General features: G+C 39.4%; 4 protein-coding genes across 8 annotated transcripts; 2 read left to right on the plus strand and 2 right to left on the minus strand.

Annotated features, from left to right (window-relative positions):
* Nucleotides 1-15,956: 15,956 nt before the first annotated feature.
* Nucleotides 15,957-17,264, minus strand: LOC143218249 (uncharacterized). Its single transcript, XM_076443337.1, has 2 exons — nucleotides 16,936-17,264; nucleotides 15,957-16,852 (listed from the first exon to the last, which is right to left on the minus strand). Exons 1-2 carry the CDS (start codon nucleotides 17,074-17,076, stop codon nucleotides 16,583-16,585), a joined length of 411 nt encoding a protein of 136 aa, XP_076299452.1. The 5' UTR covers nucleotides 17,077-17,264; the 3' UTR covers nucleotides 15,957-16,582.
* A 6,911-nt stretch (nucleotides 17,265-24,175) lies between these two features.
* On the minus strand, nucleotides 24,176-65,898 carry LOC143218247 (uncharacterized). 5 transcript variants are annotated; one of them, XM_076443333.1, is made up of 4 exons: nucleotides 65,725-65,898; nucleotides 46,381-46,522; nucleotides 45,655-45,806; nucleotides 24,176-34,915 (listed from the first exon to the last, which is right to left on the minus strand). In XM_076443333.1, exon 4 carries the CDS (start codon nucleotides 34,624-34,626, stop codon nucleotides 25,705-25,707), a length of 8,922 nt encoding a protein of 2,973 aa, XP_076299448.1. In that variant the 5' UTR covers nucleotides 34,627-34,915; nucleotides 45,655-45,806; nucleotides 46,381-46,522; nucleotides 65,725-65,898; the 3' UTR covers nucleotides 24,176-25,704. The 5 variants fall into 5 exon arrangements, with proteins under 5 accessions (XP_076299448.1, XP_076299447.1, XP_076299445.1 ...); XM_076443332.1 differs by lacking the exon at nucleotides 46,381-46,522; XM_076443330.1 differs by lacking the exons at nucleotides 45,655-45,806; nucleotides 46,381-46,522 and adding an exon at nucleotides 51,339-51,572.
* Nucleotides 65,899-66,495: 597 nt separating this feature from the next.
* Nucleotides 66,496-71,341, plus strand: LOC143218248 (uncharacterized). Its single transcript, XM_076443336.1, has 4 exons — nucleotides 66,496-67,050; nucleotides 67,143-68,014; nucleotides 70,743-71,046; nucleotides 71,117-71,341. The coding sequence occupies exons 2-4, from the start codon at nucleotides 67,903-67,905 to the stop codon at nucleotides 71,169-71,171; spliced, it is 471 nt and encodes a 156-aa protein (XP_076299451.1). The 5' UTR covers nucleotides 66,496-67,050; nucleotides 67,143-67,902; the 3' UTR covers nucleotides 71,172-71,341.
* A 35-nt stretch (nucleotides 71,342-71,376) lies between these two features.
* Nucleotides 71,377-87,770, plus strand: LOC143218351 (anillin-like). Its single transcript, XM_076443483.1, is given in 14 exon segments — nucleotides 71,377-72,040; nucleotides 72,155-72,541; nucleotides 72,697-72,789; nucleotides 73,578-73,750; nucleotides 73,828-74,171; nucleotides 74,650-74,977; nucleotides 75,072-75,257; nucleotides 75,350-75,457; nucleotides 75,714-75,913; nucleotides 85,944-86,085; nucleotides 86,087-86,351; nucleotides 86,440-86,597; nucleotides 86,678-87,153; nucleotides 87,259-87,770. Coding segments are annotated over 11 exon segments (1,986 nt in total). The 5' UTR covers nucleotides 71,377-72,040; nucleotides 72,155-72,417; the 3' UTR covers nucleotides 86,463-86,597; nucleotides 86,678-87,153; nucleotides 87,259-87,770.
* Nucleotides 87,771-144,179: the final 56,409 nt, after the last annotated feature.

The following is a 144,179-nucleotide window of genomic DNA, read 5'->3' on the forward strand; positions in this document are numbered from 1 at the left end:
TGTAGTCAACGATGGTCCTTCGGGCAAGCTCGCGCATGTTTTCAGATAATTTAAAAAATTTTTTTCAGATTTTACAAATCTCTCTCTCTCTCTCTTTCAACCCCGTACTTGTATTGAATAAACCATCCAAAGTTCATTATTTTTTATATCAAAATAATATTGAATAAACCATTATTTATATTACTACTTACTATTTTGCTTACTACTTACTACTACTATACATTATTACTATTATTTATTGAATAACCACAAAATTATTTGAAAGGTCTTATTTTTTTTTTTTTATTTAGAACTATCTTCCTCCTCCTACTATTACAATTCAACTCGTGTAAAACGGCTGGAAATGGATGCGTTGTAGATATATTCTTAATTTATTCGATAAATACTCATCCTAGCGCTTTGATACTTGATATTTATTGTTAAAATAAAAGAAAGAGACGCGAACAGTAGCCGCCGCTGGTTCAAAGGCCTACGTTGTCGCTGTTCTTCGTTACCTTCGAAATTACAGTAATAATATCATCCACTCTCCATACAGCGAGATATTTTTTTACATTAGTGGTAGGGATTCTTCATTATTCTTTGTTTCCTGCGAACAGACAGTTATATATCATGTTATATATACTTTAGTGTATTTCTTTCTTTGAAAAAATTTTATTTACCTTCGAGCGACGATTCTTTGACGAATCCGCAGACGTCCATACCGCGCGGGTTTGGCGGGATTGTATCGGGATCGACTCCGATCGGTACGTTGCCGCAGTTCGCCTCGCAAACGTATCCGCAGGATCTCGACCAGGCGCGATGCTCCTTCATGGGATCGTCGTCCTCTTCCCATCGAGTCAGCTGTATGCCGCATTCAAAACATTCGACGAAATCCTCATCACCCAGATGGAAAAATCCTGCGATGGCGAGTTTTTCAGGCTGAACGATGTGCGAGTAACGCCAGTTGCGGAAACTTTGGAGTCTGTCGCGCTCGAGACGATAATCGGGTGCTGCTGTGGGATTCTGATCGGTTGTTGCGACGGCTGCAGAATCCATCTCTGATTTCGCAATCATTATGAAAACACTATGCGGAAAGTAAAAAGAGTTGTTGTGTTTTTTGGCGTGGAAAAAATTCAAAGTTGCGTTTTATAACTGATACTTTGCATGTTTTTTATAATTGTTAACCCATGCTTGAAATGTTTGCACTTCGCGCAGACAGCAATGGTATGTAACGTTATTTGTTACACGACAATTTCATACACGGGATCACGAACTAGTACATCATATTTCGGACAGTTGAAATCTTCTAAATTTATGGAGTTTATTTTCATTTTCCGAAGGATGTCTCTCTCGAAACATCCTCCTTTGTATGCTACGACGGGATTCGCGTAATCACGCACAAAACTTTGTATAATTTTGAATATATCATTCTGTTGATATTTTTCATAGCCGAAATCTTTAAATGGAATCCCGTGTATGAAGTTGCTGACATACCATGCAGACTTTCTGTCGGCGTCGGATAAACAATGAAAGTTCTTCCCTAAGCGAAATTCAGAGAGTTCGAACGAGCCGTCGTGACAAACATCGATAATGGCCAATTCTTTGCATATAAAATTTTTTTCTACAATGAATCCGTCCATGTCAATGATTTGAGTGATTCGATCCATCTACATAAAGAAAGTTTTTTTATCAAATTTTCAATCATTTACTAATTTTTTATACTCACCGTTGAAGAAAAGAATGGGATGATAAAAAACACACGATGTAACTCCGTATAGCGACCGTGATTTTCAACGTTTGTTATGATATAACTTCGTACAACGACTGTGACGAGCAATTTATAATGAATACCCCTACCACTAATTCAAAAATCTATGGGGAGGGGATGATATTATTACTGTATTTTTTCTTTTTAATAAATATGAGTTTAATTGTATGAGTGGGGGGAGGAGGATTGTTTTTAAATAAAAACAAATATCTTTCTCGTAATTTTTTATTTGATAAAGTATATATTTTTATCTGCATAAGCGGTTTAAGTAATTTTTTCGAACAATGTTTGTCAATTCATGCTGCAACCAACGTATACGTGGACATGCTTAAAGGACCAGTTAGTTTGCCACAGCATCCGGCCGCCACCAATGCTTAAGGATAGGGCGACGGACATCGGCAGCACCGGTCCGATTTCTCTCCGAAATTTTTCCTCGCGCCGGGCCGCAGCCGTCAGGTCATAAACTCTCGACGGGGGTCGCGGCTGCCTGCTGTGCGTAGCACAAAAAAAAGGTTTTTATGTGCTCTACAACTCCTTAGGTAAACTATCGGTAGGTCTCCTTTATAACATCATGGAAGACGGAAGCGTTCCTACCGCTTGGTGAATTCTTCTTACATAATGATTTAAAATAATTGCTAAAAAATATATTAGAGACATATCTTTGTTCTGCAAATTTTCCACCGGATCTAGTGTGAAAAAATGTTTAAATATATGGTCGTATTCTACGATTCTTGCTCTTTGAAATACCGTTCTTTTTTCATTGTTCGTAACAACTTGTTGCCATCATTCAGGTTACCTGTCAATTCCCGTATCTCAATGACTAATTAGCAACATGTGTTTTCGATATACAAGTAAAATTACTTGCTTATTTAAAATGCGCCATAACTCTTTCCTTCCAACCTAATACACATATGATATCAAAAATTATTTCGGATACACCGGAAAATAATAAAACGTTCATTTTAGGGAAACCAATAGTGTCATTTCGCCCACTACGATACTTTGCAACTGTACGCATCATGTAAAAATTTCATACGACACACATGTGATGTGAAATACTCCAGTAACTACAAAATATTGCTGAATAAAATTGCTGAATATTCTTTAGACATTACACCTTCCACGTAGTGAAAAACATTTTCAATTTGTTTATGTCCAACAAGTAGTCCAATACACTGCCCCGTAAGTACGAGCGATGGGGGGGAACAGCGCAGTGGGTTCAGATATAATAAACCGCTACCGCCCACTACTACGCGATTGTAGGGACTGGCAAGGCGCCATCTCGTATGGGTCCGAACTGTTGACATTGTATTGATGCGAGCCTGAGAAGAAGGTTCCCAGGCAGGACGTATCTAGGTACGAACGCGCGGCCGATTGGATCAGAGTGGAGGAGGCAGACCTCGTTTCACACGCACTTTCGGCTGTCGTCGAAATATTGGCTACAGCGGCCACACATACTACGTAGCGTCCAACGTCAAAGTCAAAACATTGGGGCTATAGGCGCGGGGCTGTGGTGGGGATGATAGCAAGACTTAGCGATAGGCTCGCTTTGTTTATGTGCCGTTCCCGGGGCTGTTCTCTATGGAGAGGTGTATCACAGTTCATTACTATTGAGTTGGAAGTCGGCACTTTCTCGGGTAACATGTGTTGACTGTAAAATAATTTGTAGGCGCCCCGACTTCTCCGGAGGAAAATAAATGTAAAAATGCTACATACAGCGACTCCCACTAATATTCGGACGCTTAAAAAAAGACGATGACTTTTTAAATATTCTACTATACGATTTCAACTTTTTTGTGAAGCTATAGAGCAATTAGTTTACTACAGGATGGGAAAAGAAATTTTTTAAAAAATTGCAATTGATCGGAATTGTAGAAAAAATACTAAAAGTTGCATTTTACAATTTTTTTATGTGGGCCTATATTGAAAATTTAAAAAGTACGTTTTGTAGGTCTGTGTCAATTGTGAAAGTTTCATCGAAATCGGTTAAAATTCGTGAAAAATTGAAATTTTCAACATCTTTGAACGTTTGCAGCTTATTGCAACATCGACTGATTTTGAAGGAATTTTCAGAATTGACACAGATCTACAAAACCTATGTTTTAAATTTTCAATATAGGCCCACGTAAAAAAGAAAAAATTTCCTTTTGCGTCCTGTAGTAAACTAATTGATCTGACTTTCTAAAAAAGCTCAAATCATATAGTCCAATATTTGAAAAGTTATCGTCTTTTTTGGAGTGTCCAAATATTAGTGGGAGTCATTGTATGTAGTCTTCGAGAATACACGTAGAGGGGAGTATGCACAGGAAAGTAGTAAGTAAATTGTTCATTTTACACTGCGACACTTTGCAACTTGATTGACCTTGTACACACCGTTTAAAAATTTCATACGGTACACATGGAATGTGAAACACTCCAATAACTACAAACAGCTGCACATAGAAGGTGTTCTCCTGTTCGTCCGTTAACTTAAGTTCATAAATTTTATTACAGGTAAAGACAGGTATAAATGAGGGTAGCGTAAAAATAAGTTTCGTTGACGAGCATAAATTACTTTATGACCACCGTCCGACAAAAGCACGAAGGAAAACACGTGGCCAACACGTGTTGGAAGGGACTTCCACATTCTAAATTATAATGTACCAGCTCAAAAATCACACCAATAGATTGCAACGTTGCCCGAAAAGGCGTGTTGTGTTGCTCGCGGATTTGTTTATGTTCTGACTAGTTCAAAACACGTCCCCGTACGAATGATAGCGGGACAGCTGTGGGCTAAGATATGAAAACCGCTACCCGCGAGTTTAATTTTTTTGAAAAGTTAGTACAATTAATTGACAACATGACGTGAAAAAGATTTGTAGAAAATTGCAATTGGTCGGAATTGCAGAGGAAATACTAACAGTTGTATTTCGCAATTTTTTTGGGGTGGCCCTTTATTAAAAATTTCAAGAGCACGTTGTGTGGATCTACAGGGTGTTTCACGCTATTCCTGGCCAGCGTTTTTCTTTCAAATTATTAGAAAAACATGAAAGAGGAAAAAGTAGTACATACTGTTTTTTATACGCACAACGCAACGACATATGTAATTATTCTGTGTTTATAATATTTTGTTAGATATGAAGGTGACCTTCAATTTTTTTAAATAGAATGCTTTATTATTTCTTATGTCACATGAGAGCGCGTGTCTAGTCGAATTCATTCGTATACTGTGCAGTGACCCTCAAGGTCATGCAAGGTCAGAAACGAAAGAAGCATTTTGAAATACTTGCAAACACATTGGTATTAAATATTCAAAATGCTTTTTTCGTTTCCGAGCTTGCATGACCTTGTGGGTCGCTGTACAATATACGGATTTACGTCTAACAAAATATCATAAACACAAAAAAATTACATATGTCGTTCCATTGCGTATAAAAAACAGTATGTACTACTTTTTCCTCTTTCATGTTTTTCTAATAATTTGCAAGAGAAACGCTGGCCAGGAATAGATCCACACAACGTGCTCTTCAAATTTTCAATAAAGAGCCACCCCAAAAAAATTGCGAAATACAACTGTTAGTATTTCCTCTGCAATTCCGACCAATTGCATTTTCCACAAATCTTTTTCCACGTCGTGTAATCAATTAATAATTGTACTAACTTTTCAAAAAAATCAAACTCTTTGTTATAACGTTTAAATTCCTTAACAACGTATTCGCCACCTATTGACACGACAAACTCTGACAAGTTCTAGTCAATAGCTTTTTAAATAAATACAGCATGTTATATTCTGCCTATGCCACGCCGGAGCGGCGCCGGAAAGATTTCGGAGAGCTTGGAATTTCTCCGGCGACGGATCGGCGACGGACCAGCTCTAGGATAGGCATCTCCTGAGGTGTAGAGGGGAGTAAAAGATTCAGGGAACCCCTGGGGTTTGTCCGCGAACCCCTGGGGTAAGACACGATCCCCAGCGCTTGGCCTTTGTGCGAGCCTCACGAATTACGACCAGCCCACCGGACACCAAACTAAATGGTCCAACATGTCCGCGCGCCGGAGACGATGCAAACTAAAGGGTCCTTAACGCGAAGCTTGAATCCGTGATCGTGAAAAAAACTGGTCAAAGAACTGAAAACCGCTAAAGAGACGATAAAGTCTGAACTATTAGCTAAACAGGATGAAAAACTGATCGAAGACCTGAAAACCGTTAAAGAAACGATAAAGTCTGAAATACTGGCAAGAAACGTGTCGACGGTCCTTGAGGGAAATCCATGGATAGCAATCGTCATATTGCATACTATACATGCGCTATACCTGTACCTGTACCTGTCTGTAGCTGCTCATGTACCTGTCTATACCTGTCTGTAGCTGTTCCTGTACCTATCTGTAGCTGTTCCTGTACTTGTCTATACCTGTCTGTAGCTGTTCCTGTACCTGTCTATACCAGTCTGTAGCTGTTCCTGTACCTGTTCCTGTACCTGTCTGTACCTGTCTGTAGCTGTTCCTGTACCTGTCCATACCTGTCTGTAGCTGTACCTGTACCTGTTCCTGTACCTGTCTGTACCTGTCTATAGCTGTTCCTGTACCTGTCTATACCTGTCTGTAGCTGTTCCTGTACCTGTCCATACCTGTCTGTAGCTGTTCATGTACCTGTCTGTAGCTGTCTGTAGCTGTACCTGTACCTGTTCCTATACCTGTACCTGTACCTGTTCCTGTACCTGGCTGTACGTGTCTATAGCTGCACCTGTACCTGTACCCTATACCTGTATTATCGATATTAAGTAGCATTCATCGAGTCATATCAAGTTACCATAAAATCATCAACCTTGAGGCCGTTCCCCTTATCTTTATCTTTTCAAATGCATGTAGGATCGTGTCCGAACGGAAACACGTTCGAACTTCGCTCAACACGTGTGGTCCGCAACCGCTTGTGGTGACGTTACTTCCCGCGAGTTGATGTGAAAGTCACATACCACCCAGAAATAAAAAAGAAACTAAAAAGAAAGAAGGGGGGTATGTGACTTTCACATCAACTCGCGGGAAGTAACGTCACCACAAGCGGTTGCGGACCACACGTGTTGAGCGAAGTTCGAACGTGTTTCCGTTCGGACACGATCCTACATGCATTTGAAAAGATAAAGATAAGGGGAACGGCCTCAAGGTTGATGATTTTATGGTAACTTGATATGACTCGATGAATGCTACTTAATATCGATAATACAGGTATAGGGTACAGGTACAGGTGCAGCTATAGACACGTACAGCCAGGTACAGGAACAGGTACAGGTACAGGTATAGGAACAGGTACAGGTACAGCTACAGACAGCTACAGACAGGTACATGAACAGCTACAGACAGGTATGGACAGGTACAGGAACAGCTACAGACAGGTATAGACAGGTACAGGAACAGCTATAGACAGGTACAGACAGGTACAGGAACAGGTACAGGTACAGCTACAGACAGGTATGGACAGGTACAGGAACAGCTACAGACAGGTACAGACAGGTACAGGAACAGGTACAGGAACAGCTACAGACTGGTATAGACAGGTACAGGAACAGCTACAGACAGGTATAGACAAGTACAGGAACAGCTACAGATAGGTACAGGAACAGCTACAGACAGGTATAGACAGGTACATGAGCAGCTACAGACAGGTACAGGTACAGGTATAGCGCATGTATAGTATGCAATATGACGATTGCTATCCATGGATTTCCCTCAAGGACCGTCGACACGTTTCTTGCCAGTATTTCAGACTTTATCGTTTCTTTAACGGTTTTCAGGTCTTCGATCAGTTTTTCATCCTGTTTAGCTAATAGTTCAGACTTTATCGTCTCTTTAGCGGTTTTCAGTTCTTTGACCAGTTTTTTTCACGATCACGGATTCAAGCTTCGCGTTAAGCATGTCCACGTATACGTTGGTTGCAGCATGAATTGACAAACATTGTTCGAAAAAATTACTTAAACCGCTTATGCAGATAAAAATATATACTTTATCAAATAAAAAATTACGAGAAAGATATTTGTTTTTATTTAAAAACAATCCTCCTCCCCCCACTCATACAATTAAACTCATATTTATTAAAAAGAAAAAATACAGTAATAATATCATCCCCTCCCCATAGATTTTTGAATTAGTGGTAGGGGTATTCATTATAAATTGCTCGTCACAGTCGTTGTACGAAGTTATATCATAACAAACGTTGAAAATCACGGTCGCTATACGGAGTTACATCGTGTGTTTTTTATCATCCCATTCTTTTCTTCAACGGTGAGTATAAAAAATTAGTAAATGATTGAAAATTTGATAAAAAAACTTTCTTTATGTAGATGGATCGAATCACTCAAATCATTGACATGGACGGATTCATTGTAGAAAAAAATTTTATATGCAAAGAATTGGCCATTATCGATGTTTGTCACGACGGCTCGTTCGAACTCTCTGAATTTCGCTTAGGGAAGAACTTTCATTGTTTATCCGACGCCGACAGAAAGTCTGCATGGTATGTCAGCAACTTCATACACGGGATTCCATTTAAAGATTTCGGCTATGAAAAATATCAACAGAATGATATATTCAAAATTATACAAAGTTTTGTGCGTGATTACGCGAATCCCGTCGTAGCATACAAAGGAGGATGTTTCGAGAGAGACATCCTTCGGAAAATGAAAATAAACTCCATAAATTTAGAAGATTTCAACTGTCCGAAATATGATGTACTAGTTCGTGATCCCGTGTATGAAATTGTCGTGTAACAAATAACGTTACATACCATTGCTGTCTGCGCGAAGTGCAAACATTTCAAGCATGGGTTAACAATTATAAAAAACATGCAAAGTATCAGTTATAAAACGCAACTTTGAATTTTTTCCACGCCAAAAAACACAACAACTCTTTTTACTTTCCGCATAGTGTTTTCATAATGATTGCGAAATCAGAGATGGATTCTGCAGCCGTCGCAACAACCGATCAGAATCCCACAGCAGCACCCGATTATCGTCTCGAGCGCGACAGACTCCAAAGTTTCCGCAACTGGCGTTACTCGCACATCGTTCAGCCTGAAAAACTCGCCATCGCAGGATTTTTCCATCTGGGTGATGAGGATTTCGTCGAATGTTTTGAATGCGGCATACAGCTGACTCGATGGGAAGAGGACGACGATCCCATGAAGGAGCATCGCGCCTGGTCGAGATCCTGCGGATACGTTTGCGAGGCGAACTGCGGCAACGTACCGATCGGAGTCGATCCCGATACAATCCCGCCAAACCCGCGCGGTATGGACGTCTGCGGATTCGTCAAAGAATCGTCGCTCGAAGGTAAATAAAATTTTTTCAAAGAAAGAAATACACTAAAGTATATATAACATGATATATAACTGTCTGTTCGCAGGAAACAAAGAATAATGAAGAATCCCTACCACTAATGTAAAAAAATATCTCGCTGTATGGAGAGTGGATGATATTATTACTGTAATTTCGAAGGTAACGAAGAACAGCGACAACGTAGGCCTTTGAACCAGCGGCGGCTACTGTTCGCGTCTCTTTCTTTTATTTTAACAATAAATATCAAGTATCAAAGCGCTAGGATGAGTATTTATCGAATAAATTAAGAATATATCTACAACGCATCCATTTCCAGCCGTTTTACACGAGTTGAATTGTAATAGTAGGAGGAGGAAGATAGTTCTAAATAAAAAAAAAAAAATAAGACCTTTCAAATAATTTTGTGGTTATTCAATAAATAATAGTAATAATGTATAGTAGTAGTAAGTAGTAAGCAAAATAGTAAGTAGTAATATAAATAATGGTTTATTCAATATTATTTTGATATAAAAAATAATGAACTTTGGATGGTTTATTCAATACAAGTACGGGGTTGAAAGAGAGAGAGAGAGAGATTTGTAAAATCTGAAAAAAATTTTTTAAATTATCTGAAAACATGCGCGAGCTTGCCCGAAGGACCATCGTTGACTACAAAATATTTGAGAAACGCAAAGAAATTTTTTTAAAATTTTGAAGAACATACGTTCAATCTTCGGTATACGATGTACATTTTTTTCAGTGGGGGTAGAAGTTTGATTTCTAAGATTCCTGACAGTTTCGATAACCCTTTATATGGCTCAGTTCAATCAGATTGTCAGGGGATTATGTTACCGAACATAACATTTTGATAACTTCTATGATGGGGGAAAGCCCCATCCACTGCACTTGACAAACATTTTGATACTCGGCATCGACGACACACACTCTTTTAAAACATGTATCCCTTCACTCTTCTTAGAAAAAAATATGACGCAATGCTTGAAAGAAAGGGGGAGGGGTACCGCGAAACACGTTTCAAGGTGAACCAAGTGCACGTGTCCCCTGAAAAATATGTTGACTTTGCAAAATCGGTCTAATTTTTTAGAAAAAAATATGATGCAATATATGCTTGTGCAATACTGCTCTTAGAAACGTGTTCGAGTTTCGAAATATGATACCCTTAAAGATAAGGGTGATGACTCAGCAACTATTCCGCTCTAAGGTATGCCCTTGACCTAGATGATGTAATGCTTGAAAGAAAGGGGAGTACCGCGAAACACGTTCGAACATGTTTCGAAATATGATACCCCTTAAAGATAAGGGGTATGATGACTCAGCAACTATTCCACTCTAAGGTATGCCTTGATCTAGATGACGCAAGAAAGAAGGGGGTATCGCGAAACATGAAACCAAGTCCCCTGAAAAATATGTTGACTTTGAAAAAAATATGCTCGGTCTATTGCCGGAGGATTTTATGAACATGAGATACGCGCGGTAAAATATTCTGACATATACTTAGTTGAAAAAATATTACACAGAAAAGGAAATAAAGTATATGTAAAATGGCTGGGAATGGACGCATCACATAATTCGTGGATAGCTAAAACGAATATACTTTAATTATATTTTTTCTATTCGTATTTTAATTATGATAATTAATTTTTTCTAAACGACTATACTTTATATTGCGATAATTCTGCTTCAATTTCATTTTTCTGTAGGAATTGTATGTAATGTTGTAATAAAAAAAAATACAAAAGAGATATTCTCAAATAATTTTATTTTAATGAAGAGTAAAAAATGCGAGCGACGTGTGCAAAGCTTTCGTGTCAGCATTGAAGAAGGACGGTAGCCCCGAACAACTTGCAGACTGACTATTTAACATGTATAAGATAGACAGTACATTATAATCCACATTCGTCTTTACCGCGTGGTAGTGGCTGAATCGTTTCGGAGTCCACCCCAATCGGTACATTGCCACAACTTTTTCCGCGAATGAATTGACATTTTCTCGACCATTTTTTATGTTCTATCACCGGATCATCTTCTGTTTCCCATTCATGCAGTTGTAAGCCACACTCGAAACACTTCACCCAATCCTCCAAATCTATGTAGAAAAACCCTGCTGCGGCAAGATCTTTAGGATTGACAATATCATTATATCCCCAGTTGTCAAAACTCTGAAGTCTCTCATATTCAAAACGATAATCATGCGGTTGGTCTGGTAGGGATATTTTGCGAGCGAAGGACATCATATAATAAATATAGTCCGTAATTCATATAATATGTTTATTGAGCCATTCGCGAAATGTTATAACTTTGCTTAAACTACAATGATTGTGCTTCGATGAGTAACAGTGAAGCTGACATATATGATTATTAGTAACATTATATCCAGGATAATTTATTAATTCTTCATATTTTGGACAACCAAATACTTCTAAATTTACTGATTGTATTCCTAAATGTTGCAATAGTTGTTTTTCAAACGATCCTCCTTTGTAAGCAACTAAAGGATTCTCATAATTAGAAACAAAATTTTTTATCACATCATATATATCTGCTTGTCTGTATTTTTCATGTCCAAAATCCTTGAATGGAATTCCGTGTATGTAATTTCTAATGTAAGTAACAGTTCTTCTGTCTGCGTATGACAAATCGGAAAAATCCATGTTCAGTTTAAAATCGGCTTTTTCAAATGAACCATCATGCATATTTATTATTGCCAACTCTTCGCATAGAAATTTTTTGCCAACCATGAATCCGTCCAAGTCCAGGATTTGCATAATTTGATTCATCTAAATAAAAAAATAAAAAAAGTTTAAAAAAAAAAAACAACGTTTCAATCATCTTGCTACCGCACGGTTGTTAACAAAATATTCCTTTCAACTTTGATTTGATATCATTCGTTAAATTTCCAGTTCTCAAAAATATAATTACACTTTGCATCCAACGATGCGATGTTCGCCCGTTTCGATGATGTTCAATATCGCGGACGGGGAATTGATCACCGGCCATCGCGCCACAACTTGACTAAATCTTTTCGTGTAAGTGAAACATACACGACTCGTTGTGTCGTTTCGCATTAAACGTACCACCAATGTTTTCAGCTCGATGGAGAAATGATCGCTCAAGTATGAATTTATAACGTGAGGCCAAGCTAAATTTTCAACGTTGGTGCTGTCATTTCATCTTTTTTCCTCGATACGTTCATTCCACAAGTCTAACGGACAGTATGCGAAAACCGTCACGTATGGAGCAATGAAGGATCTTACATGAAACAACACCAAAGATATCGCTTGAGCATCCGTTGATGCGCCACGGTATAATTATGAATACCGAATAACTTTTATCACGATAAAACGCTTGCAACGATGGAACGTTTGCGAAGACTATAATTCACATTCCATCGTGTCCTTATTGAATAACTTTTTACCATGACAAACGCTTGCAACGATGGAACGTTTGCGAAGACTACAATTGACATTCCATCGTGTCCTATTTATTCATTGCTACCCTTAAAGATAAGGGTGATGACTCAGCAGCTCTGCCCTTGGCCTAGATGACGTAAGAAAGAAGGGGGCGGTGCCTAACAGCTCTGTCCTTGGCCTAGATGACGTAATGCTTGTGCAATACCATTAAGTAACGACTCAGCAGCTCTGTCCTTGGCCTAGATGACGTAAGAAAGAAGGGGCTATGACTCAGCAGCTTTGTCCTTGGCCTAGATGACGTAATGCTTGTGCAATAAGAAAGGAGTATCATGTTTCATAGGGATTGTCCCCCCTCCCCGCGAAAAAATATGATGCAATAAAATATGATGTAATATATGCTTGCGCAATACCGCTCTGCGGTACCACCCCAAAGGAATTGTCAACAACAAATCCTGTGGGATAAGTAGTTTAGAAGATATTCGAGCAAAATGAGTTTAAAAACCATGTTTTCTCAATTTTCTCGGAAACCGTGGGTTGTACGAAAAAAAGTAATATGACATAAAAGATGCGCAATGAAAAAATCTAAAGGAATTGTCAACAACAAATCCTGTGGGATAAGTAGTTTAGAAGATATTCGAGCAAAATGAGTTTAAAAACCATGTTTTCTCAATTTTCTCGGAAACCGTTGTCCTTGGCCTAGATGACGTAAGAAAGAAGGGGCCGGTGCCTAACAGCTCTGTCCTTGGCCTAGATGACGTAATGCTTGTGCAATACCATTAAGTGATGACTCAACAGCTCTGTCCTTGGCCTAGATGACGTCAGAAAGAAGGGGGCGGTGCCTAACAGCTTTGTCCTTGGCCTAGATGACGTAGTAATGCTTGTGCAATACCATTAAGTGATGACTCAGCAGCTCTGTCCTTGGCCTAGATGACGTCAGAAAGAAGGGGACGGTGCCTAACAGCTTTGTCCTTGGCCTAGATGACGTAATGCTTGTGCAATACCATTAAGTGATGACTCAGCAGCACTGTCCTTGGCCTAGATGACGTCAGAAAGAAGGGGGCGGTGCCTAACAGCTTTGTCCTTGGCCTAGATGACGTAATGCTTGTGCAATACCATTAAGTGATGACTCAGCAGCTCTGTCCTTGGCCTAGATGACGTCAGAAAGAAGGGGGCGGTGCCTAACAGCTTTGTCCTTGGCCTAGATGACGTAATGCTTGTGCAATGCGGTACCGCTCTCCCGTGAATTGGAAAGTTCCTCAGAACCGCCTGAATTGAGAAGTGAATTATAACCCGCCTATATATCCTACTTATGTATTGGTACCAGTTTGGCCGCGCTAAAATTTTCATTTGCACGGGAAACAAGGTAAGTGCTTCATCTTTTCAACTTCCTTCTCAGCGATGAATTATGGAACTTCTGGTGATACAAATAAAAAAATAAGGTATCACCAGAAACTACAAAATTCGTTGATGAGAAGCAAGTTAAAAAGATTAAATACTCACTTTGCTTTCTGTATAAATGAAGATATACTTATGGACAACGGATGTCTAAATTGCATTAGTAGATATTTAAAACTTAGACTATCCATGTTATGACGGCAATCAATTCACTGAACCTAACACTCAGCAAACAAAACACTCAGCAAAACCGCAGCGCGCGAGGGTGCTTTACTCGGGGAAAGGATCGAGTTGGATACACGATTACAACTTGTAGAAGTCGAGAGGGTCGGGTCTCAAGTCTCAATAGCTTCTGGCGCTTCTGCGGGCAGCGGGTAGATACACAAATGGACATCTATTCCTATCCTTCTTTTCACGTTCCAGCACCATGCGTACACTCCCTCGCCTCTTCTGCCTTCCGCGTTTCCTACGAACACTTGCGAAAACTGCGCAGTGGGGGGTCCTGGGCTGAGAAACGTGCGCTGATTGCACAGCAGCGTCCGTTGCTGCCTTGGGCTAGTACACCCCTCCCATTCCTTGCGCTCGAGGAGCACTTTTCCGGGGATGCTATAGGTGTGACCGTTCAACCCCCTTGCCTTACGATTTATTTTACGATTACAGTGATTAAAGCTTTTTTTGTAATTCTTTTGTAATTCTTAACTGTAAGTCTTAAGACTTGCGTTTCCAGGATTGCAAGGGCGTGGAATGTAAAAGGAAGAATAATTGGGATAATAATTGAAATTTTATATATTTATTTTTTGAATACGAAATGTACGTGTGTCACGTCCGGTGGTTCAGCCATCATTAATAATTGATATAATCAATGATGTATAACGTATACCCTTTTTGAATTTCTTTCTATGCATAATGTTGTACGAGAAACTAAATATTAAATATTATTGTTTATAATCAATATCGAACTACCGTATACTACTCCACATTGCGTGCGATAGAATTAGGAAAACTCGTTCCTCATTTGAATCTTACTGAATGAAAGAACTGCGTAGCGAAACCATTTCACTAAATGATCAAGTCACTTTCAAATATAAATAGTGACCTAATATCCGCTGAAGATTGTCCATCAAGAATCGATGAGCAATAAATTGTTCATCACCCCACGTGTGACGTAGATGTAATACGATCTGGCTACGAGAGTGACAGAGAGGAAAGCAGCTAAGAAGAAATTGATCTAGGAGATACGCAGAGTAATATGATTTAGCTAATAGGAGGATGGGAAATTCAATGGAAGAAAATGACGCGATAATCACCTGACGAAATTAATAACAAAGGATTGATCGATCTATAAAAGGGATGACTCCTCATTAGGAGCTCAGTCTACAAAAATCCAGTCAGCAATCAGTATATTTTATTAAATAATCATAGTTCAATCAATACGCAGTCAGTCATTCAGTCAACAACAGTCAGTCTACAAATCCATTCCACAATCAGTATTATTATTATTAATCAAAGTTCGTATCATTACCAGTCGATCAGTACGTGGTGTAAAAGTCATTATTGTGCATGAAGTTAAGAAAAGACAAACCAGAAGTCCTCACCACAAGGAGATAGTTTTCGTTACAGCGAACAAGAAATCTACTTAGCGGTGTAGGATCCGACATACTAGTAGGAACAGGTTCTCTCTCTCGTATCGCAAGGAATAGGAATTGGGATTTCTCTCTGAACAAAGAATATATTTTCCAATTAGTTTCATACATCGAAAGTTTTCGTAAAATTTACAATAAACCTTTGAAGAAGGTTAGCAACGAAAGATTAAAATAATTTTACTAATAAAAGGTTTTCCCAAACAGGCGTCCGGTTTATTTCAACCGTACTCTCCTATTGGGAAAACGACGACGACTCGGATTCACCAGGTGTCCTCTATAAGCTCGGCGGCCGGCCTTCATGGCCGTCCTCTCCAAGACGTACAGAGTAACCTGGTGAACCTACTTTCAGGCGGCCAGGAAGCTGCCCTGTTCTTTCCTCTCGGCGGACGGCCGGCCTTCATGGCCGTCCTCTCCCATTTATCCAGAGAGGCGTCCAGGTGCAACCCCTGTCCTCTCCTGAGCTGCCGGGCGTCCGATAGCATTGCTTCGTACTCTCCCTAACCTATGGGCGGCCGTGGTCTTACCTCGTCCTCTCCCACAGGCGCAGCAAAAGTGATTTCTCCGCGATCGTCTACCGGTATTTATACTAGTCGTTGCTAACCCTTGTTTGGGCGTTGTTAGGGATTTTAGAAGTTTCTCGAACATGCGACCTTCTAGAACATTCGGTCGCGGCGCGATTCTTTTCTTAATCTCAGGGTAGTGCCGAGGCGGATTGGCACCCCTGGGGTTGTCTCGTTCCTCGTCGCGTTACAGCGGTAATTACTAACAAATTATAATAAGATTTCGATAACATTATGTATCCCCGAAATGTGGAGCTTAAAATATAGTTTTGATTTATTTTTATTCAAACAAATAAAATATCAAATCATTTATTAAAGAAACTATCCAACTTCGATTTCCACGTTCCATCATCAAAATTACGTAGAATATTAAGAAATCCTCGTTTACCCGAACCGAAGCCAGTGAATGCAGGTAGGTTCAAAACTGCGTTATATCTCAATTCTAATCTTTCCAATCATTCAAATTAAATTTCAATTTTAACTATTTAATTTTTTTTATTATACGTCCACCTTAGTAACAAAGTTATAAATTGATATAAATATTTCCTCCTCCTTCCCTTCTTTCTCTTCCTCCTTCTCTTCTTTCTCTTCCTCCTTCTCTCCTTTCTCTACCTCCTTCTATTCTTTCTCTTCCTCCTTCTCTTCTTCCTCTACTTTCTCTTCCTCCTCCTCTTCCACTTCCACTTCCTCTTCCACCACCTCTTCCTCTTCCTCTTCCTCCTCCTCCTCCTCCTCCTCCTCCACCCCGCTGGCCATATCTGATTTTGAGCAACTTTTTCTTCAGTTGCTGAAGCTGCAATACAAAAACGAAAATGAAATTTTTTTTAAAAGTTTCCAAAATTGAAAATTTACAAAAATTTGTGTATATGTACGTACTCTATGCATCTCCATCCTGACTATATCCAGGGTTCTTGTCTCCTGGTCTCTTCTTGGCGACCCACTGTCGCCATTCGCGACGTTTGCGATCGCGATCGTCGGTGCGACCGCGATCGCTGCGGTCGCCATTGCGATTTGCATGAAATATGCATTTCGCTGACTGCGTCCTTCACACTCTCTATTCTGCCTGGCTTCCTCCACCCCGCTGGCCTGGCCGTATCTTATTTTCAGTAATTTTTTCTTCAGTTGATGAAGTTGCAATACAAAAACGAAAATGAAATTTTTTTTAAAAGTTTCCAAAATTGAAAATTTACAAAAATTTGTGTATATGTACGTACTCTATGCATCTCCATCCTGACTATATCCAGGGTTCTTGTCTCCTGGTGTCTTCTTGGCGACCCCACGGTCGCCATTCGCGACGTTTGTGATCGCGATCATCGGTGCGACCGCGACTGCGATCGCGACGGCGACCACGATCGCCGCGGTCGCCATTGCGATTGCGATGAAATATTTATTTTACGGACTGCATCCCTAACAATCTTTATTCTGTCTGGCATCTGAAAGCAATTTACAAATTATTGTAGTACGTAGTAATAAATATTTGTCTTGTATTCTAATGTACTGTGAAAATATGTTTATAAACTTGAAATAATTTTATACGTTTTATACGGTTTTACGGCAAGGACGGGATCGAGGGTACCCAGGTACGGACGGAAATCACGTGGCGATGACAGGCCCAAACGCCGCGCCGTAGCCAAACTACAAGACGGCACGTACCGGGCCCATGTTCAATAGGGGTGTCCCTACCATAAAATCCGTCCAGCGCGGCCGCTACATTGTGCATCTCAATCTTAGAAATCGATAATGTCGTCTTTGAATTCGTGGATTCTTTTCCCTCAGGCACTGTGACAGAGAATTGAATTAATTAATTGTTTATTATTTTATATTCAATAACACAATTTAATTGGGAAGATAATAGGTACTCACGCTCACGTCCTTTCCTCCTTGAATAAAATACGACACGCGGCGAGGCGCTGCGGCACGCTTTCGATTATATTATTGAAAGCATCGATCTCGACCACTAAGTTACTCTTTCGATTCATTTCTTTCCCCTCGGAATCTGTAACAGATAGAGGAAATTTATTAATTATAATAGAGGTAATTGCGATGTCCGTGACGAATGGTACTCGCGCGGATTACAGATACTGTTACAGAAGCATCCGCCACTAGACCACTCGGAATTGTCGCGGTCGACATTGGCGTTGGGGCGAAGGCTGACGGAGGGTGTGGGTGGACCGTCCACATGGAGGATATCGGCAGCTCGTATTATCAGCCGCTCGGGCAGTACCAGCAACAACAGCAGGCCGGACAGCAGCAACTCGCGCAGCAAGCTCAGCAACAAAGCCAGGCGCAACAGGCTCAGCAACACGCGGCCTCGTGTTCCTACGATTTGCCACCACTATAACCTCCTGGATATCCGCCCGCGGCGAATCAATCGCCCGGACTTCACGAATATCTGGACCACCCGGATGCCTTCCACGGCTGGTCTCATCATCACGCTCATCACGATTCGCATGTCCAATACCAACATGATTATAGTGGTGACGAAGCTAACCCCGTGGTCGTCGCCGGAGAACCTGGTCCGCCGATCACCGTCAGCGGAAGCGAGATCAGCAATCCCGGCGCATCAACCACTGTGACCTCTAGGAACAACAACAATCTCAGGAGACCCTACGACTGGTTGAAGAAGTCGTCGTACGGTCCAGGTTAGTAAACTTTCTCGCTTTTCTTCCTCCTAGTGATACCTACGCATTTCCGAAAGAGACCTAGAGCGCAACATTTCGACCGAGTTTCACCGACAACCAAGACAACTACGTTTTATTTTCCATCGGCTCGGTGGAACTCTCAGGCCCCCTACACACGTCCGTTCTTTTAACGTGCGGTACCGGAATTGCGGTCTGAAATATGTACTATGGATTTAACATCCGTTTTTCTAACGTGCGGTAACGGAATCGCGGTAAATATTGTATCGCGGCGCCGCAACTACGGCTCAAACAAACAGTAGCGCGTTATAACTAGTTGGGGCCCTGGGCAAAGTAGAATTTCGGGGCCGCTAACCCCAACTAAATAACTTTATGAGAAAAACGTAGAATTTGGATCTTGGATCTTGGTTTGTGTTCGGGGACCTCTTTTGCTTGGGGCCCCAGTTTTTTCGTTTCTAATATCTTCTTCACTACAAGACAACTTGTGATGATCTATACTATAGATTCTATAGCATCCCCGGAAAAGCGCTCCTCGAGCGCAAGGAATGGGAGGGGTGTACTGGCCCAAGGCAGCAACCGACGCTGCTGTGCAATCAGCGCACGTTTCTCAGCCCAGGACCCCCCACTGCGCAGTTTTCGCAAGTGTTCGTAGGAAACGCGGAAGGCAGAAGAGGCGAGGGAGTGTACGCATGGTTCTGGAACGTGAAAAGGAGGAGAGGAAGAGATGTCCATTTGTGTATCTACCCGCTGCCCGCAGAAGCGCCAGAAGCTATTGAGACTTGAGACCCGACCCTCTCGACTTCTACAAGTTGTAATCGTGTATCCAACGCGATCCTTTCCACGAGCAAAGCACCCACGCGCGCTGGGGTTTTGCTGAGTGTTTTGTTTGCTGAGTGATAGGTTCAGTGAATTGATTGCCGTCATAACATGGATAGTGTAAGTTTTAAATATCTACTAATGCAATTTAGACATCCGTTGTCCATAAGTATATCTTCATTTATACAGAAAGCAAAGTGAGTATTTAATCTTTTTAACTTGCTTCTCATCAACGAATTTTGTAATTTATGGTGATACCTTATTAACTTCCCGATTTTATAGGGAAGTTATTGTAATGACCCCGAAAATCGAAAATCGATTTTTTAGCAGATCTTCAGGTTTCATGGTCATTGCAGTCATTTTAGACTATTTTCAGCAAAATGTTCGTATGTGTGTATGTGTGTGTGTGTGTGCGTATGTCCGTTTGTATGTAATCAAATTTTTCGTTAACGTTTTCAGAAAAAGTAACAACGCGATCAGAATGATGAATGATGCAATCGATGTGCCCGCTGTAACTTAGAGCTGATTAGATTTTGGTCCATTTTGGTCAAGTAGTTTTTTAGTTATTTTAGTTTCTTTTTTAAAGAAGTTCATTCAACAATGCAATTTATACGAGAGAACGGAAAGTTTCCAAAGAAGAAAGAAACGTAATTACACAAAAAATTTTTTTTTCGATTTTTTAAAATTAAAAAAAAAAATTTTTTTTGACATTTTTTTTGTACCTTACGATGATGTTTCTGCTTACAACCATCGAAAATTATCCCAATGCAAGAGTGAGTTAATCATCTCTACTCCCGAGAATACATTTTCAAAGAATATCGATGAAAGTACAAAAAAAAATTTATATTACAATCTTTAAAAAAACAATCAGTTCAAAACGAATTATTAACTGAGATTAAATTGAAAATTAATATAAACTATATGATAATTATTAATAACATTGATGTTGAAAACGGATTGGTTAATGGAGCACACACACATGCGGAATATTAAAATTTATTACTTTTCAAGAAAATACTAAAATTCCGTCTATATTGTGGTTAGATTTTCAATTGGCCAGAGTAGGAGTGAAAGTAAGAACTCGTTATCGTGATTATATGAAAAGTGCAAATATTGATCAAAATTTGACATCAATAATAAAAATATCGAATCAAGTAAATATGTCGAGTGAGGAAAAATATCAAATCACACGTAGTCAATTTCCAGTGGTTCCTGCTGAAGCGATTACGATTCATAAAAATCAGGGACAAACATACGAGAAAAGTATGTTTGAATTTTAAAACATCAGAAAAACGAACTTTACAAATGTTGTATGTAGCACTGAGCAGAGTTTCAAAATTGAGCGCGGTTTATATATTTCGGGACAATTTAAATTAACAGTATCGAAGAAAACCAAGATCAATACTGCAAACCCGGATAATGAGGAGTTGTATCGTTTGCGAAAAACTAATTAAGACAATTTATTTTGCAACATTAGTATGCTATAACAAGGAACCAAGCGAGCAACGAGCATACGATGTTGGTTTAATGCGACGCCATATAGCAAACATTTTGATAAGTAGAAAACTATTGAATTTCCCTGAAAACGTATAATCTTCTTAAAACGTACACTTAATAATGATAATAATATACTGCAACTAACGAATCGGGAAGTTCTTTGTGTGGCTCGTGGAGAGTCACGCACCAAATAAAAAAAAAACATTAATAGCTATAGGTACTACTAGCCATGCGTACCACTAACCCTTTCGCAAGAGCAGTCCTATCCGCGAGCTCGCGAGGCGAGCGAGCAAAAACAACCCTACTCGCGAGCGAGCGAAGCGAGCGAGCAACAATAACCCTCTAGTTTATTTTCTGTTGAGGTTAAATGTATTTATTCTGTCTGTTACAGAGATCCCTGAAGGTATAAAAATTATTTTGTGCCTGTTTCTCTGGATCGTCTGAATGCCTACCTTGATGACCAAAGACGACGTCGATAGCAGAGATCGAGGGCAACGTGTCGTGCTTTCTTCAAGGGGGTGGGGGGAATGTAAGTACCAAGTCTATCTTCACAATTAATCTTTATTATTGAACATTTTCTTTCCAAAGTATTAATAATAAATTGTACAGCTTACACAAGTTGAATAAATTTTTCATATTACAAAAGTTAAGAATAAATTTTCCATATTATATTATATTAATTACTTTCCACCCGCCTTTTCCTATTTTTATTTCGACAATCGCTTAAATAGACTCTTAATATCCCGATGGAATTGTATGAATCGACTTTTTAATATCTTGTTTCTTTATTGATTCCACGACTTTAACGTAGCTTCTCTCCCTCCAACAAGTAGGAAGTGAACAAACAACATTCCTTTTTATTATTATTTATATTTGATAAGTTGTTGATTTTGACGAGTACAGTGACCGTGGGAACGCCGGGCCGTGTAAAATGTAAAATGTAAAACGGCCAGACCGTGTACGCCTTTTCTTGTCACTTGATGGCCTAGATATTGGAGTTCGGTTCAGCCGAAGTGACATTTCTGCGGGTTGATGCGTAGGCGTGCTTGGTGCAGAGATGTAACACCTCCTTTAGGTTGTCTAGGTGTTTCTCGAAGGTCCTCCAGAGGATGATTATACCGTCGAGATAGGTGAATGCCCTTGGCTCCAGCTTAGGCGTGACCTTAAACTGGCACTGCCATTAACCATTTGCCAGGTTGATGGTTGAAATGTACTGAGTTCCCCGTAGTTTCTCTAACGTTGCCTGAAATTGTGGCAATGGGTACGCGTCTTTTTCTGTTGCGTTGTTGACCCACCTAAAATCCATGCAAAATCGTGATTTACTGTTTGACTTTCGGACGATTACCACCGGTGAGCTCCACGGGCTCGTGGATGGTTCTATAACCCCGTCCTGGAGCATTTGATCGACTTCTTCGTCGATTATCCGCTGTGTGGGCGGGTTACGCGGTGTGTACCGCTGTTTGACGATTCTGTCGTTTTTAGCCGAATCCGATGTGTCGTCAAGTAGGTTGTTCCCTGGATCGCGGCGAACTTTGGTAACTCGGTGGCCAGGAGCTCCTGTAGCTGTTGCTCCTGCTCCCGCGTGCATTTTGTCAGGCCGTCTGTCCCGCCGATAGCGTATGCTTCCTCCTGGAGGGTCCACGTTTCTGACCTGACGGTGATTGTCGTACCCAAGGCTTCCAGAGCGTCCATTCTTATCATTATCGCCTGGGATAACGTGGGTAGTACTGGGCACGTGAGTACTAGTGCCACTCCGCATAGGTCGGCAATGATTTCCACTTCGCCATTTAATTCGACGGTGGATCCGTCTGCGATGCGGACGGTTGTTTCGGTCGGTCTGGTTGTTGCTCCCTGCTGTTGACAAGGGAGCGCGTTGCTCCCTTATCGAGTAGAGCTTGCAAGCGGCGTTCGTAGACCGTTACTGGCGTGAATATGCGTGTGTCCGGGCCTAATTTCGTGGAGGCGTTTCGTTGTTTCGTCGGTCGGTGCCTCAGCCGCCGACTCTGCTTCCGTTTTCCGATATGGGGTTGCATGTGCATTTGATCGTTGTTGTTCCGGTGGTGCCACAGTATGAGCAGAAGAGCTTCGGTGTTCTGCGGCATTCTATTCTTTGGCGCCCTCGTTGGCCGCACCTACAGCAGCACGTGCCCCGGTCATACGTGCTGGTTATCTCGGCCGCGCTATTTGGTTGTTCTTCTGTCATAACCTCCTCTAGTTCCTCGGTGCGCTCGAGTAGCTAATTTGTTGACCGAACCTCTGTTCGTCGTATGAATTTTTGGATCTACGGTTGGAGGTTCCGGTATGTCCTCTCCGGTTGGTCCTCGGTTTCTCTCCCGGCTTTTGTAGCCTGTCTCGGATATTGTCCTCGAGGTCGATAAGTCGGTTCCGGGGCAGAAAATTTTTGTGGAAGGCTTCGAGGAAATCCTCTCAGGTTTTCCACTTTTGGTATCTATTCCAATACCATTGCAGGGCATTTTCTAGAAATACCTCGGCCAGAGACGGTAATATTTCCTCCGGCTCGACCTTGAATCCTCTGCGGAGGTCCCTGAACCGGTCGAGGAAATCCTCTGCTCTATCTCCACCGTCGTAGTGGGTTCCCCAACGGCGGATTCGTTCCATAATGTGGTCATTGTCCATCTTGGTGCGGATGTGGGCGACGAGCCGTGTTCGGAGCTCGTCTAAAGTTCCGTCCTGGTTTATCCCTCGCTGGCGGGCTTGTTCCACGAGCTCTGTTCTTCGGAGGCGGTATATCCACCTAGTACTCATTCGCGGTTCTTCCTGCTTAAAGAACCTAGTCGGGCGCCATTTGTAACACTTGTCGGTTGGGAGAAATGTGTCGGCTCAATCGGCTGTCCAGGGTACTTACGAGCCGCGAATGAATACTACGGGTTGGATGTACTAACTATTTATTTAACCTAGCGTCTTACTTGCTAATGATCACAACGCTGGACTCGTGTTGAACGCGGTTCGGCGGCGACTTAGGACTACGGTTTATTTCTAACACAAACGGAACACGGCGGTCTTATTCCTACGGCGGCGCAGGCGGAGAAACGGCGGTCTTAATGCTACGGCGCGGCGACTTAATCCTAACGTGAGCGGAAAACGGTGTAGATCCGGAATTGACCTCGAAATTAGTTTGAGCTCCGTCCAGTAGGGGAGTTTGGTACATTTTACATTTACATTTTGAATCGTCGAGAAGCACAGCAGCGCCAACGAGATACCATATCAGCGGTGACAGCAATCACTGTATCAATAAATGTTGCTGGTAAATCAGGCTTCATCAGTAAGCGTGTACGCTTGGGCAGCGCGTACGTGTGCCTAGGCGGATTGCAAGGGTTCGGTATTTGACAAACCATTTCTCTATAATGCACATTTGAGACCCCTACGTTGTCACAATCGCGAGATAAAAGATCAATCTAGGGCGCAAGCTTGTCAAAGTGGCCTACTTTTGCGTTTTCGAGGCGTAATTTACATTATTCGGCAGCATGATGTCTGCCCGGGAGGCTCTGTAAGCAGGTCTCCCAGAGGCCTCGCGGTGAGAAAACGTAAGCGATTACATTTCGACAGTCAGTTACCGACAATTACCCGGTCGGAATTGTAGAGCATGGATAGCGTGGCAGGTGACGATACATTGCACGCCTAGATCAGATCGTGTCGAGGCACGTGGACCGTCATCCACTCATCCGTCGGAATACTTTCCGAATCCGGAACAAATGGTGTTCTATCGTTAGAATGATATTCATCAATGCTGACACCATGGTTTTACAATAGATCTGTGATACTATGAGATACTAGGATTCTACTGGAGCCAGATACGTGATTGAGATGCAACTTGCTATTTACAAGGTCTTCGAAAAACGCGCTCAATTTTATGCTGCTCAGGCTTACTCAAGGCAGACTGATAAAGGTGGTAAGTGCATTGATTTAAACAAGGTTTTCTTTATTGCTATTACTAATTGTAATTTATTTCCTGATAAGTTTCATTATATATCTAGCCATACCATAAGAGATGAAAAAACTAACGAGCTTGATTTAAAAGATTTTCAATTTATCTTTATTGAGTTGCCAAAGTTTCCTAAGAGTAGATAAGAGCAGCTAGAAAATGTAGTAGATCGTTGGCTATTTTTCTTCAAATATGCAGAAGAAACAACTAATGAAGATTTAAGAAAAATCACCAATAATAAAGCAAGCATATGATGCAGTGGCGCACCCAGGGGGGGGGGCCAGGGGGCCAAGTCCCCCACCAAGAAAAAAATGTTCAGCTTCCAAAATTAAAATCGCGGAATAGCCCTGGGTACCGATGATAGATATTTTGGCTTAAAAAAAAGGTCATCACGCAAAACCTAGGGCTGGGTTCAACTCGGCTCCCCCCCCTCCCCCAAGATTACATCCTGGGTGCGCCACTGATATGATGAGTTATATAAGTTTCATGGGAATGTGTGAGAAAGATCTCGTGGCATATGAAGAAAGGGTTATGGAGTTACAGAAAGAAGCTGCTATCTTGAAACAAAAACTCGATGATGCTACTGAAAAAGGAGACTAGAAGGCATCCTAATCGGACATGAAAAAGGCAGAGCCGAAGGAAAGGAAGACGGCGAAAAAGAAGTTAAAATAGCTGTGGCCAAAAACTCACTCAAGGCCGGTGTCTCTATTGATGTTATCTCTCAAATCACCGGCCCTTCTTTGGATGAGATTAAGCAACTTGACCTGCACAAGTAACCTCTTTCAAGCCTTTGTTATTCGCAGGTTCTACAACAATGCTATTAAGTGAAAATGGAGGTATTTTATTATCCACATTAGCTATACCTTGCTCCTGATTATTACTGTTAACCGTTTGCTGCCTATCTAGCATCTTTTCAATATTGCCTTTTAAAATACTTAGAAACTTCTCATTTTTCGGACAAGCTTCTTTTGCAGCTGAATATAAAGTATTCGGGATTTGAGAGTACCTCTCGTTCCACACATGGTCTGCCATATCTAAATATACTTTAAAAAAGTTAACATCTTTTATTAACACACCAGATTGTTTAGCTGTTTTTTCAAGTGTCTCTTCAAATTCTCCTACGATATTCAGTGTGTTAGCCAAAGCTTCTTCGTAGGTAAAGGAACAGAACTTAGGAAGAGGATATTTTTTATCTAGGAATCTTTGTAATAAGAAAAATCCTAAACCAACATTGTTATTGATACAAACTTCACTGCTAAATTGGCTAGCGTATTGGTTACCAGGATTTTTTGTTGTATTAGAATAATTTGCTGAAGCTTCAGGCAGAGCAGCTCTAGAACCTACTAACCCACCTATAGAGTTTTTTACCCAACCAACTAAATCATTTATCCATGAAGATTTTTGACTTGCATTGCTTGTTGCTATTTCAGGTTGATTACTTGAGTCTATAGTAAGAGGCCCATGCGATGAGTGATGACGATTACGATCTCCATGATGATGACGACGCTTGCGTTGTTGATGCTTTTCTCTTTTTTCATTATATTTTCTCTTTAAATATTCTACAACACCACTATATCTGTTATTAGTAGCTAAATCCAAAGGTGTTTGTCCAATATCATTGGTTACATTAATATCAGCACCTTTCTCTACAAGGTATTTTACTATCTCTAACTTACCAGTCATAGCAGCAGAGTGCAAAAGTGTTCTACTAGAGTCAACTTTTACATTAACATCAGCACCTTCCTCTACAAGGTATTTTACTGTCTCTAGCTTATCAGCCATAGCAGCAGAGTACAAAAGTGTTCTACCATTCTTATCCTTTACATTAACATCAGCACCTTTCTCTACAAGGTATTTTACTGTCTCTAGCTTATCAGCCATAGCAGCAAAGAACAAAGGTGTTATACCATAATTATCCTTTACATTAACATTAGCACCTTTTTCTTCTATAAAGTATGTTACTACTTGTAGTCCATCATTCATAGCAGCATAATGCAAAGGTGTAACCCCAGAATTATCCTTTACATTAAAATCAACGTGTTTGTCTTCTACAAGGTATTTTACTGTCTCTAGCTTATTAGTCATAGCAGCAGAGTGCAAAAGTGTTGTACCAGAATTATCCTTTACATTAACGTCAGCACCTTTCTCTACAAGGTATTTTACTACTTTTAGCTTACTATTATTAACAGCACATTGCAGAAGCGTTTGTCCGTCACTATCTTTGACCTTAACACTAACTCCTTGATTTATAAGACCCTGAACTTCACCAGAATCATCATATTTTACTGCATCAAACAACCTCTCTGTTAATTCTTCAATAATGGAATCTGCGAAACTTCTATGACCACTACTTTCCAGAATCTCTAAGGGTACTTCATCATTAACTTTCAAGTCAATCTTAGCGCCTTTCTGTATAAGGTATTTCACTACCTCTAGCTTACCATCAATAGCAGCACAGTGCAAAGGTGTCAGCCCATAATTCCCCCTTATATCAAAATCAGCACCTTTCTCTATAAGGTATTTCACTATCTCTAGGTTACCATTAGTAGCAACAGGGTGCAAAGGTGTCTCCCCATAATTATCCTTTACATTAATATTAGCGTTTTTCCCTTCTATAAAGTATCGTACTACCTCTAGCTTACCATTAATAGCAGCAAAGTGCAAAGGTGTTTGCCCATCATTCCCCCTTATATCAACATCAGCACCTTTCTCTATAAGGTATTTTACTACTTCTAGGTTACCATCATACGCAGAATAGTGCAAAGGTGTCTGCCCATCATTATCCTTTACATTAATATCAGCGTTTTTCTCTTCTATCAGGTATCGTACTACCCCTAGCGTACCATTATGAGTACCATCGTGCAAAGGTGTAACCCCATAATTATTCTTTACATTAAAATCAATGTGTTTCTCTTCTATAAAGTATTTTACTACTTCTAGCTTGTCACTGTTAGCAGCATAGTGCAAAGGTGTCTGTCCATCATTATCCTTTACATTAACATTAGCACCTTTTTCTTCTATAAAGTATTTTACTACTTCTAGTCCATCATTCATAGCAGCATAATACAAAGGTGTAACCCCAGAATTATTCTTTACATTAATATTAGCGTTTTTCTTTTCTGTAAGGTATCGTACTACCTTTGTATTATTACTAGTAGCAGCATAGTGCAAAAGCCCCATTCCAGAACCATCCTTCACATTAATATTAGCTGTTTTTTCTTCTATAAGGTATTCTACTACTTCCAGTCCATCATTCTTAGCAGCATAATGCAAAGGTGTAACCCCATAATTATTCTTTACATTAAAATCAACGTGTTTCTCTTCTATAAGGTATTTTACTATGTCTAGCCTACAAGTCTTGGCAGCAGAGTGCAAAAGTGTCTGTCCATCATTATCCTTTACATTAATATTAGCACCTTTTTCTTCTATAAGGTATTTTACTACCTCTAGCTTACCATGATCAGCAGCATAGTGCAAAGGTGTCTGCCCATCATTATCCTTTACATTAATATTAGCACCTTTTTCTTCTATAAGGTATTTTACTACCTCTAGCTTACCATGATCAGCAGCATAGTGCAAAGGTGTCTGCCCATCATTATCCTTTACATTAATATTAGCACCTTTTTCTTCTATAAGGTATTTTACTACTTCTAGCTTGTCACTCTTAGCAGCATAGTGCAATGGTGTCTGCCCTTCATTGTTTGTAGCATCAATACTAACACCATGATTAATAAGCTCCTTGACATCATCAATATTATTTCTCCCGATTGCTTCAAACAGTTTTTGTTTCTTTATCTCATACATTACAGCTTTATAACTATCATTCCTAACGTTCCTCTGTAATTCACCAAAGTTTCCAGCACTACTTATCCATTCGATTTCTTTCCTTAACAATATGTTCTTATCATTAAACTCTATTTTTAGAGTCTGCATCTTATCTTGATTGTACTCATGATAAAAATCATTTAATATAATAGTAAAAAGGTTATTTTTATCAGCTCTAGAACTCAAAGAGTTGGTTATAATTAAAGCATCGTTATCACGAGCAAACGTATAATTTCCTATCTCTTTCTTTACTCTTATCTTGTTTCCTTTCACCACATCTTTTGGATTTATGACATAAATAGTTGTACTATTATCATCGAAAATTAAAGGTTGCGGAGTTAATTCAAAATCTTCTAGAATATCTTCAATTACGAATATGCTATCGATTACTATATGTACTCTCTTGTACCAATTATTCTCTAATGCACCTTTTAATCTTATCTTAACTACTTCCTTTTTAGATGCATCATCAAGAGATAAATTAATCAGTAAATCACTATCGATTTTACTAACCTCTGTGTTGATTTCACTATCAATATCCTGCTTCAGTTGTTCCTGTATTTTACGTAGATCTAAAGTATCGATTTTGTTCTCTCGATTAAAATCATAAATTATCACATCAGAAATTGGAAGCTTTGCAAGAGTTAATTTTTCATCACCTGGGGTAACAACAAATACATTCTCACCACTGCCACCAACTAAGTGACTTGCTCTTGCCTTAGGATCATTCATCAATATATCATGATTACTATGTCCAATTGTAAGAACTTCACCGTTCGAATGTACAATAACATACATTTGTGACCGTTCTGCTATAGAAGAATAGTCTTTCACAAGACTATCAATTGACTCTTCAGTGTTTTGCATTGCATACACATTATTTTGACCCATTACAATTTTAGTGCTATCAATTAGATTATACGTAGTTATGTTTTCATCGGCACCACTAACAGTTAAATTAAAACTACTATCCACATTTATTTTCTTTTCTCTTTTGTAGAATTCTTCTATAAAGCTAAAAGTTATATTTTCCTCAGATTTATCGATAGCAGCGATATCTTGTAGTGTGTAGTTAAAGACAATCGCATTGTTACTTTGTGAATTTGGGCCTAAATCAATATATGCTTCCTTTCCCTTCTCTCCTCTTACAAAATAAGTAAAGTTACCATTAATAGCACTATTAGCAACCTTAGTGTAAGGATTGACTATAACTTGAGTATCATAAAAACATGAATCATCTTTTGGAATTGTAATGCTATCTAAATAATTTTTATTTTCTCCTCCTTTACCATCCATATACTTAGTACCACAGGCAGATACCACATGATCTACTCTACCTCTTCTCCCCAAGAATTGATTTATATTGCTCATATTAAGAGCAACATTAGATGCATCTTTTAAAATTCCCTGACGAAAATCGGCAGACACTTGGCACCTACATTCTCCCTTACTTCCCTCATCATGTGGAGTGAGTCCACCAACATCAATTGTATTAATTCCTCCACCCCCATCTATAGAACCTTTAATTTCTCTATCTACAGATGCGTTAACACTCTTTCCTCCAAAAATAAAGTTATCATCTTTATTTCCCCCAGTCATTTCTTTATGCCCATCACCTAAAACAAAAATATTCTTACTCTCTTGAAAACCCTTTACTCTATCCTTACCATCACCAAGGCTTATCAAGGTATAATTTCCAGTCCTATTATTTGCATACTCTACACCAATCGCACCATCGCAGTAATAAGTTCCACTCGTTGGAACAGATTCCCAGTTCCCTTTAGGTAGACAAAACAAATTAACTCCTTCTAGATTATCTGGCCTTGTTCTACTCCATTTTATATCATTTCTCTTTTGATCCAGCAACACTACGTTATCCAATATTATTTCCCAATCATGTTCAACAACCCTTCTACTAGGAAAAACATATCTTTGAATGTACGGATTACCTTCAAAAAAGCTTATCGTACTGTTGACTGCTTGATTATTTGCTCCTTTCTCTTTGATTAACCTTTCGATTTCTTTCGAAGGTTGCAGACCAAAAAAACCAAGCCACCCTTCATGAACCTTTTCCCATCCTGTTAGATGAATTTGCTTATCAGTTTCCTCAACTTTTCGTACTCCCATGTAAATATTAGTGCCTACAAATATTGGACCTACGATTGCCATTCCTATAAGACCAGTTACTCCGGAAACTCCCTCCAATAATTCTAACGTTAATCCTTCTCCAATCTCCATTCCAAGTTGGATAGAATCTACCTCAAGCTGCAAACTATTCATTTTCTCAACTTTTCGTACTGCCATGTAAATATCAGTGCCTACAAATATTGCAGCTCCTATTGCCATTCCTATAGGACCAGTTACTGCAGAAACTCCCTCCAATAATTCTAACCCTAATCCTTCTCCAATCTCTATTCCAAGTTCAATAGAATCTACCCCAAGCTGCAAACTATCCCCTATGATAGGAACTAAAGCATCTTTATTACCTTTTTCATATTCTTTCACTTGATTATACAAATCATATGCAATAAAAGCACTAACTCCCCTTGCAAGAAATGGAGAGGCAAACTTTAGCGATTTACCAAGCAATGCTCTGCCTTCTAACATATAACCTGCCCCTTTCATAGATACTGTCTCTGCAAGTTTTGCTAATCCTTGATTACCAGCAAGAAAAACTGTATTTATCGCAAGATCTTCATAATCACCACGAAATAGATCAGCAATCATATTTTTTGCAATCATTCCATGCATAACCATACCAGAAACTTTTCCTACTCTCTCTAAATGACCAAGATACATGTGAGTATCAGTGAGCATGTTGACCTTATCTTTATAGTCACCTATAACTTCGCTTTCACTTGCTAAAGCAATGAAATTAGAAAACTTTTCCTTATTTGCCCCACGTTCATTTGAGATAGTTTCAATAAACTTTTTACTATCTATTATAATGTTATCAGGATCTCTATTTGCAGCCCCTCTTTTATTAAATTTGTCTATTTCTTTCCATTCTAAGCAACTCTTTACAGACCTACGTCTTCTAGACAGGCCAGTATCACCACAAATTAAAACTCTTACTCTTCCTAATACTTCTAATACTTCTTTAGGAAGTGTTACTCCGTCTTTTGTTATAACACTTTCAATCGCTTGTTCAATTGTTTCCATTGTAATATCTTCTACATTTTCTAATTCACCTATCAATGCTTCCCTTACCAACTTGGCAAAATCTTTTGTGAACGCAGTATCTTCTTCAATTGTAACAAGTGTACTACCATGTGAAAGGTAATTACGCATTCTTGCTGCTTTCCATTGATATTTGCTTCGCGTGTTCACAAGATCGTCATGTCTTTGTACTACATCGTACAAATTAAGAATCTGAGACCAGATTGCGTAGTCGTTCTTCAGTGTTTTCAACAAAGAAAACTCAGATTTTATTTTCTTTGAATAGAAGTTTTCTAAATGCTTTATTGCTTTTGCTGCATCGCTTTTTTGGACGCGTTTGTTTAGAAGATATTGTTCAAGTGCTAATTGTAATGGTTGATTATTACGCGGTTTACCATCTATTCCTTCAATTATTCCATCAAATAATATCTGAATTGCTTTTGACTCTACTCCTTTAACATTTTTAATTACATCAGTCCCAACCTTTTTACGTAACTTCTCTATGGTATTAGAATTCTTAGTAGCTTCTGCAAGTGATGAAGTCCAGTACTTTTTCACTGGTTTGTTACTGTTATTAGTTTCCCTAGAGGGAAAGTGATGAAGATTTATCTGTTTAACATTTTCATAAATCCTATCCATTAACGCTTTATCGTTGTTTGTCAGAGACTTATAACTATTTTCTCTCTTTATTAATTCAAGAGCCGAAATAATGTCAGGTATAGACTTATTTTTATCTCTCATATTTAAACTCCTGTCATTTTTTACTATATTCTTAAATGACTCATCTTGGATTTTCCCGAAATTTTGATCAATGATAAACCTAATAAACTCACTGTTATTAGTTTCGCTTTGAGGAAAGCCCGGATTAACTATCTGTTTAGCATTTTCATAAATCTCATCTATTAACGATTTATCCGTTTTTCTCAGAGACATATAACTATTTTCTTTCTTTATTGATTCAAGAGCCGAAATAATGCCACGTATAGATTTTTTTTCATCTGTCAAACTTAATTTATCGTTATTTTTTACTATATTCTTAAAAGCCTTATCTTGGATTTTCCCGAAATTTTGATCAATGATAAACCTAATAAACTCACTGTTAATAGTTTCCCTTTGAGGAAAGCCCGGATTAACTATCTGTTTAACATTTTCATAAATCCCATCCATTAACGCTTTATCGTTGTTTGTCAGAGACTTATAACTATTTTCTCTCTTTATTAATTCAAGAGCCGAAATAATGTCAGGTATAGACTTATTTTTATCTGTCATATTTAAACTCCTGTCATTTTTTACTATATTCTTAAATGACTCATCTTGGATTTTCCCGAAATTTTGATCAATGATAAACCTAATAAACTCACTGTTATTAGTTTCGCTTTGAGGAAAGCCCGGATTAACTATCTGTTTAGCATTTTCATAAATCTCATCTATTAACGATTTATCCGTTTTTCTCAGAGACATATAACTATTTTCTTTCTTTATTGATTCAAGAGCCGAAATAATGCCACGTATAGATTTTTTTTCATCTGTCAAATTTAATTTATCGTTATGTTTTACTATATTCTTAAAAGCCTTATCTTGGATTTTCCCAAAATTTTGATCAATGATAAACCTAATAAACTCACTGTTATTAGTTTCCCTTCGAGGAAAGCCCGGATTAACTATCTGTTTAGCATTTTCATAAATCTCATCTATTAACGCTTTCTCGTTGTTTGTCAGATCCATATAACTATTTCCTTCCTTTATTGATTCAAGAGCCGTAATAATGTCAGGTATAGATTTATCTGGCATTTTTATGCTTAAAATATCCTTAAAAGACGCATTAAAGACTTCGATTTTCCTGAAATTTTGATCAATGATACGGCTAATAAACTCACTTTTCAATTTGTCTATTTCATTATCAATAATATATCTAACAAAAGTTAAATCTCCACTGATTTTATCAACTGTTTCGTTTTCTATCAGAGGAAATAAATGTTTATGTGTTAACGTATCTCTAAATGTAATTAAATTTAGAACCGGTATGCCTTCCATTGTCAACTCTGTTCCGAGCTTATAGTCTAAGTTCGGAGTGTCTTTTGTACCCTTCAGGTATTCGCCACTACGACGAAGAGCTTCTTGTACAGCTAATATTTTTTCATCAGCAGTTGTCCCTTCAACTTTTATACTTTCTAATATCGACCCAATTCCTCGAGATATCTTATGAAGAGAATTTGAATTTCTCCTTACATCAAAGTAATCATCTAGTACTGATGTTATCGTAGTTATATACCTATACTGATCTTCTGTCATATATTTTGTATCAAGCGGACCTAGGTCTTTTAATGTTAGTTTCCTATAATAGTAAATAGTAGCCTTTGCTAAAGACTTATTGAACTTTAGTGAAAATTGACCTTCTTTTAGTGTCGACTCGTAATCAAGTAATGCAAGCCCGAGATTCTTAAACTCCTTAGCATCTTTTCGGAGTAGATTATTTGTCATTTGATTAATCTTATTTTTTATCTTCTCAGCTAGCTCCTTCCTTTTATCAAGTGGAAATGAAGTATCTCCGTGTTCTATACAATATAGTTGCAATCCTAGTAACATCATTGTAGAAAAGAGTTTTATTTTTGATTTATCAATTTCTTCAAGAGGTTTATGATCCACTTGTTTCTTTCCTGTACAATGAGCAACAGTAAATATTGCCATTATATCCCCCCTGTTGGAACTTATTTAAGAAACAAATTGGCAAAACAATTTATTGTTACTTCGTTGCTACCTCGTAGCGATCCTCACTCGTGTCGAGTTTTCTCGAAACAGTAAGGACGTGCGTCACAACGTGACTTCAGAGATATATTACTTAGAATAAATTTTATTTGATATTCCAATAGAATGTGGTTGATGGTATACCCGATATTCCAACAAGTTATGGACCCAGGTTACGTTGCATACCGTATTACGTCGTGTACCTAGTTACGTTGTGTGCAACAAACATTTTCTGAAAAAGAAAAGAATTACGTTGTGAGATAGTTTGCCGTGTGTTAAATATCGTGCATAGACACAGTGAATTTAAGAAACTCAAATAAGACAAAGGAAAAGGAAAGGAATGTCAAGCCATTCGACGGCAAAAAAATATAGTGTGTGGAAGTTCAGAATTCGCCATTGACAACACTCCGCAAAAGCTAAATACGGAATGGATTCGGGCTGATAATGTCGCCAAAAATGTTATCATAGAATATTTGTCGGACTCATTACTTACAATTAGTTTAGTAAAGACAAATGAAAGTGCTAAAGAAGTGTTATGTAGTTTGGACGCTATTTATGAGCGTAACAGTGTTGGTACGCACCCAGTAAGCAAAGTGCTCATTGCTTCGACAAAAGTATAAAACATTTGGCTTATTTTCCAATCATGTGACTTCTACCATTAAGTGTTCCACTGCGAACGTATTCAAACGTTGAATCTTGTGTTTTTCTTACATTATAAGTACATTTATTACAATGAAAAATAAATATTGGGTCGAGGAAGGCAGTTAGATAAAAGTGAGGTCGATCGAATCGTTCTGTTGCGCGCTCGGAAAAGTACAGTATTCATAAAATTGCGAAATTATTAAACAGAAGTAGGTGCGCGATATATAATGTGTTAAAAAATCCAAGTGCTTATGGAGAAACGAAAGAAAGTGGAAGACCTAGCGTTACTTCCGAACGTGATAAACGTGCAATTTTGCGTGTTGCGTCGAATTTTAAGGACACAACAAGACAAATAGCCGAAGGAGCAGGTGTGAAAACAAGTTTAAGAAATGTGTGAATTGTTAGTATGTTAGTAGATAAATGAGGCATAATTTTCTGCATTTCATTTTCCAAAATTCCATATCTACGATTAAATGCTAAAGTTCAATAAAAATTCATAAGCTTAGCTTCTCCTGAATTTTTTAGAATATCGTTTCATTTAGTACGTTATAACTTAATACACGTGTGAGTAAGGATTTTTTGCATGTACTTAACTGTAGACAGCGTGTTTCAAGACGAAAATAATAAGCATGGATTTTATTTACTTTTGTTGTATACAGCACCTATAAACATTGATGAAACAAAGAATAATTTTCAAGCTTTATTTCTACTCAAATAGAGTTATAAACCGATCGGCGTCGATTAGTGTATTAAAATTTGTACACGTTATTGGTAGTCATGTGTACAATAAAACTAAAAAGGTTTCAGCTGCAGAAAGTTACAGATATGTATATTGTCTCACAAAAACGATGACGCGGAGAATGCGCGGTTGCGCCGCGCCGCACAGTGGGACCTTCCGTCTAAATCGGAGACAAAATCAAAGAACTTTCGATAGAAATGAGGTAGAGCGATGAAATTTTTTTTAAATTAAAGCTGAAACTTTGCAGAATATGGGGAAAATAGGGAGATTATGGTAAGAACGTTCTTTAACGTTGAGAAAATTCGTTAAACTTGCACAATTTCAAGAAAATTGTGATTTTTAACATGCTGTACTTCATTTCCCGTAGATTTTTTCACGCTGATTTCAAATCTGGTCTCAAAATTTGTCTACGACCTCAGGATATTGCAAAATCGATTTCTTGAAATTCTACATGTTTAACGAATTTTCTCAACGTTAAAAAACGTTCGTACCATAATCTCCCTATTTTTCCCATATTCTGCAATGTTTCAGCTTTAATTGAAAAAAAATTTCATCGCTCTACCTCATTTCTATCGAAAGTTCTTTGATTTTGTCTCCGATTTGGACGAAAGGTTCCACTGTGCGCCGTTTAGGTAGTCAGTATGGTGTCTTTTGAAAAGAAAACCAGCCAAATTTTGTCGTAATTTTTAGATTAGGATCAAGGATCAAAAATCTAACCCGAATCGGATTCGATAATACAAAAATGGGGGTTTTCAGTTGTTACGTCCGATGACGTAGTGCGTAGTTATAAGACTATATGTATAATCGTGTATTATCATATACAGGGTGTCCCAAAACCCCTTCGACTCCGGGAAATGGGAGGTTCCTTAGGTCATTTGAAGCAACATTTTCCTTTGCACCAATGTCAGCCGGGGCTTTGTTTAGGAATTATTAACGAAAAACACGGACCAATCAGAGCGCGACCTAGACGCGCGATGGCACGTTCAGCCCGGCGCGCCGGGAGACGAGCGTGGTGTAACGCCGCGATACCGTAACGAACAAGAGTTTCTCGAGATTATGTGAATCCTCCCCGATTTGGATGAGCTTTGGATATGTTGTCAAGACCATGATTCTGAACAACATTACCCTTTACAGTTTTTGTCGGTCGGAAGAACTTTACTTGTCAATTCATATGGGTGGATCTTCTTACCCGACTTACGGCAACGTTACCCGAACGAGGGAAGAAGCAGAAACTGATTGTATTAAAAACTCACTTATTCAGCCGTAAATCCATTTGCTGCTTCGAAATGTGTGTCGCTGGGTCACTCGGTGACGAACTGCACAGATGTCTTCAGGTATACGACAGTACCGAAAGCTAAGGGACGTACGGCCAGGTCGACGAAGTGCACAGCCGGTGGTAGAAGGCCTAAAGGATGCGCGGTCAAGTCGACGATCCAGAATTTCACTTTCATTTTCGAATCGATAAATAATTCGTATGTTTATTTCACACAGATGCCTTGAAATTTTTCCACACTCACAATCACTGTTCACATTTGTCAACACATAGTTATGCACTAATAATAATTGCTTAAACTAATTAAACGATTATTTAATCTAATCACTAGACTGCGGATCTTTATGTAAAATGAAAGTTGGCTGCCGCTATTACAAGGGACAGGAGCCAGACAGATATTTGATTGTGATCATTTTAAGAAGTTGAAAATAATACATTGGTGTTTTGAAATTATTTTAATCTCTCTAGTGTCTTAAAATGCACCTACTCATGTTTGCTACAAATGCATGAAATCCGCAGTCTAGTGATTGCATTACCTGATTGTTGTAATTTGTGCAGCAGGACAAGGGATATGGCAATTATTATTAGTGCATAACTATGTGTTGACAAATGTGAACAGTGATTGTGAGTGTGGAAAAATTTCAAGGCATCTGTGTGAAATAAACATACGAATTATTTATCGAATCGAAAGTGAAATTCTGGATCGTCGACTTGACCGCGCATCCCTTAGGCCTTCTACCACCGGCTGTGCAGTTCGTCGACCTGGCCGTACGTCCCTTAGCTTTCGGTACTGTCGTATACCTGAAGACATCTGTACAGTTCGTCACCGAGTGACCCAGTGACACACATTTCGAAGCAGCAAATGGATTTACGGCTGAATAAGTGAGTTTTCAATACAATCAGTTTCTGCTTCTTCTCTCGTTCGGGTAACGTTGCCGTAAGTCGGGTAAAAAGATCCACCCATATGAATTGACAAGTAAAGTTCTTCCGCGACCGACAAAAAGTCTAAAGGAAATGTTGTTCAGAATCATGGTCTTGACAACATATCCAAAGCTCATCCAAATCGGGTAAAAGATAGTACAATCGATCGATTTACAATTAAAAGTTTTTACATTTATCGCGTAAACTAAAGCCGGCCGACAAAAACTGTAAAGGGAAATGTTGTTCAGAATCATGGTCTTGACAACATATCCAAAGCTCATCCAAATCGGGGAGGATTCACATAATCTCGAGAAACTCTTGTTCGTTACGGCATCGCGGCGTTACACCACGCTCGTCTCCCGGCGCGCCGGGCTGAACGTGCCATCGCGCGTCTAGGTCGCGCTCTGATTGGTCCGTGTTTTTCGTTAATAACTCCTAAACAAAGCCCCGGCTGACGTTGGTGCAAAGGAAAATGTTGTTTCAAATGACCTAAGGAACTTCCCATTTCCCGGAGTCGAAGGGGTCTTGGGACACCCTGTATACAGGGTGTCCCAAAATTCGTGAAAATCCCGAAAGGGGGTGGTCCCTGAGACCATTCTAAGAGACATTTTCCTTTGCACCAATGTCAACTGCGGCTTTGTTTAGGAGTTATTAACGAAAAACACGGACCAATCAGAGCGCGCCCTGGCCCGGCGCGCCACGCCGCACAGTGGTCCAAACTGCCGATTTAGGAGTGCAAAAGTCAAAAAACCAAACATGAACTAGGCATTTAATACTGTTTCTTACATCAACACATATGTCTGTAGAAGCTGAAATCGACAATATTACTTCTCAAATCAATTATTGTTAAGTGTGGCATAGGTTGAAAGTAGCAGTATGACAAGTACATCGATATAAAAGACATCCTTTTCAACTCTTATTTATTGTCTAGAACGGTAATATTGATTTCTAATTGTAATAGCCGTGTTCAGAAGCATTGGGAAGATATGAAAAAAAATATAAAACAATTTTTCGGAAATGTTTAAGTAATGTTCCTCAAGGAAGTATTAAGAAATTTATTTTTTAAGTTTGTTGTAGGAAATATTAATGATATTCGCCCGTATTCGCGCTAATTTTTGCATCAATATTAGGAATGGAATATGTAGTTTATGGTTTCATCAAATTTATTAGCAGGAAATTGCAGATTAGCAAGTCATTTTATTTTCTCTGATACAGTTCGATGACGAGTGCGCGTGGAACGAAGAGGTTTTAAGAAATTCATTTCTTAAGTTGGTAGGAAATACTAACGATACTCGCCCGTATTCGCGTTAATTTTTGCATCAATATTAGGAATGAAATATGTAGTTTATGGTTTCATCAAATTTATTTGTAGAAAAATGCAGATTAGTAAATTATTTTATTTTTTCTGGTACAGTTCGATGACGAGTACGCGTAGGACGTACATATATAATAGACGTACTATTATAATAATATATAATAGACGATTAATAGACGTATTAGGCAATAATGTGCAAAGAATGCCTGGTGTTGTGGCATTGTTGTTGGAGGGCCGATTGGCAGTTCTTTTTGCGAGTCGTAGAGAGCGTAAACAAAAAGAGATTGATTTTCTATTATTATGGGCCTTCCACATGAATGTTTCCCATTCTTATTGTGTCGAAGAGATCGTTAACAGCTTGGATTGTGTTAGGTTATATAATTATATCTAATTAGATGTAAATATAATAGTATAACTAGATATAAATATTGTTTTGTTTTTATTTTTATTATTATTGTGTTTTTTATATGTATTATTATTGTTGTTGTCGTAAATTTCATTTCTGAAAATTATACTTTTGTAAAAAATGAAGAATTGTGCACAAGTTTTTCTTTTCTAACACTGTACATTAAAACTGGCATTATAAATTGAAATATGTTGCTTCCTCTTTGCTATATTTTAAGAAAAAAAGATATTTCAAAAAACTTACGGAACTCAATTAGCCTTCTTTATACTTATCTAATGTGTATAGAATACATGTAACACAGAATTATCGATTATTAGAAGCGTTTAGACTTTTGCACTCATAAATCGGCCGTTTGGACCACTGTGCGCCGCGTCGGCAAGCGAGTGTCGGTGGTACGCCGTGACATCGCAACGAACAAGAGTTTCTCGATAATGTGAATCCTCTCCGATTTCGATGAGCTTTGGATACGTTGTCCAGACCATGATTCTGAACAACATTTCTCTTTACACTTTTTGGCGATCGGCTTTAGTTTACGAGATAATCTTAAAAAAAGAGAAGAAGCAGAAACTGATTGAATTAAAAACTCACGTATTCAGCCGTAAATCCATTTGATGCTTCGAAATGTGTGTCACTGGGTCACTCGGTGACGAACTGCACAGATGTCTTCAGGTACACGGCAGTACCGAAAGCCAAGGGACGTACGGCCAGGTCGACGAACTGCACAGCCGGTGGTAGAAGGCCTAAGGGATGCGCGGTCAAGTCGACGATCCAGAATTTAACTTTCACTTTCGAATCGATAAATAATTCGTATGTTTATTTTACACAGATGCCTTGAAATTTTTCCACACTCACAATCACTGTTCACATTTGTCAACACATAGTTATGCACTAATAATAATTGCCATATCCCTTGTACTGCTGCACAAATCACAACAATCAGGTAATGCAATCACTAGACTGCGGATTTCATGCATTTGTAGCAAACATGAGTAGGTGCATTTTAATACAGTAGAGAGATTAAAATAATTTCAAAACACCAATGTATTATTTTCAAATTCTTAAAATGATCACAGTAAGAATCAAATATGTGTCTGGCTCCTGTCCCTTGTAATAGCGGCAGCCAACATTCATTTTGCATAAAGATTCGCAGTTTAGTGATTAGTTTAAATATCACAGTCAAAAAAACAGCTAATACATAGCAACCGTTAGCTTTGAATTTACAAGTCTTTGGAGATGTTCTCTCTACCGCGGCTCGAACGACACTGATTTTCCGCAAGATTTTTCTAAAGAATTTAGGAAGGGCATTTAGAGTGTCGAAATTCGAAATGCACGCTGTAGCACGAGAACGACGGGACGGTTGGACGAAAAACAGGATACGAGAAGGACCGCTTTAAGACTTATGGCAATCACATGTTTAGGTTTTCCTGTAGATTGGTACGCAGAGTCGATGGGTAACCGTTCGAAAACGTCGTCTGTCCTTCTTTTAGAAAGTTTCTTAAGGAAGGTATAGGACAATAGGGATGCTACGCTGACCTGACATTTTTACCCCTTGCTGGGTAAAAGGACGGATGACGTTTTCGAACAGTTACCCATCGACTCTACATACCAACCTGCAGGAAAAACTAAACATGTGTTTGCCACAAAGCTTACAGCGGTCCTTCTCGCATTCTGTTTTTCGTCTAACCGTCCCGTCGTTCTCGTGCTACAGCGTGCATTTCGAATTTCGACACTCTAAATTCCCTTCCTAAATTCTTTAGAAAAATCTTGCGGAAAATCAGTGTCGTTCGAGCCGCGGTAGAGAGAACATCTCCAAAGACTTGTAAATTCAAAGCTAACGGTTGCTATGTATTAGCTGTTTTTTTGACTGTGATATTTAAACTAATCACTAGACTGCGAATCTTTATGCAAAATGAATGTTGGCTGCCGCTATTACAAGGGACAGGAGCCAGACAGATATTTGATTCTTACTGTGATCATTTTAAGAATTTGAAAATAATACATTGGTGTTTTGAAATTATTTTAATCTCTCTACTGTATTAAAATGCACCTACTCATGTTTGCTACAAATGCATGAAATCCGCAGTCTAGTGATTGCATTACCTGATTGTTGTGATTTGTGCAGCAGTACAAGGGATATGGCAATTATTATTAGTGCATAACTATGTGTTGACAAATGTGAACAGTGATTGTGAGTGTGGAAAAATTTCAAGGCATCTGTGTAAAATAAACATACGAATTATTTATCGATTCGAAAGTGAAAGTTAAATTCTGGATCGTCGACTTGACCGCGCATCCCTTAGGCCTTCTACCACCGGCTGTGCAGTTCGTCGACCTGGCCGTACGTCCCTTGGCTTTCGGTACTGCCGTGTACCTGAAGACATCTGTGCAGTTCGTCACCGAGTGACCCAGTGACACACATTTCGAAGCAGCAAATGGATTTACGGCTGAATACGTGAGTTTTTAATTCAATCAGTTTCTGCTTCTTCCCTTTTTTTAAGATTATCTCGTAAACTAAAGCCGATCGCCAAAAAGTCTAAAGAGAAATGTTGTTCAGAATCATGGTCTGGACAACGTATCCAAAGCTCATCGAAATCGGAGAGGATTCACATTATCGAGAAACTCTTGTTCGTTGCGATGTCACGGCGTACCACCGACACTCGCTTGCCGGCGCGGCGTGGCGCGCCGGGCCAGGGCGCGCTCTGATTGGTCCGTGTTTTTCGTTAATAACTCCTAAACAAAGCCGCAGTTGACATTGGTGCAAAGGAAAATGTCTCTTAGAATGGTCTCAGGAACCACCCCCTTTCGGGATTTTCACGAATTTTGGGACACCCTGTATATTGCTAGCAATAAGTACACACCCATTGTAACACAAACATAGTAGTTATAAGTGCATGTTCACCGTCGTGCGTAAGCGATCCACGCACCGCCTATTCTCCGCTCTATCTTTCATTTTCCTTTCCCATTCCACTCATAAATCTTATTCCAAACCACGGACCTAAGGACTGAGCGTAAAGTAGGTTTATGGATGAGAGGGGGCGTGCCGCGAGCGGGGAGGGATGGTTAACTGCGGCCATCTTGAGTGGGACCACACTGTGGTGAGCTCTATGGGCGCTTTTAAATACTAGTGTAGCGTCTGTACTACATCACCGACGAGAAACTATTAAAGACTGCCAGCCTTACGGGAGTTGGCGAGTAGGGCTGCAGGCGAGCCGAGCTAAGCTCGAGCTCGACTGGTCGAGTTGAGTCGAGACTCGATTGGTCGAGCCGAGTCGAGTACTCGCACGAAGCGAGCGGCTCGCATCGGTGCGAGTTACTTGCATCGGTGCGAGTTACTTGCATCGATGCGAGTCCAGTCGAGCTTACCGCGGCTCGCAGCAAGCGTGTGATTCGTACGAAATGAACGGCTTGCATGAAGGAATCGACTCGAAATAAATTCAAACGTAATACGACATTGAAGTTCTCGCAGTGCCACGTTTAAATTATTATGTTGGATGTGTCTTATCATGATTATTAATGTATATTTTTTCAGATTTTACAGACTTTGCGAACAGGTTTTAAAAAATTGGAAATTACCAAAAATTCGGAAAAATGCATATTTCCTATTGAAGTTTGGGAAATATCAGGTATATAAAAATTCAATAATGAGATATTGTTAAAACAACCGTTTTTAATTTTTTCCAGAATTTTTTATGTAGTGCATCGTACTTAAAAAAGATAAAAATAATCTTTTCCGATATTTCTTTACCTTTTGTAGGTGTATTATGTAATAGTGAACATTCTTGTATTCAGAAAAATAAAGTACAAACTTTAAAAAATGCAATGCTCTTAAAAAAATAATTTTAAAAATATTTTATTTGCCTATATTTCAATTAATATGAACAATACTTCCAGCAGATACAATTAGTGCAGACGGCAAGGTCTCCCGCTGCGAATCGAATCCCGCTTTTTTTCTTTTTTGTTAACCATATAATTGTTGTAGAGATATATTAAATATATTTTTCAAAGCACCGATCTCACCGATGCGAGAAGATAGCTTACTCGCACCGAAGCGAACGGCTTACACGAAACGAACAATGTATACAATGTATCTGATGTGTAGCCGTGAAATGAGTTTTATTTTAAAGTTTCCAGAGTACATAACTCGTTTATTTATATTAATATGTTAGTTGTGTCCCATCGTGATTATTAATGCATATGCTTTTCAGATTTTCGAATTATGCGAACGTCTTTAAAAAATTGCATATTTTAAAACATTCGAAAAAAATGCATATTTCCTATTGAAGTATGGGAGATAACAGTTTTATAAAAATTCAGTAATGGGATATTGTCGAAATCATTTTTCTTAATGTTTTTCAGAATTTTATATATACCATATATATATAGTGCAATGTACTTAAAAAAAATAAAAATCAACTTTTTCGATATTTCTTTACCTTTTGTATGTGTATTATGTAATTTTGAACATTTTTAACAAACGTAAAAATGCAATATAAATATTGCTTTGACAATATATTTGAGAAATATCACTACAACAATTATATGGTTAAGAAAGAAGAAAAAAAAGTGTTTAACGAAAAAGAAAATCATTCGGTGTGGGATTCTAATCGTATCTGCTGGAAGTATTGTTCATATATTGAAATATAGACAAATAAAATATTTTAAGAATTATTTTTTTAAGAGTATTGCGTTTTTTAAAGTTTGTACAATATAATAATTTAAACGTGGCAGGGCGAGAACTTCAATGTCGTATTACGCTTGAATTTATTTCGAATCAATTCCTTAATGCATGCCGTTCGTTTCGTACGAATCGCACGCTCGCCACAGTGCGCCGAACCATTGACAAAAATCGAAAAAGTCACTGCTTCATATCGATTTAAAACAATGTTCATACTATGTCAAAATAAATCAGTTTTTGAGAAAAAGATTTAAAAAATTCAGTAGGAAATTAGTTACAAGCGAATCTGTACGCGAATTTTAGGAAGATCAAATAGTAGACGTTTGTTGTTCAATTAACACAGATCTACAAAGCGTATTTGTTAAATTTTCAATATAGGTCCACATGAAGAAGTTGTATAATGCAACTTTTAGTATTTCTTCCACAATTCCGATCAGTTGCTATTTATGAAAAAAATTATATTTAAAACGAAGTTTCAGTTTCGGAAGAACTGAACTGCGAATTCATATATCTACTGAAAACCACCAATAAAACAAAATTTTGTTTATAAATATCGTTTTTTAATGTTTAAATAAATACTATATTTATAATAATATCATATTGTGATTGCTCTCAATATAAATAAAAAACCACTTTGTTTCATGTCTCTATCATAAACAGAACAAAAGTTATTGAATTTTGTCCAAGAAACAGGCATTCCGGCGCACTGTGGATCGGTGCGAGCTGAGCTAAGCTCGACTGGATTGATCGAGCCGGTCGAGTACTCGCATCGATGCAAGTAACTCGCATCGTGCGAGTACTCGACTCGACTCGACCAATCGAGTCGAGCTTAGCTCGGCTCGCATTTTGCGAGTACTCGAACAGCCCTATTGGCGAGCCTAAAATTTTTCGGTGTTCTCTTACGCCCCCTAGGATATATTCTGACTGGAGTGAGAAACAGGAGGCCACCGACGGCATTTCGGTGTAGCAACGCGCCCGCGCGCTACACTCACCAGCGTACCTTTACTATATCCGTGTGCGCTGCTTGTGCGCTTATGCCAGCCACAATCTATTTTTAGCACTTGCCATGTTGCCATGTTGTATTGCTTTACGGCGGAAACGAAACTGAAATTCGGCTGTCGAGTCGTCGAGCGTATGAATGGCAATCTGGAACTAGCATTCGAGTCCCCGTGCAGCGGGGATTTTTTTTTATTTTTATTTTTCATTACTTTTTTAATTACATTTTCTAACCTTCCAAAAAATTAAAAATATAAAAACTATGTTCAAAATATGTATTCATTTAAAATAGAAACGTTTTGTTACTGTCATAATTGCATTAATAAAAATATATTAATACCTCATTGTACCTATAGGTATATGATCGAGAACAGGTTGATGGTATTTATTTGGACTGATTGGAGAATACGAAAATGCAGGAAGTATTTTTTAGTTTATGAAACAATTTGTAGATTTATTAGTTGTCAAACAAATAATAAAATAAATTGTATAATATATATAAATTGATTTTATACTAGCATACACAAGTTTATTTGATCTTCTGTCTTCCTATAATAAAAAAATACAGTCATAACTATAATTATAATAGAATTTCATAAAATATTGAGGTTATTGTAAACTCATCTTTTTTCGCAATGATGCTCTTATTTCATTGCTTATAAAATGTATCATAATTAAACTACAATTATCCTAATAACGTAGAATGTAGTACATATTAAGTTTTAATTACCAGGATTTTCTTCTTCGACGTTAAGCACCCTTTACTGCTTCTCGTAATTTACGTATATGTACATTAGGCTGGACTTTATTTTTCGACCATGAAATTTTTTGGTCCCGTAAACCAGAATTGTAACAAATGTTGAGAAAATGATCTGGAAAAATGTTGGGGCCGATTGGATGATGGGAAAATGAGGCGCAGCAAATTTGAAAATTTTGAATTTTTTAAATCTTGACATAAATAGACGTTATGATATATCGTTGAATTTGTCTTTTTTCTCTTTAAGAATCCATATATAGCATAAACAGTTGTTGATAGAAAAACATCCGTGACCTTGAACACTTGAAATAATGACTTTGAAAAAATTTTTTTTCTCTGATACTATATCCACCTCCTTATATACTACAACTTTTATTTGAAGAGATTTTTCATATATACATAACTGACAGAGATATTAAGGGGCGTAATTTGCATTATTCGGAAGCATACAACTGCGCATATGTATAGCTATTTTCATAGCTACATGCTGCCGAATAATGCAAATTACGCCTCGTAAACGAAAAAATAGGACTTTTGAGGCAGATAGCGCCCTAGATCGATGTTTTATCTAGCGTTTTTGACTAGTGAAAAACCCCGTGTTTGTATTATCGAGAAATGAGTAAATGAATATTTTGCAATCCTGGAAGTCTCTCTACTCCCTTATAAATAAATTCATTAATATGCTCCAATCTACAAAAGAAAAACAGTTATAATATCGGAAAAAGAAGTTATTATGAATAATAAGTAGTCTGACTGAAACATAGACTGAAGGTGGTCAATGATACCGCTGAACGGGGCGTTTATTAACTAATGGAGGATCATAATAAAATTTTATATAGAAACAAAGAGGAGAAATAATATTGTATACTATACAAACTGTGATGGAATATCGACAGCAGTATCCTGACGCCACAAAACAGATTTGTCAAAGGATTTTTAAATATTTTTTAATATAGAGAGAAACACCTGATCAATCCCAACATGCGATTAATTGCATTTTTAAGAGGTATTGAAGACAGCTTATTAACTGAGAGTTATTAAATTTTTCATTTTCCTCAGAGTCAGTAAGTTCTTTATTTTTCTCGGAGTCATTAAGTTTTCCATTTTTCTTGGAGTTATTCAATTTTTCATTTTCCTCAGTGTCATTAAGTTCTTTATTTTTCTCGGAGTCATTAAGTTTTCCATTTTTCTTGGAGTCATTGAATTATTGCCATACTTTACCATATTGTAATCTTCTAGGTGTATTGTATAACTTCCGTAAGGATATTTTAATGATATTATCGATACATATCTAAGTTCATTCGGAGAAAATTCGTTAAAAAGCTAGAAATATTGTCTTTTAAGTTTTTCACATTAAACGTGCATTATTCAAGCTTTAATACATATAAAGAGCAGGCACGTGTTTGGCGAATATACCTAATGTAGTTATAAAAAAACCAAGTATATTAAAAATCACGTTATAAGTTAAGAAAGAAAACCATTATTACCATTATCTATGTCATAAGAACGCAGAGTATTTGAATCTCGGATAACGCAATATGTAACTCGTCCGCCCGAACTTGTTCGATTCTTTTCGTACCCACCCGACGTATTCGAAGTCGAATCGACGGGCCGCCGGACTTTCTGCGACCCGACCCGACCCGAACCCGAACATCGAGCGGCCCGCACATCCCTAAATTATTTATAATTACAAATATATTATATTAAATGACCTATTATAATAACCTATATTAGGTAATTATGATCACACTTTAAATAAGTAAATATGGCTCAAATTGTGCCGTATTTAGGCTCATTTTAATTAGAAGAATCTCACGAATACGTTGGTAATTCCGTAAAAAAAGATTGAAAAATAAAAAACTTTCCTATGTGCATTGATGTAATCGGTACGCAGCCTTTTGAACTGTGTCGGCTGCCTCGTACCTCAGTCCCTCTTTGTCGTTTACGCGCTGTCGTAAAAAAAGTTCTGGTACATATGTTGATAGTCTAAAAATATGATCAATGCTATTTTTCAATTTCTCTAAAAAACCTGCATTTGTCGAATTTTTGCGTGTTTTTCACTTTGTGTGTAATTAACATTTTGAACCAAAAAATCGGGAAAAAATCTCAAATATCAATTTCAATTAAATGTAATTATATGATTAAATTAATGCAAGTAAATGGGGAAAATTTACCGAAAATTGAATGGCACAACGGCTGTTTAAATAATTCGAAGGACTACCTCGTCCGGCTAGGCCCTTCATTCCAAATTGTAATATTCCAATATCATTTTCAATATTTCAAGTACTATTTAAAACTATTAATGAATTTTAACAACAAAATATTTTAAATAGAAAACTAAATTTTGACATATAAGATAAGATTATAGCAAGCTTGCTATAAATGTCGAAAACTCGAGTCTGGCCAGAGACATTCAATTTTCAGGAAACACTATTCTATGATGACGAACGGAGAAAAGGGAAGTGAAGCTCGGGGGCTTCAGTCGCCGTGGAGTGGAGTGAAACATTGTAACATGATACGGGTCGGGTCGGGTATATCGGTGTGAGACTACTAATCAAACAACAAAGCTTAATTATTTATCATTACTTTTTTATAGGATTTTCCTTAACATATTTGGTGAATTTTGTTTCTTTTTATGAAAATGATACCAAAATTATATAATTCCGATGATATTTGCTTATGCAATGAGCGACGCAAGTTTCGGACACAATGAAGGACAGCGTCGGGAAAAAAAGAGACGCGGGAAGTCCTTATTCTTTTAAGATTTCGACTTCGACTTCGTCTGCTAGCTCTTCGCCTCGTCGCACAATGTACTCATAAATGAATCATGTTTCAGGAATTGGTTCAGTTCAGAATGAAATAAAATAATGTTACACGCACTTTTTAAATAGCGTCATATATGGTGCAAGAAATATTCGTATAGAGTCAAATAGAATTATTTTTTTAGATATCTTCGTACGAAGTACTGCCTCTAAATAACATTGTATGGATAGGAGCCGTCGAAAATTAGTTTAATTAGTTAATACTTTTATCTTGTTACTACCTCTACTTTAATAATTGCAGTCAATAATGCTGTCGAGCATTACAAGTATGGGATAAATAAGTAAAAAAATTAATTTTCTGTTTCCTACTAAGGATCTTAATAAGAACGATTCAATTTTGTCATTACACAACATAACAAAATATTTTTTAAGAATCATTATTTTATATATAACGCAATAATGTTCAAATTACTTTTAAATTCCAATACATTTGTAGAATATTACGTAGTAATTACTTCCATTTTTCCTACATCTATAAACTATCGATTATATTGTAAACAATTATTACAATGGTGATAATAAGGAAAATAAGAATGCAATAAGAGAATTATATATAGTATTATAAGGCAATTACAGAATAGGTAATGTCAGCATTCTACTATATCATTCTTCTTCAACTTGACGAATATCTCGTCGATTGTGGAACTTTTAGCGCTGTGGTATATCAGATCACTGTAACTTTCACGTTACCCCCGCGCCCGTTGCGCCCGGTTACCGGGCTCGCTGAATAGCACAGGGGCTGGCAGTCTTTAATAGTATCTCGTCGGTGCACGTGCTACAGACGCTACACTAGTACTTAAAGTCGTCTATAGAGCGCACCACAGTGTGGTCCCACACAAGATGGCCGACAAGTTGATACCATGGATATAGGAATATAGGGATGGAGCATTGCGGGGTGGAAGTCATTTTCAGGAGGGGACGAGGTAGAAGCATGGAATTATGGGTTGGAATTGCATCTTTTTCATTGGCTGTGTCCGGCGCAAGCGCAGTACGTCATTATGCATGCGTTACATCATGTATATGTATAGGAAAATGATAAAGCAATGGGACTTAAACAGAAACATGTTTTGCGATTATGTAATGCATATGTTTTCCAAAGAGAAATATGCAAAACATATTATATTTTCCGTGTATATGCATATCTCATGCTCATATGAATCATTTATCTTGTTAAATTTATTTAATCTATTAATAAGCACTCGTATCATAACCGAATAGCGTCGATAATAGTTATACGCCAATATAATACTGAAGACGCCTCAACAAGTTATGATCTTATAATGATTGGGGAAAAGTAATCCATTATTTCTCCGCTAGATAGCTGCAGTGATGCCAGATGCGGGGAGTCACGGTGAAATGATGTACCCCCTCTCTGATGACAGCGAATGAGTGGGGCGAATGGGAGACACGCGTTGCACGTGCGCGATGGGGACCGTGAAGTGTGCGCCTGCGCACGGTGCTGGAATGGAATAGTGGAAGGGGTAAGGAGGAGAGTACGTGAGCTCCGTTTGGAGCTCATTCTGGCATCACTGGATAGCTGTAGTGATATACAGGGTGTCCCAAAACTCCTTCAAGTCCGGGAAATGGGAGGTTCCTTAGGTCATTTGAAGCAACATTTTCCTTTGCACCAATGTCAGCCGCGGCTTTGTTTAGGAGTTATTAACGAAAAACACGGACCAATCAGAGCGCGACCTAGACCCGCGATGCCGCGTTCAGCCCGGCGCGGCGAGCCAGGAGACGAGCGTGGTGTAACGCAGCGATGCCGCAACGAACAAGAGTTTCTCGAGATTATGTGAATCCTCCCCGATTTGGATGAGCTTTGGATATGTTGTCAAGACCATGATTCTGAACAACATTTCCCTTTACAGTTTTTGTCGGCCGGCTTTAGTTTACGAGATACATAATTGTAAAAACTTGTAATTGTATTATAAATCGATCGATGTACTATCTTCTACCCGATTTGGATGAGCTTTTCAACATTTCCTTTAGACTTTTTGACGGTCGGAAGAACTTTACTTGTCAATTCATATGGGTGCATCTCTTTACCCGACTTACGGCAACTTTACCCGAACGAGAGAAGAAGCAGAAACTGATTGTATTAAAACTCACTTATTCAGCCGTAAATCAATTTGCTGCTTCGAAATGTGTGTCACTGGGTCACTCGGTGACGAACTGCACAGATGTCTTCAGGTATACGACAGTACCGAAAGCTAAGGGACGTACGGTCAGATCAACGTACTGCACAGCTGGTGGTAAATAGCAGGTATACGACAGCCCGAGGGATGTGCGATGAAGTCAAAGATCCGGACTTAGCATGTTAGCAGTCGCAGCATCGCCCAGGAGCTAAAGATCGACCATAAAACAGTTTTAAACCATCTGCATAAAGCTGGATTAAAAAAGAAGCTCGATGTCCGGGTGATGGACGAATTGGCGCAGAAAAACCTGATGGATCGAATTTCCATCTGCGAAGCATTGGCCAAACGGAACGAAATCGACCCATTTCTTAAACGGATGGTGACTGGGAATGAGAAATGGGTCACATTCGACGATATTGTGCGAAAATAATCGTGGTCAAGCGGTGAGGCGTCTCAAACGGTGTCCAAACCAGGACTTACGGCCAGGAAGGTTCTGCTGCGCTTATGTTGGGACTGGAAAGGAACCATCTACTATGAACTGCTTCCATATGGCCAAACACTAAATTCGGACCTCTACTGTCAACAATTGGACCGGTTGAAGGTAGCGATTGACCAGAAGCGACCAGAATTGGCCAACAGGAGAGGTGTTGGTCTATAGTGACTCGCCAGAAACACCGGGAGCTTGGTCGGGAAGTTTTAATGCATCCACCTTATAGTCCGGACCTGGCACCAAGCGATTACCATCGTTTTTATCCTTGCAAAACTTCCTTAGTGATAAGAAATTGGCATCAAGAGAAGATTGTGGAAATCGCTTAGTCGAGTTTTTCGCCAATAGGGACCAGGGCTTCTATAAGAGAGTGTTTAGAGCGTTGTTCAGTCCAAGATTGCTGCTGGTTCAAGAGCAATCAATACGCTCTGGGTTGCACAAGAATGCGTATACGGATCACACACTTGTCATAAAATCTTGGAACGACCAAGATTCAACAGTTCAAAGTTCAGAATACAAGTTGATAAAAAAGTCCATAACAAAGGTTCATGATAAAATTTATAATGAAAAGTTCATAAAAAAGGTGCATGAATTCATAAGAAAAAGTTCACATAAAGTTCATGAGTTCATAAAGAAAATTTCATAAAAAGTTCATAATATGGTTCGTAACAATGTTTCGTAACAAAGTTCGTGCTACAGTTCGTAATGATGTTTCGTGTCAAAGTTCATGATAAAGTTCATATTGATGATTCGTATCAAAGTTCATAGTAAAGTTCATAAGACGATCGTAAGAAAAGTTCATGAGACGGTTCGTAAGAAAAGTTCATAAGAAAGATCGAAAGAAAGTTCATAGAAAAGTTCAGAAGAAAGTTCACAATTCACTTCACAGTTCAACTTCGCAACTCCCGTTCACAATTCAAGTTCGAATCCGAATTAATACTTTCTAATAAGGCGCTTCGTAACGTTCCACGAATTAATATGCCAAGGTACAAGGTTCGTACGATTCTCTCGAAAGATCGTAAATTTCTAACCGCTATTTCTGCTGCAATTCCCTACCAAAGCTCGGGAAGAGATAACTTCTTTGGTAGGGATAACCAAGGGACCAATCACAAGTTCGGGGCGTAATCCAAATTATGCGGTACGCCTACTAAATCCATGATTTTGTATCTCACGCAAGCCTCGTAAATAAGACAAGCCTATGCACAAGGATCCCTTGTTCAGGTATCTGTCCCCAAACTGGTGTCACCTTTCCGCTGAGTGTGGGCCTGCGATGCGTCAATTGTCATTGACTTGGGTACGGTTGGTATTCTTTCCCGAAACGAAAGAAGACACTTAACTTTCAACCGTACCCAAGTCCGTAACTAATTCTAAGAGCACGCCAATAAATAACTCGAAACTGACAATGTTCCACTCGGTCGTAGCACAGGCCCAGACACAATGTATAGACAATTCTAGACAGAGAGGCATTATGAAATTACCTTTAAAATGGCAACAAATTGTCAAACAAAACGGCGCATATTTGACCCAAATCGGACAATCCGAACCATGTTAAATAAAGTCTTGAAATAAAGGTAAAAATAATGGATTACTTTTTCCCCAACCTATTATTACAACCTTATATTGCTTACTGAATGTCATCACATATAGCTGTATGTATTAAGAATTCGAACAGTCCAGTTTGATACTCGAAGTGATAAGGCGAATTTTGTGGGAGTGCGTGCCAACATTTTTAAAATGCCGAAAGTTCGGGAAAGTAGGGTTTCACTGATGAAAAGCTGTACCGAAGGCGATACCAATTTCATTATTGACGAAAATAATGAAAGTAGTATTTACTGTGAAATGTGCAATAAAAGTGTAAAGTGCGATAGAAAATCGCAATTCATTCAACATATTAATACTTCCATGCACAGGAAACATAGTAATCAAGCAGATATTACGTCCGCCGCGGAAAATTCCGAGAACCGAGCAACAAGTTAAAAAAAAAGTGAATTTTATACAGATAACGAAAGCGTTGGTTGCTGTAATATTCCGTGGCGTGCTTTAAATAATGATATGTCGAGGAATTTTCTGACAAAATATACAGGGTGTCCCAAGACCCCTTCGACTCCGGGAAATGGGAGGTTCCTTAGGTCATTTGAAGCAACATTTTCCTTTGCACCAATGTCAGCCGGGGCTTTGTTTAGGAGTTATTAACGAAAAACACGGACCAATCAGAGCGCGACCTAGACGCGCGATGGCACGTTCAGCCCGGCGCGCCGGGAGACGAGCGTGGTGTAACGCCGCGATGCCGTAACGAACAAGAGTTTCTCGAGATTATGTGAATCCTCCCCGATTTGGATGAGCTTTGGATATGTTGTCAAGACCATGATTCTGAACAACATTTCCCTTTACAGTTTTTGTCGGCCGGCTTTAGTTTACGCGATAAGTAACTTGTAATTGTAAATCGATCGATGTACTATCTGAACTATCTCCTCTCCGATTTCGATGAGCTTTGGATATGTTGTCAAGACCATGATTCTGAACAACATTTCCTTTAGACTTTTTGTCGGTCGGAAGAACTTTACTTGTCAATTCATATGGGTGGATCTCTTTACCCGACTTACGGCAACTTTACCCGAACGAGGGAAAAAGCAGAAACTGATTGTATTAAAACCTCACTTATTCAGCCGTAAATCCATTTGCTGCTTCGAAATGTGTGTCACTGGGTCACTCGGTGACGAACTGCACAGATGTCTTCAGGTATACGACAGTACCGAAAGCTAAGGGACGTACGGCCAGGTCGACGAACTGCACAGCCGGTGGTAAAAGGCCTACGGGATGCGCGGTCAAGTCGACGATCCAGAATTTCAGTTTCACTTTCGAATCGATAAATAATTCGTATGTTTATTTCACACAGATGCCTTGAAATTTTTCCACACTCACAATCACTGTTCACATTTGTCAACACATAGTTATGCACTAATAATAATTGCTTAAACTAATTAAACGATTATTTAATCTAATCACTAGACTGCGGATCTTTATGTAAAATGAAAGTTGGCTGCCGCTATTACAAGGGACAGGAGCCAGACAGATATTTGATTCTTACTGTGATCATTTTAAGAAGTTGAAAATAATACATTGGTGTTCTGAAATTACTTTAATCTCTCTAGTGTCTTAAAATGCACCTACTCATGTTTGCTACAAATGCATGAAATCCGCAGTCTAGTGATTGCATTACCTGATTGTTGTGATTTGTGCAGCAGGACAAGGGATATGGCAATTATTATTAGTGCATAACTATGTGTTGACAAATGTGAACAGTGATTGTGAGTGTGGAAAAATTTCAAGGCATCTGTGTGAAATAAACATACGAATTATTTATCGATTCGAAAGTGAAACTGAAATTCTGGATCGTCGACTTGACCGCGCATCCCGTAGGCCTTTTACCACCGGCTGTGCAGTTCGTCGACCTGGCCGTACGTCCCTTAGCTTTCGGTACTGTCGTATACCTGAAGACATCTGTGCAGTTCGTCACCGAGTGACCCAGTGACACACATTTCGAAGCAGCAAATGGATTTACGGCTGAATAAGTGAGGTTTTAATACAATCAGTTTCTGCTTTTTCCCTCGTTCGGGTAAAGTTGCCGTAAGTCGGGTAAAGAGATCCACCCATATGAATTGACAAGTAAAGTTCTTCCGACCGACAAAAAGTCTAAAGGAAATGTTGTTCAGAATCATGGTCTTGACAACATATCCAAAGCTCATCGAAATCGGAGAGGAGATAGTTCAGATAGTGCATCGATCGATTTACAATTACAAGTTACTTATCGCGTAAACTAAAGCCGGCCGACAAAAACTGTAAAGGGAAATATTGTTCAGAATCATGGTCTTGACAACATATCCAAAGCTCATCCAAATCGGGTAGAAGATAGTACAATCGATCGATTTACAATTACAAGTTTTTACATTTATCGCGTAAACTAAAGCCGGCCGACAAAAACTGTAAAGGGAAATGTTGTTCAGAATGATGGTCTTGACATCATATCCAAAGCTCATCCAAATCGGAGAAGATTCACATAATCTCGAGAAACTCTTGTTCGTTGCGGCATCGCGGCGTTACACCGCGCTCGTCTCCCGGCGCGCTGGCCTGAACGTGCCATCGCGCGTCTAGGTCGCGCTCTGATTGGTCCGTGTTTTTCGTTAATAACTCCTAAACAAAGCCCCGGCTGACATTGGTGCAAAGGAAAATGTTGCTTCAAATGACCTAAGGAACCTCCCATTTCCCGGAGTCGAAGGGGTCTTGGGACACCCTGTATAGACCAACCCATTCCAGATGAATCGACGCACAGTGGGGTATTTGGGCAGTTTAGCGCGCCAAAACTATTGCGACGTTATTAATAGTGTGAAGGTCATACAGGGTGTCCATTTTATCTGAAGACATTGAAATATCTCGAGAACTATGCATCGGATCAAACATGTTTGTAATGAAAGTTGTTCGTCGCGAAGGGGGACATCAATGATACCCCCCGTGGGGGTGGGGGTGGGGGAAGATAAAAAACTTAAAAGGGAACCCCCATTTTTCATTGCAGATTTGGATTCTCCAGAAAAAGATACACAAATTTGATCTAGGAGTTTTTGCATTTTGGTTCACAGATGGCGCTGTAATGGACAAAAATCAAAATGGAAAAAGTCGTTGAAAGTTGGGCATGTCCGAGGAATACACATCAGATCAGAAAAATAAAAGTAGACGTATGTGATATTTTTAAGAATGCTATGCAATAACACCATAATTGACCCCCCCCCCACCCCCCCCCCCCACCTCCTGAGGGTGGGAGAGGGAACTATTTCAAAATCTTCAATGGGAAACCTTTTCTTTGGCAAATCTTGGTTCTCTATTGATTTGATATTATTGGTGTAATTTCTTTCACAGATGTCGCTGCAAGCGAAAGCAGTTGGAAAAATTCATTGGTTTGTTTATCAATCCTCAGGGGGTGGGGGTGGGGGGTCAAGTTTGGTATCATTGGATGTCCCCCTTCGCGACGAACAACTTTCATTATTAACTTGTTTGATCCGATGCATAGTTCTCAAGATATTTCAATGTCTTCAGATAAAATGGACACCCTGTATATCGTTGAATTCGTCTTAACACCAGCTACAACACTATCAAATCAAAAATACAACTTAATGTTTAAAAAATCGAAGCGATCTTGTTTTTTTGTTTTAAACAAAATTTTTTCGAAGTTTTATATATTGAAGTTTATACCTATGTTAATACTGTTAAACTTTTATTTCAAACATCTTTTTGTCAGATTAAGAGAAATTGCTATTGCAACGTTACTAATAGTGTCAAATTATTGCAACGTTGTTAACAACGTTATTAATAATTCGTCTTAACACCAGCTACAACACTATCAAATCAAAAATACAACTTAATGTTTAAAAAATCGAAGCGACCTTATTTTTTTGTTTTAATCAAAATTTTTTCGAAGTTTTATATATTGAAGTTTATACCTATGTTAATACAGTTAAACTTTTATTTCAAACATTTTTTCGTCAGATTAAGAGAAATTACTATTGCAAACAAATTTTACGCATTTCTGTGGTTGCTGCGATTTGATATGTATTGGAGAGTGATATTTATCGCACAAAAAGCTAAATATCTTTTGTGTTGGCACTTGTTGGCACCTAAACTTTTATGGATTATATAAAGCAATGTCTACTGATTAACCTCACAAAAAATTAAAGAGGAGTTATGCTGAGAAAAAAAGTTATTACATCATATATATTGATTTTCTGAAAAAAATATATCACTTTCGATTGTTTATTCTATCAAAACCACGGAAGAGAATAAAAAAAAGCCATGAAATTAATCTATACACCTTTCTTTACATCCTAGATTTGGCCCTATCTCGATTTTATACACTAAACTTGTGAAACAAATCATTTCTTTAACACAAGTTTGTCGACACTTCTCTTGGTCACGAGAAATGTTACCTTCAAGTATCTGAATGTTACTAAATAGTACTCTCTATGGAAATATATTATTGTAGATTACTCGCATATACATATATTCAGGTTGTGACGGTTACATCCTTCCTGGCGCGAAACTATCCCCACCAATACAGCACCGTCGCACAGTGCGGTATTGGACCTGAAAAGCTGGCCAAAAATCAATATTGTAAATATTTACATAGAATGTTGTAATTACGCCCCAATATAGATAAATAAACATGGCATTACGTGGTGGTGCACTCCTTTTTTTTGTTTATCCAAACAGTCACCCGTGTCTCCAATTAAAACATAGCACTTGTTCGATACACACGCCTTTGATCGTAGCATTCCATTCATACGCATCTCTTTCTTGTTATAATTTTTATGTTGAAAGTGATTTTTGTGACGAAATTTGGAATAGATGTTGTTACAAGAAGGTATGTACATTATATTAAGCATATCTGTGTCAATGTTAAAATTTTTTTATACGTATTTTTACCGATTTCCAATCCTGGTTAAGAGCTCTTAGATTTTCATGACGGTTCTTTCCATAAATTAGTGTTTTTAAACATATGCAACTCATCGCAACGGCATAAAAGTTATGTGGTGTTAAACTACAGGAGATCTAGAATTAGTATACCGCAAAAAAGTTTTCACATTAAAAAAAAATAAAGCTCCAAATATAGCCCCTTTTTATTACCATGGTTTTAGTAACCCGCTTTCTTGTGTCTGTTCGGTACAAATTTTGCTATATTTTGTTATATACATAAAATGTATTTATGATTTTCAGATTTTAGAAAATCTTTCTTTTTTTTTTATTTGAAGCTCTTTAGACCTTGAAGTAGGTCCATTTCGCTTCTTTTAGAAAATCTGATTCCAAATTAGGAACAATTATTAAATTAATAATAATAATTATTATTATTTAACAATTATTTTATTTTCTTATTAAATTTTCTTAAGCGAGTTACTAAAACCATGGTAATAAAAAGGGGCTATATTTGGAGCTTTATTTTTTTTTAATGTGAAAACTTATGAAAACTTTTTTGCGGTATACTAATTCTAGATATCCTGTAGTTTAACACCACATAACTTTTATGCCGTTGCGATGAGTTGCATATGTTTAAAAACACTAATTTATGGAAAGAACCGTCATGAAAATCTAAGAGCTCTTAACCAGGATTGGAAATCGGTAAAAATACGTATAAAAAAATTTTAACATTGACACAGATATGCTTAATATAATGTACATACCTTCTTGTAACAACATCTATTCCAAATTTCGTCACAAAAATCACTTTCAACATAAAAATTATAACAAGAAAGAGATGCGTATGAATGGAATGCTACGATCAAAGGCGTGTGTATCGAACAAGTGCTATGTTTTAATTGGAGACACGGGTGACTGTTTGGATAAACAAAAAAAAGGAGTGCACCACCACGTAAGGCCGTTATTAGACTAGGCCACTGGTGGCGCAACTCGGTGCGCCACCAGTGGCTCAGCACGTCGTGGGGCATTGAAACAAATGTAACCTATTAGACTACGGTAACTGGTGGAGCCACCAAAAATAGTTGCCGATCTGGTGGACGGCATCGGCAACCGGCCGGGCAACATTTGGTGGCGCCTCCACCAGCCGGGGTATTGATTTGAATGTAGCCTATTAGACAAAGCCACCAAGTTGCGCCACCAGCATCGCGAAAACATGAACAATTGACGTTCAAATTACCACCACATTTATCGTAAAATACATAAGAACACGACACAGCGTTACATCGACAGCGGGAATGAACGCTTGGTGGTACCACCAGTTACCGATTCATAAAAGCTCTTCAATTCGGTGGCGCCACCAAGTTGCGCCACCAAGTTGCCCACCAGTGGCCTAGTCTAATAACGGCCTAATGCCATGTTTATTTATCTATATTGGGGCGTAATTACAACATTCTATGTAAATATTTACAATATTGATTTTTGGCCAGCTTTTCAGGTCCAATACCGCACTGTGCGCCGAGCTACACCGAGCGACCGCTACACCGAGCGTCCGCTACACCGAGCGCCGCACAGTGGTGCGAGCGGGGAAAAAAATCAATTTTTCGAATGTTAGGTACATAGATTTTTCATTGCAATTTCGTTTACTATATAGTTGGAGTATTTAAACCAATAAAAATTTTTTACAAGTATCACTTATTTCTTGGAATAATATGACATGAAAGTTTGGAAAAAGGAAACCTGCGATTTTGGCTTATAAATGCGTCTACGTATAAACGCAGCCACAAGAATCTAAAACATTATAACACTTGAACAATATTATTATATAATTTGATTATGTTTATAGTAGATGATTTATTTAACGTAGTTTTAATTAATGTAAGTGTCATTTATTTATATAAAACACAAATTGAAAAAGAGCTATTTTGAATAGTAGAATTAAAGTTTAATTTTACATAACTTGTTTGCGCCAAAAAGCGCCAAGATAAAACTTGTTGCAAATCATGCAACACACTTTAAAGTACATATCCAACCAGGTTTTTGCTGCGAACTCCTGCGAACCTGGCTCTGCGACCAATTTTTTCTAACTATAGTCAGTCGCATGTATCCGTGTACGCTCTTTAAAACGGAATAACTTTTCTAAACTTTTACCAAACGATCTGATTTTTAGTGATCAATTAGATGCAGTTGTTTACTAAATAATGTGCAAAAAATTTTTTGAAAGAGTAGCAATTACGTAAAAAGAAGGCAGTTTAAAATTTTTGTTTATTTGTCCCCGTAAAGAAAATTTAAAATATACGTTTAGTAGATCTATGTTAGTTATATATACTGAAAATTTCATCGAAATTGATTAACATATACACGAAGTATAAGTGGTTAAAAATGGTGAAAATCTTGTATGTACATATACACAGCTCTTGTGGGTGATCACAATAAATGAGTCGCGGATTAGACAAAGAAATGACTAACTGTTTAATAAGTAGATATCGAATTGAATAGTTACAGTAAGATGTTTTATCACAAACTCTCGCGACACGTGTTTCGCACAACGGTCTCTCTCTCTCTCTCTCTCTCTCTCTTTACTCTCACTTCGTCTCACTCTTAGTTCTCTCTCACAATATATCAGTGTTTGTTCTCTCGCGTTTCGTGGCATACAACACGCTCTCCCGGTTCTCGCTTGCAACGTACTCGAACATAAACATTATAGAACATAGAATGACATCCACACAGCATGCTTTCAATATATGTATAACCTAATGTCTTATTCTCATCGCGTCTCGCTCCTTAAACCTAATCCACAGCTCTTACGGCTCCTGGTCAGTTCCTGCATACGAAAATGCGAATATCTCGAAAACTAAAAGCAACCCCCCTATATTGGAAGAGGGAAAAGTTGTTCAAAATGTCGAAATCTATAACATATTTGTTCGGGAATCCGCCACCGCGCGACCGCTTCAAGTCAAATCATAAATAACGATCAAACCAGCGAGCGTCCCCCTTCTCCGTTCTTTTGAACCTCGTGTATGCGAGCACGAAGGTGACGAACGGTGCCGATCGAACCAGTTCAATTTGAACCTCCGAGATCGCTGCTACCAACAAGCACACTTTACTGTCGAATCCTTCACTCGCGCCAAAAGTAACGAGTTCGCGACCAGTATACAATAGCTCACGCGCTACTCCATCCGACAGAGGCAGGGTTCGAAACTCACCAATAAATAGTGTTAGTGAATCACATTTGGCTTGAACCCTTCATTTATCCGTCTATAAAGCGACCTCCATCCGACCTGCACACAAGACCATTCAATCCTCCTCAACCTATCCAACATCCGCTTACCAGCATCCCAAACAATATTTAAATTTCATCAAAATCGGAGAACAGTAAAACAAGTAAAAAAAAATTTTAATGAAAAAATAAATTAATTAATAAGTAAATAAATATTTATTTTCTTGTCACATAACCGTAGTACTTGTGGCATGCTTTCCATAAATTTTCAAGCAAATTTGTTGGATAGTTTGGTTTTTATAGATTTTTTTCCGCTTTTTGGCCATTTGGCACCACTGTGCGCCGCTCCTCCGAGCAAGCGCTATTACCGGCCGTAAACCGCAACGTAGGTCCACCTAGGCTCTTCGAGGTTCCGCGACCTTGGACAGCTGACTGACGCGGCAACACCTTCCAACGCACCGAGTAACCGTCACAAGGTTTATGAGAAAAAAGTTTTAGTCATTTTGAACAAACTAAAAATATTCACTTTTGACGCTGCGTAAAAATTATTTATACGATTGTCACAATTCTGTACTTGAAAACATTAAGGAAGACATAGCAAATCACTACATATGGATTTCCGTATATGAAACCACTAATGCCAGCAATCAAATTTAGAAAAAATGATTGTAATTTATTGTGATTCGAATTGCGATACTCCAGTATAACTGTGAAATAAATGTCTGCTAATTAATTGTACCTAACACTTAATGTACCATATATTTAATATCGGAAAAATTTGCATATGTTTCGAGCATTTTGCATATTTTTCATGCATAAACTTACGCTGTCTACTTATCAGATTTAATCTATGTATTTGCAGTTACACGAATTAATATTCAGCCGCTCTAAAAAAGACGATAACCGTTTTAATATTGTACTATACGATTTGAACTTTTTTGGGGAGCTAGAGCAGCAAGTTTACTACAGGATGTGAAAAGAAATTTTTGGAAAATTGATCGGAATTGTAGAAAAATTTACAACTTTTTTATGTGGGCCTATATTGAAAGTTGAAAAAATTTTTCGGTCTATATCTAAGGATTCTCACATCTTTCGATGCCTGTCGTTTTATCCCGCATCAACCGATTTCAATGAAACTTTCATAGTGTATACATAATTGACATAGACCTACAAAACGTACTTTTTAAATTTTCAATTAAGGCCCACATAAAAAAGTTGTAAAATGCAACTTTTAGTATTTTTTCTACAATTCCGATAAATTGCTATTTCTGAAACAAATTTTTTTTCACATCCTGTAGTAAACAAATTGCTCTAGCTTCCCAAGGCGGGAAGATTTCTCACAAGAAAAGCGTACTCAACATATCGACATTAACAATCGTTTGTTGAACGAACGGTGTGCGCCGGCAGCGTAAAAAAATTAAGCCGGCGCGTTACAAATTACTTTGCGACGGATGTTAATTGCACGCGCTCTGTCTCAAGGACGTCTCTAACTACGCGTCGAATTTGGCAGGAACAAGGTGTTTGCGTCCCCGTAGGCCAGAACGGCATATCTACGCCCGAATTCCGAAGGAATACGCAATCTCTAAATGGCTGCTGTCGTCTGAACTCTAAACTAGTCACGGCTGGCTATGCGAATCGGGTACGTGGTGGCCTGGTGGCGTCCCACCGTGGAACGGAACGAGGCTGATGTGAAATAAACGACGGCACAAGGGTCTTTCGCTAAATACATAATATCCTTCCACGTGTGCTCGCCAACCAACGCACAGTGGTCCGAGAAAGCGATTTTACTGGCCAAAAGTCAAAATGTCATTGGATCTTTATAAAAGTTGATAACACTGTCCAACAGCCAAAAAGTATTTCGATTCCCACTATGCGATTCTTGTAGAGTTTTCCGCGCTGATTCCGAATCTGGTTTTAATTTTTTTCCTATACGTCCAGTTTTTGAGAAAATGGAGTTTTAAAAAAAGACATATTTTTCAACTTTAAACACATATTGCGATGTTATTATAAAAGATATTGAATTGTTCTTTACAGCAAAAGATTCTGTAGACTTTCCCGAATACAGTGATATCCAATATTAATACATTATGATTGTTTAAACATGTTTAAACAATGATTAAAGACGGAGATGCACCACTTTTGCACCAATTTTTGCGGATATTTTCGAATTTATCTCAAAAAATAAGGGTCCAGCGAAAAATTGAACTATACCTCGCGAAAGAGCAGACTTTTATCTTGAGAAACCCCCGTGTGAAGTTTGCATGGTCGACGTTTTTTTTCGAACCAGAAAGCAAAATATCTTCGCGCGACATGAGTTTCCGCCAGTGGCGCTCGGGACGGGATACGGCGCAGCGACGGGATACGGAGCGGCGAACGACCGTTCTGGTGGTGAACGCCACTGGCGGAAACTCATGTCGCGCGAAGATATTTTGCTTTCTGGTTCGAAAAAAACGTCGACCATGCAAACTTCATAGATTTAAGTTAGTTAATAAGTTAGATGTAAGAACAGTTGTAAGAATGAATGAGTGTGAATTTAGAGGAAGAATGTTAAAAGAATTGTAACCCCAAGGGGAACCAATAAAATTATATATATATTCGATGTTAATTCTAAATTATTCAAATATTTCAACATGGCTAATTCGAATTCCTCTCCATCTAAATCTTCTGCATCATCAATTGATCTTCATTTACGTTTCGATCAAAGATTAGATGTTGTTGTAACCATTTATCGTAATTCGCTTTAAAGCGCTTTAGTGACCGATGACAATTTTTTCATTTCTGGGATAAATTGTTGCAAAAAAGACGTACTTTTTCTTTAATGGACTTTCTAGTTTCGTCACAAGTCACTTCGTTGATTTTATCAAAAATAACATGAGACACAGCAATTATTTTCCTGCTCGGATCACCTTCAAAAAACATCCTCACTTTTAAAGTTATATTTATCTACAAATACATAAAAATAATTAATCTTTTGTGATGTCAAGACAGTATGATGGGAAGGTTAAAGTGGAACATACTTTCCGACATTGTAATTCAAAATTATTTTCAACTCTTAAACTAAATTACACACTATATAAATGAATTAAAAATATGTACAATGTATGTATACATGACTATATGATACATGAATATATAATACATGAATATGTTCAACTATAATTATAGAACTAACTATAATACACAATTTAACACACATAAAACTTAACAAAATCCTTCAGTATAGATGTTTCCACGTGAATATTCGATTGAAGACTAACGTGATCAAAAACAAGTATGCTCGACGAGAACTCATTGTTTCTGTGAATCTGATCAATGTAATACAATGTAACAGTTTATACAAAGAAATACTAATAAGCAGATACGACTCGCAGTCTAAACATCAGAGTCCAAGTCAATTATGCTATCCAGACGCCAAAATACCGCGGAATTTTATTTCTTAATTATCGTATAAAGTATAAACTACACGGCTGCAGCAGGCTGCACCTAAAATTTACATGCTCTTATTCGAAATTGTTTAAACTTTCATATGAAACAAGTCTGATGTCTAACACTTTTATACATTTTTTTAAAAACCTTCCCAAAGTTTACATTGCCAATAATATTGCAGTATTCGCACATGGATTAAATAATGTTGGGAACCTAATTAAATAATGAAACCACGCCTACTAATATATGTATATAAAACATTTATTCAAACCTGTTACAGGGTGGTCCACCTAAATACGGCCACCTAAATATCTCCTCCAATTGTGGGGGTACAAAAAATATTTTGTGTACTATTTGAATGGTTTGAAGGAACCATTATATTGCAAACAATATTTTTAATGAGTTCTTAGAATAATTAGTTTCACTTCGAATTTCAGAATTTTGTCTTTAGAACGTTACCCTCGGTTACACAATTATCTGAAATGGATAATATTTTGGATTTTGATGGTTTGAAGTATTGTTACTTTATAGCAAAAAAAGTTTTTTGAAAATGTTGAACTTCGAAAATTGACTTTTGGCCAGTAAAATCGCCTTCTCGGACCACTGTGCAACGGATTCATAGCCCTCGCGACTCTACGTCCTCGCGAGTGCCGGCACTCTCGAAGCCACGGTGATAATTTCCGCAACGCGATCGCGGACCCGCTAAACGCTATCCGAGCCAATGTGAAACAATGCACTGCAATGTTAAAGGGAGATCTGACTAGGGCTTACCAAAGGCAACAGGTCGTCGACAGCGGATATCTTCTCGCTAGTTGTCCCTCTCGTCCGCCTACGTTCACAAAAGTACTTGGGTCTTAAGCAAGTCAAAACGTCTAATCGCGACACAAGCCAACGAAGCAGTGGTCCAGTGATGCCAGGAATCGTGGACCGGGGGCAGTGATGCTGAATGAGGGGAATCGTGGTGAGGTGATGTACCCCCTCTCTGATGACCAGTCTGCCACGGTTGAAGGGTCACGGATTTTTCTGAAACTTGCGATAGTTTGAAGATGTCATCTCCAAATATAATTTAGCGCGCACTTCTCAAGATTTCCCGAGAAAATTGCATTTCAAAATCGGTTTACAGGCGCACGCGTTGATAAGGAGTTCGCGTTCAGAGGTTAACAAGAAGATGAATAGCCGAGGGCGTAGCGAAAAGTACTAGTAATCGGTAGGTTACTGGTTCGCGTGCAGCTTCCAATATATTTTTTTTTTCTTGAAATTGATGAATACCTGTATTATATCTTATACGCTTTTTCTGTCCGTCACCTTGAATGACATTGAGTAATTATAGTCACTGAATTCGTAATGAAAGGGATTATCATCGTAGATGTTTAAGAAAGGATGGTTCCATTTAAAAAAATGAAGGTGACCTTCATATCTCTAAAAAAATTACATAAAAACAAAAATTGTTTTGGTATCGTATGAGCCCCATTTTACCATTCAACTTTGTCCTCAAGATATTTGTTCGGGATTCGAATTATGAATTTGCCGGTCGTTACGCCAACCGTCGAGCTCCGTTCGCTCTGATCTTTTTCAATCATGTTTAGAGTCGCGTAGCGATAACGCGCAACGGCGCGAGGTCACGGTGTGTTTGTCAGCGACCATCACCGTTAAATTTCCACGATTCGAATCTTGAACAGTCGTCTCCCTGGATCATGCGATCGATCCGGAACTAATCGCGTACGACCCCGCCTGCCATTTCCAAGAATACTTAAAGATGGGATCTCCTTTGCGCATCTCGACGCGACGCAGCGTTTTGTTATTCCAGCGTCATTTATACTCCATTCTTCATACTTCATCAGAACTGCGTCCTGCGTCTAGGCGTGAGGCACTGCGTCTACGCCAAGAAAAAATATCGCATCATCCTTTCGAGGAATATTCTAGTAGAATGTTCCACGATAATGTTTTGTCAATCGTGGCCTCCCAAATGTTGCAATTTACCGACACATGCGTATCCACGTTCAAATCAAGCGTGTACCGGGTGACGCAAATCCCTTATAACAGGTTTACTTTATTCTGATTTTTATCACCAGAAGATAAAGAATTTGTTGATGAGAAGTAAGTTAAAAAGATTAAATACTTACCTTACTTACTGTGTAAATGAAAATATAATCATGGAAAATAGATATCTAATTTAAATTACATTACAGTCATACATAGCCTACAAGGAGTGCCAGCGGCAATCGCAGCGATACATCGGGTGATCGTTCGCGTCAAGTGATATACGGCAAATAAACGTTTAAATACTTCATTATGTTTAATTTTATTGTGTTTTATATATGAGAATACAATATATACCTTCAAACTAGTGGGTTATCAAATCATTTCAACGAAAAATGATTACATTAGTTCTGTTAACAAAAATCGATTTTTTGAAAAAACCAGAGGTCGTAGACAAATTTTGAGACCAGATTTGAAATCAGCGTGAAAAGATCTACGGGAAATGATATATAGCAAAAATTTAAAAAAAATTTTTCTGCCCGTGGTAACGCAGAAACCACATTTTCTGGAAATTGTGAAAGTTTAACAAACTTTCTCAAGGTTAAAAACCGTTCGTACCGTAATCTCCCTATTTTTCCCATATTCTGCAAAGTTTCAGCTTTGATTTAAAAAAAAATTCATCGCTCTACCTCATTCCTATCGAAAGTTATTCCTTTTTGAAGCGAGGTAAGTCATTTTTACCCACCGTGCGGCGTCGAGGACCGTGAAGTTGAACTGGGACCGTCCTCTCCACGAAAATGGAATCATAACGAAATACAAAGTTGTGTTGAAGGTAACGAAGAGCAGACAGGAACCGGGCGACTATGGTCCTAATTCAATCGCAATTTCCAGACTATCGAGTATTTTGGTTGCGACAAGCGCTTGAATTCACAGCAAAAAGAGCTGACAGAATTCACCACACTTACCACCATGGAACTCTCAGATGTAGCACCGTATGCGAGACACACTGCGAAAATTTCAGCCTGCAACTCATCCTTTTGCAGCGAGGACTGGGAATTTTCGTTCTCCACCAGTGAAGCTGGTAAGTCATTAGACTGCGGGTCTTTATGCAAAACGAAAATGATTTGCATTTATTGTAAGATACATAAGCAACATACACATTCACTGCGGTTCTTAATTTATTAAAGTATTTTTCAATTCTTTAAGTGGTTTTACTGATTTGTATTCAATCTACTAATTCTTGTCATGAATGTGGAGGTGACATGCAAAACGATAGAATTGTTCAAGGTATAATAAAACCAGTAATTCGCTCTTATTTTATTTTATATAAAGACCTGCATCCTGTTCATCGTAATATTCGTTTTAATATTGCCGGCTCTCCGTCAACACAACAACACCGTTCGTACCGCACTATTCCCGCACCTCGGTCCATGTTCCAACGGGAATCCGAAATCAAATTTCCAAAATATCGACTAGAAGAAATAATACGTCACCGTCAAAATACCTTTCCCTTACCACCAAGCAAATCCTATAAAAGCCGCCACAATCATATCAAAATCACCTGAGTCCGCCTGAAGATATCTAGGACACTATCCCGCCAGAAATCCTGCTCTGTGAGTATAATTCCAGTACACTCCGACTACGAGCCCGTTTACTGTGCGAATCCCTCGTCGTCGGGATCCTGATTCCCGTCGGTAGGAGTGCAAAAAGTCGAAGAACCAAACATGTAGTAGGCTCCATGGAGATCATATCAAGTTCTTAAAATTCTGCATGGCGCTCAAGGTGCCATATTTCCTCGAGAAGCGTACTTTACTGAGGCTGAAATCGCCGCGCATACGCGAAAAAGGTGACCCGTCTGGGAACACTGCCTTGAAGACACTCCGGTGCGTCACCGGCAATTTCGTGAGACGAGTCGTCTACGAAGACAGCTGAACAAGAAGTGGTGCGTCACCTACACCCTTGTGGGACGCGGTCGGTTGAGGAAGACGAGGTGCGTCACCTCCTCGAACTCACCGAACACCTGTCCGGAGGAAACTTGATGGCCGGGTGCGTCATCGACATCGATGATCCGCTAAAACCCGGCCTAGGTAGGGCGATCACGGCGAGAGCCGCGATCGAACTCCTTCCGTTTACCGACCTCCCGTCACTAGTATCCTACAGGTCCAAGTAACACCACCGAGTTCGTCGTCCCGGTAATTATAACCGCGTCCGGCTACACCGTATCCACGAGATCCGATCACCGCGTCCAGAAGCACCGCGTCCGTGAGCAACGTAACCACGAAGTCGAAAGGCAGCAAGCACCGTTACAATACAAATCACCTGTCTCGTTATTTACTAAACACCGCACAGTGGGGTATATGCCCAATCTCAGCGGCCACAGCCAGTTCAAAATTCGCTCAATATTGAAACTGCTGTAACTTTGCTAAAATTTATCCAAATTTGATGAAAAAACAACCATTTTAAAGCTTAAGATTTCTACTTTTTGTACTGTGTACCATTTTCTGCGATTTCAAGGTCACCTTGATTTTTTTAAACAGAATGTCCTTTTTTTATACCATAGATCGATAGAGTATCAAATTCTGAGTATAAAAGTGTTGACCTTCGTATGTCCTAAACGTAATAGTTAACGAGATATTATCAAAAGAAGAAAGAAAATTATTTCGATAATATCTCGTTAACTATTAGGTTTAGGACATACGAAGGTCAACACTTTTATACTCAGAATTTGATACTCTATCGATCAATGATATAAAAAAGGACATTCTGTTTAAAAAAATCAAGGTGACCTTGAAATCTCCTCTATGCCTCCACCCACGCAGAATATGTTTATACCACAACATGTCCCCCTCTGTTCCGGGAAAATTTTGTTCATAACATTTTTTCATATTATTACAAATAACGACAATATTCAAAGTGGACATAGTTATTGCTCCACTCTGTATATTATTTAAATTTCATGTGTATACTGTTTTCGTATTTTAGTGTATATTGTGTGTTTATTATTATTATTTAATATTTACTTAAGTAAATACGAAAATATAGCGAATGCGAACATACAGGATGTGAGAAATGTTGCGATTTTCGCGCGCGCACGATGGCAGTTTTTTCGTAAATCAACTATAAAACACGAAAGCAGACGAAAGCAGAAACAATTTTTCTTGCATCTTAATCAGAAGACTTCAAAGAATACAATGGCACAGAAATGAGCACCGGGACGCACAAGGAGGTATAACGAAATCATTACCAAAGTCTTAGAATCATCAAGAAAGTGACTCGTCGTTGGTTATCTTTAAGTATTAATAATTAAAAACATGTATATGGTACAAAAGTGAATTTCTCTTAAGAGTATGCCCTATACTTAGCTAAAAAAAACTTCTACCAAACAAAAATCTGTTAGTGTATGTAAATAAGGTAACAATTACTAACAGGTGAATTCGTTGAGAAATGAAAGCGGGTTAGCGGAACTTCAACTTCCGACAAATGTCAGTGCTTAATGGATACATGAATGGGAAAATGAATGATGGGAGATTGTTCCTCAGACATTCAACTAAATCAAGCCACAAAAATTTTACAATTTATCTAAAATTTTTAAAATTGAATTATGACCGCTGAAATCGGGCAAATACCCCACTGTGCACCGCACCGAATCCGTTTCCCGCGTCGAATACTCTCCTCGCCGTTCCGAACCCTGGTTCGACGAGCTAATCGGCACCGAGGAGCACCGTCGCTAGGAAATCGTACACCGACAAACCGGACCCGTTACAGGTAAATTTCACAGAATCAAGATGGATTAAAGATTATTTTTATAGAAATTCCGTCAGAGACGTTCAGCAACATCAGGCTCGAGCGGCTCGTGCTATCGTGGCGTCCGCCAGAAGACTGCAGCACGATCACCGACCCCATGAAAGCCAGAATCATTATCACCGGCGTCAGCAAAGCAGTGGAAAACTTCAATCTCACGATACAAACGGCGGGAAATAAACTCAATCTACCACAAGAGCTTTATGGCGCGGAGGACTACGTGGCGAAGATCTACGTGATCCGAAACTGGGATACTCCACACAACGAGTCCGCTATGCGGACGATCCCTTTTACCACTCCCACCCCCAAAAGGTTCCGAAACTTTGTGGAAATCTGATTGAAGCTAAACTTGACGCTCATTAATCGAAGTTACTTTTCACAGCCCCGCCGCCTGTGAGAGATCTAGAACCGTACGAGTACAACACCAGAACCCGTAACATGTACCTGAGATGGAAGGAACCAGAGCCACCGCATAATGGGAAAATTCTCCGTTATCATGTGATGAACAAATCCCAAAAATCAGGGACCAGATTCCCCGAAGACTATTGCACTCTGTGGACGGAGTATATCTGCGCAACTATACAGATTTCCTACCGTGCATACCGAAAACCGAGAAGAGTTCAGGTGAGTCAATCCCCCTGATCTGGCGACTCTGCTTTTATGTAAGATCATTTCAAAAATGACGCAGCAATGATATAACAATTTATGTATACTGGAGCTGTTCCTAATCAGCAGGTGTTAGCTGAGAACAAGGATGTTCCCGATTACGGCGAACCAAATTTCGTTCCTGATATGCAGGACCGTCTGCCGAGCGAACCAAAAGTCTTCCGACTTCAGGCGCTTCCTCAAGGTCTGGTCGACGTGACCTGGTCCCATCCATGGCGAACAAGTAGACCCCTCCGCAAGTTCATTCTGAACATAAGAACAATATCCACGAATCTCAGAACGACTGCTACATGGAGGAACATCCCGAACCGCGAATATGTAGTGGAGAATTACCAAAAAGAATATAAGGAGCGATTGTACCTAATGCCATCGACCACCTACGACATCTCCATCTGTGCCGAGACTGTCGAGGGTTTGCTCGGCGAGGAAAAATTCGATCGGGTGCATACACCACTGGCGATCGCGTTCGAAAAGGAACTGACCCTGGAAGCGCGCATCGGAAGTTCAATTATACTGTTGTGCATCCCTGTGGTTTTGAACGACACGCAGCACAGTATAATGCATGTGTTCGTCAAAGGCTCGCAGCCCTGCGATCACTCTATCACTCTATCACTCTAGTCACCCTGCAGTCACTTTTCCCGTAAGTAGGGCGGATCAACCTAAATTATGGAAGCAATCAGTGTTATCGATAGCAATTGTTAGTTACTTGATAACAAGGTCGACATCGATCCGGAAACTGTTTTCTATTTGGCAGACGAACGAGTTCGCTGACAAACCGTTCATAGTAGGCGACGACAAATTGTACGAAGATGCGATAAACTGTCCCCTAAAGCCGCTGGAGACTACGTGATAATTGTTCTTGTTCTAGAATGTACAGGAGTGCGACACGTGCCTCAAGCATGTGTGCACACAGAGGATATCTGTATGGTGTAGCACTTGAATTAATTTATATTAATACGTTAATACTAATTATAAGAAGTCATACATTGATAATATATTGGTTTATGCAAATAGAGAATGTTAGAACGTGCAAGGGCAAGAAGAGAAAAATTAGATACTCAACTATCTAATGCTGGACACGATATTAAAAGAAGGCGTAGTCCTTTGAAGGATGCAAATGCCATATTAGCACAGGCTACAGGTATTCGAATCTATTATACCTTTTTAATATTGCTCTGAACAGTTACTTTTAGAGAATGTTTATCTAGATAATCTTTTTAAATAAATGATGTCTCTATAATACCAAGATAGAACCGAATATAATTTGTTACTTATATATTTTGTTTACATTCGTAGTTACAAAAGCTAAAAGCCCAACAAAGTCTCCTGCAAAAGTGTCGATAAGTAATGCGAAATCAAAGTTACAAAAGCTTGGAAAACTATATTCTGGTAAGTTTACTCTTTTATCTACTGTATATTGTGTAGTACACCCAAGCAGATTGCTCCAAGCTGGTTTCTTACACTAGCCAGCTTCCTATCATATCTGTGTGTTTCCTGTAGTGCAAGCCATATGTAGTTGAGGAACATAATCGCTTGGTAAAGGATTTATATGAATATGCTTTCTGTTACCACTATTATGTACAACATCTTTATTTAGAAAGCATATAATCGGTATCCATACATAGTAATGTAAAGTCAGTGCAGATTTTGAAAATATATCTATGCACAGACTTTGTTTCCGAGTTACTACTTCTGCAGTTTCACAGGTGAAGCTGTTTGTCCAAAAACGATAGTAAAATAATAAAGAAAAACTGCTGAACTACCCCTCAGCAATCTTTAGAAATGTGGAGAAATATTAAACTAAAAATATGAGGAATCTTTTCGACAAATTCGATCTGTTAGATAGATTGCATTTCAGTCATTGCATTGTGTTTGTACAAACAATAGATAAATGGCAACCTCAGTCTGATGCATACACTGCGTACACACAGTTTACTGCATTGGTACCCATAGTTTATTGCAAATATCTCAAAAATTAAAGCCTAGCGGCGGCTATATATGTATAAAGATAAGTTGTTTAAAATATGGATATTTTTCTTCTTTTACTGGTGCATGACCTACAGAGGAATGTTTTACTCACAAAAGTTTCATTAAAATTGGCTTGAGTAACTTGAATATGTTCCCTCGTTAGTTATATATAGGACTTTTACAAAAGCTGTAATGATTACGTTTTCTAGATGACAGTAGTGTGGAATTAAGTTCACCCATACACAGGACAGAAGAAAGATTCTATGCGGAAGAAGAGACCACGGAGCAAAAGCCAAATAGAAGGGGTGCTAGGCTCGATAGACTAGCAACTCTTGCTTCAACAATTAATAATTGGAAAGATGATCTGTCTCATGCAACTTTGGTAATTTGAAAATAATTTTTTGAAGATTTCATTATATTATATTTGATTAAATTGAATGAACGTGCGTATTGTTTCAGGTGAAGCCAGCAGACAGCAGCAAAGCAGATAGGATTCCCACAAGTGGTAGTTCCCGACCTTCACCAAGATTTGGCTTTAATAGTTCTCCCAAAAGTCCGGCTCAATCTAGCCCAGGCTCAGTGCTAAGTAAAGCTTCTCTATTTGAGTCTAAGAATACAGAGGGGAGAGCAAAAGATCCAGCTCAAATGTCGCTGTCTGAGAGAATGGCTCTTTTTGAAAAAAATAAAGGGGAAGCACCTTTATTACCAAAAGCACCTCTTAGTATGTCTGTACCACTAAAAAAACTTCGAGAGAAGGAGAAAACAAGTCCAGCATCAGAACATCCTACACTGAGAAAAAAATCCTGTCAAAACAAAAAAAATATATGTTGATTCAATAAGATGTGCTATTGAATAGTGCCAATATCATATGAACTTATTTTAATATTTAATACTATTGAATTTCAATAGTAAAACTCATTTCCGCCAATCATATAAGCGAATAGCTTGATATCAATGTTTTCAAAAAAATAAGATATGGCCTCAAACCAATTCCAGTATAAATCAATACATTTCTCAAATTTTTTTAACATCATATCCGATTGAAGGAAAAAGAGAAATATTACGAATAATAATGTACGGTATTGAATTGAATAATATTTTCAATCATTTCATGATAGACAATTCAAATACATCACGATTTGCTTCTAAATTTCATACTATTGAAAAGAATACATTGATATTCATCGAAGTAAAAAAATTACAATAACACGCGTGTTATTGAAGTAACTACTTTTTTTTCTCAGTGTACTAATAGAGGTATTTTTGATCTTTCAAATTCAGTAATTATTATTCTAAATTAAATAACCATACGTTTGAAAATTCTATTGTAGCAAAACCTAAGACCGATATTCCTGATAATGCTGTTAATGTTCAACGAGAGAAGTTTGAACAAGGTTTGAGCACTCAAGAGTTAGAGAATAATATTTTGCGCAATACTCATCTGGAAAGACAGCGTGAATTGGATATGTTACGTACACGTTTTAACAGAAATAAAGAAATGGCTCAAGCTGCTGCTGGTTCTTGTATTAGAACCAGCGAAAGCAGCGAAGGAAAATCAAATTCTCCTAAAAACTCTCCAGTGTGTCCAGTCAAACCGACACCTGCACCTGTAAGCATATTACGCCATTCTTTATTTTATTTATAAATGTTTCTTCTTTCTTAAGGGTAATTGAAATTAAACGTGTGTACCGTTTTTATAATAGGATTGCAGTATTCCTCCACCACCGCCTAAGCCTGAACGTTTTTATCTTAATCTTCCCGATATAGAAAACACGACCGAAACAGAAACGGATGCCGAGTATACTGTTAATAGTACAGAAGCAGAAACCGCCACTCTTGACGAGAAAACAGACACGGAGACTGCGACCAAAGCTGAATATTATGTACAGGTCAGATAATTGATTAAAATTTAAGTTTGGAAAGATAATATTATATTTTATAGGGTTTTTAATATTATTTCTACATATTTTATTTTAAATACGATAACGAAACCGAGACTGACAGTCAAGAAGAATGCGAAGAACCGAATACCAGTCTTGGCAGAAGCATTCTACGAGTTGTAAATGAACAAGCATTTTTAAATAAAAAGGTATACTTGATTTATGAATAATGACACAGAGTTATTTATAATATTATGGTGATAGTAATTATACGTGGACAGTTTATATCAGACATGGACAAAGATTGCTCAGTGGAGCAATGTCCTGGCTTTGTCGAAATTGAGTGTAACGAAACAATGTGATAAGTAGTGTTTTATCAAGAGCGCCTATTGCCCATGCCTGGTCTGTATATATACCTGTATTTGTTACATTTTAATTAGAGTATTTTGGTAATGCGGTTTATAGGGAGCAATTGATCCAGATCCAGATAGTTCAACTTCTGACATTTCAATATATGATGAGATGGATGAATATGTAGATAGTCTTGCATTACAGGAAGTACACCGTATAAATGGTATTACAGAGGAGGGACCAACTGCGCCCAAGCTAAACAGAGGTGGTAAAAGTCCTTCCTATGTATCGACAAGTTTCAAATATAGCCAAGGGTATAACCGTATATTTGATTATTAATTTATTATTGAATCGAGCTAGCCAGATGGGTTGAAAATATATGCAAATCGAAGTAGTGAATTGAGAATGTGGAGTATCGAGCCTCCATGCAATGGATAGCGGATTAGTTTGGATGGAAGGTTAAACATTCGTAAGCGAAATCTGGTAAAAGGAGGGTTTATTGAACCATGTTTCAATACAACGACCAATTATGACTTCAAATAATGTTCAAGTGAAATACTGTAGCCACGCCTTACGCTATCAGTCTTACGGAGTTGCGACCTGCACGAAATTATTTCTACTGGACGATGATCTAACCCCGTCGACGGATAATCGCCGAGAATCCACGTCTGGTCGCTACGCAACAATTGTTTATTTAATTATAATGAGCATAACCCTCGAACTAAGTTGATAAGAATAGAGTGTTGGTCAACAGTGTAACACGTGAAGTACATTAGAGAATGAAGTTCACACAGCGTGTGAGTTAATTATATAATGAAAGTCCCGGAGGATGCGTTTTACTACCCGTGCGATCTGCTGATGACTCAGATGATACGCACGAATGGAAAACAATCCTATTAAACGACCGAATCGTGATTGCTAAGCACGAGCATTTATCCAGTCCGGCCGCGTACGGATAGACATGGTCAACGAGTACCAGCGATCACGCTTCTTTATAACTAATATGTTTAAACACCGAAGATCTTTGGACTCGTTTACTACTCGTACGATCTGCTGATTGATCAGATGATACGCACTTATAGAAACGATCACGATACCTCGGAAATTCCGGAACACTTACAAGTTGCCCTTCAGCACTGTTGTGACCTCGGAGCAACTCTCAGTGTCAGTAGAGTCTCCTTGGCTGTGACGATCCAAATATTGTACCAAAAGAACCAATGATTCGAGAACCTGTCTCTCAAAGACGATCGACACAATAATGAAACCCAGTAGTGCAGAAATCTGATCCACATGGAATTTCAGATGCTTGATCTAGCGATATGACACGTTCCCGAATCTAACCGCGAATCATACACTGTTGAAGCCACTACATATATCGGAGTGTCCGCACGACGATTTTCGTGAAGTTAATACTTGGGACTCGCAGTCTAATACGATGAGAAAAGAAACCCTAATAAATTCTTAAATCCGCGCTTGCCTGTAGCAAGTTACACATTTCGGAGCGACGTTACTTTTACATCAATAATCCAACGCAAATGACTACTACGCTGTTACGACTAATTTACGCGTACGGTGATACGTTGAACAGTGCCACGAAGCGGTTTGCAATCGCGACTCCTCGGTTTGAGGCGCGTACGTAACGAGGTTGGCTAGACGGTTTGTCTAGTACAACAGGACGGTTTGGCCTCCCGAATACGCACCGGTTATCGTCGAACGGACACCTCGCGAACGCGTGCTCACTAGATCGCTTCCAGACGCAGAGTGAGTTCTCCATGGCCCTCATCGATCTCCTTCGATGATTATCGAGAGGGGATCGATGCGCACGCAACTATGATTAGTGGGGCGATCCTGCGATCCTTTTCTACGACGAGGATCGCATATGACGTCATAGATCGCCGTGGTAAATACAATTTCTACCTTATACGTTCGCGAAGTGTCGATATGTGACCGACACGGTTACATATACTTCCCCCTTCCCTTTGAGATTACAGGTGCAGGAGCGCATTCGGAATGCACCTCGTAATCTGCAGTCTACATTCCCGAAGTCAAATGGCACAACTACCCGGAGATGTTGACGATCGCGCACGAAATATATCACAGAATCTCCCGCTACACGTATGTCGCGCACGTCCATGAGATCGTTCATATGACTGGTCATCCCCGAAGAGTCTGCAGTCCACTCGTCTCGTGTCTCGTACGCGGACAAGTAATCAGTCAATTTCAAGAATAATAAACTAAATAAACCACGTTTCGCCTGTTATCCTCACAGCGGTGTGTGTGTACGAGACACGAAAGAAGTTCCATACATCCGACAGAGAATGAACCGTTTCCTTTCATACCATATTTCGCGTAACATCTCTCTGGTCACCATTCACGCTAGCAGAATTTTCACTCTGATGCACATAACAGTCTATCACTCTCTTTGTGTCGCTAATTATTGACTTACATTCGCATTTGTACATAAACAACTTATCACTGTCTCCCGAGACATTAATAATACTGAAACACTTAATTTTTTTAGCAACTGCCGGGAGTAAAAAAAAATTAAATTTTTGCTATTGCAGCTTGTACCGGCAGTCCCACGGACGTTAAACAGCATTGCTGTATGAACGAAAGTTTAATAAAATTTTTACCGCACTGTGTTCACCCGTCACTTTCACATTACGCTCCGTCGGCTCTACTCTCCCTCAGGCGTCTCCAACAGCTTCTCGATGAGGCTTTCCGTCAGCGAAACCAGTCTGTCCGATGATAATAACCCCAGCGGATCGCGGGGGTCCAGCACCGGGATCTCCAGCGGTGGGTCCTCCACCCATGGTCCGTCTATCCGTGGAACCCTTGTTCGCGATGTCTCCCTCCGCGACGTGGATGGTTGGTAGATGGAGGACACATCTTCCTCCGTTAGTTCCCATATCTCCCTCACCCTTTTGGGTTCTGGGATGACCTCGAACGACTGGTCGAGCTGCTCCTGTGTCAGAGAATTTTCTTTAGCTCCTATAGCCTGTTCTCCTTGCATCCAGCTCGTCTGCATTTCCGCCGGTTCTGGAATAACCTCGAACGACATTTCCATTCGTTCCTCCGCTTCCCTGGTGTTTGTGGCTTCTATGTTCTGCCCGGACACGGGCGTCCTTCGCTCCTTTGCCGCGATGGGTCCTCCACGCGGGGTTTGTGCATGGACGTGCCTTTTCTGCACCCTGACCTGCGTTTCCACTCCGCGTGCATATCGCCGACCCCGACGATACTTTGGCTGCCACGGCCTTGCCACTATCGTCTTCATGTTGTAGCGTGGTGGGCTGTGGTAACGGATGTCCATACCCGTTTGCGTAGGACGGCTTATCATCGCCCAACTTGCATAGGCAAGTGTTTCGGCATCCTTCTTCCTTGGAGATGTGACCGAATACTTTTCCATGGCTGCTCTTTTCACTTCGCTTTCGTTGTATTTCATTTCACGCTTGGCTGTGAACTGTTTCTCACCTCGGTTTCCGTAGCCCTTTTATATTAGCATTACTTTGGGGGTTTCTGAGAATTTTTTGGACGTTGCATCCTCAGTAATACTCCGCGCGGACTCGTGTTTACATTTTGCATCTTAGATGATTGGTTCGACGCGGCGCGCTCCGTCGCGTGCCGCACTGATTCGTTGTTTACATCTTACGCCGTCGTCGATTGGTAATAGGGCCGTAGGCTCGACGCGTGGAACGTCCCTCGGATGTCATCAGAGTGGGGGCTTCTTAGAACGTAAGTGGCCGGTCCTTTCCTCTGTATTAACACATACGGACCTTCATATAGGTGAAAGAATTTAGCTATCTGGCGATCTGCGGCGTTTGACACTGGGTTTGTCCTAACGAGTACTCGATCGCAAATTTCATATTTCGTTTGTTGTTTTCCAGCATTGGCTCTATCGCATCTCTTCCGTGCCTTTATTGTCATGCGCTGGAATGCGAGTTGTAGTTTTGTTTCGTGTTTTCCGAGCCCTTCTTTTTGTTTTTCCAGTATATGTTTGAACCACTTTGCCCACGGCCTTACGGGTTTTTCTTGTAATAGTAATTCCGTTGGCGTAAATCCTGTGCTATCATGTACTATCTCATTGCAGCATGTCTCGATTACTTCAATCCATTTTGCCCACGAGGAGTGTTTTTCCGCTATCAATGTTCGAAAAATTCGTCCGATTTCTCGATTTACTCGCTCAACTGGGTTGCTCTGCGGGTGTCGAATAGATGACAAGATATGGTAGATTCCTTCCTCCTGTAGAGCCTGTGTCCATTTCCTCGAAGTAAATTGCGTGCCATGATCCGTGATGATTTTCTTCGGTTTACCGTAGGTTGGGATATATCGCTTAAATATACGCGTAAGTGTTACTGGTGTGGTTGCATTTCGCATAGGATATAGTTTCACGAACTTTGTGAATAATTCCTCGATTACAAGGATATGTTTCACCCCCCCTTTCGATGTAGGCAGAGGGCCATAGAAATCGACGGACAACACCTCCCGGGGACCTGTTGGTATTATACTTTGCATGTCCGCGTGTGCCGCATGCGTGAGATATTTGACGCGCTGACACGTGTCGCATGTGGATATCAACTTTCGCGCACGTCGGTGTAACTTTGACACGTGAAAATCTTCTGATACCAGTTTCACGGTCTTGTCTCCACCGAGGTGTGTATACATTTCGTGAACTTCACGTATCAATTCATCTCGTAGCTGCACGGGTATTACTGCCCGCTCCTTTCCGGTTTTATCCACATGATACAGCATGTCATTTCTAAGACCGTATCGATTCGCGTACCTGTCACCCGATTCCCTACACTTATTGATTATTTTGCGCAAGTTTTCATCCTTTTGTTGCCACTCGGGCAGTTGCCTTAGGGCTTTTGCTAATGTGGGCGACATTGTTCGCGCCAGTGCGGTTAAGATCGGTATACGCGTTTCCCTTTCGATGTTACCCCCAATTGGCGTATAATCTATGCGGCTCATTATATCTGCTGGGATGTTATCCTTCCCAGGCCTATATTGGATTTCTATTTGGTAATCTTGTATGGAGAGGATCCATCGCGTTAAGCGTTGGCTAAGTAGTTTGCTACTCATCAAAAAGGTAATGGCCTTATGATCTGTCATTAGTATGATTCTAACCCCATATAAATAAGTTCAGAATTTTCCTAACGCCCATACAATGGCCAGCAACTCCTTTTCCGTGGTGAAGTATGCCAATTCTGGGCCATGCAGTGTTCTACTCGCAAATGCGACCGGTTTTAATTTGCCCTCTGCGTCTCTCTGTTCAACGACTGCCCCGAGTGCGGAGAAGCTCGCATCCGTTGATAGGAAGAAGGTCTTGCTTGGATCAGCGTATTGTAGTGCAACCTTGGTGCAAAACGCATATTTAACCTCTTCAAATGCCCTTTGTAATCGTTCGTTCCAAGTCCAGTGATTTCCCTTTTTTAAGAGCGTCAGCAACGGAGCCGTTGTTTCAGCTTGTTTGTCAGTGAATTTGCTATAGTAATTCACGAGTCCGAGGAATCCCCGCAGCTGTTTTAGATTTCGAGGCGGTGGGAAATCTCTTATCGCGGCTAGTTTTTCTGGGTCCTGCTGGATTCCTTCTACGGAGAGTATGTGCCCAAGGAACTTTATCTCTCTCCTCATAAACTTGCACTTCTCCAGATTGATTGTGACATTATGCGCTTTTAATCGTGCTAGTAAGGCGCTGAGATGTTTGACGTGCTCTTCAAATGTGGGGGAGAAACAGAGGATATCATCGATGAAGTTTACGACGAATCCTTCCATTCCGTCCAACACTTGTCGCAATGCTCTTACCAAGCTCGCGCTGCTCGTTTTCAAACCAAAGGGCGTGACGACGTATTCATAACATCTCCCGCGATACATAAACGCTGTATATTTCCTTGATTCTGGTGTTAGCGGAATCTGCCAGAAACTGTTTGTTAGATCTAGGCTTGTTAGGAAGTCTACCTTCTTGAAGCGTTGAAAAATGACGTCCGGTGTTTCTGACATTTCATGGTCCTCGATGAGGAATTCATTCAGTTTTCTTGCGTCTAGGCATAGTCGCAATGATCCGTTCTTCTTCAATACAGGAACCACCGGATTAATGTATGGGCTCGTGCTTGGACGGATTATGTCGTTTGTCAGCATTCTTTGTATTTCAGCGTCCGCTGCTTCAAGATATTTCAATGGGATTGGATATGTTCTGCTCCAATATGGTACCTTCGACTTCATGTGAAGATGATGTTCATAGCATGTCACCCGTCCTATATCTTCTCTCCATACCTCTGGGTATGCCTCGATGACTTGTTGCAGTACTGCCTTTTGCTCAATGTTAGCTTGACTCGGATCTAATATAGATTTTATGATTTCATCTTCGGATTTCTGCGGCACGATATTTCGTTTCGTGGCTTCGTCGAGTCTTCGTATGGCTATCTCCGTGTCTGCTTCTCTAGTCATTTTGATGGTGATCTGGCCGTCTTTTGTCTTAAGTGAGAGTGCCTCCTGTCCAAAGTCTAGCAAGGCTTTTGTCCGTCGTAATGTATCCACTCCAAGAATTACTTCACAAATCAGTCCTGGGACTACAATTGCCGCCGTTTCAATGATTTCGTCCTCATAGCCGAGTCTAACCCATATTTGCCTCTTTAGTCGGGCAGATTTGCTTCCTGTAGCTCCAATTACAAATGCCCCCGTTACCGGCAATGTTGGGCATTTACGTAGTATCTCTTGGTGCATGTTGTACCACGCCTCCGACACTGCCGTGACGGTGCTACCTGTATCAATTAAGGCCTTTACAGGGATATCCTCGATTTTCAGTTGTAATTCAGGGCAACGGTCCATTCCTCTAGCTGGTCGTGTCGGACATCCTTCTTCTAGTAGTTCCCGGCGAGTATCTGGGAACAATGAACTGATCTGTAGCTGAACTTCTTCCCCACGTAGTTCGGTCAGGATGTCATCCACCTGAGAGGGGAAGTTACTCAGGCATGTATTCGAGGACATCCCTAGTCGTTTCCCGGGATTATGTCTGTTTCTTCGACAGGTTCCTCGTCCTCTGGGCATGTCTCTTCCTCAAGATGAACCGCTCGTATTCGACTTGGCCCTCCTTCTCGTGGGCGGTCTTGTTGCCTACGATACTCTTGCCATGGGCGAGTGTTTTCGTCATGTGGTTGTCGCTGATCTTGCCAGGGACGAGCATTGTCGTATCTTGACCTCTGAGGCTCTGCATTTGCTCGTTGATATTCTCCTACTGGTCGTTGGTATTCGTTGTTAGACCTGCCTTGGATTGTTGTTCGTGGAACTCCCGTTGGTACCTGATTTGTACGGTCTAGACCATTACGGGGATTCCAATCGCGTACGTTGTTAGTAGGACGTTCATCTTGTCTTTGCCGATTGACCGTTCCTCCATTATCGAAGCGTTCAAGTAGTGATAAGAAGGCATCTATCGTACAAATGTTTTGGCCGAGCACGCAGTCATCAACTGCCTGTGTGAAGTGCCGTGCCAACGTCTGTACGATCTCTTCATCAGTCGGTCGTGGCAGCAGGTCGCGTGCTGTTCCTATCAATTTCATAGCGTAAGCGACCCTAGAAGAACCAGCCTCTGGGCGATATACCCCGATACTGAGGTTATCACGGATCTTTCTTTGAATCGCCGAGCACCAGAATCGATCGAGCAGCGCCTTTGCGAACTGAGCCCACGTAGTGATCTGATCCGAGATAATATCCCACCATTCTCCGGCATTACCCTTTAAAGACTGAGTGATGATGAATTTTAGTTCATCATCCGGGAGCCGTGTTGCTTCTACGAATCCTTTCATTTCTCGCAGGTACTTTGCCGGTCTCTCGGTGGTTTTGCCTTCAAAGGTTGGCATTTGGGGCTTCACTCGAAACGGTCGCGCTGCCGCAGCTATTGTTGCGTCGAGCCTCGCGGAGTCATTATAGCTCGTCCATCGGGACCCAATTGTATTGTGGAACGCAGGAGGTGGCATATTCCGTTCGATAGGTCCATGTTGGACTTCTTGATGGTTGTTTGTATGGTCACGGTGACGCGTTCGTTCTTCACATTCGTACGGTCTGGCATTTGGATATTCGCTCGTCCGGAGCGTCTCTTGATTTGCACGGAGAGTCTCTAATCCTTCCAGGGCCTCCCTCCGGACTTTTGCTATTTCTTCCGCATGAACTTTACCCTCCCGTTCTAATCTCTGCTCAAGATCGCGTCGCCAATCACGCATCTCTATCTTATGTTCTGTTACCCGTTCATATAGCTCGTCATTCCCTACTTGGTCGTCTAACTGTCTTTGTACCGATCTCAATTGATTCTTAAGACTAGCTATCTCTTCGCGCAATTCCTGAATGATAACCGCCATTTGTTCTCTGTCGTGATTAGAGCTAGACCCCGGGGTATGTTCGATCGTGATCGGAGATTGTACGTTAATTATATCTGATGGGTCGGGCACGTTATTTGTATTACCCGAGGTCCCGGGAGGTGGTGTTCGCACAACACGCGAGCTAGACATCATTGTATTCCTTTCTGTGTTTTTCGACCTTAAAGTGCCCCCAAGCTTTCGGTTCCGCACCTTACTCATGCTTCGCTATCGAACATTCAGTTCGTCCAAACTAAACCGCCCCACGTTGGGCGCCAATTATATAACCGTATATTTGATTATTAATTTATTATTGAATCGAGCTAGCCAGATGGGTTGAAAATATATGCAAATCGAAGTAGTGAATTGAGAATGTGGAGTATCGAGCCTCCATGCAATGGATAGCGGATTAGTTTGGATGGAAGGTTAAACATTCGTAAGCGAAATCTGGTAAAAGGAGGGTATATTGAACCATGTTTCAATACAACGACCAATTATGACTTCAAATAATGTTCAAGTGAAATACTGTAGCCACGCCTTACGCTATCAGTCTTACGGAGTTGCGACCTGCACGAAATTATTTCTACTGGACGATGATCTAACCCCGTCGACGGATAATCGCCGAGAATCCACGTCTGGTCGCTACGCAACAATTGTTTATTTAATTATAATGAGCATAACCCTCGAACTAAGTTGATAAGAATAGAGTGTTGGTCAACAGTGTAACACGTGAAGTACATTAGAGAATGAAGTTCACACAGCGTGTGAGTTAATTATATAATGAAAGTCCCGGAGGATGCGTTTTACTACCCCGTGCGATCTGCTGATGACTCAGATGATACGCACGAATGGAAAACAATCCTATTAAACGACCGAATCGTGATTGCTAAGCACGAGCATTTATCCAGTCCGGCCGCGTACGGATAGACATGGTCAACGAGTACCAGCGATCACGCTTCTTTATAACTAATATGTTTAAACACCGAAGATCTTTGGACTCGTTTACTACTCGTACGATCTGCTGATTGATCAGATGATACGCACTTATAGAAACGATCACGATACCTCGGAAATTCCGGAACACTTACAAGTTGCCCTTCAGCACTGTTGTGACCTCGGAGCAACTCTCAGTGTCAGTAGAGTCTCCTTGGCTGTGACGATCCAAATATTGTACCAAAAGAACCAATGATTCGAGAACCTGTCTCTCAAAGACGATCGACACAATAATGAAACCCAGTAGTGCAGAAATCTGATCCACATGGAATTTCAGATGCTTGATCTAGCGATATGACACGTTCCCGAATCTAACCGCGAATCATACACTGTTGAAGCCACTACATATATCGGAGTGTCCGCACGACGATTTTCGTGAAGTTAATACTTGGGACTCGCAGTCTAATACGATGAGAAAAGAAACCCTAATAAATTCTTAAATCCGCGCTTGCCTGTAGCAAGTTACACATTTCGGAGCGACGTTACTTTTACATCAATAATCCAACGCAAATGACTACTACGCTGTTACGACTAATTTACGCGTACGGTGATACGTTGAACAGTGCCACGAAGCGGTTTGCAATCGCGACTCCTCGGTTTGAGGCGCGTACGTAACGAGGTTGGCTAGACGGTTTGTCTAGTACAACAGGACGGTTTGGCCTCCCGAATACGCACCGGTTATCGTCGAACGGACACCTCGCGAACGCGTGCTCACTAGATCGCTTCCAGACGCAGAGTGAGTTCTCCATGGCCCTCATCGATCTCCTTCGATGATTATCGAGAGGGGATCGATGCGCACGCAACTATGATTAGTGGGGCGATCCTGCGATCCTTTTCTACGACGAGGATCGCATATGACGTCATAGATCGCCGTGGTAAATACAATTTCTACCTTATACGTTCGCGAAGTGTCGATATGTGACCGACACGGTTACAAGGGTAAGATACAAAATGGATGTAAACGAATTTAGTATATGGATTTGAAGTTAATTCACTTACTTTGAAGGTCGCCGTATCGGTCACCTATAAAAAAGATTTCACCTGCATCTCCAAAACAGGGTGAAACTTACGTAATGGACGGTGATAATTATGTACCATTCATGCACAGTGTCAGTTTTCATCGACGCCAACAATCACAAGTGAGCTTTTTAAATATTGTAATTATGAGTTCGCGTGCGTATAATATCGAGGATGCAAGAATCTCCAGATATTTTATCAAGTGCGACAAAAGTTGATGATGCTAAGTGCGAAGCTGTTATGGTACAAGAAAAAGTGAAAAAATTGCTAGATGACGTGTGCGAGCAACAAACGATCATTGGCCAAGTTAGTCAAGCATTAAACTTGTGTACTTCTACGGTTGAGTTTAATGATTCTAGGGAACAAGTTGAAGGAGAAAGATTATTGCTCGTTGCCAGTAAGTTTCATATATCGATATCATTTTATAACTTATTCATTAATAGTATACCATTAAAATGATATGAAATATATGAATTTCATCGCAGCTACAGACGGCAAGTTGATTTGAAAGAAATTCAAAGATTAAAAGTAGAAGGCACATTGAAACCTGTCTCTCCTGGATCACCGGAATTACAAGAAAGTGGTTCTTTAACGGTCTCTGCTATCACTCTGCCCCTTAAACGAGAGTACTATCGCAGCAATGGTACAAATAATTATTGCTGTTGTCAAATAACATTTTTGAAAACATTGGAGACACTGGTTAATTTGATACTCATATTTTAGATACATGCCTTCATTTTGTTTGGTTAATGCGACATTTGGAGGAAATAGTGACTACTCCAATAGTTGTTGCAGAATCTGGCGACTCGTGTGTTCGTTTTCCGGCAATGAAATTACATGATTTGTACAAAAATATTACAATTACGTTCGAGATTTACTAGCTTGAAACACTACCTGAAATTATACCACATGATATCAAGTATCATATTCATAATGGTAACGGATGCAGTAACAATTGCAATAAAAAGGTAAGCACAGTTTGGTGCACAATCGTATACAGTTTCAATAAATAGTGATATGTTTCGCAGCTTGCAAATAAAACTCCTAAAAAGTTTTTAAAACAAAAAAGCCGATTAGTGATGCCAAATGTTCAAAGTCCGGCTGGCCCATCTGCTGTTCGATCTCCAGCATATAAATTGTCTGGCTACGTTATTTTCAGTCTGAAGGAAGTGCATCGACAGCAATTTACATTAAATAAGGTTAGCATTAATGATACAATGCAATGTATCTCCATAGAGCTTATTACATGCAACTAACTCCTTTTTACATGACGTGAAAGAACATTTTCTTAAAAAATAAAATAGGACATGTATAGGAAGATTTCTAACAATGTTCGAAGATGTTTCTAGATTTGGAGCCTGGAATCGTAGATGATGCTTACTTAAAGGATCGACGTTATCGTATTGGAAATATCCTGACGACGAAAGGAAGAAAACTCCCATTGGAAATTTAGATTTGCAAAGTAAATAAATATGTTTCATATCGATCGAACCGCTGCGCGCCCCGAAAGCATTTAAAAATTTATTAACAGCGCACAACTACGATCGATAGAAGAAACATATTCTAAATGTAAAATCTTTGAAGGGCCGCACAAGAAAGTGTGGCGGGCCGCGGATTGCTCATCCCTGGTCTATAGTCTATAGGTTTATTATAAAACTTTGTGGTACTAAGCGGTCCGAATGACCGGTCCTAGATTTTTATTTCACAATAATTGAAATTATAGGTATGTTTTTCCATAATAAATCATTTAATAAATATCTTTATTAGAACCCGTATTATATCGCGCAAAGTCTAAATAAATTAATCCTTATCATATTTGTAAGCCTGTTACACTTTTATAGTTTTATATTTATTGTATGATCTTTTACTTTTAAATGAAGTTTATCTGAACGTCAACCAACGCGACTGTCGTGTGTTCCTTTTATGTCTGGAAAAATAACTTATTGACGATAAGCGTTATGTGATTTTTAGTCAAAATGTGGTGATTAATTAACGTACTAGTCTTTGATGGTAAAAAGAATCAGAAAATCAAGATAATATTGTAAATGAAAAAGAAAAGTGAATGACCATTATATCTTATTTTTACCGTAATACAATTAAGAAACTTAAAATTTATAGATAGAATACATTGGCTATAGAAAATTGCGTTTGTTTAATGTCACTGCTAAAAATCGGACATTTCATATGCAACCTAATACAGTAGGACCTCGATTAACCGGATCCCGCGATTATAAACAAATATGCGTTTAAATATGCTTACATTATGAAGGGACATAAATTCTCAAAAATAAAAAATTGATTTTCGAATATAATGTACATTTTAATTATTTCCTCGGGTCTCGATTACCCATCGGGCCTTAATTTATCCGGGCTGTTAATTTAACCGATCGACACGTGCTATTTGACACAAGCTCTAAAGCTTCTCAAATAATGCACAACAGATGATACATGAATAAGTATTACTACCGTTACTGAGGACTGTTGGAACGAAAATTTGTTTAATGTCTATGTATAATAAATAATAATGAAGTATTATTAATACTGAACCTTTAATCGAATAATTTGTCAATACAAATAACAACTTAAATTGTATGTATTTGTAAATAACAATTAACTTTATTATTCTAAATAGTCTATTTAGACTTGGTCGAATAATAAATAATTTTTTTTGCTGTCTTTTTTATTTGATATCCAATTAACAAATAATGTGTTGTTTAAATTTTAATTGAAAAGATGTAGATTTTAATTGAAATAACTTGTTGCTGGCTGTAACCACCGACGAGATACTATTATCTAGGTAGGTAGTAGGTATGTAGTAAGGGGGCACTATTTTTTTGTGACATCGAGTTTTCTTTTACATCCAACTTTTTCTTTTAGACCTCGTTGTTCGAGCTGACGATAGGAGTCTCATTGTTTTCTCCATGTGCTCTGCTCCTATGGCAAAGTACCAAACTTTAATTTAAAATTCAGAAATTTCAACTGCGCAGAAATAATATAAGTAACAATAACAACACAAAAAAACATAAACACAGGTTCGCCGATGTCGCGGATTTCGTTACAAGATGCTGTTGCGACCGCGTTTGTACATGGTAGAATGTCAGGGCTCGTTTACCAGCAGAATACGAATATTTCCGATTCGTATCGAATTGGAACAGAGTTGTGCAGAATGACAATTGAATTTCTCCAGGAATTATAATTACAAACTAATTGAATTACATTGTAATACAGTCATATTGTAATTTATAATTCAGATCTTCATTCAAATAAATTACAATGTAATTCGTAAATGCAATTGGAGTACAACTATAAAATAGATTGTAATTAAATTATGTACAATGTACTCCGTAATTGCAATTGGAGTACAATTATAAAATACTTTGTAATTAAATTACGTTGACTACGAATTACGATGTAATTAAATTAAAATTAAACATTAAAGAATAATACAGTAACAGGTAAGAAGAGGTTGGGAAATCCATGTGAAGGTTTCGAACAGAAGGAATTTATTATTTATAAATTTATAATATCTGAACAGAAATAACTTCTGCGTTACACATTTTTTGAATTTCAAACATAAACATGAAATAGCGTTACGCGTATTATGAACGAGGACGAGGAATAGAAATAGAAACTATGCCGCACAGACACCAAACAAGTATGCATATGAAAGAAAAACATAAAAATATATCGCACTTCTTCAAAGTTCTGGGCTATAATTTGGAGAGCTGTATTTTAATTATATTGTATTTTAATTGCACATATCTGATTAAAATACTTAGTAATTGAATTAATTGAAAGGTTTGAATTATGTAATTCAGTTACGACGTAGTTGAATTACTATATGCATAATTGAAATACAATGTAATTCAATTCCGTAATTGAATCAGCACAACTCTAAATTCGAACGTATGCTCAAGTTGATAGTGACCATGGTCTATAAATAATAGCAGCATAATAACTGCAGTTATTTATTAAGGACACGTATACTCAACTGATATTTAAATTTAATTTTCTTGAAAACGAAACCTCCCACGCAATTTCGTTATTCTTGATTTTCGTCTTATTTCCAGCCATAGAATTGACCTGACCTAGTTTGTACCATGAATTATGAGTCACCTTGTATCTACAGGGTGTCCCAAAATTCCTTCAACAGCCGAAAATATGAGGTTCCCGAGATCATTTGAAGCAACATTTTCCTTTGCAAAAATGTTATCCGCGGCTTTGTTTAGGAGTTATTAACGAAAAACACGGACCAATCAAAGCGCGACCTAGACGCGAGTTGGCACAGTCGGCCCGGGGCGCCAACTGTCTATTGGCCGACTGTGCCAACTCGCGTCTAGGTCGCGCTTTGATTGGTCCGTGTTTTTGCGTTGGAGGGGATGTGGTGCCCGAGGGCGGTCATTCGTTTGCGATGCCGCTCCTTCGCCGACTTCAGCGCGCGTTTTGGGCCACCTTTTCGAACTCACGTTCCAGTGACCGTGGGAACGAGCGGTTCCGCAGCGTTGCGTCTGTAACATTCATTTGAATCAATATAAATAAGAATTAACAATAAATTAATGAAGATAAACAATGAATTTATAATGAAATTAAACAAAGTCAACGATATACAATGCTTACCGTATATCGGCCTCATTATGTGCGTGGATGCTTATGTTCGGCCTGCATGACCCGACGTTGCGCACTGTTCATGGTGGGAGCAAATAAAAATTAATAAATGGACCCACTTTTCCAGAAATATATGATTTCAACTAATTCTGAGGATGACTCACTCCAGGTTCTCGATCATTATGTTTTGACGCTCTACTGTTGCGTGGAGGAGGTCGCTTAGCGTCTTCTGTTCAGCTTTGTGTTCGGCCCTGTTGATGGTGGGAGCAAAGAAAAATTAGTAAATGAAACAACTTTTTCAGAAATATATCAACAAACTCTGAGGATGACTCACTCCTGCTTCTCGAGATATTCGAGCCGCCCCACAGTGTGACGAATGGCCTTTTTAGCTGGACAAAATTAACTTTCAAATGAACAAAAACTAACTGTTCCAATATCATCTAAAATAACCATGTATTAAAACCCTTGAATATTAAAACTTAAAATTCTTTTGTTGTATGTTTACAGAGCGTGTAAACTTCACCTAAAAGGCGGACGCCTAACCTATAAATGAATGGGCACATTGTCATACGCGCTAGAAATATGTTAAAATGTACGAGGGAGTATTTAAATTTCCTATTTATGATGAATGTAGCATCTCAAAACATGTATTTTCACTTTAGTAATTCCAAATTATCGATAACATTCCTCTATTTTTGTAAATTAAGTGTCAAAGACGGTACTTATTTTTCCACAGAAACGCCCATGTTACTCCTCTTCGTCAATAAATTAGTATATGCCCCACGTCGCCCCACGCGATGATTTTTACATTATTATAAAGTAGAGATTCTCTAGTTTATTGTAGTACCAAAATAAAATTGCTATACGTTGCTATAGCATACTAATTTTTACAATGAAGTTACGTCGTTTTACGTTCACGGTCGTGACAATCACAGCCCGGGCCGGGCCCGAACGCAGCCGATGCCGTCATCAATACGCTTACGTTTCATCAATACGTTTACGCGATAAGTAAGGCCGTCCACACACGGGTCGATCGTCGATTCGGTCGACGCGATTCCAGTCGCATGCGATTCCCCCCTCCACGTGACTTCCAATGCAAATGAATGGAGAGCCACACACGGGTCGATTCGTAGTCGACTGAAATCGGCTCGACTGAAATCGCGTCCGTCGCATGAACCATCCACACACGGGTCGATCGTCGATTCGGTCGACGTTATTCCAGTTGCATGCGATTCCCCCTCCACGTGATTTCCAATGAAAATAAATGAAGAGCAGCACATTGAAATCGCCGCGATTCTAATCGCGTGCGATCGGCAGCGAAGTTGGAAAATCGCGTGGATCGTACGATTCGCGCGACTCATGGAGGTAAGTTTGTTCAGTTCATGTAATTTAAATGATTTGGCCATTATTTTTTGTAGTTTGAGTGCATTGCACTCTTCGATGTGGTCTATGTATTTAGGTTACATAGGTTATTATTTATTTATTATCTTTTTTTATAACTAATAAAATACTAATAACATTAAGGTAAGCTTTTTATTTACATAGTTGAATATAATCATGTAGGTTTATGAAAAACAAAAACAAAAGGCAAAGTCTTCTCAGGTCGATTTAATCCGGAAGTATTACCACTTGGTATATTGAGCGAAGATTGAGGGAAATCTGTTGAACTTCCACCAACCTCATCTATGAGGAGCAATGCTCATCTGAGGAGTTACAAAAGGAGAGCTTTGCTGCTCATAGATGAGGTTGGTGGAAGTTCAACAGATTTCCCTCAATCTTCGCTCAATATACCAAGTGGTAATACTTCCGGATTAAATCGACCTGAGAAGACAACTCCCTAAGAACACTCCCACTCCACAGAAAATTGTACAACAGTTTATCAATCCCTGTGACTTCAATTTTTTTTTACTTTGCCTTTTGTTTTTGTTTTTCATAAACCTACATGATTATATACAACTATGTAAATAAAAAGCTTACCTTAATGTTATTAGTATTTTATTAGTTATAAAAAAAGATAATAAATAAATAATAACCTATGTAACCTAAATACATAGACCACATCGAAGAGTGCAATGCACTCAAACTACAAAAAATAATGGCCAAATCATTTAAATTACATGAACTGAACAAACTTACCTCCATGAGTCGCGCGAATCGTACGATCCACGCGATTTTCCAACTTCGCTGCCGATCGCACGCGATTAGAATCGCGGCGATTTCAATGTGCTGCTCTTCATTTATTTTCATTGGAAATCACGTGGAGGGGGAATCGCATGCGACTGTTCATGCCACGGACGCGATTTCAGTCGAACCGATTTCAGTCGACCACGAATCGACCCGTGTGTGGCTCTGCATTCATTTGCATTGGAAGTCACGTGGAGGGGAATCGCATGCGACTGGAATTGCGTCGACCAAATCGACGATCGACCCGTGTGTGGACGAAATCGCGTCCGCCGCATGAATCGTACATGACGAGCAAGACGTACGAACTTCACGACGCGATTACAATCGACCCGTGTGTGGACGGCCTAACTTGCAATTGTAAATCGATCGATGTACTATCTGAACTATCTCCTCTTCGATTTCGATGAGCTTTGGATATGTTGTCAAGACCATGATTCTGAACAACATTACCCTTTACAGTTTTTGTCGGTCGGAAGAACTTTACTTGTCAATTCATATGGGTGGATCTCTTTACCCGACTCACGGCAACTTTACCCGAACGAGGGAAAAAGCAGAAACTGATTGTATTAAAACCTCACTTATTCAGCCGTAAATCCATTTGCTGCTTCGAAATGTGTGTCACTGGGTCACTCGGTGACGAACTCCACAGATGTCTTCAGGTATACGACAGTACCGAAAGCTAAGGGACGTACGGCCAGGTCGACGAACTGCACAGCCGGTGGTAAAAGGCCTAAGGGATGCGCGGTCAAGTCGACGATCCAGAATTTCACTTTCACTTTCGAATCGATAAATAATTCGTATGTTTATTTCACACAGATGCCTTGAAATTTTTCCACACTCACAATCACTGTTCACATTTGTCAACACATAGTTATGCACTAATAATAATTGCTTAAACTAATTAAACGATTATTTAATCTAATCACTAGACTGCGGATCTTTATGTAAAATGAAAGTTGGCTGCCGCTATTACAAGGGACAGGAGCCAGACAGATATTTGATTCTTACTGTGATCATTTTAAGAAGTTGAAAATAATACATTGGTGTTCTGACATTACTTTAATCTCTCTAGTGTCTTAAAATGCACCTACTCATGTTTGCTACAAATGCATGAAATCCGCAGTCTAGTGATTGCATTACCTGATTGTTGTGATTTGTGCAACAGGACAAGGGATATGGCAATTATTATTAGTGCATAACTATGTGTTGACAAATGTGAACAGTGATTGTGAGTGTGGAAAAATTTCAAGGCATCTGTGTGAAATAAACATACGAATTATTTATCGATTCGAAAATGAAAGTGAAATTCTGGATCGTCGACTTGACCGCGCATCCCTTAGGCCTTTTACCACCGGCTGTGCAGTTCGTCGACCTGGCCGTACGTCCCTTGACTTTCGGTACTGTCGTATACCTGAAGACATCTGTGCAGTTCGTCACCGAGTGACCCAGTCACACACATTTCGAAGCAGCAAATGGATTTACGGCTGCATAAGTGAGTTTTCAATACAATCAGTTTCTGCTTCTTCTCTCGTTCGGGTAACGTTGCCGTAAGTCGGGTAAAAAGATCCACCCATATGAATTGACAAGTAAAGTTCTTCCGCGATCGTCAAAAAGTCTAAAGGAAATGTTGTTCAGAATCATGGTATTGACAACATACGAAAAGCTCATCCGAATCGGGGAAGATTCACATAATCTCGAGAAACTCTTGTTCGTTGCGGCATCGCGGCGTTACACCACGCTCGTCTCCCGGAGCGCCTGGCTGAACGTGCCATCGCGCGTCTAGGTCGCGCTCTGATTGGTCCGTGTTTTTCGTTAATAACTCCTAAACAAAGCCCCGGCTGACATTGGTGCAAAGGAAAATGTTGCTTCAAATGACCTAAGGAACCTCCCATTTCCCGGAGTCGAAGGGGTCTTGGGACACCCTGTATATATATATATGTATATGTATATTCGGGTGGACCTCAGTTATACTTGACGAAAATTATTTTGCAACATCTTTTTCCGCTCACCCGCCTGAATTGTTACAAATGTTGAGAAAATGATTTGGAAAAAAGGGGCCGATTGATTCATGGGAAACCGGCGCGCAACGAAATTCAACGATATATTCCAACGTATATTTGTAAAGATTTTTAAAAAAATTTCAAATTCGCTGGTTTCCCATTTTCTCAACATTTGTCACAATTCTGGGGGGTGAGAGGGAAAAAATTCTTTGGTCAAAAAATAAGATCCACCCTAAATGTACATACATGTATGTATATATTTATTGTCTATAGCATTCGTATTTATATTTTATATATTTTTATAGTTTGTGTGTACATTATAAATAATGCATATATATGATATACATTAATACATTAGTGATTTTATTTATGTATTTATCTTATTTATGCTAGTATTATTACTTATGATATTCCTGCGGCAGAATTGTACTGTTAACACGATTTTTAAGACATTTCCTACGATCTGCCAAAAAAATGTTTCCAACAAAAGTTGATGAGTATTTACATATCTATAAATTTCAATATATAAAAATTAGAAAAAATATTTTTTGTTTATAAAAATGGGAATCAAGTCAATTTTTTAAATGTTACTATATATTTCTGACTTTATAATATTTTCAACTTTAAATAACGCTAAAATACTTTTGGCCACTAAAAACGGGTTTCTGGATAGCAGAGCGGCCAGAGCCCGAAGGCAGTTATATTGGCGGGGATGTACCGAAATAATCTTACCGGACAAAAGGACTCCAGGACATGTCCTACGAGTTACAAAATATACACAAATACACTTGTTCTCGCGCATGCGCGAGAAAATTTGGGCACAATCGAAGCACTAACCCCACGTTCCCTCTACACCAGCGTCGGCAGTAGATCGCTCCAGGATTATCTACAATATTGATTTCGAAAGGTATGAAGAAAAATATTATAATTATTATTATTTATTATGAACGGACCGAGGTTCATTTACACAAATGTTTACAGTAGAAGAAAATAGGAGAAAAAATATGGAGGGAACGAAAAATGCCATTGAACTGCAAGAAACATCGACAACACAACCCCAAACTAGGAGTGCGCGGGTTCCCGAAATTTACGGGAACCCGACAGTCGAGTCGAGCCGGAGAAAGTCGAGCGAGCTCGAGCGAGTACTCGAGACATCTGAATGTTCGAGTAGCTTGATCGCATCGAGTAGCTTGATCGCATCGGGTAGCTTGATCGCATCGGGTAGCTTGATCGCATCGGGTAGCTTGATCGCGTCGGATGCTTGATCGTCACGGATAGCCGGAGATATTCGGATTACATTATTACATAGATTAGCCAAACTCGGACGCGATCTTTTTATACTCGTGATTAAACATACGATTCGTAATTCGCACTAATGCGGTCCTAAATTATGTACTCGGTTTTATAAGACGAAATATACAATATACATATATATATTTCGGTTGTGGATTTCGGTTTCGGCTATGGTTCTGATGATTTCGATGATTTTTTATAATGTTATACAAATCAACATTTTGAACAAATAATTACAAAAATTAGTATTATTATGTATTATTAAACTATTATCTATTATTATTCTTTATTTGAACAATTTTTTAAATAAGTAATCTTTTGTAATATTTACAATTTTATTTATATACTCATTATTTAAATACGTATTTATTATTTAAACAATTATTTAAATAAATTTTTATGCTGCAAAATATAATGTATACAAATCCGTTTGTATACTTATTATTTATATAGCTATTTATTATTATTTATTCAAACAATTTTTAAATAAATAAATTTTTATAATGTATAGAAACTTGTTTATTTTACATTATTTGAATTATTGTTTCAATAAGAATTTATTGTCAAAACGATTATTTAAATAAATAAATATCTGTAATATATATATATATATATTTATATAGGGGGAGTTCCCCTAGCCCCGGACAGCACCTAGTATTGGACATTCTGTATCTCAATAATCTGAAATGCAACAAAGTCGTTTTAACCGTCAAAACAAAGGAAAGACTAAAACAAACGACGTGCGGAAATTGCACGTTTCTGTCGCGTGAACGAAGCCATTAAAATCATTCGACTGTTAGCGTTCTTGTAAAAATATTATAAAAGATTACTTATTTAAAAATATTATAAAAGATTACTTATTTAAAAAATTGTTCAAATAAAGAATAATAATAGATAATACTTTAATAATACATAATAATACAAATTTTTGTAATTATTTGTTCAAAATGTTGATTTGTATAACATTCTAAAAAATCATCGAAATCATCAGAATCATAGCCGAAACCGAAATCAAATTTAATCACGAGTATAAAAAGATCGCGTCCGAGTTTGGCTAATCTATGTAATAATGTAATCCGAATGTCTCCGGCTATCCGTGACGATCAAGCACCCGACGCGATCAAGCTACCCGATGCGATCAAGCTACCCGATGCGATCAAGCTACTCGATGCGATCAAGCTACTCGAACATTCAGATGTCTCGAGTACTCGCTCGAGCTCGCTCGACTTTCTCCGGCTCGACCCGAACCCGTATATGCGGGAACCCGCGCACTCCTACCCCAAACCGATCAGAGGGAATCTCTGTATCTAAGCTGCGAGAATATCGAGTATCAACCACATGAACCTGAAGCATCCGAGAGTCAACCACATGAAACTGAAGCGTCCGAGAGTCTCAGCAACACGCGGCCTCGTGTTCTTACCATTTGCCACCTCCTGGATATCCGCCCGCGGCGAATCAAGGACCAGTTAAGGACCCTTTAGTTTGCATCGTCTCCGGCGCGCGGACATGTTGGACCATTTAGTTTGGTGTCCGGTGGGCTGGTCGTAATTCGTGAGGCTCGCACAAAGGCCAAGCGCTGGGGATCGTGTCTTACCCCAGGGGTTCGCGGACAAACCCCAGGGGTTCCCTGAATCTTTTACTCCCCTCTACACCTCAGGAGATGCCTATCCTAGAGCTGGTCCGTCGCCGATCCGTCGCCGGAGAAATTCCAAGCTCTCCGAAATCTTTCCGGCGCCGCTCCGGCGTGGCATAGGCAGAATATAACATGCTGTATTTATTTAAAAAGCTATTGACTAGAACTTGTCAGAGTTTGTCGTGTCAATAGGTGGCGAATACGTTGTTAAGGAATTTAAACGTTATAACAAAGAGTTTGATTTTTTTGAAAAGTTAGTACAATTATTAATTGATTAGACGACGTGGAAAAAGATTTGTGGAAAATGCAATTGGTCGGAATTGCAGAGGAAATACTAACAGTTGTATTTCGCAATTTTTTTGGGGTGGCTCTTTATTAAAAATTTGAAGAGCACGTTGTGTGGATCTATTCCTGGCCAGCGTTTCTCTTGCAAATTATTAGAAAAACATGAAAGAGGAAAAAGTAGTACATACTGTTTTTTATACGCAATGGAACGACATATGTAATTTTTTTGTGTTTATGATATTTTGTTAGACGTAAATCCGTATATTGTACAGCGACCCTCAAGGTCATGCAAGCTCGGAAACGAAAAAAGCATTTTGAATATTTAATACCAATGTGTTTGCAAGTATTTCAAAATGCTTCTTTCGTTTCTGACCTTGCATGACCTTGAGGGTCACTGCACAGTATACGAATGAATTCGACTAGACACGCGCTCTCATGTGACATAAGAAATAATAAAGCATTCTATTTAAAAAAATTGAAGGTCACCTTCGTATCTAACAAAATATTATAAACACAGAATAATTACATATGTCGTTGCGTTGTGCGTATAAAAAACAGTATGTACTACTTTTTCCTCTTTCATGTTTTTCTAATAATTTGAAAGAAAAACGCTGGCCAGGAATAGCGTGAAACACCCTGTAGATCCACACAACGTGCTCTTGAAATTTTTAATAAAGGGCCACCCCAAAAAAATTGCGAAATACAACTGTTAGTATTTCCTCTGCAATTCCGACCAATTGCAATTTTCTACAAATCTTTTTCACGTCATGTTGTCAATTAATTGTACTAACTTTTCAAAAAAATTAAACTCGCGGGTAGCGGTTTTCATATCTTAGCCCACAGCTGTCCCGCTATCATTCGTACGGGGCAGTGTTTTGAACTAGTCAGAACATAAACAAATCCGCGAGCAACACAACACGCCTTTTCGGGCAACGTTGCAATCTATTGGTGTGATTTTTGAGCTGGTACATTATAATTTAGAATGTGGAAGTCCCTTCCAACACGTGTTGGCCACGTGTTTTCCTTCGTGCTTTTGTCGGACGGTGGTCATAAAGTAATTTATGCTCGTCAACGAAACTTATTTTTACGCTACCCTCATTTATACCTGTCTTTACCTGTAATAAAATTTATGAACTTAAGGTAACGGACGAACAGGAGAACACCTTCTATGTGCAGCTGTTTGTAGTTATTGGAGTGTTTCACATTCCATGTGTACCGTATGAAATTTTTAAACGGTGTGTACAAGGTCAATCAAGTTGCAAAGTGTCGCAGTGTAAAATGAACAATTTACTTACTACTTTCCTGTGCATACTCCCCTCTACGTGTATTCTCGAAGACTACATACAATGACTCCCACTAATATTTGGACACTCCAAAAAAGACGATAACTTTTCAAATATTGGACTATATGATTTGAGCTTTTTTAGAAAGTCAGATCAATTAGTTTACTACAGGACGCGAAAGGAAATTTTTTCTTTTTTACGTGGGCCTATATTGAAAATTTAAAACATAGGTTTTGTAGATCTGTGTCAATTCTGAAAATTCCTTCAAAATCAGTCGATGTTGCAATAAGCTGCAAACGTTCAAAGATGTTGAAAATTTCAATTTTTCACGAATTTTAACCGATTTCGATGAAACTTTCACAATTGACACAGACCTACAAAACGTACTTTTTAAATTTTCAATATAGGCCCACATAAAAAAATTGTAAAATGCAACTTTTAGTATTTTTTCTACAATTCCGATCAATTGCAATTTTTTAAAAAATTTCTTTTCCCATCCTGTAGTAAACTAATTGCTCTATAGCTTCACAAAAAAGTTGAAATCGTATAGTAGAATATTTAAAAAGTCATCGTCTTTTTTTAAGCGTCCGAATATTAGTGGGAGTCGCTGTATGTAGCATTTTTACATTTATTTTCCTCCGGAGAAGTCGGGGCGCCTACAAATTATTTTACAGTCAACACATGTTGCCCGAGAAAGTGCCGACTTCCAATTCAATAGTAATGAACTGTGATACACCTCTCCATAGAGAACAGCCCCGGGAACGGCACATAAACAAAGCGAGCCTATCGCTAAGTCTTGCTATCATCCCCACCACAGCCCCGCGCCTATAGCCCCAATGTTTTGACTTTGACGTTGGACGCTACGTAGTATGTGTGGCCGCTGTAGCCAATATTTCGACGACAGCCGAAAGTGCGTGTGAAACGAGGTCTGCCTCCTCCACTCTGATCCAATCGGCCGCGCGTTCGTACCTAGATACGTCCTGGCTGGGAACCTTCTTCTCAGGCTCGCATCAATACAATGTCAACAGTTCGGACCCATACAAGATGGCGCCTTGCCAGTCCCTACAATCGCGTAGTAGTGGGCGGTAGCGGTTTATTATATCTGAACCCACTGCGCTGTTCCCCCCCATCGCTCGTACTTACGGGGCAGTGTATTAGACTACTTGTTGGACATAAACAAATTGAAAATGTTTTTCACTACGTGGAAGGTGTAATGTCTAAAGAATATTCAGCAATTTTATTCACCCGAAATAACAAACAATTCAAACCTAACAGCTGTTTGTAGTTACTGGAGTATTTCACATCACATGTGTGTCGTATGAAATTTTTACATGATGCGGACAGTTGCAAAGTATCGTAGTGGGCGAAATGACACTATTGGTTTCCATAAAATGAACATTTTATTATTTTCCGGTGTATCCGAAATAATTTTTGATATCATATGTGTATTAGGTTGGAAGGAAAGAGTTATGGCGCATTTTAAATAAGCAAGTAATTTTACTTGTATATCGAAAACACATGTTGCTAATTAGTCATTGAGATACGGGAATTGACAGGTAACCTGAATGATGGCAACAAGTTGTTACGAACAATGAAAAAAGAACGGTATTTCAAAGAACAAGAATCGTAGAATACGACCATATATTTAAACATTTTTTCACACTAGATCCGGTGGAAAATTTGCAGAACAAAGATATGTCTCTAATATATTTTTTAGCAATTATTTTAAATCATTATTTAAGAAGAATTCACCAAGCGGTAGGAACGCTTCCGTCTTCCATGATGTTATAAAGGAGACCTACCGATAGTTTACCTAAGGAGTTGTAGAGCACATAAAAACCTTTTTTTTGTGCTACGCACAGCAGGCAGCCGCGACCCCCGTCGAGAATTTATGACCTGACGGCTGCGGCCCGGCGCGAGGAAAAATTTCGGAGAGAAATCGGACCGGTGCTGCCGATGTCCGTCGCCCTATCCTTAAGCATTGGTGGCGGCCGGATGCTGTGGCAAACTAACTGGTCCTTTAGTTTGCCACAGCATCCGGCCGCCACCAATGCTTAAGGGTGTGGATCCCCAGTTGACCTTGACGACTTTTCGATGGTCACGCCAAAAACGAAAGAGCGGCCGCTAGTAGAACCTAAGTAATAACATTTTCGTACAGTAGGGGAGCTGGGTACATTGTCTGCCGTCACTGCATCAGTAAGGGTGCGTTCCGTTTCACGCTTCAAGCGCATACACTGTATAGTGTAGTATAAGAGTAGTACGGATCGCAAGGGTTCGGTAGCTGACAAACCATTTCTCTATTATATACATTTGGAACCACTACGTAGTCTCAATCGCTAGATAAAAGATCAATCTAATGCGTATGGTGTCTAAGATGGCCAACTTTTGCGTTTTCGAGGCATAATTTTAATTATTCGGCAGCAAGATGTCTGTACCGCGCGGCGCACTTACACACTCACCGCTCGGGCAGCGTGTACGTGTGCCTAGGCGGATCGCAAGGGTCCGGTTCTAGTAAAAGTACGTCTCGCTAATGCACATTTGGAGCCCCTACGTAGTCTCAATCGCTAGATAAAAGATCAATCTATTGCACATGGTGTCTAAGTTGGCCTAATTTTGCGTTTTCGAAGCGTAATTTTCAATCTTCGGCAGCAAGATGTCTGTACCGCGCGGCGCACTTACACACTCGCCGCTCGGGCAGCGTGTACGTGTGCCTAGCCGGATCGCAAGGGTTCGGTAACTGACAAACCATTTCTCTATTATACACATTTGGAACCACTACGTAGTCTCAATCGCTAGATAAAAGATCAATCTATTGCGCACGGTGTCTAAGATGGTCTACTTTTGCGTTTTCGAAGCGTAGTTTTCATTATTCGGCAGCAATATGTCTATTCGGGAGGCTCTGCAAGCAGGCTTGACTTTGACCAGCCGTACCGCGCGGCGCACTCACACAGTAACCGCTCGGGCAGCGTGTACGTGTGTCTAGGCGGATCGCAAGGTTTCGGGAAGCTTCAAATCATTTTTCGTCCTTCGCCGCCTCCTGCACTAGGTACCTATACTATATCTATATCTATACCATGCAATACCTTCCTATACCTGGTATAGCATAGAGCACTAGGGTCGTTACGGGGAGCTATGGGGAACAATGCTGGCATTGCCGACAACTACTGCAAACCATTTCTCGTCCTCCGCTGCATCCTCCGCCGTATCTTGGGGTATCATGGGGCCTCGCCGTCTGACGACGTAGGAGGAAAATCAAATAATTTCAATTTTCGTCCGGCGTAGGACGAAACAGCGTTCACTTCAAATAATTGTCATGTCGCCAATTTTGAAGTATCCGTATTTTTAAAAACGGGGCCGTAAAGAGGACACTTGGGGCTATATTATCATAATTTTTTTTTTCAATTTTCTGGCGGTATGATAGCAATGCGCCTGTTTAAAAAACAATTGCAAAATAAACTATGAAAACAAATATTTTTTCAACTGAAATCATTTTTATTAAATACTCTTATGGTTACACTATGATATAATTTAATGAAAAACTTGTGACTTTGGGTATTCGGATAGTTTTTTCATATTTTCTTAGTTTTAAAAATCTTAATATTAATAAATGTGGATTCGAAATAATCGTTTATCTCGCACTTTCTAAAACCATTGTGACCTTATTTGTGGAAAAGTAACATAAAGTCGCAAATTTTTGGATTATAACCAAATAAAAATCGGTGGCACCATAGGGTCTTAATAATATGTATACAAAAAAAATTAATGATTAGCTTTGCATTTTTTATAATTTAAAGTAATGTACTCACCGCACTGAGTAATATCTACACTATGAAACTTTCGAAAATCAAGGAGTGCATATACGCAAAAACAACAAAGAAATGAGACAAAATTTTTTCCTTCAAATGTATGTCACAGTTCTTTCCAATGTCAGTGTTTGGGTTAGGTTCTATTACAATCTATGATCGATGCATTAATACTGTAATGTATTTCAATACACATAGATTTTTAAAAATGACATAATAAACGAATTATTGCCATGTTTTGGGGATTTTGCACCACTGTACGACGTACGATAGCGTAGCGGCTGTAAAACATTGGGCATGCAAATGGTCGGGTCATTATTGGGCGATCGACAGCGAAGCTATTTTCCAGAAAGCTGTTTTTAACGCGTCCTACTCATAATGTTTTACTGTAAAGTACTTTTTAATTTAAAACAAGTCAACACGTCATGTCCGATAAAGTGTCGACTTCCAGCTCAATAGTAATGACCTGTCATAAACCTCTCCATAGAGAACAGCCTCGGGAACGGCACATAAACAAATCGAGCCTATCATTGCTAGGTCTGCCTATCTGCCACCACAGCCGCGCCCGTAGTCCCAATGTTTTGACTTCGACGCTGCACGCTACATGGTATGTGTGGCCGCTGTAGCCAATATTTCGTCGACAGCCGAAAATGCGTGTGAAACGAGGTCTGCCTCCTCCGCTCTGATCCAATCGGCCGCTCATTCGTTCCTAGAGACACGTCACCGTAGTCCTGCCTGGGACGCTTCTTCTCACGCTCGCATCAATACAATGTCACCAGTTCGGACCCATACGAGATGGCGCCTTGCCACCCCGACAATCGCGTAGTAGTGGGCGGTAACGGTGTAATATCTTAACCCACTCAGAGTTTTGCTAATTCAATTACAGAATTGAATTACATTGTATTTCAATTATATAGTAATTCGGGCATTGTATTGGACTACTTGTTGGACATAAACAAATTGAAAATGTTTTTTCACTACATGAAAGGTGTCCCATCTCTACTTGGCCAAAAGTGTCTTCCAAGTGGAAGACAGATAAAAGAGTCACTGCACATGGTGTGCGGGTTTGACGGGAAACCCCAAGATGATTAGCTGCAGCCCATAACTGACCGTGGAGGTCTGCAAGGTTTATAGCACATAATTGCTATTGAGGTATAGGGAGATGTCCGAGTTTTTCTTCGTGGCTCCGACAATAAAGTAATAACGAAGTAAATGGATTTAAGAGAGGTTTTCTCTCAAAAATTGCAATTTGAATTTTTTTGTTTACGATTGATCTATGTAAATCGCAGTTTCTTCTAATTGTTTTAATTTTTAATTATTTTCGAGTATCCATACTTCCATGAGAGTTAATCTACATATACATATACAATTAGTGCACATGAATCTTTCCATGCGAGATAAGACTACTGTTTCGAATTTTGTTCAAATTTGAATATGTTGCAGTCTTTAGCAAAATATAGACGTATCTCGAAGAATTCTTTGAAATCTTGAAAACTGTTGGTTTTACGGACATGTAATATGAGTTGTGTGTCACAAGTTTTTCATTAAATTATAACGGCTAAACTAGCAAATTGATGAAACTTAGTTTTGGTTACTCATAGTGAAACCATCAGAGTATTTAATAAAAATTATTTCAGTTCAGAAAATATTTGTTTTCATAGTTTATTTTGCAATTGTTTTAAACAGGTGCATTGCTATGAAAGCACCAGAAAATAAAAAAAATAAAAATAATGATAATATAGCCCCAAGTGTCCTCTTTACGGCCCCGTTTTTAAAAATACGGATACTTCAAAATTGGCGACATGAAAATTATTTGAAGTGAACGCTGCACCGAAATATTGTATGGTGCAAGGGCCGTCCTGTCGGTTGATGCAGGACGAAACTAGAAGGGCCTCTCACAGACGGGCCTACCTGGGCCTACCCACACATTTGAAATGTCTGCCAGACGGCTCTGACGTCACCATGTCTGTCGGTCGTAGGATGCACTGTAGGCGCACCCTTAGTATTTACTGCAACATTTAAAAGAAAATTAATGATACTAAAAATAACATAAGAGGCCTAGTTGGGACCAGGGATTGAAAACTGTTATGATATCGGTTCCGATTCTCGAAACAGTTATGAAGAATCGAAATGGTGTTGTAACTGTTACACCACGAGAATATCGGTTCTGGCTTACATATGTAAAAATCGGATAAGGTAACGGTTTTGGAGAACCGATATTATTTCGGTTTTATAATTGTTAATTTTCGGTTCTGGATGTCGATTCCCGATTTCGGTTCTGTATTCTGTATTGTGTTCGGCCTTATACATATGTATATTCATTATTCAAGTAGTTCTTTATTGTTATTCATAATTTAATAATTTTTAAATTAGTAAATTTTTATAATTTGTCTCTACATGCATTATTTGAATTATCATCTGAATAACAATTTATTGTTGAAACAATAGTTTAAAGAAATCAATTTTCATAATGTATAGTTTGTTTCTATATTCATTGTTTAAATTACCATTTACATAATAATGTTTATTTAAACAATTGTTTTAACAACAAATTATTATTGGAATAATAATTCAATTAATGCATGTAGAGACAAATTATAAAAATTTATTCATTTAAAAATTGTTTAAATTATGAATAACAATAAAGAACTACTTGAATAATGAATATATAAGGCCGAACACAATACATAATACAGACCGGAAACCAGGAACCGACATCCAGAACCGAAATTTAACAATTATAAAACCGAAATAATATCGGTTCTCCAAAACCATTACCGTAATCGATATTTACATATGTAAGCCAGAACCGATATACTCGTAACAGTTACAACACCATTTAGATTCTTCATAACTGTTTCGAGAACCGGAACCGATATCATAACAGTGTTCAATCCCAGGTCCCAACTAGGTATCCTATGTTATTTTCATTATCATTAATTTTTATTATATGTTGCAGAAAATACTAAGGAGACAGGCACTGAAGGAAGTCTTCAAAGGGTTGATAGGACGCGGGGCAGCGCGCGGCGCGACGGAGGCCGAAGAGGCGGCCCGTATAATTTTTACTTTTACAATAAATTATAATAAATTATAAATTATAAAATGTGCACTTTGCATTCCCCGGAGATTCACCGGCGCGCGTACAAACCATATATATATATTTAAATATACTATTAATAAATAAATCAATTTTTATAATGTATTTGTTATTCAATGATCCTATGAATACATAAATATCTTAATTTCATCTTTGAATTTTTATTTAAAAACGCTACGAACTTTCGTTCCAATCTAATAATTAATTGTTAAAATAATTGCTTGAATTTTTATAATGTATAGAATAATAATAACAATTTATAATGCGGCGGAAGATACGGCGGAGGATGCAGCGGAGGACGAGAAATGGTTTGCAGCAGTTGTCGGCAACGCCAGCATTGTTCAACCAGTGTTCGTGCTTCCCGCGCGTCTCGCTCCCCGTAACGACCCTTATAGTGCTCTATGATATACCAGGTATAGGAAGGTATTACATGGCATAGATATAGATATAGTATACCTAGTGCAGGAGGCGGCGAAGAACGAAAAATGATTTGAAGCTTCCCGAAACCTGGCGATCCGCCTAGACACACGTACACGCTGCCCGAGCGGTTACTGTGTGAGTGCGCCGCGCGGTATGGCTGGTCAAAGTCAAGCCTGCTTGCAGAGCCTCCCGAACAGACATCTTGCTGCCGAATAATTAAAATTATGCCTCGAAAACGCAAAAGTAGACCATCTTAGACACCGTGCGCAATAGATTGATCTTTTATCTAGCGATTGAGACTACGTAGTGGTTCCAAATGTGTATAATAGAGAAATGGTTTGTCAGTTACCGAACCCTTGCGATCCGGCTAGGCACACGTACACGCTGCCCGAGCGGCGAGTGTGTAAGTGCGCCGCGCGGTACAGACATCTTGCTGCCGAAGATTGAAAATTACGCTTCGAAAACGCAAAATTAGTCCAACTTAGACACCATGTGCAATAGATTGATCTTTTATCTAGCGATTGAGACTACGTAGGGGCTCCAAATGTGCATTAGCGAGACGTACTTTTACTAGAACCGGACCCTTGCGATCCGCCTAGGCACACGTACACGCTGCCCGAGTGACGAGTGTGTGAGTGCGCCGCGCGGTACAGACATCTTGATGCCGAATAATTAAAATTATGCCTCGGAAACGCAAAAGTTGGCCATCTTAGACACCATACGCATTAGATTGATCTTTTATCTAGCGATTGAGACTACGTAGTGGTTCCAAATGTGTATAATAGAGAAATGGTTTGTCAGTTACACACTGACGCTGCATCATCGTGAGCCGTATAGTGACGTCACGTTTACGTATGAAGCCCAACTTACCGGGAACATGCTTTTTCTCGTCCACTGTTTTACCGATACAGCAGAATCAGATGTTAGCGCCCCGTAGCGAAAAATGCCGGACCTATACTTGGATCCTAAACCTCCGTTTAGGGGTATGTTTCCGTACTTTACAAAGTGTGTGTTTAAACACGTATGGTTTAACATAATAAACGTTGCATTGGCATTGTATGTGACCTCAAAACTTCTGTTGCTGTTTGATTTTTCTATAAGAACCCTAAATTTCTCGATATTTAAGAAAATGTATGTGTCTCGACAGTGGCAGCACTGTCGCGCCGCCCAATTTTTGTCGAACTCCGCTACATGCTGCCGAATAATGAAAATTACGCCTCGAAAACGCAAAAGTAGGCCATTTTAGACAGCAACGGCAATTGGTGGGTCTTTTATCTATCGATTGTGACTACGTAGAGGCTCCAAATGTGCATTAGCGAGACGTACTTTGTAAAGTACGAAACCCTTGCAATCCTCGTGTACATATACAGTGTCTAGCGGTGTGTTAGGGTGCCACCACACTCTCGCTCAAGCCGGACCCACACCCTTAAGGATAGGGCGACGGACATCGGCAGCACCGGTCCGATTTCTCTCCGAAATTTTTCCTCGCGCCGGGCCGCAGCCGTCAGGTCATAAACTCTCGACGGGGGTCGCGGCTGCCTGCTGTGCGTAGCACAAAAAAAAGGTTTTTATGTGCTCTACAACTCCTTAGGTAAACTATCGGCAGGTCTCCTTTATAACATCATGGAAGACGGAAGCGTTCCTACCGCTTGGTGAATTCTTCTTAAATAATGATTTAAAATAATTGCTAAAAAATATATTAGAGACATATCTTTGTTCTGCAAATTTTCCACCGGATCTAGTGTGAAAAAATGTTTAAATATATGGTCGTATTCTACGATTCTTGCTCTTTGAAATACCGTTCTTTTTTCATTGTTCGTAACAACTTGTTGCCATCATTCAGGTTACCTGTCAATTCCCGTATCTCAATGACTAATTAGCAACATGTGTTTTCGATATACAAGTAAAATTACTTGCTTATTTAAAATGCGCCATAACTCTTTCCTTCCAACCTAATACACATATGATATCAAAAATTATTTCGGATACACCGGAAAATAATAAAACGTTCATTTTAGGGAAACCAATAGTGTCATTTCGCCCACTACGATACTTTGCAACTGTACGCATCATGTAAAAATTTCATACGACACACATGTGATGTGAAATACTCCAGTAACTACAAACAGCTGTTAGGTTTGAATTGTTTGTTGCTTCGGGTGAATAAAATTGCTGAATATTCTTTAGACATTACACCTTCCACGTAGTGAAAAACATTTTCAATTTGTTTATGTCCAACAAGTAGTCCAATACACTGCCCCGTAAGTACGAGCGATGGGGGGGAACAGCGCAGTGGGTTCAGATATAATAAACCGCTACCGCCCACTACTACGCGATTGTAGGGACTGGCAAGGCGCCATCTCGTATGGGTCCGAACTGTTGACATTGTATTGATGCGAGCCTGAGAAGAAGGTTCCCAGGCAGGACGTATCTAGGTTCGAACGCGCGGCCGATTGGATCAGAGTGGAGGAGGCAGACCTCGTTTCACACGCACTTTCGGCTGTCGTCGAAATATTGGCTACAGCGGCCACACATACTACGTAGCGTCCAACGTCAAAGTCAAAACATTGGGGCTATAGGCGCGGGGCTGTGGTGGGGATGATAGCAAGACTTAGCGATAGGCTCGCTTTGTTTATGTGCCGTTCCCGGGGCTGTTCTCTATGGAGAGGTGTATCACAGTTCATTACTATTGAGTTGGAAGTCGGCACTTTCTCGGGCAACATGTGTTGACTGTAAAATAATTTGTAGGCGCCCCGACTTCTCCGGAGGAAAATAAATGTAAAAATGCTACATACAGCGACTTCCACTAATATTCGGACGCTTAAAAAAAGACGATGACTTTTTAAATATTCTACTATACGATTTCAACTTTTTTGTGAAGCTATAGAGCAATTAGTTTACTACAGGATGGGAAAAGAAATTTTTAAAAAAATTGCAATTGATCGGAATTGTAGAAAAAATACTAAAAGTTGCATTTTACAATTTTTTTATGTGGGCCTATATTGAAAATTTAAAAAGTACGTTTTGTAGGTCTGTGTCAATTGTGAAAGTTTCATCGAAATCGGTTAAAATTCGTGAAAAATTGAAATTTTCAACATCTTTGAACGTTTGCAGCTTATTGCAACATCGACTGATTTTGAAGGAATTTTCAGAATTGACACAGATCTACAAAACCTATGTTTTAAATTTTCAATATAGGCCCACGTAAAAAAGAAAAAATTTCCTTTCGCGTCCTGTAGTAAACTAATTGATCTGACTTTCTAAAAAAGCTCAAATCATATAGTCCAATATTTGAAAAGTTATCGTCTTTTTTGGAGTGTCCAAATATTAGTGGGTGTCATTGTATGTAGTCTTCGAGAATACACGTAGAGGGGAGTATGCACAGGAAAGTAGTAAGTAAATTGTTCATTTTACACTGCGACACTTTGCAACTTGATTGACCTTGTACACACCGTCTAAAAATTTCATACGGTACACATGGAATGTGAAACACTCCAATAACTACAAACAGCTGCACATAGAAGGTGTTCTCCTGTTCGTCCGTTACCTTAAGTTCATAAATTTTATTACAGGTAAAGACAGGTATAAATGAGGGTAGCGTAAAAATAAGTTTCGTTGACGAGCATAAATTACTTTATGACCACCGTCCGACAAAAGCACGAAGGAAAACACGTGGCCAACACGTGTTGGAAGGGACTTCCACATTCTAAATTATAATGTACCAGCTCAAAAATCACACCAATAGATTGCAACGTTGCCCGAAAAGGCGTGTTGTGTTGCTCGCGGATTTGTTTATGTTCTGACTAGTTCACAACACTGCCCCGTACGAATGATAGCGGGACAGCTGTGGGCTAAGATATGAAAACCGCTACCCGCGAGTTTAATTTTTTTGAAAAGTTAGTACAATTAATTGACAACATGACGTGAAAAAGATTTGTAGAAAATTGCAATTGGTCGGAATTGCAGAGGAAATACTAACAGTTGTATTTCGCAATTTTTTTGGGGTGGCCCTTTATTAAAAATTTCAAGAGCACGTTGTGTGGATCTACAGGGTGTTTCACGCTATTCCTGGCCAGCGTTTTTCTTTCAAATTATTAGAAAAACATGAAAGAGGAAAAAGTAGTACATACTGTTTTTTATACGCACAACGCAACGACATATGTAATTATTCTGTGTTTATAATATTTTGTTAGATACGAAGGTGACCTTCAATTTTTTTAAATAGAATGCTTTATTATTTCTTATGTCACATGAGAGCGCGTGTCTAGTCGAATTCATTCGTATACTGTGCAGTGACCCTCAAGGTCATGCAAGGTCAGAAACGAAAGAAGCATTTTGAAATACTTGCAAACACATTGGTATTAAATATTCAAAATGCTTTTTTCGTTTCCGAGCTTGCATGACCTTGAGGGTCGCTGTACAATATACGGATTTACGTCTAACAAAATATCATAAACACAAAAAAATTACATATGTCGTTCCATTGCGTATAAAAAACAGTATGTACTACTTTTTCCTCTTTCATGTTTTTCTAATAATTTGCAAGAGAAACGCTGGCCAGGAATAGATCCACACAACGTGCTCTTCAAATTTTCAATAAAGAGCCACCCCAAAAAAATTGCGAAATACAACTGTTAGTATTTCCTCTGCAATTCCGACCAATTGCATTTTCCACAAATCTTTTTCCACGTCGTGTAATCAATTAATAATTGTACTAACTTTTCAAAAAAATCAAACTCTTTGTTATAACGTTTAAATTCCTTAACAACGTATTCGCCACCTATTGACACGACAAACTCTGACAAGTTCTAGTCAATAGCTTTTTAAATAAATACAGCATGTTATATTCTGCCTATGCCACGCCGGAGCGGCGCCGGAAAGATTTCGGAGAGCTTGGAATTTCTCCGGCGACGGATCGGCGACGGACCAGCTCTAGGATAGGCATCTCCTGAGGTGTAGAGGGGAGTAAAAGATTCAGGGAACCCCTGGGGTTCGTCCGCGAACCCCTGGGGTAAGACACGATCCCCAGCGCTTGGCCTTTGTGCGAGCCTCACGAATTACGACCAGCCCACCGGACACCAAACTAAATGGTCCAACATGTCCGCGCGCCGGAGACGATGCAAACTAAAGGGTCCTTCAATCGCCCGGACTTCACGAATATCTGGACCACCCGGATGCCTTCCACGGCTGGTCTCATCACGCTCATCATTCGCATGTCCAATACCTACATTATTGTAGCGGTGACGAAGCTAACTCCGTCGATCACCGTCGCGGAACCATCTGGGTATTCGGGGTAACGAAAAAGCTGATGAATTAGCCAATATTGCCAGGAACAATGATGATTCAGACGACTCTTTCAAAATGCCGTATACTGATTTAAGTGTGATCTTCAAATCACATGCTTTCAATAACACTAATGAATATGTAGTCAATGAAGGTCGATACAAAGGGAAAACTTAGTTTGAGCATTTTCACGACGAAAGAAGAAAACCCTGGTACTCAGGGAAAAATCTATCTCGAGAAACCATTGTAACCATCAACAGAATTAGATCCGGCCATTATAGTCTTAACTTCTCTTTAGCTAAAATCAATGTGGTAAATAACCCTGGCTGTTCATGTGGTCATGAGACACAGGATATAGATCATGTCCTGTGGCAATGTCCTATACATGACACTTCCAGATTAAAGTTTGTACATAACCTGAGATTACGAGGGTTTTTTCTTCCCATGTAATGTAACGTTCTACTCCACAGACCTACAAATACTGTATGTAAGATTTTATGTTCCTTTCTGAAAGATCGTGAATTATGTATATGACGCCACTCTCTACCACGCCCACCACAAATTATGTGCCTTCAATTGATATATACTTGTTACATTAATCATACATTAGCATAAGGCTTTCATTGTAATATTGTAATATTATGTGAATGTAATATAAACTGCAGAATAACCTCCTATTAGAGGTTACAACTGTTCAATAAAAAAAAAAAATGTACAAATTTTTCCACAACCAACAGGGGACTAGGTCGGACAATGGCGGCGGAACATCTGGGTGAGCGACCCGACTGCCTGCCTCTACGAAATCTAGAGGAGATACAAAGCTTCGAGAATGCTCCCGTTGAGGTCTACCGCAGTGTCGTATGTATATTGCAATATGTAAGAACAAGAGAGTATTGTGTTATTAAGTTTATGAATATAGAAAGTAATGTTTATTTTTTTTCAGGTTGGGTATTTGGTCCAATTGGGGGGGGGGGCAATCGGTGAAAGATGCCGTGAAGGTGTGTTTCAAGGAGGTCCTCTCTGACGCAGTGGTGGATATGTACACATGGACGGGTACCGGTAATAAACGATCACTGCACGACACGCGCCCAATAAAGGCCATATACGGTAAGCATTGCACATCTTTCATTTAGCTGAATCTAATTATTAATTCATCGATTAATATATCTATTTAAATGAATGTTACAGAGGCTATAATGCGATCAACCATGTTCGCAAAGCCAAAGAAGGCCGATTTCGTGAAAGCGATGCAGTTGGTTCTTAAAGCGGCGAAAATGCGGACACGTATTTCGTCCGGGATATCCTCTGCCAACACCCTTGCCCTCACATATGCCCGCAATACGTGGGCAGACCTGGCCGACAGCGGCGGCGACGGCGACGGCAGCGGTGGCAACGACAGCGCGACGACGAGGACACGTACGAGTACGAGTACTTATATGTGTACATCTTCTCAAGATCCAGAGATGTCTCTTGCAACCGCACAGCCAAGGGACAACTCCGTGGACGATATCTTCAGCAAAGATCGAGCAGTCAACTTCTGAAGATCCAGAGATGTCTCCTGCAACCGCACAGCCAAGGGACAACTCCGTGGACGAAATCTTCAGCGAAGATAGGCTTCAGCGAAGTCGCGCCAATTAAATTCCCTTTTCAATCCTTCATCTACCTTGTCTCGAATTTCCATCAAAAAACAAATGCTTACGCTGAAGTAAACGCGTTCTTATTTCAAGAGTCGGTTCACATCGCTAAGAAAATACCTAGAAATCTTTGAGAGTTCCCCGAAGGAACGCATTAAATTAAGCGAACGTACAATCAATGAATATCGAAGTGTTAAACAAGTTACACACGTTACAAATCGGATCACACGAAGGTCAAGATTAAAGCTCGTTCAAATCAATTTCACCGCAACTTTATCCTTTTCGCAATACCGCGCATTGCAGGACTGTTACGCGACAGCCAATAATAATGATATAAATGTTCACGTTAGTTTAGCGGAATGGGCTGTAAAACATAGTATTTCACATGTCGCGGTTAACGATTTCCTTTCCATATTAAAGAAGCCCATTCCAAATAATTTAACAATGGATGCTAGAACTCTGTTAAAAACATGTAGGACAGTCGTTACCAAAGAAATTGAGCCAGGGCATTATTACCATTTCGGTTTAAAGAATGTCATTTTAAATCTATGTCAGTTTTGTAGACATTTCTTGTTTTACAAATAATACAATTCAAATTAATGTTAATATTGACGGTCTTCCATTATCAAAGAGTTCTGGCAACCAAGTATATCCAATTCTTTGTAGTATAGCAGGATATACACATGTAGATATGATCGGTATTTACCATGGTTATGAGAAACCAAAAGACGCGAACAGTTTTCTATTCGATTTTATTGAGGAGGCAATAATCCTTACTAATAGTGGATTCTTAATTAATGAACATTTATACCATTTACAAATAAAATCTTTTATTTGTAATGCTCCCGCAAAAGCTTTTATCAAATGCAAAAAACATCATACGGGATATCATTCTTGCACAAAATGCCATATTGAAGGAGATTATATTGATAAAAGGGTATGTTTTCCAGACCTAAATAATATTAAATTGCGAACTGACGTTGAGTTTAGATCGAAAGTTGATGAAGATCATCACGCGGGTACAACTTTATTAGAAAATATTCCGGGTATTGACATGATCAATTCTTTTCCACTTGATTACATGCATTTAATTTGTTTGGGTGTAATGAAGAAATTACTCTTAAACTTATGGTGCTGTGGAAAACCTACCACAAAAATTTCACATTCGAAATTTCTTAATATATTAAATTGCTTAGTTTCTCTGGCAAAGTGCATGCCATTAGAATTTAATATGTTACACGAACCCTTTAAGGAACTGAGGATCCGTGAACGATAAATGCGTTGGACTCGGGTGAAGAAGGACAGGAGAAAATTCGGTCGGAGGTTGGATATTCGTGAGAGGTTTCAGTCAATTGTTCCACCCGCGTGTTACGGTTCACAAAACAAGCACTTTATTGTTGCTGAGGCTACGGACGCACTTTAACCCGAAAGAACAGAGCTCGCAGGGGAGATTATTCTACGTGTTTCTCGCAGAGGAGATTATCGGTCGTTTTTGAAACTTGCTCGTACCTATTATATAATTCGCGTGTGTACTCGCAGAGGAGGTTACAACGGAACGAACTTCAAACTGGCTGGGGGTCCTATTTACCGGTAATCGGTGGATTCCCCCACCGTACACACATACGGGAGCTCGCTTCGAGGTGAAGACTCGCCGCGGTGCTGTAGGGACGACGAGGGGGGTGGTCGCGGCGCTGAATCATACGAAACTGTATCGTTCGCGTTTAACAAATAGAAAGCCACGAAGTTTAAATGACCTGAAACGATGGAAAGCAACGGAATTTAGGCAGTTTCTTTTTTATACAGGCCCAGTAGTCTTATTAAATAATATAAGTAAAGATCAGTACACTAATTTTCTTTCGTTGCATGTAGCAACCATTATATTATCCAATTCGAAATATTTTACATTAATTGACTATGCATCTGAGTTGCTAAATTATTTCGTTAAAACATTTAAAATACTATATGGAGAACAGCACATCTCTCACAATGTTCACAATCTGTTACACATTGCGGAAGATGTAAGAAATCATGGGCCATTGCACGATTTCGGAGCTTTCCATTTTGAAAATTCTTTACAAACTATTTTAACATCTATTCGAACGCGTGATAAAATATTAGAGCAAATAGTAAAACGTCATTCGGAAAAATGCCATATTTTTAATAAAAAAAAGATGCATAGCAGTAAATTTCCCATTTTTAAAAATTAACATTTTGACGGTCCCTTAATACGAAATGTTACAGCTAGTAAACAATTTAAACGCGTTGATTTCCATCATTTCAGTTTAAAAACTAGTGAGCCAAATAACTGTTGTTCTCTTGTAAATGGTGACATAATTCTTGTTGAAAAAGTAATATTATCAGGCGACGTATACAAGATAGTTGGTAGAAAATTTTTATATCTAAAAGATTTTTATGAAAGTCCCTGTAAATCATCCGAATTTGGAATTTTCTCAATAGAATCTCCTTCTTTAGGTCCTTCCGAAATTTTTAATGTTACGGATATTTTCGCGAAGTATATTAAATTAGAAATGAGTGAAAAAATTATTGTTTTCCCATTGCTACATTGTCTTTCATAACTTGTTACAGTGGCGTGCAATAATTTTCGGCCGCTCTCAAAGAAACGATAACTTTTTAAATATTGTACTACACGATTTGAGGAACACTTTTTGGGGAAGCTAGAGCAATTAGTTGACAACAGGATGTGAAAAAAAATTGTTCAAAAATTGCAATTGATCGGAATTGTTGACAAAATACTCAAATTTACATTTTCAACTTTTTTATGTGGGCTTATATTGAAAATTTAAAAAATACATTTTGTAGATCTGTGTGAATGAAACATATTCTGAAAATATCGTCAAAATTGGTCGATGTTGCAGTGAGCTACAAACGTTTAAAGATGGTAAAAAATGCAGATTTTCACGATTTTCGGCTTCTAACTGCAATAAATCTAAGGATTGTTACATCTTTCAATGCTTGTCGTTTTTTACTCGCATCAGCCGATTTCGATGAGACTTCCACAGTGCGTATAATTGACACAGATCTACAAAATGCACTTTTTAAATTTTCAATATATGACCATGTGACGGTTACAGAACCGATCTTTTTCGACTTTCCCACGAAAATCATACTCAAGATCGTGTCTGGCAGGAAGCGTCCCTAGATAACAGAATCGTATCTCGAGTCCCTTTTGACGAAGACCGAACTCTGGCTCGGTCTAATGGAAAACGACAAAATACGAGAGTCTGGCACTACGCGACTTTAGATAATTAATAGATCACCCCACTCATTTTAGGGGTATATAAACCCGTGCATCACTGCACTCGGGGGCTAGTACACCGGTAGACACGCATCGCGTCACGTCGTGCTGTATCTCGAAAAGTCAATTCCTAGTTAGATCGGGCTAAAGTTCCCCTTCGAAACAACGTCAACCGTACAGATTCCGCGAGCTCGGTATACAATCTGTTAGGCCTTCCTTTACGATTGATTCGAGACCCCCGCATTGCCAGTGCGTTACAACCGTGCACTTAGTTAGATAATTATTCAATTCTATTCTCTTTTAGTCATTTCTTTCGCGACATATACACAATTGTAACACACGTCTTTAATTAGAATATATATTGTTTGTGTTCTTTGGTAAATTCGTGTAAACTCACTAAACCCATCGTTATCGTTCCTATATCCTAATCGAATAATTGAACCACACGATACAATCTAACCGCTCGGATTGTATCAATTAGATTATACTTGTTACGAGGCCCACTAACAATTCCTACCAAAATCATCCAATCAGAGATTTATCCAACCTAGCGGCTCCCTGACAATCGTATCAGGTTCGTCCGTGCCTTTATCCAACCTCCCAGCGGCTCCCCAATTACGCATTGGGTTCGTCCGCGCACTTACTAACAAATTAAAATCTTATTCCTTGCGTATAAACACCTCGCCGGCCACTCAAGCTGCTCGCGGCCCTGGCTCGTAACAACCACATAAAAAAGTTGAAAATGCTACTTTTAATATTTTATCAACAATTCCGATCACTTGCAATTTTTGAACAAATTTTTTCAAATCCCGTAGTCAACTAATTGTCCTAGCTTCCAAAAAAATTCAATTCGTACAGTACAATATAATATTAGAAAAGTTATCGTCTCGTTTAGAGCGGCCGAAAATTATTGCACGCCACTGTACATATATGTTCGGATATATTTTTCTTTATTTTTTTTTTTAATCTAGCTTCATTGTTTAACACTGTCAGCACGTATTCAGTATGTATATAATAGTTATGATAATTAGGTAATTATACATAAAAGACTACAAGAGTTTAATCTTTTCTGCATACTTACTATAATTATATTTGTCCAAGCCAATTGTAACATTGCAGTTGTGCTATATGTAAAGCCAGCCAATATGTGGGACTATAGGGCTATCGGCGAACTACCCACATTAAAAAAAAGCTGTAACGTGCCAGTGGGTAACACCTCATTTGGGTGGTACGGAAGTTTACCAATTTTATTTGAATCAGGGAATGAAAAGGTTTTAAACTGTTATTTATCAGTTCTGATTGAAACAGTTACGAAGAACGGTAGTAATGTGTTATCATGTTATCTATATACATAGTATATATAAAAACGAAGTCCTGACTCACCTATCAACGCCCAGACTAAACCCTTGGACCTAAAAAGCTGAAATTTTGCACAGAGGTTTCCTTTATGATCTATACAAGGGATAAGAAAGGATATTTCGAAATTCAACCCCTAAGGGGGTGAAAAGGTGTTGAAACGTTTGTATGAGGAATATTTTGTTCGTGGTCGGATTTAGTTCATACTTGGTCTTAATGCTCTTTGATATAATTAATCAAACACCTGTTTCGGCATTTTAAAAAATTGAACCACTAAGGGGGTGAAAAGGGGTTTCGAAACCTAAGACGGCGACATGACATAAAATTAAAACTCTATAGGGGTGAATAGGGGGTTAAAAGGTTTTATGGAGAAACAATAGCAATTTCCGAGGACATTAAACGGTTTCCTGTGCGAGCGAAACCGCGGGCGAAAGCTAGTATATTATAATAATATTATAATGTTTTCAGATGATTATGCAAAAACAAAGGGAAAGGCGAAAATGGCTGAAGAAACTTCGGACTTTCGGAATTAGGAAATAGGACATAGGAAAAGAAAAATCTATAAAGATGAGGGGTAGTGACAGCGATGATGAATCCGATTCGGTATTGCCTCCGCCTCCGGCATTAAATCCACGTATTCGCCTTGCAGTACAACTGGTAGAAAGGAAAAGGGAAGATTCGATACTATGAAATTCGCCATAATAATAATAGGTAATGAATTCCAAATGAATTGAATGAATGAAATTCCAATGAATGAACGTCCAAAAAGGCGAACTTTTTCAGACGTAGTTTTGACGGTTGGCGGGAGGTGCCTTTTATGCATCTCATTTCTGACGTAAAAACGGCGTGTCAAAAGAGGCAACTTTTACACGTCCATAATGGCATCTCTGCTGGGACAGAGTGGATAATAAACAATGAATGTTGTTTCTTTGATTTACAGAGAAACAATTCAGTTTACTTATTTATGAATGTTCCCAAAAAAAAAGAGGAATTAATTGAGTAAAAGACACTTACATACGTATAAATAATAACAGAAACATTATATTTATACATTCACATACTAAATATGTTCTTTCGTTGTGTATAAACATTTATCATGTTAAACATCCCAAATAAATTTATAACGCAATAAATGAAAATAGAGATTATTCAGAATTTATGTTCTGTCCACTTAATTTTGTCCACGACTGTAAATGGGAAGTCAGTGGGACATACAAACGTCCGATACGGACGTACTTCAGACATCCATCCGGAAGATACAGGCTAATGTGATATTCATACGCCGTAGAAGTTCTTACTCTATTCCATATACTCATTTTATAAACCCCCACGATACGAGAAAGCACATGATTCTGAAACATTTCGCTGCGTACTGTACGCAGATGTGTACCATTGTGCGAATGCAGTAAATATCGCAGTAATAAAGGGAGAGGCGCCTTTAAATCACAAAAATATAGTAAAACGATGAAACGGAACAACTATTGCTATTCTAATTTAGATGCAGTCGTGTCGAGGTGCAGTGCGGCATTTGATTTTTCGCAACTCTAGGAGGCCGGTGTTTTCTACCACTTATTGAAAACTTACACATTGAACTGATTCGATTCTGCAAATTCTCACGGTAACATACGCGAAGAGGACTATACTTCGCGACCTTGAACATTATTGCAGAATTGCAAAAACCAGCGGCGCGATGAACATTAAAAATTCCATCGATAAAACTACTTCGCTTAACGTAATGATACCTCGTCTTTTACCTTACGGGCCGACGAGGCGTTCGATACGTTTTACATACACATCGTGTATGTCTACCAACGCGATCGAACCACTACGTCGTGGGGGATTAGTCCGAAAAGTATACATGCTGGTGAAACGCAGTGGCCCGTTCCCTGCATTTAGCGCTCACACACCATCAAATGGCCAAAGGCACGCGTCGCTACGTTCAGGTAAGCTACATTGTTTTCCGCCATCGCAAGTCACGCCCAACACCATGGCTTGCACCGCATTAGATGCTAATACGATGCTCACCATGGCATTGTCGTGCATACCGCCACAGGTGACGTAACTTAATACGTCTTCTTTTTGCGTACGGTATTGTCGAATGACAACGGAAACACTTGTTCCATTGGTGGAACGGCAAACGTGCGTTTGTTATGGCACACCGCGGGGAGTTGAACGTAGTAACCTGCACCGTGATTTTGCGCTAACTGCTTACGGCAAACCTGGCCTAAGAACGTACCAATACGTTTCTTCTCTACGTAGTGATCCGGTGGGAGTATGCTCCACAATTTTGACGGTATCAAAAACTCTAAAGTAATATTAAGTATCTCTGGAATTTAATGGTCGTATGCTCCGTGCGCTACTGGTTCCGCAATGTTGATCCTCTACTCTAATACGAGGTCGCGACTCTTACAAATAATTAAATCGAATTGTTTAGGTGCGTTTTTCAATATGCGTGTAGACGCGATCGTTCAACTATCGCGTTCACTTTAATTCCGCCTATAACCAACGCGGTGGTATTTTTCGCGACACTAAGACAATCGCGACAACAGATTATGATTCTCTCGGAACACTAATCGAAATCGCGAATACCTACACCGCACCCGGCAGCCGCATCGACTGCGTGGACCACTTTTGCAGTGGCCCGTTGCAGCTGGAGCATGGGCGCCTGAAATGTCGAAAGATTCGAACGCAAACGTGATTCTTCTGCTGCGCAACGCTAATTCAACGAACAGAGATCCAAATGATTACTGTAAATTTTATGCAAAACAACTATGCAAACTTTACTCTTAAAAAATTGGAATATCTCAAAATTGCTTCAAGTATTGGTAAAAATGGAAAATGGAATCGCGACTATTTCATTCGCAACGCTACATATCGAATACAATGGAAATTGAAGTTAATTGAATATACTTGATTGAAGTAAATGGAAATCGTGAGCATGTCCGCAACGCTAATTTTGATTTCTGTTCAGAAATAACTAATGCAACACGCGTGGTTTTTTTCGCAACTGGAAATCGCGGACGTGCCCATCTCCACTGATCGTTGGGGCGGCGCACAGTGGGGTATTTGCCCGAAAAAAGGGGAATAAAATATTGTAGCGTTATTTATGGGCTCAGGGTCATAAAAAAGTAGGTCGATGGAATCGTCTTGACGTCAGCTCTGAGATTATGAAATAAAAAATGTACTTTAACATTTAAAAAATCAAAATAATTTTTATTTTTTGTCGAAAAAAAATTCTTTTGAAATTTTAAATACATAATTTTGTACATGTTCCAATACTGTCCAACTTTTATTGGAACCATTTTGTCGTCAGATTATCCGAACTCTTGAAAAGTAGTGATATGTAATGATTACGACGATGCTTTGATTACGATGATGTACGGAGTTGAGATAGGTGTGTACAAACTCTTCACAGATTTCATTCTGTTATCATCTAAATTAGTGTTGTTATTAATATTTCAACATTGCCAATGATTGTGTCAGTTTTTTTTCGATTTCAAAACTTTATTGATGATTTTGGTATACTATTGAATTGAATTGAGCACTCCTTCTTGTACCATTACATTCTATAAAGCTTTGCGATCATAGTCCAACAAAAATTTCTTCCGGAATGTTCAGGATTGGAGAGTTATAACTAATTTAAGTAGAAATGAGCGTCGAAAGTGGCGACTTTCGTTTCGAAATCGAAAAAAAACTTGCAGAATGATTGGTAATGTTCAAATATTAATAACAATATTAATTTAGATGATGACAGAATGAAATCTGTGAGTGCCCTGTACATCAACCTGAACTCTGTACATCGTACTCAAAGCGTTTCGTTATCACTACTTTTAAAGAGTTTCGGATAATCTGACAACAAAATATTTCGAATAAAAGTTGAACAGTACTTAAACATGTACAAAACTCTATATTTAAAATTCCGAAAAGAAAATTTTTTCTACAAAAAATAAAAAATATTTTGATTTTTTAATGTTAAAATGCAATTTTTATCTGATAATGTTATAGTTGGCGTCAAGACGAATCCAACGGCCTACTTATTTATGACCCTGAGCCCATAAATAACGCTAGAATATTTTATTCCCGTTTTTCAGCGAAATACCTCACTGTGCGGCGTGGCCTGCCCATGTGTGCAACTCTAACTACATCTACTACTTCTACTACTACTACTACTACTTCTACAGATGAGTACAATGACAATTAATGAAATGACTTCGCATCCCAAGATGCAAGGCCATTGCAGTTGCCCTCTTGAGCGACAATTTGTCGGAGCCAATTCAGCATATAGCCTCTTCTTTTTCTTCGGCGGTCCACCAAACAACTGAAACCCTAAACGTGCTCGCAGTAAAAACGATCGACAACTTCCGAAACGTATCGCAAGTTTCGAGAGAAGCCGATCGTTCCGCTGGTGCAATCGAGCAGCTGCGCAACGTTTCGAAACCCTGATTCGAGCGCGTTCGCGTCCGCGTCCGCGAAAAGCTACACGAGCAGGAAGAATCGAGCACGAAGCATCAATTCGAACGTCATGCCTCGTTTGATTTAGCTTCGAGACGAAACTTCGAGCTCTTCCAGTGACTGACTACCGTGCGAATCGCGGCCTACCCGAAAGAGAAAGCGGTAGTCAGTCCCGGCTCCTACCTACTTAGAACGAACAGTCGCACCAAAAAGGTAAGCTACCTACCTACCTACCCCTATATTTAAAAAATGCCAAAAGACAAGCTCTCCAACACATTCGCAACACGATCTTCACACAGACGCCAGGGTGCAACAGCCTAACACCTGGAGAGAACGTCCCGGGACGCCTCCGACACCCTAACGTTCGAATCACAAGCACACTCTAAGGTACTACGTACCAGTTTTCCTGAAATCGACTGACAATGTTAGTAATCATTGCGGGATAAATCGAAATAACAGCTGAATTAATACTGAATTTAATTACGCGCGTAATTTTTAATATTGCATGTTATTTTTAATGAATTGAGAAAGCTACGCGCACACACATTCCACGAGAAGCCATGTAGCATGTCACAGATTAACGGGAATATGCGCTACCGAATCTAGTTTAAGAAGCCGACGCAATTCCACTGCCTAACACACACACACACACAGAAGTGGAAAATGCGTCGTGCACGATACGCTAACGATTGTCAGTCGCCACACATACGATTAAAAAATAATATTCCATGTGCCCGTTGCTGTCATCCTCCTGAGTAGCACCTGGGCACGCGAGAGGATTCGGGCAACGAGCAGGGAACCTCATTATTCTGAAAATCCTAACTAAAAGAATCCGTTAGATTTCGTACGGGCTAACGTTCATGCATTTTTGCAAAATGACTCTACTTTCAACTCAAAATATAATCTCAATTTACAAATCAAATATTAAATTAATGAAAATGCTCGGGAAAATTTAATTGTTGAGCGAAAAGAGACTAAGAAAGATTTTAATAAAAATATTCAATAATTTATTGATTTATTTGTTCTCAATTTTTATGGAAATATGTATTTCAAAAACCCTCGGAAGATCCTTTGGACAAAGCAACGTTTCGAACTAATGGAAAAAGTACTAAACATAAAGTACTTATAAAAGTAATATATGTTAACTTGTTTTGTCTAACGAATCTATCAGTCGCGAATTGTCTTTTTGTACCTGATATCTAATGCTTCCGATCAATTTAAAATAATTTTAAAATACAAACGATATTCTTGATGATAAAAAACGACTCTAATAATTATGCACCAAATTAAGGAAGATTGTTATCTTTTAACAAATTCGAGAATCTATCATATTATCGAAATTGTTAAATTTATAAAAACAAGCGCGACGTACAAAAAGCGACCCTACCTAGCTAAGAAACAGATTATTACCCGCAGGAACGCCTAGCGTTTCCACGGTCACTGTACTCGTCAAAATCTACCAATAAGGAAGACAGTTGTTTGTTCACTTACTACTTGTTGAGGCTGTGTTGGAGTTGGTGTCGAGCTGCGTAGGTGTTGAAGTGAAGCTTTGTTGGAGTTGGTGTCGAGCTGCGTAGGTGTTGAAGTGAAGCTGTGTTGGAGTTGGTGTCGAGCTGCGTAGGTATTGAAGTGAAGCTGTGTTGGAGTTGGTATCGAGCTGCGTAGGTGTTGAAGTGAAGCTGTGTTGGAGTTGGTATCGAGCTGCGTAGGTGTTGAAGTGAAGCTGCGTAGAATCCTGAAATAAAAAAGGAAACAAGGTATTAAAAAATCTTTGTAAAATTCCATCGGGATATATCGAGTCCATTTGATTTTCGACAGAAAATATATATGTTACGGTAAATGTGATTGATCCGGTGATTAGTCACTGCACTCGTCAAAATCTACCAGTAAGAAAGACAGTTGTTTGTTCACTTACTACTTGTTGAGGTGAAGTGAAGCTGTGTTGGAGTTGGTGTCGAGCTGCGTAGGTATTGAAATGAAGCTGTGTTGGAGTTGGTATCGAGCTGCGTAGGTGTTGAAGTGCAGCTGCGTAGAATCCTGAAATAAAAAAGGAAACAAGGTATTAAAAAATCTTTGTAAAATTCCATCGGGATATATCGAGCCCATTTGATTTTTGACAGAAAATATATATGTTACGGTAAATGTGATTGATCCGGTGATTAGTCACTGCACTCGTCAAAATCTACCAGTAAGAAAGACAGTTGTTTGTTCACTTACTACTTGTTGAGGCTGTGTTGGAGTTGGTGTCGAGCTGCGTAGGTGTTGAAGTGAAGCTTTGTTGGAGTTGGTGTCGAGCTGCGTAGGTGTTGAAGTGAAGCTGTGTTGGAGTTGGTGCCGAGCTGCGTAGGTATTGAAGTGAAGCTGTGTTGGAGTTGGTATCGAGCTGCGTAGGTGTTGAAGTGAAGCTGTGTTGGAGTTGGTATCGAGCTGCGTAGGTGTTGAAGTGATGCTGCGTAGAATCCTGAAATAAAAAAGGAAACAAGGTATTAAAAAATCTTTGTAAAATTCCATCGGGATATATCGAGTCCATTTGATTTTCGACAGAAAATATATATGTTACGGTAAATGTGATTGATCCGGTGATTAGTCACTGCACTCGTCAAAATCTACCAGTAAGAAAGACAGTTGTTTGTTCACTTACTACTTGTTGAGGTGAAGTGAAGCTGTGTTGGAGTTGGTGTCGAGCTGCGTAGGTATTGAAATGAAGCTGTGTTGGAGTTGGTATCGAGCTGCGTAGGTGTTGAAGTGCAGCTGCGTAGAATCCTGAAATAAAAAAGGAAACAAGGTATTAAAAAATCTTTGTAAAATTCCATCGGGATATATCGAGTCCATTTGATTTTCGACAGAAAATATATATGTTACGGTAAATATGATTGATCCGGTGATTAGTCACTGCACTCGTCAAAATCTTCCAGTAAGAAAGACAGTTGTTTGTTCACTTACTACTTGTTGAGGTGAAGTGAAGCTGTGTTGGAGTTGGTGTCGAGCTGCGTAGGTGTTGAAGTGAAGCTGTGTTGGAGTTGGTGTCGAGCTGCGTAGGTATTGAAGTGACGCTGTGTTGGAGTTGGTATCGAGCTGCGTAGGTGTTGAAGTGCAGCTGCGTAGAATCCTGAAATAAAAAAGGAAACAAGGTATTAAAAAATCTTTGTAAAATTCCATCGGGATATATCGAGCCCATTTGATTTTTGACAGAAAATATATATGTTACGGTAAATGTGATTGATCCGGTGATTAGTCACTGCACTCGTCAAAATCTACCAGTAAGAAAGACAGTTGTTTGTTCACTTACTACTTGTTGAGGCTGTGTTGGAGTTGGTGTCGAGCTGCGTAGGTGTTGAAGTGAAGCTTTGTTGGAGTTGGTGTCGAGCTGCGTAGGTGTTGAAGTGAAGCTGTGTTGGAGTTGGTGCCGAGCTGCGTAGGTATTGAAGTGAAGCTGTGTTGGAGTTGGTATCGAGCTGCGTAGGTGTTGAAGTGAAGCTGTGTTGGAGTTGGTATCGAGCTGCGTAGGTGTTGAAGTGATGCTGCGTAGAATCCTGAAATAAAAAAGGAAACAAGGTATTAAAAAATCTTTGTAAAATTCCATCGGGATATATCGAGTCCATTTGATTTTCGACAGAAAATATATATGTTACGGTAAATGTGATTGATCCGGTGATTAGTCACTGCACTCGTCAAAATCTACCAGTAAGAAAGACAGTTGTTTGTTCACTTACTACTTGTTGAGGCTGTGTTGGAGTTGGTGTCGAGCTGCGTAGGTGTTGAAGTGAAGCTTTGTTGGAGTTGGTGTCGAGCTGCGTAGGTGTTGAAGTGAAGCTGTGTTGGAGTTGGTGCCGAGCTGCGTAGGTATTGAAGTGAAGCTGTGTTGGAGTTGGTATCGAGCTGCGTAGGTGTTGAAGTGAAGCTGTGTTGGAGTTGGTATCGAGCTGCGTAGGTGTTGAAGTGATGCTGCGTAGAATCCTGAAATAAAAAAGGAAACAAGGTATTAAAAAATCTTTGTAAAATTCCATCGGGATATATCGAGTCCATTTGATTTTCGACAGAAAATATATATGTTACGGTAAATGTGATTGATCCGGTGATTAGTCACTGCACTCGTCAAAATCTACCAGTAAGAAAGACAGTTGTTTGTTCACTTACTACTTGTTGAGGTGAAGTGAAGCTGTGTTGGAGTTGGTGTCGAGCTGCGTAGGTATTGAAATGAAGCTGTGTTGGAGTTGGTATCGAGCTGCGTAGGTGTTGAAGTGCAGCTGCGTAGAATCCTGAAATAAAAAAGGAAACAAGGTATTAAAAAATCTTTGTAAAATTCCATCGGGATATATCGAGTCCATTTGATTTTCGACAGAAAATATATATGTTACGGTAAATATGATTGATCCGGTGATTAGTCACTGCACTCGTCAAAATCTTCCAGTAAGAAAGACAGTTGTTTGTTCACTTACTACTTGTTGAGGTGAAGTGAAGCTGTGTTGGAGTTGGTGTCGAGCTGCGTAGGTGTTGAAGTGAAGCTGTGTTGGAGTTGGTGTCGAGCTGCGTAGGTATTGAAGTGACGCTGTGTTGGAGTTGGTATCGAGCTGCGTAGGTGTTGAAGTGCAGCTGCGTAGAATCCTGAAATAAAAAAGGAAACAAGGTATTAAAAAATCTTTGTAAAATTCCATCGGGATATATCGAGCCCATTTGATTTTTGACAGAAAATATATATGTTACGGTAAATGTGATTGATCCGGTGATTAGTCACTGCACTCGTCAAAATCTACCAGTAAGAAAGACAGTTGTTTGTTCACTTACTACTTGTTGAGGCTGTGTTGGAGTTGGTGTCGAGCTGCGTAGGTGTTGAAGTGAAGCTTTGTTGGAGTTGGTGTCGAGCTGCGTAGGTGTTGAAGTGAAGCTGTGTTGGAGTTGGTGCCGAGCTGCGTAGGTATTGAAGTGAAGCTGTGTTGGAGTTGGTATCGAGCTGCGTAGGTGTTGAAGTGAAGCTGTGTTGGAGTTGGTATCGAGCTGCGTAGGTGTTGAAGTGATGCTGCGTAGAATCCTGAAATAAAAAAGGAAACAAGGTATTAAAAAATCTTTGTAAAATTCCATCGGGATATATCGAGTCCATTTGATTTTCGACAGAAAATATATATGTTACGGTAAATGTGATTGATCCGGTGATTAGTCACTGCACTCGTCAAAATCTACCAGTAAGAAAGACAGTTGTTTGTTCACTTACTACTTGTTGAGGCTGTGTTGGAGTTGGTGTCGAGCTGCGTAGGTGTTGAAGTGAAGCTTTGTTGGAGTTGGTGTCGAGCTGCGTAGGTGTTGAAGTGAAGCTGTGTTGGAGTTGGTGCCGAGCTGCGTAGGTATTGAAGTGAAGCTGTGTTGGAGTTGGTATCGAGCTGCGTAGGTGTTGAAGTGAAGCTGTGTTGGAGTTGGTATCGAGCTGCGTAGGTGTTGAAGTGATGCTGCGTAGAATCCTGAAATAAAAAAGGAAACAAGGTATTAAAAAATCTTTGTAAAATTCCATCGGGATATATCGAGTCCATTTGATTTTCGACAGAAAATATATATGTTACGGTAAATGTGATTGATCCGGTGATTAGTCACTGCACTCGTCAAAATCTACCAGTAAGAAAGACAGTTGTTTGTTCACTTACTACTTGTTGAGGTGAAGTGAAGCTGTGTTGGAGTTGGTGTCGAGCTGCGTAGGTATTGAAATGAAGCTGTGTTGGAGTTGGTATCGAGCTGCGTAGGTGTTGAAGTGCAGCTGCGTAGAATCCTGAAATAAAAAAGGAAACAAGGTATTAAAAAATCTTTGTAAAATTCCATCGGGATATATCGAATCCATTTGATTTTCGACAGAAAATATATATGTTACGGTAAATATGATTGATCCGGTGATTAGTCACTGCACTCGTCAAAATCTTCCAGTAAGAAAGACAGTTGTTTGTTCACTTACTACTTGTTGAGGTGAAGTGAAGCTGTGTTGGAGTTGGTGTCGAGCTGCGTAGGTGTTGAAGTGAAGCTGTGTTGGAGTTGGTGTCGAGCTGCGTAGGTATTGAAGTGACGCTGTGTTGGAGTTGGTATCGAGCTGCGTAGGTGTTGAAGTGCAGCTGCGTAGAATCCTGAAATAAAAAAGGAAACAAGGTATTAAAAAATCTTTGTAAAATTCCATCGGGATATATCGAGTCCATTTGATTTTCGACAGAAAATATATATGTTACGGTAAATATGATTGATCCGGTGATTAGTCACTGCACTCGTCAAAATCTTCCAGTAAGAAAGACAGTTGTTTGTTCACTTACTACTTGTTGAGGTGAAGTGAAGCTGTGTTGGAGTTGGTGTCGAGCTGCGTAGGTGTTGAAGTGAAGCTTTGTTGGAGTTGGTGTCGAGCTGCGTAGGTGTTGAAGTGAAGCTGTGTTGGAGTTGGTGTCGAGCTGCGTAGGTATTGAAGTGAAGCTGTGTTGGAGTTGGTATCGAGCTGCGTAGGTGTTGAAGTGAAGCTGTGTTGGAGTTGGTGTCGAGCTGCGTAGGTGTTGAAGTGAAGCTGCGTAGAATCCTGAAATAAAAAAGGAAACAAGGTATTAAAAAATCTTTGTAAAATTCCATCGGGATATATCGAGTCCATTTGATTTTCGACAGAAAATATATATGTTACGGTAAATATGATTGATCCGGTGATTAGTCACTGCACTCGTCAAAATCTACCAGTAAGAAAGACAGTTGTTTGTTCACTTACTACTTGTTGAGGTGAAGTGAAGCTGTGTTGGAGTTGGTGTCGAGCTGCGTAGGTATTGAAATGAAGCTGTGTTGGAGTTGGTATCGAGCTGCGTAGGTGTTGAAGTGCAGCTGCGTAGAATCCTGAAATAAAAAAGGAAACAAGGTATTAAAAAATCTTTGTAAAATTCCATCGGGATATATCGAGCCCATTTGATTTTTGACAGAAAATATATATGTTACGGTAAATGTGATTGATCCGGTGATTAGTCACTGCACTCGTCAAAATCTACCAGTAAGAAAGACAGTTGTTTGTTCACTTACTACTTGTTGAGGCTGTGTTGGAGTTGGTGTCGAGCTGCGTAGGTGTTGAAGTGAAGCTTTGTTGGAGTTGGTGTCGAGCTGCGTAGGTGTTGAAGTGAAGCTGTGTTGGAGTTGGTGCCGAGCTGCGTAGGTATTGAAGTGAAGCTGTGTTGGAGTTGGTATCGAGCTGCGTAGGTGTTGAAGTGAAGCTGTGTTGGAGTTGGTATCGAGCTGCGTAGGTGTTGAAGTGATGCTGCGTAGAATCCTGAAATAAAAAAGGAAACAAGGTATTAAAAAATCTTTGTAAAATTCCATCGGGATATATCGAGTCCATTTGATTTTCGACAGAAAATATATATGTTACGGTAAATGTGATTGATCCGGTGATTAGTCACTGCACTCGTCAAAATCTACCAGTAAGAAAGACAGTTGTTTGTTCACTTACTACTTGTTGAGGCTGTGTTGGAGTTGGTGTCGAGCTGCGTAGGTGTTGAAGTGAAGCTTTGTTGGAGTTGGTGTCGAGCTGCGTAGGTGTTGAAGTGAAGCTGTGTTGGAGTTGGTGCCGAGCTGCGTAGGTATTGAAGTGAAGCTGTGTTGGAGTTGGTATCGAGCTGCGTAGGTGTTGAAGTGAAGCTGTGTTGGAGTTGGTATCGAGCTGCGTAGGTGTTGAAGTGATGCTGCGTAGAATCCTGAAATAAAAAAGGAAACAAGGTATTAAAAAATCTTTGTAAAATTCCATCGGGATATATCGAGTCCATTTGATTTTCGACAGAAAATATATATGTTACGGTAAATGTGATTGATCCGGTGATTAGTCACTGCACTCGTCAAAATCTACCAGTAAGAAAGACAGTTGTTTGTTCACTTACTACTTGTTGAGGTGAAGTGAAGCTGTGTTGGAGTTGGTGTCGAGCTGCGTAGGTATTGAAATGAAGCTGTGTTGGAGTTGGTATCGAGCTGCGTAGGTGTTGAAGTGCAGCTGCGTAGAATCCTGAAATAAAAAAGGAAACAAGGTATTAAAAAATCTTTGTAAAATTCCATCGGGATATATCGAGTCCATTTGATTTTCGACAGAAAATATATATGTTACGGTAAATATGATTGATCCGGTGATTAGTCACTGCACTCGTCAAAATCTTCCAGTAAGAAAGACAGTTGTTTGTTCACTTACTACTTGTTGAGGTGAAGTGAAGCTGTGTTGGAGTTGGTGTCGAGCTGCGTAGGTGTTGAAGTGAAGCTGTGTTGGAGTTGGTGTCGAGCTGCGTAGGTGTTGAAGTGAAGCTTTGTTGGAGTTGGTGTCGAGCTGCGTAGGTGTTGAAGTGAAGCTGTGTTGGAGTTGGTGTCGAGCTGCGTAGGTATTGAAGTGAAGCTGTGTTGGAGTTGGTATCGAGCTGCGTAGGTGTTGAAGTGAAGCTGTGTTGGAGTTGGTGTCGAGCTGCGTAGGTGTTGAAGTGAAGCTGCGTAGAATCCTGAAATAAAAAAGGAAACAAGGTATTAAAAAATCTTTGTAAAATTCCATCGGGATATATCGAGTCCATTTGATTTTCGACAGAAAATATATATGTTACGGTAAATATGATTGATCCGGTGATTAGTCACTGCACTCGTCAAAATCTACCAGTAAGAAAGACAGTTGTTTGTTCACTTACTACTTGTTGAGGTGAAGTGAAGCTGTGTTGGAGTTGGTGTCGAGCTGCGTAGGTATTGAAATGAAGCTGTGTTGGAGTTGGTATCGAGCTGCGTAGGTGTTGAAGTGCAGCTGCGTAGAATCCTGAAATAAAAAAGGAAACAAGGTATTAAAAAATCTTTGTAAAATTCCATCGGGATATATCGAGCCCATTTGATTTTTGACAGAAAATATATATGTTACGGTAAATGTGATTGATCCGGTGATTAGTCACTGCACTCGTCAAAATCTACCAGTAAGAAAGACAGTTGTTTGTTCACTTACTACTTGTTGAGGCTGTGTTGGAGTTGGTGTCGAGCTGCGTAGGTGTTGAAGTGAAGCTTTGTTGGAGTTGGTGTCGAGCTGCGTAGGTGTTGAAGTGAAGCTGTGTTGGAGTTGGTGCCGAGCTGCGTAGGTATTGAAGTGAAGCTGTGTTGGAGTTGGTATCGAGCTGCGTAGGTGTTGAAGTGAAGCTGTGTTGGAGTTGGTATCGAGCTGCGTAGGTGTTGAAGTGATGCTGCGTAGAATCCTGAAATAAAAAAGGAAACAAGGTATTAAAAAATCTTTGTAAAATTCCATCGGGATATATCGAGTCCATTTGATTTTCGACAGAAAATATATATGTTACGGTAAATGTGATTGATCCGGTGATTAGTCACTGCACTCGTCAAAATCTACCAGTAAGAAAGACAGTTGTTTGTTCACTTACTACTTGTTGAGGCTGTGTTGGAGTTGGTGTCGAGCTGCGTAGGTGTTGAAGTGAAGCTTTGTTGGAGTTGGTGTCGAGCTGCGTAGGTGTTGAAGTGAAGCTGTGTTGGAGTTGGTGCCGAGCTGCGTAGGTATTGAAGTGAAGCTGTGTTGGAGTTGGTATCGAGCTGCGTAGGTGTTGAAGTGAAGCTGTGTTGGAGTTGGTATCGAGCTGCGTAGGTGTTGAAGTGATGCTGCGTAGAATCCTGAAATAAAAAAGGAAACAAGGTATTAAAAAATCTTTGTAAAATTCCATCGGGATATATCGAGTCCATTTGATTTTCGACAGAAAATATATATGTTACGGTAAATGTGATTGATCCGGTGATTAGTCACTGCACTCGTCAAAATCTACCAGTAAGAAAGACAGTTGTTTGTTCACTTACTACTTGTTGAGGTGAAGTGAAGCTGTGTTGGAGTTGGTGTCGAGCTGCGTAGGTATTGAAATGAAGCTGTGTTGGAGTTGGTATCGAGCTGCGTAGGTGTTGAAGTGCAGCTGCGTAGAATCCTGAAATAAAAAAGGAAACAAGGTATTAAAAAATCTTTGTAAAATTCCATCGGGATATATCGAGTCCATTTGATTTTCGACAGAAAATATATATGTTACGGTAAATATGATTGATCCGGTGATTAGTCACTGCACTCGTCAAAATCTTCCAGTAAGAAAGACAGTTGTTTGTTCACTTACTACTTGTTGAGGTGAAGTGAAGCTGTGTTGGAGTTGGTGTCGAGCTGCGTAGGTGTTGAAGTGAAGCTGTGTTGGAGTTGGTGTCGAGCTGCGTAGGTATTGAAGTGACGCTGTGTTGGAGTTGGTATCGAGCTGCGTAGGTGTTGAAGTGCAGCTGCGTAGAATCCTGAAATAAAAAAGGAAACAAGGTATTAAAAAATCTTTGTAAAATTCCATCGGGATATATCGAGCCCATTTGATTTTTGACAGAAAATATATATGTTACGGTAAATGTGATTGATCCGGTGATTAGTCACTGCACTCGTCAAAATCTACCAGTAAGAAAGACAGTTGTTTGTTCACTTACTACTTGTTGAGGCTGTGTTGGAGTTGGTGTCGAGCTGCGTAGGTGTTGAAGTGAAGCTTTGTTGGAGTTGGTGTCGAGCTGCGTAGGTGTTGAAGTGAAGCTGTGTTGGAGTTGGTGCCGAGCTGCGTAGGTATTGAAGTGAAGCTGTGTTGGAGTTGGTATCGAGCTGCGTAGGTGTTGAAGTGAAGCTGTGTTGGAGTTGGTATCGAGCTGCGTAGGTGTTGAAGTGATGCTGCGTAGAATCCTGAAATAAAAAAGGAAACAAGGTATTAAAAAATCTTTGTAAAATTCCATCGGGATATATCGAGTCCATTTGATTTTCGACAGAAAATATATATGTTACGGTAAATGTGATTGATCCGGTGATTAGTCACTGCACTCGTCAAAATCTACCAGTAAGAAAGACAGTTGTTTGTTCACTTACTACTTGTTGAGGTGAAGTGAAGCTGTGTTGGAGTTGGTGTCGAGCTGCGTAGGTATTGAAATGAAGCTGTGTTGGAGTTGGTATCGAGCTGCGTAGGTGTTGAAGTGCAGCTGCGTAGAATCCTGAAATAAAAAAGGAAACAAGGTATTAAAAAATCTTTGTAAAATTCCATCGGGATATATCGAATCCATTTGATTTTCGACAGAAAATATATATGTTACGGTAAATATGATTGATCCGGTGATTAGTCACTGCACTCGTCAAAATCTTCCAGTAAGAAAGACAGTTGTTTGTTCACTTACTACTTGTTGAGGTGAAGTGAAGCTGTGTTGGAGTTGGTGTCGAGCTGCGTAGGTGTTGAAGTGAAGCTTTGTTGGAGTTGGTGTCGAGCTGCGTAGGTGTTGAAGTGAAGCTGTGTTGGAGTTGGTGTCGAGCTGCGTAGGTATTGAAGTGAAGCTGTGTTGGAGTTGGTATCGAGCTGCGTAGGTGTTGAAGTGAAGCTGTGTTGGAGTTGGTGTCGAGCTGCGTAGGTGTTGAAGTGAAGCTGCGTAGAATCCTGAAATAAAAAAGGAAACAAGGTATTAAAAAATCTTTGTAAAATTCCATCGGGATATATCGAGTCCATTTGATTTTCGACAGAAAATATATATGTTACGGTAAATATGATTGATCCGGTGATTAGTCACTGCACTCGTCAAAATCTACCAGTAAGAAAGACAGTTGTTTGTTCACTTACTACTTGTTGAGGTGAAGTGAAGCTGTGTTGGAGTTGGTGTCGAGCTGCGTAGGTATTGAAATGAAGCTGTGTTGGAGTTGGTATCGAGCTGCGTAGGTGTTGAAGTGCAGCTGCGTAGAATCCTGAAATAAAAAAGGAAACAAGGTATTAAAAAATCTTTGTAAAATTCCATCGGGATATATCGAGCCCATTTGATTTTTGACAGAAAATATATATGTTACGGTAAATGTGATTGATCCGGTGATTAGTCACTGCACTCGTCAAAATCTACCAGTAAGAAAGACAGTTGTTTGTTCACTTACTACTTGTTGAGGCTGTGTTGGAGTTGGTGTCGAGCTGCGTAGGTGTTGAAGTGAAGCTTTGTTGGAGTTGGTGTCGAGCTGCGTAGGTGTTGAAGTGAAGCTGTGTTGGAGTTGGTGTCGAGCTGCGTAGGTATTGAAGTGAAGCTGTGTTGGAGTTGGTATCGAGCTGCGTAGGTGTTGAAGTGAAGCTGTGTTGGAGTTGGTATCGAGCTGCGTAGGTGTTGAAGTGAAGCTGCGTAGAATCCTGAAATAAAAAAGGAAACAAGGTATTAAAAAATCTTTGTAAAATTCCATCGGGATATATCGAGTCCATTTGATTTTTGACAGAAAATATATATGTTACGGTAAATGTGATTGATCCGGTGATTAGTCACTGCACTCGTCAAAATCTACCAGTAAGAAAGACAGTTGTTTGTTCACTTACTACTTGTTGAGGTGAAGTGAAGCTGTGTTGGAGTTGGTGTCGAGCTGCGTAGGTGTTGAAGTGAAGCTTTGTTGGAGTTGGTGTCGAGCTGCGTAGGTGTTGAAGTGAAGCTGTGTTGGAGTTGGTGTCGAGCTGCGTAGGTGTTGAAGTGAAGCTGTGTTGGAGTTGGTATCGAGCTGCGTAGGTGTTGAAGTGATGCTGCGTAGAATCCTGAAATAAAAAAGGAAACAAGGTATTAAAAAATCTTTGTAAAATTCCATCGGGATATATCGAGTCCATTTGATTTTCGACAGAAAATATATATGTTACGGTAAATGTGATTGATCCGGTGATTAGTCACTGCACTCGTCAAAATCTACCAGTAAGAAAGACAGTTGTTTGTTCACTTACTACTTGTTGAGGTGAAGTGAAGCTGTGTTGGAGTTGGTGTCGAGCTGCGTAGGTATTGAAATGAAGCTGTGTTGGAGTTGGTATCGAGCTGCGTAGGTGTTGAAGTGCAGCTGCGTAGAATCCTGAAATAAAAAAGGAAACAAGGTATTAAAAAATCTTTGTAAAATTCCATCGGGATATATCGAGCCCATTTGATTTTCGACAGAAAATATATATGTTACGGTAAATGTGATTGATCCGGTGATTAGTCACTGCACTCGTCAAAATCTACCAGTAAGAAAGACAGTTGTTTGTTCACTTACTACTTGTTGAGGTGAAGTGAAGCTGTGTTGGAGTTGGTGTCGAGCTGCGTAGGTGTTGAAGTGAAGCTTTGTTGGAGTTGGTGTCGAGCTGCGTAGGTGTTGAAGTGAAGCTGTGTTGGAGTTGGTGTCGAGCTGCGTAGGTATTGAAGTGAAGCTGTGTTGGAGTTGGTATCGAGCTGCGTAGGTGTTGAAGTGCAGCTGCGTAGAATCCTGAAATAAAAAAGGAAACAAGGTATTAAAAAATCTTTGTAAAATTCCATCGGGATATATCGAGCCCATTTGATTTTTGACAGAAAATATATATGTTACGGTAAATGTGATTGATCCGGTGATTAGTCACTGCACTCGTCAAAATCTACCAGTAAGAAAGACAGTTGTTTGTTCACTTACTACTTGTTGAGGTGAAGTGAAGCTGTGTTGGAGTTGGTGTCGAGCTGCGTAGGTGTTGAAGTGAAGCTTTGTTGGAGTTGGTGTCGAGCTGCGTAGGTGTTGAAGTGAAGCTTTGTTGGAGTTGGTGTCGAGCTGCGTAGGTATTGAAATGAAGCTGTGTTGGAGTTGGTATCGAGCTGCGTAGGTGTTGAAGTGCAGCTGCGTAGAATCCTGAAATAAAAAAGGAAACAAGGTATTAAAAAATCTTTCTAAAATTCCATCGGGATATATCGAGTCCATTTGATTTTCGACAGAAAATATATATGTTACGGTAAATGTGATTGATCCGGTGATTAGTCACTGCACTCGTCAAAATCTACCAGTAAGAAAGACAGTTGTTTGTTCACTTACTACTTGTTGAGGTGAAGTGAAGCTGTGTTGGAGTTGGTGTCGAGCTGCGTAGGTATTGAAATGAAGCTGTGTTGGAGTTGGTATCGAGCTGCGTAGGTGTTGAAGTGCAGCTGCGTAGAATCCTGAAATAAAAAAGGAAACAAGGTATTAAAAAATCTTTGTAAAATTCCATCGGGATATATCGAGCCCATTTGATTTTTGACAGAAAATATATATGTTACGGTAAATGTGATTGATCCGGTGATTAGTCACTGCACTCGTCAAAATCTACCAGTAAGAAAGACAGTTGTTTGTTCACTTACTACTTGTTGAGGTGAAGTGAAGCTGTGTTGGAGTTGGTGTCGAGCTGCGTAGGTGTTGAAGTGAAGCTTTGTTGGAGTTGGTGTCGAGCTGCGTAGGTGTTGAAGTGAAGCTTTGTTGGAGTTGGTGTCGAGCTGCGTAGGTGTTGAAGTGCAGCTGCGTAGAATCCTGAAATATTAAAGGAAACAGGGTATTAAAAAATCTTTGTAAAATTCCATCGGGATATATCGAGCCCATTTGATTTTTGACAGAAAATATATATGTTACGGTAAATGTGATTGATCCGGTGATTAGTCACTGCACTCGTCAAAATCTACCAGTAAGAAAGACAGTTGTTTGTTCACTTACTACTTGTTGAGGTGAAGTGAAGCTGTGTTGGAGTTGGTGTCGAGCTGCGTAGGTGTTGAAGTGAAGCTTTGTTGGAGTTGGTGTCGAGCTGCGTAGGTGTTGAAGTGAAGCTTTGTTGGAGTTGGTGTCGAGCTGCGTAGGTGTTGAAGTGCAGCTGCGTAGAATCCTGAAATAAAAAAGGAAACAAGGTATTAAAAAATCTTTGTAAAATTCCATCGGGATATATCGAGCCCATTTGATTTTTGACAGAAAATATATATGTTACGGTAAATGTGATTGATCCGGTGATTAGTCACTGCACTCGTCAAAATCTACCAGTAAGAAAGACAGTTGTTTGTTCACTTACTACTTGTTGAGGTGAAGTGAAGCTGTGTTGGAGTTGGTGTCGAGCTGCGTAGGTGTTGAAGTGAAGCTTTGTTGGAGTTGGTGTCGAGCTGCGTAGGTATTGAAATGAAGCTGTGTTGGAGTTGGTGTCGAGCTGCGTAGGTATTGAAATGAAGCTGTGTTGGAGTTGGTATCGAGCTGCGTAGGTGTTGAAGTGCAGCTGCGTAGAATCCTGAAATAAAAAAGGAAACAAGGTATTAAAAAATCTTTGTAAAATTCCATCGGGATATATCGAGCCCATTTGATTTTTGACAGAAAATATATATGTTACGGTAAATGTGATTGATCCGGTGATTAGTCACTGCACTCGTCAAAATCTACCAGTAAGAAAGACAGTTGTTTGTTCACTTACTACTTGTTGAGGTGAAGTGAAGCTGTGTTGGAGTTGGTGTCGAGCTGCGTAGGTGTTGAAGTGAAGCTTTGTTGGAGTTGGTGTCGAGCTGCGTAGGTGTTGAAGTGAAGCTTTGTTGGAGTTGGTGTCGAGCTGCGTAGGTGTTGAAGTGCAGCTGCGTAGAATCCTGAAATAAAAAAGGAAACAAGGTATTAAAAAATCTTTGTAAAATTCCATCGGGATATATCGAGCCCATTTGATTTTTGACAGAAAATATATATGTTACGGTAAATGTGATTGATCCGGTGATTAGTCACTGCACTCGTCAAAATCTACCAGTAAGAAAGACAGTTGTTTGTTCACTTACTACTTGTTGAGGTGAAGTGAAGCTGTGTTGGAGTTGGTGTCGAGCTGCGTAGGTATTGAAATGAAGCTGTGTTGGAGTTGGTATCGAGCTGCGTAGGTGTTGAAGTGCAGCTGCGTAGAATCCTGAAATAAAAAAGGAAACAAGGTATTAAAAAATCTTTGTAAAATTCCATCGGGATATATCGAGCCCATTTGATTTTTGACAGAAAATATATATGTTACGGTAAATGTGATTGATCCGGTGATTAGTCACTGCACTCGTCAAAATCTACCAGTAAGAAAGACAGTTGTTTGTTCACTTACTACTTGTTGAGGTGAAGTGAAGCTGTGTTGGAGTTGGTGTCGAGCTGCGTAGGTGTTGAAGTGAAGCTTTGTTGGAGTTGGTGTCGAGCTGCGTAGGTATTGAAATGAAGCTGTGTTGGAGTTGGTATCGAGCTGCGTAGGTGTTGAAGTGCAGCTGCGTAGAATCCTGAAATAAAAAAGGAAACAAGGTATTAAAAAATCTTTCTAAAATTCCATCGGGATATATCGAGTCCATTTGATTTTCGACAGAAAATATATATGTTACGGTAAATGTGATTGATCCGGTGATTAGTCACTGCACTCGTCAAAATCTACCAGTAAGAAAGACAGTTGTTTGTTCACTTACTACTTGTTGAGGTGAAGTGAAGCTGTGTTGGAGTTGGTGTCGAGCTGCGTAGGTATTGAAATGAAGCTGTGTTGGAGTTGGTATCGAGCTGCGTAGGTGTTGAAGTGCAGCTGCGTAGAATCCTGAAATAAAAAAGGAAACAAGGTATTAAAAAATCTTTGTAAAATTCCATCGGGATATATCGAGTCCATTTGATTTTCGACAGAAAATATATATGTTACGGTAAATGTGATTGATCCGGTGATTAGTCACTGCACTCGTCAAAATCTACCAGTAAGAAAGACAGTTGTTTGTTCACTTACTACTTGTTGAGGTGAAGTGAAGCTGTGTTGGAGTTGGTGTCGAGCTGCGTAGGTGTTGAAGTGAAGCTGTGTTGGAGTTGGTATCGAGCTGCGTAGGTGTTGAAGTGCAGCTGCGTAGAATCCTGAAATAAAAAAGGAAACAAGGTATTAAAAAATCTTTCTAAAATTCCATCGGGATATATCGAGTCCATTTGATTTTCGACAGAAAATATATATGTTACGGTAAATGTGATTGATCCGGTGATTAGTCACTGCACTCGTCAAAATCTACCAGTAAGAAAGACAGTTGTTTGTTCACTTACTACTTGTTGAGGTGAAGTGAAGCTGTGTTGGAGTTGGTGTCGAGCTGCGTAGGTATTGAAGTGAAGCTGTGTTGGAGTTGGTATCGAGCTGCGTAGGTGTTGAAGTGCAGCTGCGTAGAATCCTGAAATAAAAAAGGAAACAAGGTATTAAAAAATCTTTGTAAAATTCCATCGGGATATATCGAGTCCATTTGATTTTCGACAGAAAATATATATGTTACGGTAAATGTGATTGATCCGGTGATTAGTCACTGCACTCGTCAAAATCTACCAGTAAGAAAGACAGTTGTTTGTTCACTTACTACTTGTTGAGGTGAAGTGAAGCTGTGTTGGAGTTGGTGTCGAGCTGCGTAGGTGTTGAAGTGAAGCTGTGTTGGAGTTGGTGTCGAGCTGCGTAGGTATTGAAGTGAAGCTGTGTTGGAGTTGGTATCGAGCTGCGTAGGTGTTGAAGTGCAGCTGCGTAGAATCCTGAAATAAAAAAGGAAACAAGGTATTAAAAAATCTTTGTAAAATTCCATCGGGATATATCGAGTCCATTTGATTTTCGACAGAAAATATATATGTTACGGTAAATGTGATTGATCCGGTGATTAGTCACTGCACTCGTCAAAATCTACCAGTAAGAAAGACAGTTGTTTGTTCACTTACTACTTGTTGAGGTGAAGTGAAGCTGTGTTGGAGTTGGTGTCGAGCTGCGTAGGTGTTGAAGTGAAGCTGTGTTGGAGTTGGTGTCGAGCTGCGTAGGTATTGAAATGAAGCTTTGTTGGAGTTGGTGTCGAGCTGCGTAGGTGTTGAAGTGCAGCTGCGTAGAATCCTGAAATAAAAAAGGAAACAAGGTATTAAAAAATCTTTGTAAAATTCCATCGGGATATATCGAGTCCATTTGATTTTCGACAGAAAATATATATGTTACGGTAAATGTGATTGATCCGGTGATTAGTCACTGCACTCGTCCAAATCTACCAGTAAGAAAGACAGTTGTTTGTTCACTTACTACTTGTTGAGGTGAAGTGAAGCTGTGTTGGAGTTGGTGTCGAGCTGCGTAGGTGTTGAAGTGAAGCTGTGTTGGAGTTGGTGTCGAGCTGCGTAGGTATTGAAATGAAGCTGTGTTGGAGTTGGTGTCGAGCTGCGTAGGTGTTGAAGTGAAGCTTTGTTGGAGTTGGTGTCGAGCTGCGTAGGTGTTGAAGTGAAGCTTTGTTGGAGTTGGTGTCGAGCTGCGTAGGTATTGAAATGAAGCTGTGTTGGAGTTGGTATCGAGCTGCGTAGGTGTTGAAGTGCAGCTGCGTAGAATCCTGAAATAAAAAAGGAAACAAGGTATTAAAAAATCTTTGTAAAATTCCATCGGGATATATCGAGCCCATTTGATTTTTGACAGAAAATATATATGTTACGGTAAATGTGATTGATCCGGTGATTAGTCACTGCACTCGTCAAAATCTACCAGTAAGAAAGACAGTTGTTTGTTCACTTACTACTTGTTGAGGTGAAGTGAAGCTGTGTTGGAGTTGGTGTCGAGCTGCGTAGGTGTTGAAGTGAAGCTTTGTTGGAGTTGGTGTCGAGCTGCGTAGGTGTTGAAGTGAAGCTTTGTTGGAGTTGGTGTCGAGCTGCGTAGGTATTGAAATGAAGCTGTGTTGGAGTTGGTATCGAGCTGCGTAGGTGTTGAAGTGCAGCTGCGTAGAATCCTGAAATAAAAAAGGAAACAAGGTATTAAAAAATCTTTGTAAAATTCCATCGGGATATATCGAGCCCATTTGATTTTTGACAGAAAATATATATGTTACGGTAAATGTGATTGATCCGGTGATTAGTCACTGCACTCGTCAAAATCTACCAGTAAGAAAGACAGTTGTTTGTTCACTTACTACTTGTTGAGGTGAAGTGAAGCTGTGTTGGAGTTGGTGTCGAGCTGCGTAGGTGTTGAAGTGAAGCTTTGTTGGAGTTGGTCTCGAGCTGCGTAGGTATTGAAATGAAGCTGTGTTGGAGTTGGTATCGAGCTGCGTAGGTGTTGAAGTGCAGCTGCGTAGAATCCTGAAATAAAAAAGGAAACAAGGTATTAAAAAATCTTTCTAAAATTCCATCGGGATATATCGAGCCCATTTGATTTTTGACAGAAAATATATATGTTACGGTAAATGTGATTGATCCGGTGATTAGTCACTGCACTCGTCAAAATCTACCAGTAAGAAAGACAGTTGTTTGTTCACTTACTACTTGTTGAGGTGAAGTGAAGCTGTGTTGGAGTTGGTGTCGAGCTGCGTAGGTGTTGAAGTGAAGCTTTGTTGGAGTTGGTGTCGAGCTGCGTAGGTGTTGAAGTGCAGCTGCGTAGAATCCTGAAATAAAAAAGGAAACAAGGTATTAAAAAATCTTTGTAAAATTCCATCGGGATATATCGAGTCCATTTGATTTTCGACAGAAAATATATATGTTACGGTAAATGTGATTGATCCGGTGATTAGTCACTGCACTCGTCAAAATCTACCAGTAAGAAAGACAGTTGTTTGTTCACTTACTACTTGTTGAGGTGAAGTGAAGCTGTGTTGGAGTTGGTGTCGAGCTGCGTAGGTGTTGAAGTGAAGCTGTGTTGGAGTTGGTGTCGAGCTGCGTAGGTATTGAAGTGAAGCTGTGTTGGAGTTGGTGTCGAGCTGCGTAGGTGTTGAAGTGCAGCTGCGTAGAATCCTGAAATAAAAAAGGAAACAAGGTATTAAAAAATCTTTGTAAAATTCCATCGGGATATATCGAGTCCATTTGATTTTCGACAGAAAATATATATGTTACGGTAAATGTGATTGATCCGGTGATTAGTCACTGCACTCGTCAAAATCTACCAGTAAGAAAGACAGTTGTTTGTTCACTTACTACTTGTTGAGGTGAAGTGAAGCTGTGTTGGAGTTGGTGTCGAGCTGCGTAGGTGTTGAAGTGAAGCTGTGTTGGAGTTGGTGTCGAGCTGCGTAGGTATTGAAGTGAAGCTGTGTTGGAGTTGGTGTCGAGCTGCGTAGGTATTGAAATGAAGCTGTGTTGGAGTTGGTATCGAGCTGCGTAGGTGTTGAAGTGCAGCTGCGTAGAATCCTGAAATAAAAAAGGAAACAAGGTATTAAAAAATCTTTCTAAAATTCCATCGGGATATATCGAGTCCATTTGATTTTCGACAGAAAATATATATGTTACGGTAAATGTGATTGATCCGGTGATTAGTCACTGCACTCGTCAAAATCTACCAGTAAGAAAGACAGTTGTTTGTTCACTTACTACTTGTTGAGGTGAAGTGAAGCTGTGTTGGAGTTGGTGTCGAGCTGCGTAGGTGTTGAAGTGAAGCTTTGTTGGAGTTGGTGTCGAGCTGCGTAGGTATTGAAATGAAGCTGTGTTGGAGTTGGTATCGAGCTGCGTAGGTGTTGAAGTGCAGCTGCGTAGAATCCTGAAATAAAAAAGGAAACAAGGTATTAAAAAATCTTTCTAAAATTCCATCGGGATATATCGAGTCCATTTGATTTTCGACAGAAAATATATATGTTACGGTAAATGTGATTGATCCGGTGATTAGTCACTGCACTCGTCAAAATCTACCAGTAAGAAAGACAGTTGTTTGTTCACTTACTACTTGTTGAGGTGAAGTGAAGCTGTGTTGGAGTTGGTGTCGAGCTGCGTAGGTGTTGAAGTGAAGCTTTGTTGGAGTTGGTGTCGAGCTGCGTAGGTGTTGAAGTGAAGCTTTGTTGGAGTTGGTGTCGAGCTGCGTAGGTATTGAAATGAAGCTGTGTTGGAGTTGGTATCGAGCTGCGTAGGTGTTGAAGTGCAGCTGCGTAGAATCCTGAAATAAAAAAGGAAACAAGGTATTAAAAAATCTTTGTAAAATTCCATCGGGATATATCGAGTCCATTTGATTTTCGACAGAAAATATATATGTTACGGTAAATGTGATTGATCCGGTGATTAGTCACTGCACTCGTCAAAATCTACCAGTAAGAAAGACAGTTGTTTGTTCACTTACTACTTGTTGAGGTGAAGTGAAGCTGTGTTGGAGTTGGTGTCGAGCTGCGTAGGTGTTGAAGTGAAGCTTTGTTGGAGTTGGTGTCGAGCTGCGTAGGTGTTGAAGTGCAGCTGCGTAGAATCCTGAAATAAAAAAGGAAACAAGGTATTAAAAAATCTTTGTAAAATTCCATCGGGATATATCGAGCCCATTTGATTTTTGACAGAAAATATATATGTTACGGTAAATGTGATTGATCCGGTGATTAGTCACTGCACTCGTCAAAATCTACCAGTAAGAAAGACAGTTGTTTGTTCACTTACTACTTGTTGAGGTGAAGTGAAGCTGTGTTGGAGTTGGTGTCGAGCTGCGTAGGTGTTGAAGTGAAGCTTTGTTGGAGTTGGTGTCAAGCTGCGTAGGTGTTGAAGTGAAGCTTTGTTGGAGTTGGTGTCGAGCTGCGTAGGTGTTGAAGTGCAGCTGCGTAGAATCCTGAAATAAAAAAGGAAACAAGGTATTAAAAAATCTTTGTAAAATTCCATCGGGATATATCGAGCCCATTTGATTTTTGACAGAAAATATATATGTTACGGTAAATGTGATTGATCCGGTGATTAGTCACTGCACTCGTCAAAATCTACCAGTAAGAAAGACAGTTGTTTGTTCACTTACTACTTGTTGAGGTGAAGTGAAGCTGTGTTGGAGTTGGTGTCGAGCTGCGTAGGTGTTGAAGTGAAGCTGTGTTGGAGTTGGTGTCGAGCTGCGTAGGTATTGAAGTGAAGCTGTGTTGGAGTTGGTGTCGAGCTGCGTAGGTGTTGAAGTGCAGCTGCGTAGAATCCTGAAATAAAAAAGGAAACAAGGTATTAAAAAATCTTTCTAAAATTCCATCGGGATATATCG

The sequence above is a fragment of the Lasioglossum baleicum genome, chromosome 19, assembly GCF_051020765.1.
Source record: "Lasioglossum baleicum chromosome 19, iyLasBale1, whole genome shotgun sequence".
In the NCBI taxonomy this organism is placed as follows: domain Eukaryota; kingdom Metazoa; phylum Arthropoda; class Insecta; order Hymenoptera; family Halictidae; genus Lasioglossum; species Lasioglossum baleicum.

What these genes read in the sequence shown, in the direction of transcription:
- LOC143218247 (XM_076443331.1), bottom strand. Translation starts at nt 34,626, where the DNA reads ATGGCAATATTTACTGTTGCTCATTGTACAGGAAAGAAACAAGTGGAT.
- LOC143218249 (XM_076443337.1), bottom strand. Translation starts at nt 17,076, where the DNA reads ATGCAAATCGCAATGGCGACCGCAGCGATCGCGGTCGCACCGACGATC. An exon ending in TCAGGATGGAGATGCATAGA is followed by an intron (nt 16,853 to 16,935) that starts GTACGTACATAT and finishes TTTGTATTGCAG; the next exon opens with CTTCAGCAACTGAAGAAAAA.
- LOC143218248 (XM_076443336.1), top strand. Translation starts at nt 67,903, where the DNA reads ATGGAACTCTCAGATGTAGCACCGTATGCGAGACACACTGCGAAAATT. An exon ending in GTTCTCCACCAGTGAAGCTG is followed by an intron (nt 68,015 to 70,742) that starts GTAAGTCATTAG and finishes TTATTTTTATAG; the next exon opens with AAATTCCGTCAGAGACGTTC. An exon ending in ACCACTCCCACCCCCAAAAG is followed by an intron (nt 71,047 to 71,116) that starts GTTCCGAAACTT and finishes TACTTTTCACAG; the next exon opens with CCCCGCCGCCTGTGAGAGAT.